The following is a 144,179-nucleotide window of genomic DNA, read 5'->3' as shown; positions in this document are numbered from 1 at the left end:
TCTCAGCATCTAATCTATTCCATTCTGGTACAGTTCTTGGGAGGAAGGAATATTTATATACATCAATTCTTGGTTGGTAAAGTACTAGTTTAAAGTTGTGTGAGTGTCGGGTCCGTAATACAGTAGATTTAAATGGGAGATAACAGTTCGGTATAATTAATAAATCATGTAGTACTTTATATAGTAAAACTAGTCTAGCTGATTTGCGATGTTCTTGTAGTGTAGGCCATTGCAAGTTTTCAAGGATGTTAGTGATGCTGTCTCTATTATTTCGTCTCCATGGTTGACCTGTGACAAAACGAGCAGCTCTATGTTGGACCATCTCTACTTGATTTATGTTGGTTTGGTGATATGGATCCCATATTGGGGAACAATACTCTAAAATAGGCAAGACAAATTGTTTATATGCTAGCTCACGTAGATGGCTAGGACAATGCTGAAGATTTCGTCGCAAAAAACCAACAGCTCTGTTTGCCTTATTGCAGATGTAATCTATATGTGGCTTCCATGAAAGTCTGTGATGTAACTTTACTCCAAGATACAAATGTTGTTCTGTAACTGCCAGTGAGGTGCCATTCATTACATACGAAAATAAACTTTTGTTATGGTGATTAGAAATTTGCATTATCTTACATTTGCTGATGTTAAAAGCCATTTGCCATTTATCTGCCCACTTTGACAGTATTGTCAAGTCTTGTTGGAGTGTTTGATGGTCTGTTGAACTGTGAATAACTTTGTATATTAAGCAATCATCTGCAAAGAGTTTCATTTGGCTACTAATACCCTCAGTTATATCATTTATGTACAGTAAGAACAAGGTAGGACCCAAAACTGAGCCTTGTGGTACTCCCGATGTGACTTTACAATAATTAGAAAAGGAACCATCTACGATAACTTGTTGGTAGTGATTGCTCAAGAAAGACTCTAGCCATTGTAAAATCTTGCCTCTAATGCCATAGAATTCAATTTTGCTTAGCAGTCTTTTGTGTGGAACTTTATCAAATGCTTTGGACAGGTCTAGTATACCAACATCTACTTGGAGTTTATTATTCAATGCTTTTGCAAAGTCATTAGTAACAGTAAGCAACTGCGATTCACAGGAATGCCTTGATCTAAAGCCGAATTGACAGGGGACTAAGATATCATGAGCTTCCAAGTGTTTCATAATTGACTTGTGAGTATATGTTCCATTGCTTTGCAAATGATTGATGTCAGAGATACTGGTCGGTAGTTTTGTGGGACAGTTCTTTTGCCAGATTTGAAAATGGGAGTGACATGTGCTAGTTTCCATTGTCTAGGGACCACACCAGTGGACAAAGATTGTTGAAAGAGATGGGTCAGCATCGGAGTAATTTCAGCAGCAGTTTGTTTTACTAAATGTCCAGAGATAACATCAGGGCCAGTGGATTTATAGGGATCCAACTCAGATAGTATTTTGAAGACCCCATTTGGTGATATATCAATGTTGTTTATAGATGGATATGAGGATGTTGGCATTTCAGGGATGCTTTCCAAGTCCTCTACTGTAAAGACCGATTTAAACTGGTTATTTAAAGTTTCTGCAATTTCTTTGGGTGTAGTTACTTGATCAGTAGGTGTCTGTAATGTGCTAATGCCAGTTGTATCCTGCTTTTGAGTCTTTATAAACCTCCAAAATGTTTTTCTTCTGTTATTGTCACAATCTGAGTTTAGACTACTAGTAAGATATTTAAGGCACTGTTGCTTTAAAGCAGATCGTACTTGGGATTGCATGTCTTTATATGCTTTCCAATCAGAAGGGCGTTTAAATCTTTTAGCTCGCTTATACAAACATTGTTTTCTTTTAATCAGCCTTTTGAGTTGAGAGGTCATCCATGGTAAGCGACTTAATGTAGATATTTGCTTAGCTGGAATATGGTCTTTAAGGATTTGTAGAATGCTTTCATGAATAAAGTTCCAATTTTGTTCCACAGTTCTAGAGCTATTTTCATTCAAAGTTAAATACATGTCTGAAACTGTAGAGACCTTTTCCCTAATTATATCCCAGTTTTCTCTATTATAAAGGTATATTTTCTTCTGAACATTCTTGTGGCCAACCTGAAGATTGGCCAGTTCTACAATAACTGTCTCATGGTCACTGAAGCCGGATACTGTTATACACTGATGGATATAGTCAGGGTGGGTGGTAAAGCACAAATCTAAAATGTTATTACCTCTGGTTGGCAAATTAACAGTTTGCTCCAACATAAAATCATGAGCTAGTGTTATCAAGGATTCTCGGAAAGTTGATGTTATGTAAGAGTCCATAAGTGAACCAGACGACCAATCCACCCCAGGACAATTAAAGTCACCTCCCAATACGATCATTGTGGTTGGAAATTTCTGCCTTACTTGTGTTAAGCTTTCAGAAAGCTCATCCCATACAGATGATGGAGAATTTGGAGGAGCATAGAAAGCTCCCAGGATGATGTCATGAGAATGTTGGAGATGTAAAAGGACCCAGATAACTTCACAAGTTGAGTCTATCTCTAGAATTGAATCAGATGATGGCATGGATTTTTCAACTAGGATAAATACTCCTCCTCCATGAATATTTCTATCCTTCCTGAATACAGAATAGCTTCTGGGGAAAACTTCTGAATCAAAAATTGTATCGTTTAAGTGCGATTCAGTTCCTATTAATAAGTGAATATCTAGAAACAATTCCAATTCAGTTTGTTTGTTTCTAACACTACAAAAATTAGCAATGGCAAGCCGTGGTAGTTTAAAACTAATTTCAGGGGAATCAGAGTTATCAAAAGTGCAGGGGCCAGGAGAAGAATCAAATTGGCTGCTATAGTTTAAATCAGATGTATGAGACATGGAACAGTTACTCAGGCCATTTTGAAAGTTGTCAGGAATGTTGGTTTGTAGTAGGTACAGAGTTGTGAGTAGCTGTGTTACCTCTAGCAGGTTTGGTGATTATAGCTCCATTACGGATTATTAGGTCAACCTCACCTTGTGAGCGTCTGTGTTTAAGTTCAGAAAGCAGTTTCTTATGTTTTTCTCTCTCAAACCTGGTTCTGTCCAGGGCTATGAACACGTTCTTGTAGGAATCATTATGGCGTAGAAGGTAAGAGTGAGAAAGCAACGTAAGTTTGTCTTCTTCGTGTTCTAAGCACAATAACAGAGGCCTGTGTTTGTTAGGCAGCTTTTTCTCCAATCGTACTGATTTTGTGATAGCATATGGACCATTGAAAACAGAAGAACACATAGCAGTAAATGAATCACTATCACTTTTGTTTGGAGCAGGTTCAGGTAGGTTATAAACAATCATGTTCTTTTTTCTTCTGTAACAGTCAGCAAGTTCATCAATTATACTTAAAGCAGAGCCGGCTGGGGGCGCAGCTGCAGAACTAGATTGGGTTGGGTTTAAAGATACTGAGGTACTTTCAATTTCCATCTAAAGGTTACTGCTAGAGGTGGACAGGTCATTAATTTTTGTTGATAAGTCTTTAACTGATGTTTGTAGCTTTTTACAAGTGTCCTCCAAGGCTGCTAAATTAGCTGCTTCAAAGCATTTAGTAAGATGGTGACCGATTCCTTTGTGAAACTTATCTTCCATAGACTGAAATCTCTTTTCGAACTCAGCATCAAGTTTGGAATAGGTGTTGTAAAGTGAGAGGGCTTTTGAGACATCTGGCAAGCAACGATAGCAAAAAAATGCAACATTTTCATAATTACATAGCTCAAAGTCCCTTTCTTGAATCGAGGCACAGGATCTATGCTCCCATTCAGAGCACCAATCACAGGAAATACAATCTTCAACCACCGTTTCATTACATTTAACACGTACATCTACTTTAGCCGACTTATCTGATGATTTCTCTGGCGTACTATTGGGTGATCTTGGTCTCTTGAACGGAATTTCCAGTTAGTGCCCGCCTATATTACGAAAAAAGCTACAAACGACTGTAACAATGGTAATTACGCTCGTCTTTAGTGGTACCGTTAAAAGTGCCACGGTACAACAGCGTTTAAGGGTAGAATTACGAGTACCGCGGCCAATGAAAGACGACGATTTCTGTTGCAACTCTCCTGGTCACGTGAGTTCTTAGGATTTTCTAAAGAGGCCTTCCTTCAGGGCTGCATCATAGTATAGAAAATCTGCAGCCTCATTACAACACACCTCACAATCCATGTGGTTGAACGGCCAAAAGTCACGTGATCAAAATCAAGTGGTAAAGGTCCGCTAAAATCTGGCTAAGGCAGCGAGTGATTATAGAGGGCTTGCGCGGTGGTACCACAATTGATTTGAAAAGCAAAAGCTTATGTACCAGCCCAGGTAAGGCCACTCCAATTGGTAATTATGTTTCTGGTCCTTTGAAAATGAGTCCTAGGTGCGGGCGGGCGGAATTCAGCAACAAAGCAACAATGAAGTGACTGCTCAATTAGAGTACTTTTGTGATTTACTGACTGTTCTATTAGAGTATATCGATCTGTACTATGCACTATGTCCATTTCTTGCAGGTTTTCACTGATAAAATACAAATTATGGTTAGATTTAGCATACTTGTTGCAGCCCAATATTTGTTTCTGAAATCCAGGTTTTTCAAAAAAGCTGATGCGGGCATTTTACCCATGTATCTCGTGTATTTCTGAAATTTAACATTCTCTAAAAAAGGATGCGGGCGGTTGACCAGAAACATAATTACCAATTGGAGTGGCCTAATAAATAAGGTAGTGTAGCAATGAATTCATGGGACGGTTTGCGTGACAGTGGGAGGCAGACACGTCACAACTACAAATAACTCAAGAGTAAAACAAGATCACGTGACACAGTAACTTAAAATTCTCCCGTAAAGATGACGGAGATGGTTACTTAAAGTTTCCCCGTAATGAATACGGAACACATAACTTAAAGTTACTCCGTAAGTATGATGGTGCTGGTTACTTAAAATTTTCCCGTAAAGGGTATGGTAATTTTTGCGTTTTAGGCCCCTATTTGGTGATTATTAGTTTCTCATCCACCGCCCGCATCCTTCATAAGCTACCGCATGGTAAGCCATTATTTACTCTGCGCATGCTCAGAAGAACACGTGATACCAAACTGTTATAATTTTTGTTGATGAACGCTACAATGCGCTATATATCACCAGAACTGTTGTTTTCCTTAGCAAATCGCTGCAGTGCCAGTTGCAATCGTGCTCTATCGACTTCATCAAAGCAGGCTTTCAGTTGACTGTCGAAAAACAGTTGGCGATCACGAAAATTAGAATCAGCTGGTGAAGAAAATGTTTGTAGTAAGAAAGAAAGACAATTTGGACGAGGTCTGTACATCAGTGTGTTAATATTATAAAATAATGGCATAATGGTAATACCCTCCCGCCCGCATCATAATAATTAGAAAGGCTGGATGAGAAACTAATAATCACCGAATAGGGGCCTTAAGTAAATTTCTGCAAGACCTTCTTATTGTTTTACTGTGATTTAATATTGTGCACTTGTTTCAGTACTTTTTATCGATGTACTATGGAGTTGAAAATTCCAAATTTTCCGTGTATTTGTTGGTTAACTGGTTTTTTTTGTAAATAATTAGTATGACTGATGAACCCACGCATACCGCATCTGAAATAGCGCCGCGCGCCCCAGTTATCGTCTGAAAAGTGAAGCATTCATTAGTACGCTTCGTTGTCAGCTATGTTCAACCCGCTATACGCAGCATTTTGAATCAAGAACTGATCGAAAAATAACTCTGCAATCCACGGAACGAAATGGTGACGCGCGCCCCAGTTATATCCATTATTGTCTGAGAAGTGAAGTATCCATTACGCTTCGTTGTAGACTATGTTCAACCCGTTACACAGCAGTATGAATCAAGAACTGTTTGAAAAGAGCCTTTGCTATCAAAATGGCCACTATGACAAATACAGACGGTTTCCGTTACGAAAGGGAAGCCATCACGTGCGATTTTTCTTTGGGGGGGGGGGACTTTTGACTTATTCGACGGTATATCTATCCGCCACAATGAAGCCAGGGATTTAACTGCAAGTCTGTTGAGTGAAATGTGCAGTGATGTTGGTGTTGAGCCTGCTCTCCAGCCTCTTGATGGTGAGCCATTGCAATTTGCTACTGCCTATAGTGAAAATGGTTCCCGTCTTGATGTTGTTGCCAGGGATTTTTGGGTTCGAAATAGGCAGCGTGCGTTTTTCGATGTCAGGGTATTCAACCATCAGAAACAGATAGATATCATCCTATTGGATTTTTCTAAAGCATTCGATACAGTACCACACCAACGCTTATTGACCAAACTAAGATATTATGGAATTAATGGCAGTACTTATAACTGGATCCAAACCTGGCTTACCCAACCTACCCAGTGTGTAGTTTTAACTAGTCAATCCTCTAGTCCAGTGTCGGTAATGTCTGGGGTACCACAGCGCACAGTCCTTGGACCTCTAATGTTCCTATTGTATATAAATGACATAACTAAAGACATCAACTCACCACTCCGCCTGTTCGCTGATGATTGCTTGCTTTATAGAGTTATCAATAGTGTAGAAGACATCAACAGACTTCAAGAAGATTTAAATAAACTGTCAGAATGGGCTGATACTTGGCAACTTAAGTTCAATGTTAGTAAATGTACAGTTATACGTTGCACAAGGTCCTTATCCCCACTCACTCACAACTACACACTTCACAGTCACATCCTAGATATATCTGATCAACATATGTACCTAGGAGTCTTAATTCATAAATCACTGTCTTGGTCACCTCACATATCAAATGTTGTCAATAAAGCATCTAGAACGCTCAATTTCTTAAAACGCGATCTAAACAAATGTTAAAGGCAATTTAAAGAATCAGCTTACCTAACAATGGTGAGACCGTAAGAGTATGCATCTGCTGTCTGGGATCCCTACCACGTTGGAGATATTTCAGAGTTGGAGAAAGTACAACAAAGAGCAGCACACTGGGTGTTGAATGGCTATGGCAGATTCAGTTCAGTTTCTCTAATGTTGGATCAGCTAAAATGGCCTACATTACAAGTTCGTCGGAAATTATCTAGGTTACAAATATTGCATAAGATACACTACCAACAGTTATCACTCCAAATTCCTCATTATTACTTACCAAAAACACGACCAACAAATCAATACCACCATCTTCACTATATCTTACCTACCTCATCCACCACGGCATACCAAAACAGCTATTTCTCAAGAACAATAAACGACTGGAACATACTACCAACTGATACAATTGAAATTACAGATACTGATCTATTTACGACTAGACTCCAATCATATTATTGTACCTAATGTATTTGTGTTTATGTGATTCCTGAGCACACCAGCAGGCATAGGCGGATCTAGGAGACACTGTCAGGGGGGGCCAAAGGGGGGCAAGAAGTTTTAGCGCACAACAGTGTTTATTCCACTAAGAGGATAAAAATAAAATTGTAGTACACAAATTATATTCATTTGCATAACTTTATTCAGCATGTAGATGGATGAATGATGGACGTATAGTTTTTACACTGTGGTTGGAGAAAACTTTTTAAAATTAGACCTCCTAGGGTTGAATTTGAGAGAATTTTTGATAGCACTTAACTAACAAAGTGTATGTTTTGCAATGCATGCAAAGATTGGTTAGCCTATCTGAGATAAACCTATTTGGTGGTAAAGTGTATACTAAATCAAAATAAGGAGTAGCTAGTTTTGTTATGATTTGTGAAAATTGTAAATTGATGTATTACAATTGCGACTGTTCTATTAGAGTAGTGACTGCTCTATTAGAGTATCTCGATCTTTGCACTAAAATTCAAAATTTATTGCCTCACTTTCTTTACAGTGGACAGGTGTGCAGTTTAGAGTCATAGTGTACATTTAAACTGTTGTCTTCGATTTGCCCATTGGCTTTCTATATACTTCTGAATACAATGTAAATGCATGATTCTAGTTTCTGGTATCAATATAGTACTGTAGGTCCAAGGGGGGCAAGAGAAGGGCCAGGGGGGGCACAGCACCCCTTGGCCCCCCCTCAGATCCGCCTATGCCAGCAGGGCTGACTGCTCAGTAAACAATAATTATACAACCAAGTACGTAGTAAGAATAATACTAAATGCGGTTAAAATTACGTCATTAATAATGAATGAATTGCTAAATAAATAATAAATAATGTTTGAGAAAACTACGAGGCCTAGAGACATGAACCAAGCGGGGAAAAATTCGCTAGTGAATGAAGGCACAACCATATAATAAGTACGCCTGTTCGTGCTGATGACTTTACCGTACGTGTAATTCTATATAACGCCCGGAACCACGCCCTTGTTTAATTACAGATTGCTCGAACGAGAAGATTAGTAAACGTCCGCGGAGAGGCCAGGCGCCACTTTACTGGTAAGCAACAACATTACTAGTATTTTTAAATGTTTGTAACTGTATTTTGTGTGCAGGATATGCGCTCCAGGCGTCATGCAGTGAAGGACCAGCTGGAATACCAGCTGATGCGCTCATAAACAACCAGCTGGAACAGCAAGGTAATGAGAAATGTAATACTTGTACCGGTAGTTGTATTATAGGTCTACATCTTCATCCTTCATCTGGCTTGCTAGCGGCTGGAATTATTTTCATTATACCGGCACCTATCACCAGGGGCCACTCTCTTAAGCTTTTTAAAGAAAGATCAAGATTACTTGTTAGGCAAAACTTTTTTACAAATAGAACAGTCAATCTATGGAACTCCTTACCTGACTTTATCATTTCAGCACCAACAGTTGCAACCTTCAAGCTGCGCTTGGATAATTTTTGGATGCAATCTAGATATGGGCACCTTCAAAGGCCTGCGGCCTAGCCTGGCAAGTTAGCTTGCCTTGGCATCTACAAGCCCATTAAATAATAATAATAATAATAATAACCTTCATCTGGCTTGCTGGCGGCTGGAATTATTTTCCACCCGGCTTAACTACTAGTCTACTGTGAGTCTGTAATAGCTAAACAAGAAGCTGATGCAGTGCTGCATATACAACAATGTGTAACTATCTCCTGTATGTTGTGCATGGCTGTATGCATAATATTATAGACTGTGATCACTGTGCCAATGCCACACCGTTGATGTACAGGTACATCACCAGTGGCCTCTAGTTACAACAGAGTCTGTTGTGCCATATTGGCTTGATCGGGATCAATTGCTAATTGTGCCTTCACCATATCCCTTATTCTGCATAGCCTCACTTCACTGCTGAGTCATCTTCAGAGACACGTCACACCTACAATATATAGTTACTTTCAATATAGCTTGGTTTTTTGTGTAGGTTGTGTTTTAGTATTGTGGTTTTCTGATGCCAGTTAAACTCCCTTGCCTGTGTACGTATGCATATGTATCATTTCCTCAGGTACACGCACACTGCTCTGAGTGTTTCCTATGGCACTGTTTATACTTGCCCAAGGGTAGGTTGCAACGTTGGTGTATGTACTTGGTTGTATGTGATGCGGTCCTAGTAATAATAATAATAATAATAATAATAATAACCCTTTTGCGCGCTCTTATTTTTGCTCCCAATTGTCCAGATGTTACCAGCTTCATGAACGTAAAAAAAGACGGACATATGATGAGCGTGTTAGAGAGGTTGAGAGAGCTTGCTTTTCACCATTGGTGTTTGCAGCTACTGGTGGCATGGGGCCCACACTGTTAAAAATGAAGTGCTTTGATGGCACCTAAAAATGCTATGGTAGGGTCCGCAACGTGAAATTTCGACCTCCGAGAATCAACTACCAAACCACCCACAAATGCTAGGCTAGGTACCACTTAGAAAATTCCAGATTGGCGTTATTTTTTATTAACGTCTTGTCGTGCAAATCGGCGAATATGCTTACAAATTACGAGATATTTTGCTATATCTTCAAGGAAGTGTCTTTTAAAGCTACAATAAGCGCTCTCAACCTTTCTTACTAACTGTACTCTAAACTAAAACCATCAGTGGCTGCATTGTCTGGAGCAATTTCCAGCCGCAGCATCGCGAAAATGAAATTTCGGACTCGAAAAAAGTTTCGATGCCACTGGAGCACACAGTAGCGATACCAAAGTAACCCTCCCAGGTCAAACTGGTCTGGCATGGGCCCAACTACTACCACACCAAATATCATCGAATTCCAAAATTGTTTGCCATCTGGCTGAGCTCGACGGCTGTCAAAAATTTGTCAAAAATGCCGATTTCATTCACTGACGGGAACTTTTGCTAGCCGGATGTGCTAGTTTACTTCTCAAAAGCTTGCTAGACCCATAGCCTGGAGCTTTCATTCATAGGATTGGTCTGGCAGCTCTTCAAGCGACCTCAAAAACCGCCAAATGCCGATATCTACGAATTTTGCCAATATCAACCAATTTACAATGCGTTAAAGAAATTTTGCACACCAAACATGATGCTTTGCCTCTCTAAAGTCATGCTGCATCCTTGTTTAGTTATATTCGTCCATAGGGTGGCAATGGCAGGTCTCTTATCGAGGCCAAAATCCATCAAAACGCCCATCTCACCATTTGTCATCAGTTTTAGGAAGTTTTACAAGTCAAACGTGCTGGTTTACCTTTCTACATCTTTACTGGACGTTTCAATCACCTTCGTCTGTGTAGGCACCTTTCTTCAGCCTCTTGAAAATGTCAGAGCATGCCAATTGGGCCTCGGCGCAACCATCAACACCACTTACTGCTTATTTTGTTTCATTGATTCCATGAAAATCCAGCAGAAATATTACATAACCCAACTGGAGTTAGTTTAGTCATAGATAATATACCTACTGTCAGTAGGTATATTATCTATGGTCTAGTTTTGAATATCCACCCTTCGGAACTCTACACGAATGGAAATTTCGATTGTGGTTTTTGATAATCGGAATTTGCATTTCGGTGATCATTTGTATAAACATGTAGTTTATTTAGAGCTAAACTAACTCCATTTGCGCTCTATTACATTTCTGCTGGTTTTCCTGTCATTTTTACATGGAACCAATGAAACAAAATAGCTAAGCATTAACTGGTATTGATGGTTGCGCCCATTTGGTGTGCTCTGGCATTTTGAAGAGACTGAAGAAAGCTGCCTACACAGGTGAAGGTGATTACATGGTCCAGCAAGGATGTAGAGAGGTAAACCAACATATTTGACATGTAAAACTTCCTAAAACTGATGACAAATGGTGAGATGGGCAATTTGATGGATTTTGGCCTCGATTAGAGAGCCGCCAGTGCTACCCTATGGACGAATATAACTAAACAAGGATGCAGCATGACTTTAGAGAGGCAAAGCATCACGTTTGGTGTGTAAAATTTCTTTAACGCATTGTAAATTGGTCAACATCGGCAAAATTCGTGGATATTGGCATTTGGCAGTTTTTGTGGTCGCTAGAAAAGCTGCCAGACCAACCCTATGAATGAAAGCTACTGGCTATGGGTCTAGTAAGTTTTTGAGAAATAAAGTAGCACATATGGCTAGCAAAAGTTCCCGTCAGTGAATGAAATCAGTATTTTTGATGAATTTTTTGATAGCCGTTGAGCTCAGCCAGATGGCAAACAATTTTGGAATTCGATGATATTTGGTGTGGTGGTAGTTGGACCCATGCCAGACCAGTTTGACCTGGGAGGGTTACTTTGGCATCGCTACTGTGTGCTCCAGTGGCATCGAAACTTTTTTCGAGTCCGAAATTTCATTTTCGCGATGCTGCGGCTGGAAATTGCTCCAGACAATGTAGCCACTGATGGTTTTAGTTTAGAGTACACTTAGTAAGAAAGGTTGAGAGCACATATTGTAGCTTTAAAAGACATTTCCTTGAAGATATAGCAAAAAATCTCGCAATTTGTAAGCATATTCGCCGATTTGCACGACAAGACGTTAATGAAAAATAACGCCAATCTGGAATTTTCTAAGTGGCACCTAGCCTAGCATTTGTGGGTGGTTTGGTAGTTGATTCTCGGAGGTCGAAATTTCACGTTGCGGACCCTAGCTATGGTAGCACCAAAAAGTGCTAATTTTTGACTGCTGCAATCAAAAAATAGCACCTCTAGGTGCTACCATAGCACCTCATTTTTAACAGTGCACTGCTACAACGGTTTTCAGGAAGCTTGCTTCAATGTTGGCTGAGAAACGTAGCATTAATTACAGCAAATGCTTATTCTGGCTGCAATGTAGGCTTTACTTTTCATTGTTAAGATCTGCAGTGATGTGTTTGAGGGGTCATCGCTCTTCAGTTGGCCTTCCATCAACCACTAATATTGATCTGGCCTACTCCGAGGGTCGCTTGGAGTCTGGCGGCCTTGTTTGATTGCTGGCATTTCCAGCTGTCCAGCAGTTAGTGCTGGGGTGGTGGTAAGGGCAGTCCATCTAGCCCTAGAGAATAATAAAAATAATTTTTAAAAACTTATTCGACGGTTGTCATGCGCATGCGTACTAACGTACGTACGTTGTGAAAACATTAGACCACTTCGTAGATGACTTTCACATGGCGGTACTAATGACCAGCGAGCGAAAGAAAACCCAAGGCCAAGAAGTAAGCTTATTAATCGTGACCCAATAATTCAGCACTATGACACCTGAGTTTACACTCGCTTGTCAAGTCCTGTAATACATTATAACTTGGTAACTCTGAGACTGGACTCCTGACCCCTTGTAATTATTTGTTCATGTAATTGTCAATTATTATGACGTTTATCTCTCTTATATAATTAATTAATTAATTGAGTTTAGGCGGTAAATTAATTCCATTACGGGTTTTTAAGAAATAGTTAGACTTTGGTCTAAGTAATTTAGTAACCCGATGGCCCGCACTACTACAGGGCCTGAGGGTTACTAAATTACTTAGACCCCTGTGGTCTGAAATCTGAGTTATTTAGACCCTTTATATAGTTGTTGTACCTTAACATTGTTGACAGCTGCTTGTAACAGAGAAATGTAGCGTTCATTAGCAGAAACAAGCCATTACTCCATCCGTAACAATATTAGTTACGGATTTAAAATTAATGTTCAGGTGGCGATGCGTTGCCAACGCTACCAGTGCAGGTGCGTGTAATATGAAACATGAAAAGGGTCTAAGTAGCTAACTTAGACACCTCCAAAATCCATCAAATCCACCAAATCCACCACAAAAAGGGTCTAAATGTTCGTCATATAGAGTGAACCACTAACTGGGATCCAGTCCAGTGTTGTTGAACGGATAGCGGGAGTTGTGGAGATTATGCTAGAAGAAATGCTAACTGATGAAGTAATTCTAGTGTTGGTACACGTTTTCAAGGTTTTGCTGTCTCTTTAACCCTTTAAGGACCAGCGTCGTAATTGTACGTCCAAATATAGCCTCACGCGAAAGCCCAGCGTCGTACATGTACGTCCAAGATGTTAAGTAGTAAACAAAGAGCCATATCTTCGCAGTATTAGAAGCTATGGACTTTAAACAAAGACGATTTTGTACGCCATTAGTAGGCGATTCTTTTGATATACAATGCCAATATATATTACGTGAAACTACACTAGAAAGAACTAGCCTTCTAATTTTAAGTATACTATATTTACGTAACAACAAAACTAAGGCCAATGAAACTTGATTACCAGTTTCTCGCTCAGATTTTTGAAAATTTAATGCGGGCGGGCTGGCGGTTATTATTCATTATTCATTATTTTTCCAAAAGCACAACACACATCCAAACATGAAGATTTCTGCCAAAAAAACAGTGAGATCTACACTGATTACTCTTGCATTAAATAGCTAAAGTATGTTACTAATCTATAACAAGTGATTTTTCCATTAGAGTATAACTGATTGCTCTATTAGAGTAAAAGTGACTGTTCTATTAGAGTATTTCGATCTGAAATACCAATAATGAAAATCCATGCGGGTGTATCAAAAGCATGCGGGCGATGACGCGAAACTGCTAATCAAGTTTCATTGGCCTAACCTTGTACAAATCCGTCCATAACTTTCGCCTAGTAGCTCATATTGAGCAACAATAAACTTCACGGCGCTCTTCATTTAAAGACGCATCTAATGATATACAAGATCACGTGATGGCGCTCTTTAAAAGGGGTAAAGCAATGGCTTGTAACAGATCGCATCGTGTAGAAGACAGATCGTCACCGGTGTTACAAATCGCTTTGCTAGTTGAAAATGGTAAGTTCTACACACTAATAACTTATATATTTCTGCTTATTATTGACTAGCATTGGTACCTGCCCTATGTGCAGGACCATCTCCACATTGAACATTTTAATGCCGCAAAGAGGACTAAGCATTAAGTACCAGCACTGCTAATGTAGCTATGTAGGGTACATGGTGATGTCACATTTTTTAAAGAGCATGAGGTTTTCTTATGTCATTAATGATGCAAAACACTAAAGTTTATTGTTTGTGGTTTTGACAGGAATGTAGTTTAATTATTCAGTGCATCTTCCCTACCAGTGACTTCAACGTGCTGTATAGAACAAACGAAACCTTTGCTGCTTTACATGAGAACTAATGCAACAATAATTAATATATTGGGAACCAAGCATAAATATTAGTGTCCTATATTTGCTGTGTAGCATGTATGCCGATAGTGCTTTAAAGTACATGATCCTTATGCAGTACATAATAATTTATAGTGAAGCATGCATGCAAGGCTAGCTAATGAGTTAAACTGCATGCGAGCTAAGGCAATTGTATACAGTATACCCTACATTACATACAGGTTGTGTACACACGGTACAGTTTCAGTTTCTACATTTTGATGTTTACCTTACCGACTGTCACAAAGAGAAATAAACTTGAGCATAATTTAAAGTCAACACAATTTGCAGTTATAGTTACTGCATGGCAAGCAAAAGTTCAGAACTTGTCCTATGCACTTTCAGTTCTGATGTTGCAGTGACACATATACCTCTTGCCATACAAAAACCCAGTTTTGAAACACCTGCAGTGTAATTGACCAATAAGGTAATGTATGAATCTTTAGAGTGAAAGCATGTAAGCAGGATAGTGAAACAGTTGTGCCAGGTCAGATGCAGTTCCTCGGTGTAAACTATGGATCTGCATGGTTCCAGTATTATCATTTTTCAGATGCACAGTAGTATTTGTTCAATCATGCAAGCTGCCTATTACTACAGCAGTATTGAGGTAAGTCTGAACAAACAGTTTTTCATGTCAGTGCACACCTATGTGCTTAAAACAAAGATGTAGATATTCTGGATACTGGTGAAAGAAGCTTTTACCTACTCTAATACAACACACTGGACCAACACACTGGACCAACACACAGATGGACAAATATGTTGGCAATTTGTCTGCCCTGTCCCAAAAGTGCTATAAGAGTCCCTATTATGTGAGGTAATTCAGTGCCAGTGCTGAAAAACTGATCATAAGAGTTTGTAGATGAAGACTTGCATGGAACAGATAGAGCAAAAAGGTGCATCAAAAAGGTCCCAAAAGTGAAAAAAAAAAGTTATGACCTAGGCGGGGATTGAACCCTGGCTGGTTATAATAACTTGGGGTTAAGGGAGGTGCACAAATCGCCACAGTTGTTTATCAGTGGTTTTGACAGGAATGTAGCTCAACTTTTCAGTGATCCTTCCCTACACCAGTGCCTTCATCGCCTTATAAAGAGCGAACAAAAGTACGTATTGATTTGCTACAACAACACTCGAGTTGCCAGATGATGGGCGTTTAATTTCGCTAAAGTCCCGCCTCGATACGTGCTTTGCATGCCAAGATTTGATGAGCTAAAAGTCGTGTTTTAAAAAGGTGTTCACAAAAAGGTACTGAGTAGAAAGAAAAAAATCTGTCAACACGTGGATTTGAACCCACGACCTCTTACACGCTAGTCAAGCGTTCTACCACTTGAACAGTATGTGCTGTGGTTTTCAAAGGAATGTTGCTCAAGTTTTCTCTACACCTTGGCCTTCTACGCACTGTAGAGACCGAACGGAAGCACGCGTGAACTCGTGATAACAATCTTAGAGTAGGCGGATAATGAGCGCTTCATTATCAGCACAGACTATGTCGATTCGCGCCAAGTCTGGTGAGTAAGCAGCGTGACCGTCAGACAGACAGACAGACAGACAGACAGCTTTTCAGCTTTATATATAGATAGGCGAATCTGTTTGTATTATCCCTTCCTACTTCCTGCGGTTTTAGTGACGCTACAAACTTGTTAAGTAATAGAATACGCAAATTTCATAAAACTTACGGGTTTTCAAGGTAGGCACTGCGTAAATTACTGTGGTCCTTAAAGGGTTAATAGGCAATGCAAAGATATTGAACACTGTTGCAAGTAGAAGCAAAGAAGGTATTTGCTACAATGCATGTCTGTGGTCTTAATCTCTATTTTATTTACAGAATGGAAAGGATATCATTTTTACATCATTTATGCTAGAAAAACTGCAAAGAAGTGGGCTGGAATCACTGCGTAGTTGGTTTAAGAAGGTACAGCTTATGTTATGCTGTGTCAAGAACAGCTTAATTGGTTACCATTGAGTCACTCCAAATAAATTATGTTTCCCATCCTGGACTCATGCGGGCAGTCCATTTCCATTATTCCATTGTAAGATTGCAACTTTTCAAGCTATTATTTTCCTGTCACTCGGCCTGGCACAACCATAAAAGGCTGTATAAAAGTATAATAAAGCTTGTACCTACCCTTTAAGTTGCAAAAATAACACAAATGTGATTTTAATGGCACATGAGCTGACACTGTTACAATTAAGATGACATCTTTACAGTATGCAAGAATAACCTGGAAAGTAACAGAATAATGGAATATTTAGAGCAGACAGCAACCAGATGTGTGGGCAGTGGACAGGAAACAGAGAAATTATTTGGAGTGATCTTATAGCAAGAGATGGAAGCAACAGATTTAACACCTCTTACCAAATAATGTATAGCATAATTGGCTTACCATCCGTACTGACCACTATCGCTTCACCATCACTCATAATAACATTATCATTCCACTTGATGGTACCACCTCTGTATAGAGGGAAACTTTAGCAGGGAAAACTTTCAATTGGCAAATTTAGCAATTCGCTACAAATTTGTCAAAATTTAACCCGCCAATTACTCCTAGGGCTTCAAATTAGCATCTTTATAAATTTGCCAAAGTTCATTTCACCAAATGCAATTACCGTAACACAAGAAATTTTTGTGGATTGCTAGAATGTGGTAAAATCAGTAATTTTTGTGGAACAAATCTTCATGGTTTATATATATCAATCTTGAATGCAGGAACTACAAAATATATAATTTTCATGGATAAGACACCCATGAAATCCATGAAAATTTGTATCCCACAAAATTTTCTTGCCTTAAAGCAAGTTTAGCCCCACCAAAGTTCTCTCTATACAGAGCATTTTCCCACAGACAATCAGATAATGGAATGAACTGTAAACACCAATGATTGAAATGGACAATTTAACAAAATTTTCAGAAGTCATAATAATTCATGGCATACACTTTAAGGAAAACCAATGTATTTGCAGTAATGAATGACTGCAAATTTAAATGTTTATGCTTTATTTTAGTGTAATACAAAATGGTCTCTGTACTTGGAAATGCATGCACTACAAGGTAATACTGTGGTATTGAAAAAAGGTATAGACAAAGTGCATACTTTTGTTGATTGTGTGGTCACATATAGTGCTATAATAAACTATAATTATAAAGTGTCACCAGTGTGATTAACGTAACTGAGTGATACAATAATTTTATAACATAATTGTACATGCACAGATTGACAACCTGTTAAAGTGTTTCATGGTTATAGGTTTTATCAATGTTGGTGGATGTCACAAACTGGACGCTTATGACAGTTAACGGATCTAGAAGGGAAATGGTTTATTATGATTCTCTGAGAGGAAATTCTTCAAGATATACCAGTAAGGTTTTAAACACCTAGACACATTATATACATAAATAACTACTATATATGCAGGCAATTTTTTGATGTGTATCAGCTAACTAAGGGTAAAGCTGCTATTTCATGGAATCTGTGGAAATTTTTAGATGCAAAGGTAGTGGCTGTTGTTGGTATCAGAAATATATGCTGTATAGTTGTAATGATACAGGAAATTCCATGCCAAACATCTGCATAGCTGGTCTTGATTGTGGAGTGTTTGTTTTAAGTTATGCACGATGTCTTGTGCTTGATCACAATATGCTGTTTAATCAAGTAAGCATATTGTGTGTATTTAGTTTATCACATTAATATGATATAGACTATCTACACACTGATGTACAATTTTAATCAACAAATGTGACTCCATACAGGGTAACCTAAAATACTTTCAAATAGTTTCTGTAACCATTTTTTTACTAACTAACAACTTGACTATGGTTAACATTACAGGCTTGCTTTCTACACTGTTCTGCATTGCTTAAAACTTAGATGTGCTTTTGCCTGCACCCTAGACTAGCTTCTTTTGGCAGAATCAAGACTGAACTTGACCATTTAGACTTTTGCTGATACACAAATGTTTTCATGTTATGTTTGGTGCCATTCTTACCTTTGATGTGGCATGTGTGGGTTCATCAATCATAAATTATGTTTCCTAACAAGTGCAATGAAAAATTAACCACTTTACATTCAAGCAAGAATCATAAAGTGATGAAAGCAATGAAATAAGGGAGGTATATACTAGTGTACATTAATGATAAGGCTTTTATTAAACCACTTTGCTCTTTATTATGGACTTAGTTGAGCTGCTTATGCAGAATATTAAATGAAGTTCATAATGCTATGAATAATTAGGGCTGAAACAAATACTAATACTTGGTGAGTACTCGTTAAGGATTTTGGTACTCAGATAGTAAAATTGGTACTCTAGTACTCATTAAGATCATGTGACCCAGCTCACATGTTGTATTTGTCATCAGGGAGTGACACAATGAAGGCTGTAGAGTTTGATTGGCATAATTTTTTGTCAGGGACACTGACATAGCAGTACTTCAATACAGTGTGTGTATCATTGTTGTTACTTGAAAAGCTGTAAACTGTTTAAGGTTGATACAAAACACATCAAATGGGTATGACTACAAGTAGCTAGTATTCGTGAGTACTCGATTGTTAACTCTAGAGAGTCCTCGTATACTAAAAACCATGATTGTTTCAACCCGAGTTAAATTAGTAGGTATGCTATGTTTTTTGTCCCATCACAGGAAGATATCCCTGCAATACGCCTAATGATGGTTAATGAGCTACAAAATAAGAGAGTGATACCAACAATATGTGGAAAAGATGTTGATGATAACAAGGAAAACATTTTTTCCCTTTATCTATGGAAGTGAGTGTGAGTGATGTTGACAATTACCCCTCACACATGTCTATCAATGATGCTTACCCACAACCACCTATTGTGGATGTTTCCCCTAGTTTCCAACAAACACCTGTCAATGATGACTCCCTACAACCAACCTCTGTCCATGATTTTGTACAAACATCTGTTGATGATAATTATCCTAGTGATAGCAGCACTGAAAGTGAAGATAATAAGGTTAGCTCTTGGGAAGTGTTGCCAGAAGAACTCCAAGCAGTCCTCCCTAATCAGTCACAGTATACCTATGCAATAGAGAACTTTAAGCCATTACCCTGTGAAAAGTTTGTTGGAGCTCCAAAACATGCTTTTGAAGTGGAGGCTCGGATTAACATTTCCCACTGTTGATCAGGTTACAGAGTGGCTTTCACATTTGTTCTTGCACTCCAAATGTACTTACTGTCATACAAGAGGAAAGCAGAGCAAGGGCAAAAAAGTATTGTATAAAGCACAAATGTATTGTCAACATAAAAGAAAAGCTTTAACTCCCAAACAAATAGAGAAACCAAAGAAATTTAAAGAAAAGCGACCTTTATTAGAAAAATTAGGAAACAAGAAAACTGATTGTCCAAGTTCATTAATATTAACTATAACAATTCCTTCCAATAAAGTAATAAGAATGGGTCACTTAAATCCTGTGAAAATATCACATCCAGCAATTATCAAAATGTGTTTTAATCATGATCATCCAGTAGACTCAGCACATGCCCTTAGTTTTCGACCGATTGCCTTACAAACAAAAGAGACATATTTTCAACTATTCAGATGTGGGAATTCCACTGCAACAGCCCAGCATACTTATGAAATTCGAATGATGTTAGAAGCTGATGAGGAAGAAGCTATGGTTATGTTAAGTGATAGGGCTTGTAATCCTAACCCACAAGATGTTTCTCGTCTCTATGACGATTGGAGAAAGGAAGACCTTGGACCAGAAAATGGAAATGATATGTTCAGAAAGCTAGATGAAATGATCAAGAGTTACAATGAGACAACGGGTGGGAAAATTGTGATGCAAAAATATGCTGCAGAGTTATATGATGCTGAAGTATCAAAGTGTGATACAGGAAATGTGACCGGATTTTTTTGCGAAAAGGTACCTTTTTCACACACAAAATTTGACCCATTTTTTGAACTTTAAAGCTTCACAACTATTTTATCATGGCATATAATTGCATGAAATTTTCAATGAATGTAGCTACATTATCTGGCTACATTTTGATACTAAGAACAAGTTAATCAGTATAAGGAGTCAAGTGTTACATCATTTTGTTCGCTGGTATGTCAAATGTGTGAAAAAGGTACCTTTTCGCAAATCCGGTCACAAATGAAGATGGATCACCTCACAAAAAAAGAGTGCTCCAACTCCTTTGAATGTTGTTATATGTACCCCTTTAACGGCTAGAGTACATGAGAATATTCCTCAGGCTGGAGAGATAGCTTTTATAGATTCGACCTCAAGTTTAGATCGTTACAATCTCTCAATGTTTGTAATTTCAACTAGCCATTCAGGAGGTGGTCTTCCCTTAGGGGTAATGATGAAAAGGCAACAACTTTAGAGGATGCACTATAGCTACCTGATAAGGCATTTTTTGGTCAAGGTCCTTCAACTGGTCCTAAAATAATAATGAGTGATGACAGTTCATCACAAAGCCAGGCAGTAACTGCAATATGGCCTGAAGCAAGGCAACTTCTATGTGTGTTTCATGTACCCCAAAGCTATTGGACCTGGCTTCATGTTGGGAAAAACCGCATTCTGGCAATTCACCGACAGCCATTGATATTAAAAGTCTCGTTTACGCCAAAACTGAGCAAAAGCTTTGTAGCAAATATGATGAACTCTTGAAAGATGAAACAGCTATTATGTATCCACGATTCATTCAGCATGTCAAATTTCACTGGTCAAGGAAGCAAAAGTGAGAATATGTCATTGGCAACATTTGCTTGTGCAAGGAAACCACACAAATAACTATGCAGAAGCTGGCATAAAGATTATGAAAAAAACTCGTTTTTTCATATGTCAAAGTATATAATTTGACTGAAATGATATCTTTTGTTGTTAACACAATGGATCTGTACTACAAACGGAAGCTTCTTCATCTTGCAAGCAACTGAATTGAACAATTTATAAGCCTCCGCTTTTGTGGGATGAAGTCAAGTACAATTCCTAAAGAGAGTATAAAACCAACTAAAGATCCCAATGTGTTTATGATAGAAAGTCGACAGTCTCATGAAATAGTTTACACTCTTGACATGCAGTGTTTGTACCTGTCCTAAAAGGAATGATGGATCTCCATGTTCTCATCAAGCAGCGATTACAAAACACTTTCACTGTGCATCATCCAATAGCATTCCAACTATGTTTCCAGAGAATAAGCAGAATTAGCAATGATTACTTTAGGCAATAAGGCTGTACAAGGTTTGAGCTACTTCTTTTCTTTATACCAAAAGGTTGAAGAACTAATGTGCATCATCCACTACAGATTGTGTCGAAGAAATTACAGTTGGCAGTGCAAGCAGCACTGATTTTTCATCAAATTCATGGAAAATAATTAAAGAAGGTTCATTGGATGACCTTAATGATAGCAGCCAACACCTTGTTCTGTCAAGTAGTGATACAGTCAGCCAAACTCTTGATACAATTGACACACACAGTGCATTTGATGATTATCAACAGTGTGTTTCTACTTCTTTGCTTGATGATGTTGAATTTGTTTTCACTGATCTAAAGAACTGTGTTGCATCTGCTCAGGTAGCCATCTAAGTACAGGAGTCAAAAAGTTTTGTGATAGGTACAGAATGATGATTCAACAGTACCCTAACTACAACATATTAACATCTGCTTTCTACAAATTTGGTTGGGTGTTTGGTGGCACTACATCCACACAAGTAGGGTCATTATGACACAGTAGAAGAATTTCCATTCAAGCAACTGCTGCAGGTCGCCATTCCAAGACACTGTCACAAGGGAAACAAAGAACCCAGTCAGTTAAACTTGAAGCGTCAACTCAATGCACAGAAAATGAGCTTGTCGGCTGATATCATATTCCTGTAAGAAATTCAAAACCACCGAAAAGGCAACATTCTTTTAGTACAAATGCAAATTGGGCCAGCAGAATGCTGGCAAATGGTAACTTTGTATTTGAACAGATTTATTGTAGCATGTTGTGTCCACAAAATTGTACTTACACTTTCTGTTGAGCAATAAGATCTTGTTAAAACTTCAAACACCTGTTGTTACTATATATAAATTAGTCAGATGGCTTATGGCTTCTTGTAATTACTAAATACTATAATTATTATAGTACATCGTAAATCTTGTGTGGCTTGTATACCAAATATTTATGCAGTATGGTAGACTAAGTAGTGTTTTCCAGAACAACCGATTCAGCTCGACAAACATACAGTGAAACCTTGGTCACAAGATTACTTTGCCTTATTAGGTAGGTAGCTGTTTCAGACAGGTGGATTAGTGTATAAACTCTAAAGTCAGTCATTTTAGAGAGGTGACCTTTGTGTACAGGTGGCACTGTACATTCCGTCAGCCCATCTGCTTATATGATAAATGTATATTTACTGTCTTCCATGGCCATTCTGAACACCAATTGTGACCCAGATACGGTGTGAGAGGTGTCCCAGTGCTACAAACAATTAACACAGTTGCCAATTGGCTAGTTTACTTCAACTCTTAGTGCTATTTATACATTTTCAATTCATCAACCTACAAAACATTTGCTTCTAAATTGTGGCTGACCAATTTTTGACCCTTATTTCTATTTCTGGAGCTTGAATTTCAGGAGTCTAAATGTGACTGGGCCAGTGAAAATAGGGAATGTGGACATATGGGTTTTGCCTACTTTTTCACACTTTCATTACTCGTACCATTATACTATGGCAATGCAATTTTTAGCACTTAGTAAGCATTCAGTTGGCTTTATGATGCAAGTTACAGAATACCAATATTCTGTTCCAGCAATGAGATATATTACCTGTAGAGTGATGGGTGTAGTTTGCGTCCACATGCCCTAGCCCGGTCACAAAATATATGTGCATACACTAACTACTTATACAAAAGCATGCAACATCTCAATGTTTCACAATCAGTATGGGATCCAGCTTTCTGTGAGGCTTTACATACTGTAGTATAGAAAATTCCAGTATAATATTTAGATCCCATGTTACCCTTGGACATGATCAATAACTTCACACATCATCACCACTAAGTGACTGAACCAGTGATGTGTAAAAGGACTGTACATGTACATGTGTTAACACACAATGGATCATTATGTACACCCACAAGTAAAATTTTTATACATCATGACTGAATCAGACTGATAGTCATCGGTTAACTTCAGCAGTCATGGTGCATTATTTCAATGCTAGTCAACACTGTATTTGACATCATGACATTCGAGATTCCTTCAGAAGCATAACCTTGCATAATTGTCCTTGCGTTCATCACCCCGCCTGCCTTTTGATCCACTCAGCTCAATTCCTAGGAAGTGTCTAGATACCTGGCTATCTCAGTATAATTATTCATTCCAACAAAACATATCAAGCAGTCCATGAATAGCAACTCGACAGCACAGTGGTCACATGGTGTATCATGCCTTCTGTAAAACAAACAAAAACAATAATCTACAAAATGTGAAAAGGTTTCCAAGTCAGAATTGGGCCCAAAAAAATTCACCTATCTCACGTGATATCGCCAAATCAACACTTTTCACTGTCAGCAAAGATGAATGGAACACAAAGGAGGACACTCATAAGTCCATGAAGAATGCATTGTACACACTGCAGTACAACGTTTTTACACCCAGGCTTTTTAAGGCCGCACCATTTTTTCAAAGCTTGGCTGTTTTTGTGTGGATTAATTTTACTTTATAAAAGGAAATGGTAGTTATAACATTATATAATTAAAGGGAGAAAACATCCATCCCAATGGCGGATCCAGGATGGGACATTTGGGGCAAATGCCCACCCCCCCTTCAAGAAATTGCATACAAGATCGAGATACTCTAATAGAGCAGTCAATTACTCTAATAAAGCAGTCACAATGTTCATGAGGCAGTGTAGCTTACCTATGAAGCTATAAATAGGATTTTATTTTACATAACAGACGTGATATATTTGGTAAAGGATAACTAGCTATTATTGTTGTGACCTCTTTTTTTTTTTGGTCTTCAACTGTTTTTCAGCAAGGTGCCCCCCCCCCCCTCTTTCCAAACTCTGGATCCGCCCCTGCATCCCTCCTGGAATGTAATACTCAGCAGGAACTTGGGTAACCAGGAATGAGTCTTGTGGCTAAAGGAATTTCTCCTTTCACCCATAATCTCATTTGATTGCATTTACCTCATCTATAGACTGTAGCACAAGTTACTATGAGTGCAATATGAGACAGTCAGTATATCCGAGAAGTCAAAGTACAGCATTCACTTCTTCAATTTCCCTTTTTGCCTAGCTACCTGTTATACTGTAAAGCACTTATATTATAGCAATAGCAGTAATTTCAATCTGCGTTCTTTGTTTTTTCTGTGACACAGATCAGTTACTGGTAATGACTCAGCCAAAGCAGACAAGTGTAGTGGTGGCACAACCCTAGGCAACAGATGTGAATGCACATTATCCCCAACCAAAGGCTCAGTCAGCCAAGACAGGATAATGTTGTTACTGTGACAGAATCACAAGTAACAGATGTTAATCCCCAAACAATGGCTCAGCCAGAACAGACAAACATAGTAGTGACCCAACCACATACAACAGATGTGAACACACACAATCTCCAAACAAACCAGAATAAAGATGATTGTTGTGCTCAGTGTTATAAAAAAAGCAGCAATTTTTGTGCTTCCAGTTATTGCAGTATATAATGCCAGCAGATATATTGCACTGTTAAAACTCGGTAGTTAAAATAACACAATATTATGTGTTACTTACGGGTACCAAAAATGACTATCAGTGTAAGTGTTGATATAGCACATAAAAGTCTGTGTCGTATTAGCGCAAATTATTTTGTTACTTTAGCTAATCTCTGTGTTATTTTTACCCTTGGCCATGCTGAAATAATCACTACTTATTTGTTACTATAACTAACTTGTTGGATTTACAGTATGAAAAAATATTTTAGTGACATTGTAGTAAAAGTAATGTTACAACAAAATGTACATACATAGTACAGAAACACACTAGCAGAATGTTGAGTGCATTACTGTTTAAGACAGTTTCTCTGTATCTCAAATGAGCCCTGCCTGGAGAGGACCAGGATTGGGACAAAAAGATATCCCCACAGCAACTTCTCATTTAAAAGGAGGCAATTGTTCCACTGCTCAGGGTAGGCGATGTTGTAGTACAACCCAACTACAGCAGCAACAGAGATCATCAACGTCCAAGTAGATGAGATTCTCTATGACCAAAGTATTATAGTCTTGCATTGCAGAACCTATTTATGGAGCAGCAGTTGCATGGTTTTCAATTTCACTTTCAGTGTTGTCACCATTCTGTAAGCATACAAATATGATGTAAGCTAAGTAGAGTTGGTACATAATTTTACTTTAATGTATGAATAATACTTGCTTACATAAAACATTTTATATAACTGCACACATATGCATGCATTTACGTACCTCCAGCACTACAATCAACCCATCTGATGGCTTCATTTCTTTGTGCATCAGCTTCGGCACAATAAATATAACAATAGAAATATCAGGGGCCTGTAGAAACATCATGATTTACTGTACATGCATTCGTGCACTTACAGTTGACAAGTTCCTCAGTTTTGATACTAGATTGTCAATAACACGGGACCAGATTTCTCTGGGTGCTTTTTCCAGCTTGCCTTTCTTCAATATCTTTGAAGTCTAATTTTGCGGTTTTCTTACTATTCAAAATTTCACTCCCACATCCTACCCCATTGTGTGTAGACTTCTTCGTCTTTACAGGAAGAGTGAAAGTAAGCTCAGAGGATGACCACATGGCTAGTTTCTAAACCAGTTTTGGTACTGCATTGTTCATCAGCCCTTTGTAAAAACAATGTGAATATGTATGCATGTATTCAGCTAGAGTATGCCAGCATGCACACATACACATACACACACACTTGCTATACATGAGAGTATTTGCACTTACATGACCATTTCCAAAACTGTCACCATTCCGTCTTCCCTTTAAGTAGACTTGGTATAATCATGCTTGCTACTATCTCACATAGTATAGCAGTGGGATATTTACAATAATTCAGCATTTTGGCAACAGTCATCTGGACAATCTCAGCCCTGGCTGAACCTTGTCATTACCTATGCTGATCATAGTTCTTTCAGAGAACTGTGATGGAACAGTGAAGTTGTCTTCCCAGGCATTTGGAACGTTTGAAAGGATAGAATCGTCCTGAAAAACAGAAAGTATACATTGTAAAAATCACCTGTTGCAGCTAATTTATTACTGGCAGAGGTATAATGGAATTACTGTAGTTACATAACTATAGCTACGCATAAATACTGGGACATCACACTCTAGACATAAACCTAGCTTACTTAACTATGTTTTCCCGGAATCAGACATTTGCTCAGGAATCTCCATGCTGCTCATTAGGGTCAATGTGGCCGTTTCCATCATTTGGCAAGGTATCACCTATAAAATGAAAGCAGTTATCTAGTTAACCATGAAATTTATTTGCACACCGTTACGCCACAGTAATTTGAACTAACTCTTTAAAGCTAAGTGGATAGCTACGTAGCTACGTACGTACAATTTCGTGAGTGCGACCGTGAGCTTGTTCCTCATAGTTTGATGCTGCTACACTGCTACTGCTGCAATACTGCTTGTACAGCTGTCATTCATATTATCGTCTGACACTGTAGAGCTGCTGCGATGTGTTGTAACAGCTACGGATGTTCACTCAGTCTTTATGGAAGATCTATCATTGTCGGTCCAAGCACACGAAGCAATTTCTTTCGGTCCGGTGCCCTAAAGTAGTAGACCAATCCCCAGTTCTTTCATGTCCTCCTTGTCGCGGCTAGTGAACTCATACAGTGCCATCATGCCGGCGATTTCGTTTTCCTTGAACATCTCCACAACAGAGTCATAATATCCCAGTGACTATCCTACAGTAGATTGCATACTTGCTCCACAGAAAATTCAGCTGCTTCCAATGCCATCGTAACTGCGAAAATGAGTTTAAAATACCTTATTCACGTGATAAAGATAGGAAATTCCAGGGTATTTGCGTTACATCGCTTGTATTCACATGGTTATTGTAGGATATTCCAGGATACTAATAATTTATGTTGAAATGTCATTAGGTTGCGGTGCACTAATTGCTAGGGAGTGGTAGCCATCTGTCACTCAGACAGGGCCGCCCACAGGGGGGGGCAACTGGGGCATTTTGCCCCGGGCCCCAGCCTGAAAGGGGCCCCAGGAGGCCCCATGAAGGGCCCCCTGAATACCTGTTTAAAAGATCGATATACTCTAATAGAGCAGTCAGATCTAAATACTCTAATAGAGCAGTCACAGTATTCTTCAAAGGAGCAGTGTAGCAAGCTTATAGATAAGGAGATATGGTTGGTGATGGGTAGTTATTGTCATTGCCAGCAGGTTGTGACCTTTTTTTTTTTTTTTTTTTTTTTTTTGGTCTTCACCTTACAACTTGGGTCAAGGGCCCCACTTTAACTCTTTGCCCTGGGCGGCCCTGCACTCAGACTGTACACAATCTTGTATATGGTCAATTAAAGCATAGTTAATGTACCGCAGACATGAAGCTAGCTATATGGCTGCTAGGCATGAGGCTATTATGTTCCAAAAATTGAGCATTATGCTTTTGAGCAGTGCTCAAAAATTCACCTATTATGCTTTTGAGAATTGCCCATTATTCCCAAAATTATGCCACCATAATTGGCTAATAATGCCAGTTTATTGCTGTATCAGACCATTTTATTGATGTTTAAGATCCAAATAGTCTTGAATTCTTTAGCTGATTGCTGTATTAGAGTATTTCGTTTCAATGTGACTGCTTTATTAGAGTAAATAATATCTAATCCAAAACAGCCAAGCTGTAAAAAAAGTGTGCGGCCCTCAGAAAGGCTATGGTGAAAAAAGATGTGAAATCCAAGGTGGCGGCCAAGAAATGGCTGTGATGGTAGGTTAATGGTAAAAATTTTAATAACGACAATTCAGGTGAATTTTCGTGCCGCTTCACAAAATTTACCTAAATTGTCATTATTAAAATTTTTACCATTAACCTACCATCACAGCCATTTCTTGGCCGCCACCTTGGATTTCACATCTTTTTTCACCATAGCCTTTCTGAGGGCCGCACACTTTTTTTACAGCTTGGCTGTTTTGGATTAGATTTCATTTCTTTTTGTATTTGTATACCCCAAAGCCGGCCTATGGCCAGCTTTGGAACTTTTTTAACCTATGTTTTTTTCTTTACTACAGGAAGAAGAAAAGATGAAGTAGATGTACTTTAAATAGTTTATCAGTAAATGTACAAATTATATATACTGTATAATACATATGTGACCGGATTTGCGAAAAGGGGTCTTCCACACACATCCAATTTGCCAACTTTGACAATTGATAACTTCAGATTGGAAAGAGCTATTGCCTTGAATTTTGGACAGTGGTGAGCACCACTATCGCTGAATACATGGTGAAAGTTTCAGGTTAATATGTTACTTGAACATTGAGGTATGGTCTCCAACGTTTACGGAATTGGATGTGTGTGGAAGACCCCTTTTCGCATATCCGGTCACATAATATTATATTGATTACAGAAATCTCCATGGTGGTTTCTTTGTAACTGAACACTCTACAAGGTGACTTCTTCTAATTGCTCTCTCTACAGGGTGAATTGTTTGTAGCTGAACGATCTACAAGGTAACTTCTTCTAGCTGATCTCTCTACAGGGTGATGTGTTTGTAGCTGAATTCTGTATAGGTGATTTGTTTGCAGCTGAGCTCTTTACTGAATGGTTTCTTTGTAGCTGAACTCTCTAAAAGGTAACTTCTTCTAACTGATCTTTCTACAGGGCAATTTGTTTCTGGCAGAATTTTCTACAGGGTGATTTCTTTGCAGCTGAACTCTCTACATGGTGGTTTCTTTGTAGCTGAACTCTCTACAAGGTAATTTCTTCTAACTGATCTCTCTACGGGGAGATTTGTTTGTAGCTGAACTATCTACAAGGTAAGCTGATCTCTCTACAGGGTGATTTGTTCGTAGTTGAATTCTGTACAGGTGATTTGTTTGCAGCTGAGCTCTTTACAAAATGGTTTCTTTGTAGCTGAACTTTCTCCAAGGTAACTTCTTCTAACTGATCTTTCTACAGGGTGATTTGTTTGTAGCTGAACTATCTACAAGGTAATTTCTTCTAGCTGATCTCTCTACAGGGTGATTTGTTTGTAGCTGAATTCTGTACAAGTGATTTGTTTGCAGCTGAGCTCTTTACAGAATGGTTTCTTTGTAGCTGAACTCTCTACAGGGTGATTTGTTTGTAGCTGAAATCCCTACAAGGTAACTTCTTCTAGCTGATCTTTCTACAGGGCGATTTGTTTGTAGCTGAGTTCTCTACAGGGTGTTTGTTTGCAGCTGAATTCTCTACATGGTGGTTTCTTTATAGCTGAACTCTCTACAAGGTGACTTCTTCTAGCTGATCTCTCTACAGGGTGATTTGTTTGTAGCTGAACTCTCTACAGGTGATTTGTTTGTAGCTGAACTCTCTACAAGGCGATACTTCTAGGTTATCTCTCTACAGGATTCCTTGTTTCTAACTGAACTCTCAACAGGGTGATTTGTTCATAGCTGAACTTTCTACTGGGTGATTTGTTTGCAGCTGAACTCTCTAAATGGTGGTTTCTTTGTAGCTGAACTCTCTACAATGTGACTTCTTCTAGCTGAACTCTCTACAAGGTGACTTGTTTCTAGCTGATCTCTCTACAGGGTGACTTGTTTCTAGCTGAAGGTGATTTGTTTGTAGCTGAACTCTCTACATGGTGGTTTCATTGTAGCTGAACTCTCTACAAGGTAACTTCTTCTAGCTGATCTTTTTACACTGCATATTTGTTTGTAGCTGAGTTCTCTACAGGGTGATTTGTTTGCAGCTGAACTCTCTACATGGGAGTTTCATTGTAGCTGAACTCTCTAAAAGGTGACTTCTTCTAGCTGAACTCTCTACAGGATGATTTGTTTGCAGCTGAACTCTCTACGTGGTAGTTTCTTTGTAGCTGAACTCTCTACAATGTGACTTCTTCTATAGCTGATCTTTCTACAGGGTGATTTGTTTGTAGTTGAACTCTCTACATGATAGTTTCTTTGTAGCTGAACTCTCTACAAGGTGATTTCTTCTATAGCTGATCTTTCCACAGGGTGATTTGTTTGTACCTGAACTATCTACATGATGGTTTCTTTGTAGCTGAACTCTCTACAAGGTAACTTCTTCTAGCTGATCTCTCTACAAGACAATTTGTTTGTACCTGAACTCTCACATGATTGTTTCTTTGAAGCGGAACTCTCTACAAGGTGATTTCTTCTAGCTGATCTTTCTACAAGGTGATTTGTTTGTAGCAGAACTCTCTACAAGGAAACTTCTTCTAGCTGATCTCTCTACAGGGTGAATTGTTTGTAGCAGAACTCTCTATACATGATTTGTTTGCGGCTGAATTCTCTACATGATGGTTTCTTTGTAGCTGAACTCTCTACAAGGTAACTTCTTCTAGCTGATCTCTTTACAGGGTGAATTGTTTGTAGCTGACACTGTGAAAAAAGAGGGATATAAGATGGTATTTCCAGTGGCTTATTGAATACAAAAAAGCTTGGTATAACCTGTATTATACTAACAATCTCATGTAAGACTTCAGTTAATGTGTTAAATATACTGAAACCATATATGCGATGGTATAGTGTGGGCATTATACTAGATATAAGCTATTTGAGGTAATGTGGTAAATAAACTGAAACCATATATGCAATAGTATAGTATGGATTATACTAAAGTATAAAATGAGTATAATACAGGATTTATATTAAGGCTTATTTGTATTCAATAAGCCACTGGAAATACCATATTATATCCCACTTTTTGCACAGTGTGAACGATCTACAAGGTAACTTCTTCTAACTGATCTCTCTACAGGGTGATTTGTCTGTAGCTGAACTCTCTACAAGGAAACCTCTTTTAACTGAGCTCTGTACAGGGTGAATTGTTTGTAGCTGAACTATCTACAAGGTAACTTCTTCTAGCTGATCTCTCTACAGGATGATTTGTTTGTAGCTGAACTATCTACAAGGTAACTTCTTCTAGCTGATCTCTCTACAGGGTGATTTGTTTGTAGCTGAATTCTGTATAGGTGATTTGTTTGCAGCTGAGCTCTTTACAGAATGGTTTCTTTGTTGTAGCTGAACTCTCTACAAGGTAACTTCTTCTAGCTGATGTATCTACAGGGTCACTAGTTTGTAGCTGAATTCTCTACATGGTGGTTTCTTTGTAACTGAACTATCTATAAGGTGACATCTTCTAGCTGATCTTTCAACAGGGTGATTTGTTTGTAACTGAACTCTCTACAAGAAAACTTCTTCTAACTGATGTCTGAACAGGGTGAATTGTTTGTAGCTGAACTCTCTACAGGGTGATTTGTTTGTAGCTGATCTCTATACAGGTTACTTATTTCTAACTGATCTCTTGAATTCTGTTCAGGGTGACTGCTCTATTAGGATGACTGCTCTATTAGAGTATCTCGATCTCGCACTTGCTACACCAAGTTGGATTTCGTGTTATAACTCCGTGGCTTTAAGTCTGATTCTTCTACACCATTGAAGAGCCTTTCTAAGATGATAACTCCATCTGTACAGCGATTTTCAAAGCATTACCCCAAGTGGTTTATCTGGTAGGCGTGGCAAGCATAATAATAATAATAATAATAATAAAAATTAGCTAATCTCGATTGCATAATTGTTACACACTGTTTTATTTTTTCGCTGTATCTTCCTGGTTTTTAGCTCGATTTCTTTCAAACCACAAAAGGTTTGAGGTTCAATAGTTAACCTATTCACCCACCGATTTTCAGCTTCTTCCCATACGCGGTTTACCCTGTAGGCGTGACAACATATTGGTGTTATTTTTCGTGCATAATCGCTCATAACTCTTTGCCTGTTTATGGTATTACAGCCAAAGTTGGTACCGAGATGCGCCTTTATACCCCCCTTCTGTGTGCCAAATTTCAAGGCAATCGGATAACGCGTTCGTGTTTTATAGTAGTTTTTGTAAGTGTGCGAAAAGAGGAAGAAAAATAAGAAGAAGAAAAAAAAACGAAGAAACTAAGCCAATTTTTGAAGTCGCATATCTCAGGAATGCCTGAAGCGATTTCGCTCAAATTTGGAATGTGGAGTACTGAAGTTGGAGGGAATGTACACAGCAAAATTTGTCTTGTTTCATCAAGGCAGCACAGAGCTACGGAGGTGCGAAAATTGCGTTTTCTTTCTTCCTGTCAATATACTCACGGGGTTGCGCGCCGGCTTCTTGGGCCGCACGACACACTACCGTGTGTCTTGATTCAGTGACTGCTCTATTAGAATTTCTGACTGCTCTATTAGAGTATCTCGATCTTTTTAAACGGAATTGTGCAAGCTTTATAATCACTTGAAAATGCTAGCATAATTCTTGATTCCCACACATATCTATTATGCCGGCATAATCGCCGCATCCCTAATGGCTGCGCGTAAACATTAGCTATAAGTCAAGCAGGCTTGAGGGAAATATCTAAACTATACTCAACCAACTTTAACTAATGCGAATATAATAATATTATATAGCTAGCTACTGTTTCAGCAATACATCGATGTCACCTCTGTGAAAACTTTTGTGCTATCTTTTAAACTTCTGTTGGTTCATATTGCAAAAGTATAATATACTTCTGATTTTACTCTACTGTGTGGAATTGATCTACATTTATCAACTTTCATGCATTTAAGTGGCACACCGTACTGTAAATTCAAAAGTATGAAGTTCATACTGATGGTATGACTCCTGCAGTCATTTATGTAGTAATGCTATAGCTAAGTGACTGCAGGAGTCATATACCATCGATTTACAGTGTTACAGAAGAAGCACCGATTGATTACTATCAAAGGTAGCTAATAGATTTGACCACTGGCCAAAGTGCTAGAGATATCGAGGGAGACACACTACACAAAGTGTGGAATTTTTTTGATCTACAATAGACAATTCGTAGAGCCGGCATTCTGGCTTTGGCTCAACATTTCATTCTAGTACTATACCAGATAACCAAATTTTCTTTCAGTTTAACATTCATGTGTTGTTTAAGGAAAATCTATGAAGGTGCATCATGCATTTGAAGATCACCTTGTAGCCTTATATTTTCACATATTTTGGTTAGCATTCAAAGAATGCTTTTAAACTGTAGTTGAGGTGAGATAAATATAATTAGTTAATTAACCATAAGCATAATTAGAAACCATATAGTTGTCAAATATATTGAAGAGTCTATGTGATCATGTTGTTTTTTTTCCCTGTTGTTCAAATGCAGAAGTTCACAGAATGAAAATAGGCATGGTAGTGCCATCGTCACCTCTACTGAAGATCACACATATCACAAGTTTGTCAGAATTGAAGAACTGTTTGTCTACCATTCAAATGTTATACTAGGCCTGCAAACTCTAAATGTTATTGAGTACTCTGACCACTACCATTCCTGGATAGTTGAACCATCAAACATCTTTACCACTGTCCATGTAAAAGATCTCCAAAGCAGACAAATTCTCACTCTTCGCCCAGTTAGAGGTTTCATAACTCTAAAGTGTGCTTTGCAATAAACAACAAAAGCATGTAAACTCTAATAAACTGTGTACAGCTATTACTATGTAACCATCTCGGTTGCTGAAACAGCACAATCGTTTGCAAATTTAACACATCACCTGTGCTAAATTAAGTATACCTTGGTTGTAATACCACAAATGTGTTAATTCAGCATGTGGGTTGTTACATCAGCAACCTTTGTGGCTAGTAAAATTAGCATATCATGTGTTAAAACAACTACCCATGGAATAATTTACCCCAAGAAGTAGCATGTGCAGCATCAGTTGATGATTTTAAGAAATTGATTGACCAATATTCATCTAACACTATGTATAAATGTATGTAATTAGTCTACTTGTACTTTTTTTTACCTGTTGATCAGGTGTAACAGGCTGTTTAGCCTTATAAATTACCTGTAATGAATAATAATAATAATAATTTTTAACAGTGTGCTTTTGGTATCAGATGTGCCCTATTGTGGAGGACCTCTTCATGGTGGATTCCATACTGTTGTCATGAATAACAAAGCTAAAATACAGTAATTTTGTGATAGCTGTTTATACCTTCACACTCGGAATAAAATAAATTTTGTACAGCATGGCTACTCTATATTGGTATGACAAACGCATGCATCATGTAATCAATAATTATTATAATAAATTAAAACCATCTTCGCAAAAACCAGTATACTAAACCAGACTCAAAGTTACTTAAATGTCAGACATTGTGAAACTGTAAGCTGTTCAGAATCTTCTAATATTTGGAACTAGATATAATGGAAAATATGGAAACTATAAACAATTAATAGTTGTGGCCCTACTGTATTATACTTATAAACAGACCTATTTATATTGCACAATTACGCAGTGATCATTACCAGTGTATATTAATGATACATAAATTGATATATAATACTAGAGGGCAACTCCTATACGGCTCTATTAGAATGTGTTGATCTTTCATGACATCCATGATTTATTGTAGTATACCTCACTGCTTGAAGTTTCTTAGTTTACTAGAGTGGTATATCCCCAGTATATGGAACAGTTAATTGTTTGGAATTTTAGTAGCTTTTCAGTAAACCTGCATTCACTGATGTTTACTGAGAGTTTAAAACTTAGTAAAACAATTATGTTCCATATACTTAAAGTTACTGACATTTTACTATCAGTATAACTGGGCACAACTACAGTAAAGCAGCTTAACAAATTAGTAAACTAAGAACCTTCAAGCAGTGCATGTACATGTGCATGGAAAAGCTTATAAACAATAAATATGTGACCGGGCCTGCGAAAACAGGGCATGTGGGCACAAACTACACCCTATCACTCTACAGCTCATATCTCAGTACTGGAAACATATATTTCCATTCTGTAACTTGCATTATGATGCCAATTAAATACTTACTAAGAGCAGAAAATTGCAATGTCATAGCATAATGGTACAAAATGTTATGTGTGATGAAAGTGTGAAAAAGTAGGTAAAAATCATGTGCCCACATGCCCTATTATCGCAGGCCCGGTCACATATATGGAAAGCTGCATGAGTCAGTATGATAAAAAGGAAAATCATTACAGTTAGCTAGTAGTTAGTCCATGTAACATCACCATGTACGTACTGAAATCAACTTCCTTTAGCTTATTGACATAATAATGAGACATGCTGTAAAAACAGTTTTACCAACCTGATAAATTGCAATCTATCAAGCATCAAAAAGTACTTCCAGTCATCTGATTCTTCATGGTGTAATTCATTTATCACCACTATACATTCCATTGAATTGTAACTACAATATTCTTTTATTTCTTCCCAAATGATTTTTATGTTGAGGAATCAATGTAACTTATTGTAATTATAGTACCTCTCTTGTCTGTTTTGTATGTTGTTGCATGATTAGTTATATATAGATTGTTTTTGTTGGTAGATACGTGTGCTTCAGAGGGAACAACGGCTCTTCCGACTACTGTGAGGATAAATCAAAGTGAACTTTTAAAGATCTAGATTTGGTTGAAATATTGTTAATCTGTTATTTGGTCAAGTAAAACTCATGTCCAAATACTCAAGTGATATATGTGACCAGATTTACAAAAAAGGTACCTTTTTCACACACAAAATTTGACCCATTTTTGAAATTTCATACTTTTTTTAATCATAGCATACCATTGCTTGAGTGTGGCTATGGTATCTGGCTGCATTTTGATACCAAGTGCAAGTTAATCAGTGTAAGGAATCAAATGTTACATCATTTTGTTTGCTAGTATGTAAAATGTGTGGAAAAGGTACCTTTTTGCAAATCCAGTCACATATTATAACAAGAGCAAATGCAATACTATTAGTTGTTTCATTGATGATAAGGATGTTGCACCTTAACCCCCCAAAAAATAATAATATGACAAAGAGCTGGTAGCCTGTCAAATACTCTAATAGAACAGTCAGGTATTGCAGATCAAGCTACTGCCACAACATTGTTCCAATTCTAAAGAAACCAGAAATTCAATAAAATATTGGATTATGTAACAGTCCATTTTTTTGTAAGCTGCGTCAATCGATAATCAATAATGATTATTAGTACTACAACTTGTTAATAATTTATATACTACACTCACATTAACATTAAAGTACAAATGCTCACAGTAGCTATATATATTTTGTGACACACGTGCAGTGAAAGAAATTAAATATAGAATTCAAACACTTCTACTGTTCAGGTATATGTACACTAACAATGAGTAAATAATAATGAAGTACAAAAAAAATTGAGGCTCTAATTTTTACATGCGACTATAATTACAACTATAGGGTAGTAAAGTCAACTTCTTTTAACATTCTAAACTTTTTATGATCTATCATCATTCGAATTATTGCTAACCCATTATTTGGCCAAGTACAGTAACTCATGTCCAGATACTCTAGTGATGTATTACTAGAAAGAGCTGATGCAATACCAACAGCTGCTTTATCACTGATAATGTTGTAACTTAAATCAAGTTGTTGTAAGGATGAAATTTGTTCTAAAGCATTGGTAATATAACATAACCCTAAATCTTCCAATTCACAATCAGACAGTGATAACTGTTTTAATGAAGGGATGTTATAAATAGCTGATGAAATTTCCTTTGCTGCTCTGTATGTTATGACATTAGAACTTAGCAAGAGACATTCAATTGAGGTTGCTACACTCAAACTTTTAGCGACAACAATGATTTCATCTTTCTGTAGTGCGCAGTCAGACAAATTTAGGTATTTTAGGCTTTTATTATTCGTAATAACTGACCCAACTGATATGCCACCAGGGATGGTGCATGAACCTAAATTCAAATAGTTGAGTGAAGTGCACATACTTAACATTGACAGAACATTACACATATCTTTATCTGTCAGACCACAGCAGCATAAGTTCAAATAACACAATCCATCATTTTTGATTAACTGTTGCTGTTGTTGTGTGTAATTAAACTTGATGGGCAGAATTTCTGCTTCACAGTTGAAACTCAAATCAAGATGCTGTACAGAACATGGTGAGGTAAGAGCTACAGTGACAAATGACATCACTTGAAATTGTGACAATTTACAGTTAGACAAGTGTAATTGCTGTAAAGTACACACTCGTTTCATGAACGATTTTATATCTTCCGTAAGCCTGCCATTTACTTTGTTGCAGCTTAAATTAAGATATTCCAATATCTCATTATCTTCAAGGGCAGACAAAATTTTATGCATACCAAGATCTGATGTATTGCAATTTGAGATATTCAAGTATTGAAGAGCATTAACAGTAAGTAAAGCAACAAGATCTTCTGCGGTTTGATCATTTATGACATTTCCTTCTAAATTAAGATGCTTTAGTGTTTTTAGTTGCTTATAAATGCATGACACAATCATAAATGTTTCATCTTCAGTAAAGCAGTTTGAGAAACAGATATTTTGTAACCCAATGTTACTAGACACTACAGGAGCTACGTCTTTGGCAGTATTTGAAGTAATATGATTTTCACTAATGTTAAAAGACAGTAGAGTTTTGATTTGTGCAAGAGCATCAGAAATGATATGGATGCCAAAATCCTTTATATCACAACCACTTAAATTTAAATATTGCAGGGATGCATTGTTAGTAATGACTGAGGCTACTTCAACTGCAGCTTCATCAGTTACTTCATTTCGCGATATATCCAAGAATTGTAGAGCTGACAGTTTACTGATAGCTTTAGCAATGACAGCAACTTCTGATCCACACAATTCACAATCACTAATGTCAATATGCTTCATGTCAGTATTATTAAGTATTATCAACACAATATTATCCAGTGCTTCTTTGTGTATTCTGCTTGACTTTAAAGTCAAATACTGTAATGTATTAATATGTTCCACTGCTTGTACCATCACAAAAGCATTGTCTTCTCCTAAATCACAATTATTAAAATTTAAGTATACAATGTGTGTCATTAAAAAGGCTGAAGCTACACAATCTTTTACCTCCATTGTAATGCAGCTTAAATTGACGTAATACATTGGTTTAATGGCACTCAAACTTTCACATTTTGAATGAATACATTCATCATTGAGTAGGAAGATGAACAGCACAAAATCACTTAGGACAGCTGCTACAATGCTTTGCAAGAAAACATCTTGTATGACTCTTAATTGCAAATTAGCAACATTTGCAATTGTATTCATTAACACTTTATTGCCACTTTCAACCATAGTACAATGGCTTATGTTTACACATTGCAGTGATCTTGAAGAAATAAAACATGATAAATTATCTGCAGCACAATTGTTTATTGTATTGCAACTGATATCAAGATATTTAAGGGTTGTGCACTGAGAAATAATTTTTTCAAGTAAAAATCCTGATGTGTCACAACTGGGAATAAAAAGACTGTGCAGTTTATGATTATTTTGTATTAAACTTCCTAGAACATGTGTAGTGTTCTCGTCTACCTCATTTCTACCCAAATTAAGATACTTTAGGCTTTTAATATTTTTTAGTGCTGATAAAACAATTAGTAAATCAGATACAGATAAGCTGCAATCAGATATATTGAGATATTCAATTACAGAATACTTATGAAGGAACAATTTGCTTCTAAATGTTTTACTAGACATAGTCTTTGCATCATAACAGGACAATGCAGCAGCGATGTTTTTTGCAGCCTGTGTAGTAATGTGGTTGCCACTAATGTTGAGAGCTCTTAGAGAACTTGCACGTGCTGAAGAATTACAAATAAATTGAATTCCGATATCACTTAGGACACAATTACTCAAATTTAAATATTCCAATGATGTGTTGTTAATGATGACAAATGCTATTTCAAAAGCAACTTCATCAAGTATCTCATTTTGTGAAATATCCAAATACTGTAAGGCTGACAATTTACTCAAAGCCTTTGCAATGATGGAAAATTGTGATCCTGATAGCTTGCTATCAGACAGGTCAAGATAACTAATGTTCATATTATTGCAAATCGTTTGTGCAATATCACCAAGTGCTTCTTCAGACATTCTGAAAGAATTCAGAATAAAGTACTTCAATGTCTTGATGTGTTTAGTTAGCTGTAATATTGAAAGTATGTTGCATTCTTCAAAGTCACAATTAATAAATGTTAATGATTTTATATTTGCAGTTGAGAATGCTGTGGATATAGAATGCAACACTTCCTTGGTAAGACATTGAGATGCAAAATTGATATAATACATTGATTTGACAACATTGAAAGGTATGCAACTACTTAAAGCTTTGCTATCATAAGTAAGAAAGATGAACAGCTTGAAGTTGCTGAAAACAGCAGCATGAATGATACCATCATAACAATTTGATTCAATATTATATTGCAAATGAGCTACATTTGCAATTGATTTAGTAACACATTTATTGCCATGTTTACTTATGATGCAACCATTCATGTTCAAATATTGTAGTGATTCATGTTCAGCGATAATGGATGATAAATTATTTGCAGCATCATCAGTAACTGCATTGTGGCTGATGTCAAGATATTTCAGTGCTTTGCTGGGCTGAACAATTTTTTCAAGTAGCTGTCCTGATTCGTCAACAGTAGATAAAAGGAGGAAATTTAGATGTTCATTTGCATTTACAACATTAGGAAGATTACAATTAATGTTTCCAGTAACATCATTTGCTTGAAAACAAAAATAGTTATTGCTGAAATTCAAATATGACAAATCATTTAAATTTTCTAAAGACTCAAAAATTATGAGAAGTTCAGTAGTTTGTGCTTGACAGTTTGACATATCGAGATGTTGTAACCTTCTATTGTTATGGATTGTAGTTGCTATATCACATGCAATGCTGTACGTTATTTTATTACCACTGATATTCAGGTACTCTAACTGCTGAAGTGATGATAAACTCTTAGCTATTTCATAGAACATGTAATCTTCTAGTGGTGAGTCATTGTAAATACTATTTTCCACTTTATGTGGAAAGTCATAAAGTTCCTCTTCATTGACAGCAAATTCCACTTTAAACAGTAAATCCTCGTAAAGTTTATCTTCAACATATTCCACTGTAGTTGGATAGTTATAATGTTTCTTTTCAACATACTTCACTTTACATGGAAAGTTAGCACAAAGTTTCTTTTCAACGAACTCCAATTTAAGTGGTTCATAAAGTTTCTCTTCAACAAATGCCATTTTAAGTGGTTCATAAAGTTCTTCTTCAATATACCAAATGGGTTGACTATTAGGTGTTTTAAAACAATCAACTTTGTTAAATGATCGTTGCCAACAGCAATTTGAAATATTTATGTGGCTTAAAGCAATGTTCTTCTGAATAGTATTAGATATCACATCATATGCTATTGTGCTGGAGTTCACATCAAGGTGTTGTAATGATAATAATGATTCTATACAATTAAACACTTCCGCACAGCTACAGTTTGTAAAGGTTAAATGTGTTATTTCTTTGATATCCCTTTCAATGGAGGAATATGGATCATCTGCATCTAATTCATCATCTATGTTGATTTTGAAAATAATATCCTTAAGACAAAATTTGGAAGCCAAATACTTAGAATTCATCTTGAACAAAGAAAAATTCCAATCAATGCATTTTATTGACGACAGTGTTCTACAAGATGATGCAACTTCAACCAAACTTGTGTCCGATACAGTGAGCTTCAAATTTGTCATTTCAGAATTGTTTTTTATGACCTTTGAAAGATCAACAGCAGCAGCTTTAGTTATGGCATTAAATTTTATATTTAATTTCAATAGTGACGACATATTAGCTAAAGCTTTAGTAATACAAAGCAGTGATGCTTCCTCTAACTTACAATTTGATAATTCCAAATGTATAAGAGATGTGAAATGTTCTTTTATACAGGAGGCTATTTCAGCAGCTGCATTTCTTGTAATATTGCAGTTGTTCAGGAAAAGATATCCCAAATTACTATTGTTTAATCCTCGTGTAATATCAATAATACCTGCTTCTTGCAATTTAGTACTAGACAAATCAAGATGTGTCAAACTAGTAGTAGTTTTGTTTAATACACTTGCTAGTTTACTAGCTGCCACATTGGTGATAATGTTGTTACTCAAATTTAATCTCTTAAGTAGCTTAATATCTTTAATTGCTGCAACTATTTCTACAATAACTGACTCTTTTAAATTACATTGAGATATCTCAAGATATTCTAAGCTTTTGTTGTTTGCAATAACATAAACTAAACCACATGCTGATTTATCAGATGACATATTGATTAAACGTAGTGTCAAATGCCTCAATGAGTAAAGTTTTCTCAATAGTTGCAATACTGTCATTAAAGTGTTATCAGATATGCAAAGGTTAACTAATTCCAAATGCTCCAAATTATGACTATTGCCAAATATAGTTCCAATTACTTTCGCAGCATCATCAGTTACCTGAAAATTTGCTATTTTAATCCTTTGCAGATATTTATCCCTAAGAAATTTCTGTGTGATCATTACCCCAACATTTATCATTGTTAGCTCTTTAAAATGAAAGTTGACAAACTTCATTTTGGTCGGTGGAGTCCACTGCATTTGTAAATTGCTGGAATGTTCTGAAGTAGAGTATACAATACTATTCATGTTACTAAAGTCATTTTTAACAGATTGTGCACTGTGAAATTTAAAATCTTTTTCCTCAATAAATAAGTTTACTTGTGTCAGCTCATCAACTGCTTTAACAATATCTTGGTATTTTACAGAATTATTATACAGATGTACACTTGACAAAACATCTAGTGGAAATTGGGTAAGGATTGGCACTATGACATCAAGAAAATCATATTGCTTGCAGTTCATTACAAATAAATGGAGCAAATTCTGTGCTGTCTTTAAAATGTCATTGATATTAAATTGTATATGGCACAGAATAAAAGAAGTAGATTCAGCAAATTTAATTTCTAAATTATATTTTATATTAATCAATTTGGGAAGTAACATTGTTAAAGTATCTTGAACTGGAAAGCTTTCACCATGAAGATATAACTTTCTTATATGAAAATCCACAATTGCTTTTGAGAGAGCTATAGGAGACACTTCATTATATGAAATATTTAGGATCTCAATTGTTATATGAAATTGAATCAAAAACTCCTGCAGAGTCATAAAATCCTTGTTGCTTATGCTGCACCCAGAGATGTCAAATAGTTCCACACAACTGACTAGAGTTAATGGTAAGAGCAGTATAGCAAATCTAGAGTTATGTAGCTTGCTGTTAGCTAACGTTTGCATTATTGGTCCAAAATGTATGGTTTTATTTAGTGAGGTATCTTTGCAAATTAAAGAAAACTCTATATTCACATCAGAGATTTCATTTAGAAATGCTACAATTTTCACAGCTGTTTCTTTCATCAAGTTAGACCCAAACAATGTGAAATTGGTTACCTTTGAAAGTGAACATTTGAACAGTGGTAAAACATTGTTGAAATTCGCTAATACATTATTCTTTAAAAGAATAAGGTTGTAATCATAAACATTGTAACCTGAAAGATCAGTGATTTGGTTAATTATATCATTGAGCACAGTATTCATTAAAAATATTGTAAAATAATGTATAAATGATTTCATCCTTTTTATACCGTTGATGATAATCAATGGAATTCCCATGACAAAATTGACTATGTAAACATTTTTGCAATATGTCTGAAGAAAGACAGCATGTATAAGTTCGTCATAAATTCTATCATCAGATAGAATTATTCTTTCAACGATACAAGATAGTAAAGCTGTTGTAAGTATACTGACACATTCTAGTGCTAAGTTAGACATAGAAAGATCCAATTGTTTTAAATATGGTATCGTTGCTCCAGTGGTAAAAAATGTATTACATTTAGGTATGTCTTTAATAGTTGTGCCACAAATTGTGCATTGTGTTAAAGAAAACCATTTCAAGTATTTTAGCTTTGCAGTAAAGAATGAACCAAATTCAATGGTGGATATTATGCAGTTGGTTAATTTAACCACAGTAATCAATGGATTATTATTCAGTGCTTTTGAAATTGACCACATATCAGCTTTGCGTGCTAACAATATTGTATTTGAGACTAACATGTATTGAACTTGTTTATTCAGTGTTCTGAGCTGTTCTGCAATTGTTAATGTCTGTTCATCTTGCAGACCTGATTCAAATAAAATAAGAGAGTTGAATAGTTTCATACAAGCATGTGAAAGTATTTGGCTGGGTAATATAGTAGTATTTTGCATAGAGTTTAAAAATATGTATTGCAAATGGTCATACCATTCCTCCAATATAATGCTCTCTAAAACTTCCTCAGTGGCTAGAATCTCAACTAAATATACATTTATGGAAATTCCTTGGCAATAAATACCACCTTTGCCAATTATTGTTAATGGTATTCTTGAAATAGTGTTACACATCCTCTTCCCTTCAAAATACGCACATAATATATAGTTTTTTATGCTTTTCATTACTTTGTTATCATTCATTAATATCAACTTTTCCACACAGCAAAAAATGAGAGAATCAACTATTAACTTTACACATGTCGATAAAAGTCCATGCGATGACAAATCTAAGCATTTAATATATTTTAGCAAATTCTCTGAATAGGACAAGGATTTGCAAAACATTCCAGTAAGTTCATTTAGTACACTAAGTGTAACTGCATCATCATCATCATCATAGCCTAGGGAACCAGAGATTGTTTTAATATTGGTCACATTAGTTAACACTTTTGTTTCTGATGCCAGAAAATATTTACTATTAGTCTTTACTGCAGTAGTGAGATGTTGCACCATTTTTAATGCCATTTTGTCTGCCAAGTCAGTTCCAAACAATGTAAACCGTATAATTTTCTGCATAAGTTGTTCAAAAACTGATAGAACACTATTGAAATTACACAACAACATATTATTTCTTACAAACAAATTGTAGTCAGAAATGTTGTATTGAGACACATCAGTGATTAGATTGATTGTACGCTCATTGACTGCTGTGTTAATAAGAAATGCTTTTAAGCAACTCACGTTTGTAGATGATTCATCGAGTTCTTGGATACTGTTGATAATAATTAATGGAATTCCCATGGTAAAATTAAGAATATTATTTTCCTTATAATATGCCATGAGGAAGATAGAATTGCTAAGATCACAATTAATGCGATAGTTAGGTACAATAAACCTTTCAATGATACAAGATTGTAAGGATTTGATTATTGTATTAGTGCATAAGATGTTAGAGTGGGAAATGTCCAATTCCTTTAGGTATGATATTACAGATCTATCAGTGAATAGGGATTTACATAATTGTTCATATTTTTTATCATCAATGTGACTTCGCATTATAGCAAGATTTCTTAGATGATTGAAATTGCTAGACAAAATTGACCCAAAATAATCCTGTTCATTGCAGCACTCAACCGATTTCAATTTGATTGTAAAAATAAAAGGGTTTTTAACTAGGGCATCAACAATTGACAAGTATTCAATGCTAAAAGCTAGCAACACTACATACTTCACTCGAGCATCTACTGTGTCGAGCTGTTCTACAATTTTATTTGCAGTTTCATCTTTTAGGCCTGTTTCATACATGTAAATATCAGTGCAATTCTTAAATAGTAAACTGCACAGGGTTTTGTTTTGCATTGTAATGATTCTTTGGTTATTGCTAAAGAAGTTTAAGAAGAAGCAGTTTAATTGTGAATAATTCACATTTGCATGGAAATCACAAAGCATTGTTTCAAAATTGTCATTGGCCACAAAATCAACAAAATACAAGTTGACCCAAGTTTCTGTATGATCATCTTCTTTAGTATGGCCAATCACTGCTAAAGGAACAGCTGAGATGAAATTATGCAGTACCTTTCCTGCATGGTAAATATAATTTATTGCTTGCCAATAAATTGAAGTTAACATGCCTGGTACACGCTGGTTGTTAACATAGCGTATAGACAATAAACCAGAATAACAGGCTGTCAAGCTGGATGTAATCTTTCTAAATAGGTAAACAGCTTAGCGAGTTATCTTCACATGCTACACTGTCTCTCGTGAGCCGCCACGTTGTCTCAGTGTGATATTCTATCACGTGCTACATTGTCTCTCGTGAGCCACCACGCCGTCTCAGTGTGACATTCTCTCTGTTTAGAAAACTTTCCAAGAGACTATCCCGGATTTGGAGAACTTCAGTAACGTCGTTCTAAACGTGATTCAACCCCTTGTTCGCTCCCACTGAAGTCATCGCCGTCACCTGCACTGGTACGTGCCGAGCAAGTACTTGAACATAGACTCCGTCAGTGAAGCTTCTATTTCGATAATTCTACACGTCTCTCCGAATTCACGTATGTTTGTTTTTTGTTTGTGTTGTTGTTAATTAAGATGTGTATTTGCTAACTTCCTCATAGTAATTACCGCCATGCCAGCAACACGCCGCAACGCGTCAGAGGAAACTAGCCCCGCCACGCCTTATAGCCTCGCCGGCGCATCAAAAACTCAATTGAATGCTCTAACCGTGGCTGCCCTAAAATCCCATCTGAAACACTTCAAGTTACAAACTCTAGGAAATAAAGCTGCTCTGATCGATCGCCTGCATTCACACTTGCAAACAGATGCCGCCAACAGCTCACAAGGGGAAGGCCCACAAGAAGACTCCACCAATACCCACCAAATAACCACCGCTAATAACTCAGGAGGAAATCCACCATCCCGCCCAGGGAGTGTCACCTCTGCTTTGCCACAGCAACTCCTTAACCAACTGACCAGTATCCTTCAACCAACCCACGACACTCGGCCCGCAAGCACTAGTGACACGCATGCTGCTGGTAATGAATCAGAAGCGATAGAGGACGACCGCCTGTCAGCTGCCTCTCTTCCAGTTCACTCAAACAATCCAGTGTCGCTGCAAATTGCAGCAAGTCGCACCCCAGCCCACGTTACACCAGTTGTCAACTCTACTTCAACAAGGGCACCCCATCAGACCCTGTCACTCCCCCAACCTTCTTTACCACCCTGCCCAACCAGGATACAAGAGAAGATAACCAAAGGTAAGTACATTGACTTCACCACTCTTCTACCCAAATCCATGTTTGGTGCACCAGAGCCCCAGTCCCAGACTCTTACACTACAGCTAAGCCAGTCAGGAGACAATGTCTCCATTCAGCCCCCAGCAAACACCAAGAAAATAACATCATTTGGTGCATGGATGGAAGCGTGGAATGTGTATCTAGCTTTCCGCATATCTTTTAACCCCTCATGTGCTCCATACTTGATCGCTTATCAGCGAATTATTACCTCCGCAAACACAAATCATCCCCTACATGCCTGGCTTAGTTACGATGCAAAGTTTCGTACCAAGGCTGCTACCGACCCATCGTTACGATGGGATGTCCGCGACATAGACCTATGGCTTGAGCACTTCCCTGGTACATCAGCTCAACCAAACCGCTGGCCATGCACTCATTGTGGTAGTACCACTCATTATCCCAACCACTGTCCTTTTCGTCCCTCTCCTTCACATACCCATGGAGGACAACATCCAGCCCCTCCTAACACACAGCAGCACGCTCCCGCTTTCTTCCAACAGCGCCCCACCCCATTCCTTGTCAACACATGCCGTGACTTCAACAGGTCATACTGCCACCGTGCAAACTGCAGATTTGCTCACAGATGTGAGAACTGCGGCGGGCCCCACTCGGGCAAGAGCTGTCCTTCAAAAGGACAGCTCCGCCATTTTTAAACCACTTCCGTGGACTCCACTACGACCGTTCACCCTTGAACGTGAATTAAGTAACCATCCCGACAAAGTCTTCGTCAGACAACTTATTGATAACTTAAGACTTGGCTGTACAATTGGCTACACAGGCCCCCAGTTCACGCACCTAGCTTTAAATTTAGAGTCTGCTTTCCAGCAGCCCGAAGTCATTGATGCAACGCTCAAAGAGGAGTGTGAAGCCGGACGAGTCCTCGGTCCTTTTGACCAACCACCCCTCCCCAATTTTCGCACCTCGGGTTTAGGTCTTGTGCCTAAACATGATGGGGGTTGGCGAATTATATACCACCTTTCAGCACCTTTTGCACAAAGTATAAATGATTTTATTGACCCAGAATTATACTCACTATCCTATTGCACCATAGATGATGCTTACGCAATTCTTAATAACCTAGGTCCAGGAGCACTAATGAGTAAGATAGATCTTAAGAATGCTTTTCGCCTAATACCAGTTAGACCGGAGGACTGGAACCTATTAGGCATTTGCTGGCGACAACAATTCTTCATAGACACCTGTTTGCCTTTTGGCCTTAGATCTGCCCCTTATCTCTTTAACCAGCTTTCAATAGCCATCCACTGGATCTTGCACCATTCATACGGTGTGCAACACCTGCTGCACTACCTTGACGACTTCTTTACTGCTGGGCCAGCAACCTCACCTGTATGTGCACAAAACTTACAATCAATGTTCACATTGTGTGAAAAAATTAACGCCCCGATTAAACTGTCCAAAGTTGAAGGTCCTACTACCTCATTAACCTTCCTTGGCATCCTCCTAAACAGTCTCACAATGGAAGCCAGTATTTCAGATGATCGGAAACATGCTTTAATGGATGAGCTACGTTGGATGAGACAGCGGGACAAATGCACTCAGCGTGAGTTGTTGTCCCTTATAGGAAAGTTATCCTTCTGCTGCAAGGTGGTCCCGGCTGGACGTATCTTCTTACGCAGAATGATTGATCTCAGCAACACTGTGTCCCACCTACATCACCGCATTAGCCTGACAACTGAAGCATACCTGGACTTGCAATGGTGGCTAGATTTCTTACCGGAATGGTCAGGCACAAGCCTTATTTTAAATACGAGATGGATACCTTCGCCAGCACTACATCTCTACACTGACGCCTCTGGACTGCATGGATGGGGAGCGTACTGGGATGGTAGGTGGCTCCAATCCCATTGGTCAACCCTACAAGGTAAGCAGGACATCACATGGAAAGAATTATTTGCGATAGTAGCAGCAGTCCACACATGGGGTTCCTTCTGGTCCCGACAAAAAATCCTCTTCCACTGTGATAATCAAGCTGTTGTTGATATCTGGAGCAGGGGCTCTACTCGTGCACCCCATCTCATGGCTTTGGTCCGCTTGCTGTATTTTTGTGCCAGTAATTATAACATTAATGTATGTGTGATTCATGTCCCCGGTGTTTGCAATAACATAGCTGACTCCCTCTCTCGTTTTCAGATGGAGAACTTCAGAAAACTAGCCCCAGAAGCCAACTTACTCCCAGACCGCATCCCTGCATGGCCAACTCAAACCTTCACAATCGCCTCCTGCAATGCCGGTATCATGGTATTGCCGAATCTACCAGAAGAACCTATCAGTCAGGAATAGCAAAGTTTCAGTCATTTTGTAGTCAGTACACCCTTATCTCAGTTCCAGCATCATCACTGACACTTCAATACTTCTGTGCTCATGAATCCAACCTTGTGTCTTATAAAACCATCAAAGTCTACTTAGCAGCCATCCGCCTATTCCACATAGAGCAAGGTATGTCAGACCCTACTGTGGGCGATCTATTACAGCTAGTATGCAGAGGTATTCGACGTCTGCAAGGTGACAACCAGCGTACCCGCTTGCCTATCACCGTGAATATCATGCATACCCTTAAAGAGCAACTATGTCAATCACGCTACACCATCCACGAGCAACGAATGCTATGGGCTGCATTCACCATGGCTTTTTATGGCTTTTTAAGGGTGAGTGAATACACTAACCTCCGCTGGTGTGATGTTACGCTCTCTGTCGATCACATTACCATCACCCTACACCAGTCCAAGACAGATCCGTTTCGTCGTGGATGCACAGTTAAAATTTTTAACACCAACTCTTCAACTTGCCCATGGCATGCCTTTGATCGTTATCGTAAGCTTTCTGGCGATGTGGCCCCTACTGCCCCTGTTTACCAAGCTGGCAGATTCCGTCCTCTGACGCGTGCAGCTGTCACTAAGTCGCTCCGCCAACTCCTCCAGCAAGCCGGGCTTAATGACTCTCAATTTGCTTCTCACAGTTTCCGGATCGGCGCAGCTACTACGGCAGCAGCCGCTGGACTTCCAGCATGGCTGATCAAAAATTTAGGTCGATGGTCCAGCAATGCCTACCTCACTTACATCCACCAGCAACCATCATTAACATCCAAGATTTATGAACTGTTGTCTCGCACAGATGCCTCTGGTCAACCAACATGGGAACCAGACAGTCAAGCTGCCTAACAATGTACTTGACAAATTGCTCCACATGCACTATATTGTATCATCACAAATGTCACTACTTCAATCATTAGTTCAAATATAGTATTTTCCATGCAGCTACGCTGGGGGCAACTGGGGAGATTTTGGGGGAATTTGGGTGCAAGTAGCGATATTACGTACATACTATCTTAACTGACGAGGTAGTGCAAAACTTATTCAGACTTCTGCACAGCTTTACCCCTCTGCGCTGGCTTACAATGTGTGCGTGTGTGATTGCAGTTGTCATTTGCATGATTGCATGCGTGATTATTGCATGCGTGTTATTTGCATGCGTGTTATTTGCATGCGTGTTATTTGCATGCGTGTTACTTGCATGCGTGTTACTTGCATGGGTGTTACTTGCATGCGTGTTATTTGCATGCGTGTTATTTGCATGCGTGTTATTTGCATGCGTGTTATTTGCATGCGTGTTATTTGCATGCGTGTTATTTGCATGCGTGTTATTTGCATGCGTGTTATTTGCATGCGTGTTATTTGCATGCGTGTTATTTGCATGCGTGTTATTTGCATGCGTGTTATTTGCATGCGTGTTATTGCATGTGTGTACGTGGATCATGATGCTGTTGCTGCACGCTTAATAACCGTGTGTTCGCATGACTGGCTTATACCAGGCTGCATGCGTGTTCACTCGTTATATTGCTTGTGTGCTATTGTCAGTCCCCTCAGTTGCCCCTAACCCAAATTATCGTTTGCTAAGCTACCGCTAATTGGGGTTATGTACTTTAAGTATTGCTATTGTGTAGTGTTAACTGTGCCTTGCTGCGTGTGTTCTCGTTACAGGTACCCCCCATGGGGGGGCGAGTGCCAGCCCGCTACATGATGCTCGGGGGTGGTTGGGTGGTGAGAAGCGGGCATGGTGCTCGCCTCCCCGTGATGTCAACCATCATCACCCTAAGGTAACTTGTGGTACTACGCAGGTGAGGTACCGTAAGCTGCTATATAGGTATCAGTGTTGAAGTGTGATCTGATGTATCACCCCGGAGCAGAAGGTGCAGGGCTGGCTTCATGCTGTATAGGCTTTGGCGACAACTTGAGTGCCCGGCACTTCTGCACCGGGGCGATTGGGTAATAGTACCAGAATGCGTGTTAAATATAATTTATTGCTTGCCAATAAATTGAAGTTAACATGCCTGGTACACGCTGGTTGTTAACATAGCGTATAGACAATAAACCAGAATAACAGGCTGTCAAGCTGGATGTAATCTTTCTAAATAGGTAAACAGCTTAGCGAGTTATCTTCACATGCTACACTGTCTCTCGTGAGCCGCCACGTTGTCTCAGTGTGATATTCTATCATGTGCTACATTGTCTCTCGTGAGCCACCACGCCGTCTCAGTGTGACATTCTCTCTGTTTAGAAAACTTTCCCACCCTCCCTCCCCCTATTCACATGACACCTCATACTTACGGCAACTGAGGGGCAAGCATAGGGTGCAAGTAGCGATATTACGTACATACTATCTTAACTGACGAGGTAGTGCAAAACTTATTCAGACTTCTGCACAGCTTTACCCCTCTGCGCTGGCTTACAATGTGTGCGTGTGTGATTGCAGTTGTCATTTGCATGATTGCATGCGTGATTATTGCATGCGTGTTATTTGCATGCGTGTTATTTGCATGCGTGTTATTTGCATGCGTGTTACTTGCATGCGTGTTACTTGCATGGGTGTTACTTGCATGCGTGTTATTTGCATGCGTGTTATTTGCATGCGTGTTATTTGCATGCGTGTTATTTGCATGCGTGTTATTTGCATGCGTGTTATTTGCATGCGTGTTATTTGCATGCGTGTTATTTGCATGCGTGTTATTTGCATGCGTGTTATTTGCATGCGTGTTATTGCATGTGTGTACGTGGATCATGATGCTGTTGCTGCACGCTTAATAACCGTGTGTTCGCATGACTGGCTTATACCAGGCTGCATGCGTGTTCACTCGTTATATTGCTTGTGTGCTATTGTCAGTCCCCTCAGTTGCCCCTAACCCAAATTATCGTTTGCTAAGCTACCGCTAATTGGGGTTATGTACTTTAAGTATTGCTATTGTGTAGTGTTAACTGTGCCTTGCTGCGTGTGTTCTCGTTACAGGTACCCCCCATGGGGGGGCGAGTGCCAGCCCGCTACATGATGCTCGGGGGTGGTTGGGTGGTGAGAAGCGGGCATGGTGCTCGCCTCCCCGTGATGTCAACCATCATCACCCTAAGGTAACTTGTGGTACTACGCAGGTGAGGTACCGTAAGCTGCTATATAGGTATCAGTGTTGAAGTGTGATCTGATGTATCACCCCGGAGCAGAAGGTGCAGGGCTGGCTTCATGCTGTATAGGCTTTGGCGACAACTTGAGTGCCCGGCACTTCTGCACCGGGGCGATTGGGTAATAGTACCAGAATGCGTGTTAAACATTGAATATTGTGTCTGTCATTTCATGTAGTAAATTTTCATAATTAAATATTACCATCTTCTCAACACAGCAGTACTGTAGAGAATCGACAAGTATCTGTATACACTTTGAGGTTAGTTGATAAGATGAAATATCAAATTCTTTAATGATAGATGGATAATTAGACAATGATTTACAAACCATGATGAACATTTCTTCACCAACATTGCAATCAGGTAGGTGTATCACTGGATTACTGGCCAACCATCCTGAGATCGGTAGAGAGTTTGGCATATTTGATAGTAGCTTTGTCTCTGAGATGAAATAATACTCAATATAAGTCTTAGATATTTGCTCAAGATAGCTTGAAAATTTTACTGCTACACTGTCTAACAAGCTAGTTCCAAACACTGTAATTACTGGTAAAAACTGATGAAAAAAGGATAAAACTGTAGTAAAATTAATTGTGATTATGTTATTAGCAAAAAGAAAAAGACTGCATGAATGAATGTTGTACTCTGATACATTTGTGATTCTCTTAATGACAAAATTGTTGATTTCAGCATTCACAACAAACACTGATTGCACTGAACATTCATCTGTACATTTATCAGTGAATATTCTATCATTGTGACCACCACAGTCGCTTGTAATTAAATACGTTCTGCTTATAACAATCAAAGGTATTCCATTTTTAAAGTTAAGAATATTCTGTTTTCCATAATAGGCAGAAGTAAAGAGGGAGTTGTTAATTTCATTATTAATACTATCAGCTGTAATCAGCTTCTCAATGATGCAAGACTTGAGCGAGTCAATAATTGTACTAATACAAGAAGATGTGAGGTTGCTACAAGAAATGTCAAGCTCTTTGAGATAGAACATAAACTTATTACTGAATAAAACATCGCTAATCTGCTTGTACTTAGTATCACTAACATCACATTGTGATAAGCAAATTCTTCTAGAATACTTGAATGTTTCACTTAAAACAGATTCTATATCAGTTGATGCATCAGCAGAAATTGTACATGCTGGTATTGTAAGTACAGGGATGTGCAGTACATCAGCTAGAGCTTTAATGATTAGGTTTACACTAACTTTAAAAGCTAAAAACATTTTTGGTGAAACTATGACGTACTGAACTTGTTCTTGCACTGCTACAAGTTGTTCTAAAATATTTGTTGCTGTCTCATGTTGCAAGCCAACTTCAAATACAAAAACTTTGTTTTTGTCATTTGCTAGGAAATTACACAGATATTTACTTGAAAATGGAATCATTCTTTGAGTGCTACTGAAGAAATTTATAAACACACACTGCAATCGAGCATATTTCTTATCCACCAGAACATCAGCAAATTGCTTTTCAAATGCACCATCTGCATAAACATTTACACAAAACAAGTTGACCCAAATTTCAGTGCATTCATTGACTTTAGTATGACCAAGTACTGTTAACAAAATTCCTGAATTAAAGTTTTGGATTTGCTTCTCAGTAACATATGCATCAAGCATAGCATCTGTAATCATGTCTAGTGTGTTGTTACTATTTGTTAATTTTAAAATTTCTACAGAACAGGATTTAAGGCAATTAATCAATATATCAACGCAAACAGAGTTAATTTGATAAGCTGTAATATCAAGTTCTGTGATATGACTAACTTCGTGAAACACTGATTTGCAAAATATTGCAAACATTTCTTCACTAACTCTACATCCTACAATATCAATTAATTGATTGCTCCTTTTTGATGATGGTGTCATTAATTGATTAGTTTTGATTTTTGTATCAGATACAAGAATATATTCCACAGTTATTTGTGATACTTTACTTAAACATTCATTGATCATAATTGCCATTTCATCTGCCAGGTCAGTCCCAAGCAAAGAAAACACTTTAACCTTTTGAGTCAACTGTTGGAGCAATGATATGGCATAACCTACATATTTTCTTTCTATGCTGCTGTTCAACATAAAGAAACTGTAGTGATAAGCTTGATACTCTAAAATATCTGAAAGCAGATTAAGATAGTTATCATTGACTGCAGATTTTACTACAAATGCTGTGAAACTGTTTGTTGAGTAGTCATCTTCTTGTGCAATGTTAATAATAATCAGTGGTACTCCATTAATGAAATTAAGAATATCATTTCTTCCATGAATTCCTGCTACAAACACAGAATTAACCAGTCCATCATTAAGTCCAGTATCAGATATGATAAGTTTTTCAACAATACAAGATTGTAAAGATGACATAATTGTGTTCACACAAGATGATGTAATGTGGTTTTGAGAAATGTCTAGTTTCTTCAAATAATGTACCGTTGCAGCATCTTGGAAGAACATCTTACTAAACTCTTGATAATGGAAATCATCAAGTATTGCATTATTGCAATCATTACTTCTTAGCCAGCACTTGGATAAAGTAATTCTCTTTAAATGCTTCATCTTGTTAGACAGAATAAATCCAATAAGTGCAAATGTTTCTGTGAATAAAACACAGCATTTAAGTAAAAATGTACCTATAAACAAATGATTTGTAAGTGCTTGTAAAATTCTATTGTCTTCAGTTCTGTAGACCATGAACATTGTATTGGAGGCTAAAACACATTCTACTCTTTCTTGTATTACTTGTAATGCATCAATTATCGCCAATGCTGTGTCATCTTTGATGCCCACCTCATATACTATTAGATTAATCATTGCAAACTTCTGTAAAAGTAACCGAATGAGGTTCAAATCAATTAGATCTTGGTTCTTTGATAAAAAGTTAACCAGCATTAACTTGTGAGCTTCCACATCACATTTGTGTTGTAATGAATCAATGACTTCTGTAAGTTGTGCAGTCTGTTCATAATTAACAAAATAAGTGATAGCATGCTTTAAAAATTCACCCCTGTTCATTTTGGAATAGTTAAGCAAAGTTAATGGCTTTCGTAAAATGGTGTTGAGAGTTTTCTTAGCTGTACAACATCTCTTGAACAGAAGGTCTCCAAAACTTTCTTCTTGGTTATATTCATTAATTATGTAATCAAAACTGCAATACTGAAGACCGTCCATAAATTTTGACATACACTCTGTTGACAATTCATTAGAAGATAAAGTCAATGCATTAACATGCCTGAGTAAGCTGTGTTTATTAAAAATCATCATACAAGCTGTGCTAAAAACCTTATTATCAAAATCACACTTGAGATCAATATTGTTTTGAAACCTTCTTTCAAAAATGAATTTTATGTTATTTGCCAACAGGGGTAAAAAGATAGCTGAAGCTTGACCAAATAATCCGCTCATATTTTTGTTTTTAAATGAAAGAACTGTTATTTTTCGTCTTCTTTTCAAATAGTAAATATAATAGTATTGAGTACTGTCATTTACTACCAATGAGCAAACCTTGTCTGTGGTCTCAGTTGCAGTGATATATGCATTACAAACAGTAATGTCTTCATCAACATCAAGCACAGTACCACTAACTACTAATGGAATAGCATATCCAAAATTTACAACAGTTTTACTGGTCCAATATTGTAAGCATAATGCCTTATTAAACTCATTATCATCAATATCATTACCAGAAATTATCAAATGCTCAATAATGTAGTGACCCAGTAACTCTATAATGGAAGATGATGTAAGGTTGTTATTCGAAATGTTCAATGTACTAATATGAGGCAAACTTGAGCTTTCCAAAAATGAATCATAGAATGCCTTTAATCCCTCATCTCCTATGTGACATCCTGATAAATTAATGTGTTTGCACTTACAACTCACATCAAGTATAACTTTTAGTTGATCTGGTTCCAACTTACAATTTGCTATTTGTAAGGTGTTTAGTGATGAAACCGTAGACAGATTTGCAATAATACATTCGTGAAAGAAACTATGGACCAACAGTTTTGTTTTAGAGCTTAACATAAATCCAATACATTGAGTGAAATCTCTAGTGATAATTGTAACAATTTTTTCAGCTATTTCATCTGATACATCTGTTTCATAGATGACTATTTTTGTATTACGAGGCAAGTTATTGCAAAGTACGGATAACGAATCATTCAAATCATCAACCATTATATCATTGTGAGTAAAAAAGATGTTATAATCAGTTAAGGCATAACTTTCTGAATAGGCAGTGAAAAGTTCATGCATATGATCAAACTTAATGACATTTTTAAAGAATAGTGTGCCAGTATAGCCACTTTCAACTATAGATGAATTATTTACAATCATGAGTGGTATTCCCAACTTGAAATTACAAATGTTACTATTTGAAAAATAGTCTGCAATAATATCTGTAATCTCTCTATTCTGAACATAGTTGTGAGAAATTATTAGTTGCTGAATTACACAATGTTGAAGACACTCCACAATTAAATGAAGACAAAATCCTGTCAATTTATTGCCAGAGATATTGAGTTGTGTAAGATACTTCAACACACTCTTGGGATTAAACAGCTCATTGCAAAGCACATGGAATGTGGCATCAGTAAATTCAAGGAAGGAAACATCAACAGTAGCAATGGTTTCTATACTTTTAAAGGCTTTGATTATTTCCTGCAAGATATTCAAGATGTCTGATGGTACAGGATAGATTTTCAAGCTTGAATTGAAATATTTTACTGTATTATGAATTTTCTTCAAAACGTCATCAACAATGAATACATCATATACCTGTTTCCTTTTGTTCACCATTTTTTGCAAAACTTGTGAGTCAACAGAGGATTTCACCAGATATACGCAGGACTTGTCCACATGTGATGCACTAAAAATAATAAGAAGTGGAATTTTACAGGTGAAGTTCATTATTAAGTCATTTGAACAACAATGAATGGACAATGATGTGTAGATATCATCCTCTGAAATTGCATTGTTTGTTAACATTATTTCTTCGATAACACTGTGCTGCAATAAGTTTACAAGATACTTCACAGAAACAGAAGTTAAACTATTATTAAATAAATTTAGCGTGCTAATGTAACCTACATATTCAAAGAACGATTTGCAAAGAGTGTTACAACCTTCGTCTCCTATACTGCAACCTGATAAGTCAATAATATTCCAATGCTTTGAAAAGCGATCAACCGTAGAGTGTAATAAACTTAATTTAGAAAAATCTAACTCACACTGTATTAATTCTACTGTGTGAATATCTGGTTTACTGTTAAACGCTTCAGTGATGTTCTTCTGTTTTGCTTTGTATGCCATCAGCTTTGAATCTGAAGCTAGAACATATGAGTAATGAGGCTTTCTACTGTTGCGAAGCATGCACACAATTTTAGCTTGAAGGTCATCAGATATGTTCATTTGAAATATGTTTATAAGTAGAAAAGGATTTTTACACAGTGCTATTATGCTTTCAGTATCTTCTTTAGGTAACTCTATATTTGATAGAAACAGTTCATAAGAAACACAAGTGTCATTTAATTTTGTTGCTGTTGTTACAATATCATCATCAATATCACAGTTGACTATAAATTTGGTCACAGAGTAAAGTAGCTCTGTCCCACTACTTGAAACATCTCTTTCATTACCATTGAATGAGGTAAATGGAACTTGTTTTGTAAAATTAAGTATTTTACTTTGTACACAGATTTCACTTAAAATCATTTTATGTAACAAATCATTAGGAATAGAGTTATCAGATATTATTAATTTTCTTATTATACAAGTATTGAGAAGATCAAGTACGGTGCTAATGGATAATTCTGTCAAGTGACATTGTGAAATATTAAACGTATCGAAATACATTATATGGTCTTGTTTTATAAAATAAGGTATGATTACTTGAAAACCCTTATCACCAATTGAGCTATGATACAGGTCAACATTTTTCCATTGAGCATTACTCGGATATTCATGTCGCAATAAATACTCACTCTTAAGTGCCTGTGTAAGCTTCGTTATCCTGGTATTGACAGCAAACAAGTTATTATTAGATTGTAATACATATTCAACATGACAATGTCCAAGTTGACATAATGGTTGAAGCAATGATGCTATGCTAACAGCTTCTTCATTGCTATTCATACTATCTTCATACACACTTAAACATGTAAGGTGAACAGAATGGCCACTTGTGAACATGCTAATATCATATGACCGAATATTTGCATTCCAAAAATAATAATGATTTGGTTTAAATAACAGAACATCTACTTTTGGATTAATATAATTGCAATTAATACAGTAAATGCTTAGTTCACAACCTTCCATCTTTTCAACCACCATCATAATGCTTCTGTTGTCAGCAATAGAGTGTGTGAATAATTTATCATCAAACTCTTCAAAGTTAATATTATTATTACACAAAAACATTTTTTCTACTTTAAAACAGAAAATCAGGTTAATAATTCCATTGATAGAAGAGGATGTTAGGTGATTGTAAGGCATACATACAGTCTTAATTATTGTTTTATTCTTGCTGCATTCTGCGAATGACTTGGTAAAGATTTCAAAGCCTTGATCACCAATATAGCAGCTTGATAAATCTAATCTTTCCCATTTTTTGTTTGCTGATCTTATAAGAAAGAAACTGAAAATGTGAATATCTTTCTGCAATAAAGCATAATTGCTCAAGTCTATTTTATCATCTGCTAAAACTTTACTAACTTTTTGCACTAATTTAACATTATCTGCTTCTAAGAAGCATTGAAATAAGTGAAGACATTTAACTCTGTCTTCGGCAACCCTTCTTCCAATACGATTAGCTCCAAAAAGCTTACTGACAATAACAAATCTATTCCCGGACAGAAAATGTTTAAGTGCAAAAGAATTTCCACTGGTTAACCCAAAGTACATAATTCCCATATTAAGATACTTTGAATTCCAGAAATCACTTTGCAATATTTTGATCACTTTATTATCACTTAATGAAGCAATGTAGAATGCTGCCAAAAATTCTTGGATAGAAAAGTGGAGGAAGTTATATGAAAAGCTTGTGGAATCTTCAAGAACATTAGAGTATTTTACAACCTTTAACAAACCTAGACTGTCCCACTTTTCAACACAATCAGGACAATCATTTGCTACATCATCATCATTAAAGACAATCTTGTCTTTACCAAGAAAAACAAATGCCAATTTAGCCAAATTATCAAGTTGTTCCTTGTAAGGATTTGGAAGGTTTTGAAGAAACTTAACATCTAATGTATGGTTATGATGTCTCCTTAAATATCTGGCAATTGTCACAAAAGTAAACTGCTTATTAATCTCTGTTTGAGTTTTTGGGAGCCTAGTACTAGTCCCTAGAGATTCTTTGAGAAGACATATTAAAATGGTCATGTTTAGTGGAATATAACATAAGCTATCTATAAAGGGATTAGCCTCAAAGTATTCCTCAATTAATCTGATCTCAGCTGTGTTGCCTTCTAAACTTTGATGTATATATCTGTTCCTGTCTTCTTTAGTAAAACCTAAAATTTCTACTCTACGGTCAGCAATGCCATGGAGATAGGCTGATGTGCTTGGACGTGACGTGATTACCAAGCTAGAAAGCTTCAAAACTTTACGACTGATAAGCTTAGAAATAAAAGAATTACATCTCACTTCTTCAGATATTTCATCATAGCCATCAAACACTATCACACAGTGTTTACCTGATGTTTCTTCAAGATATTGCTCAACTGCTGCTACCATCGAATTTCTTTGAGTAGAGCTTATAGCATAACAAACAAAGTGCTCTAATGTTTGAACATTTTTCAAATAGGGATCACGAAGAAAGATTAAGAAAAGTAGCAGTTTTTCATTCAAAAGTTTATTTTTAGCCCATTGAAAAGCAATTTCCTTAGACAAGATTGTTTTACCAATTCCAGGAGACCCCTCAATTAAGATCACCCTTTGCTCACCTTGTGATGTGGGTGATGTTAACTTGCAGAAAATCTCTGCTATGTTTGTAGAAATTTTAGAATCATAATATTGTAAATATGATGACCCTTGTTGGTTTTCATTAGAAGCACAACCCACATTAACCTCCCCTTTGTGCAATACATTAGCAATAGCAATCACCTCTCTTGTAGTAACATGTTTTTCTCTATGATGAATAAGTGCTACACTAGTAAAATGCTCTGGTTGATAGGAAGGCCAATCATCCTCAGAAGCTTTGTATCTTTCATTGGTATAAAACTCCTGTAGTTGATTACGTGCATTAGTAAGTGGTTCAGATACAGTATCTTTGGAAGAATTGTCTATTACTGCATCTTTATGTACAACACTCACTACTGCTGATGACTCAACCGCTTCAATTACCTTACTCCATGATGCAGTAGAATCCATGTCAAGCCACTGCTCCCATACTGCATTACAGCAATCTTCAGCTTTGTGATGATGATCGTGATCTGTTGTATCCAGCAACCCAATCTTCAATCCTAGTTGAGTACCAATTGCTCTCCAGTGGGCTGCATAGTCAGGTGTAACAAGGTTGTGTACATCCCTCAATTGAGGTCTTGAACCTGCAAGCGAAAGCACATGCAAATGTGATGTACAGCAAACAAATTTAAGTTACAGGTTTTTGCAATTGAATTCGTCGCCTTTGCAATTGAATTCGTCCCGTTTGCAATTGAATTCGTCGGTATTGCAATTGAATTCGTCGGTTTTGCAATTGAATTCGTCGCTTTTGCAGTTGAATTAGTCGGTTTTGCAATAGAATTCGTCGCGTTTGCATTACAATTCGTCATAAACAAAACGGCTCCAAGAAACCAACCCGTTCATTAAGAGATGAACTATTTATGCCTTGGAGAGTTACACTTGAGACACTAGAAGGTAATTGAAGCTGGTAGTACGCGAAGCTGATAGCTGTCTGACAAGTTAATTAGCTTGCTCGCGAGTGACCACACTCATCGCGAATGGCGTAGTAGAGTTTGGAATGTTGTTGGAGAGGCTGTAGAGGAAGAATTATTGCCTTATAAAGAGTTGTTTACTACTGTTGTACTTGAACAAGTTCTTGTAGCAGCTGCTACATCATGTTTTCATGTTTGCTCCAGCTGCCATTCTTGTTATGGACGAATTTAACTGCAAAAGCGACGAATTCAATTGCAAAAGCGACGAATTCAATTGCAAACGGGACGAATTCAATTGCAAAACCAACGAATTCAATTGCAAACGGAACGAATTCAATTGCAAACAGGACGAATTCAATTGCAAAAGCGACGAACTCAATTGCAAACGGGACGAATTCAATTGCAAAGTCGCCGAATTCAATTGCAAAAACCTGTAAAACCCTTGATTGACAAGTACATTTCAGAAGGCTCTGTCTCATACAATCCAGTGCTCCAAATAACGTTCGACAACTGGACATTATCCGGGAAATACACGGAATGACTAAATAAGTTTATACTTATCCGGACAAATTGTCCTGACAAAAGAGAGCCGGTGAAGATACTGCTAGCAATGGTTACAGAAGCACTAAAAAGCGTGTGGTAGTAAAGAAAACAGTGGAGAAGTGAGAGTCTGAAAATGATAAAAGTCTTCAGATAATCCGATGGTTGCAGTTTGAAACAGCGTATCTGGTGATCGGGAGCACATGACCATGCTAAAATGCGTATGTTTAATGATAAGCTGTGCTCGATGTGAAACTATAGGCCAGTCTTTATTGAAGGCATGACCAATATTTGTGTTTTGACCTTCAAGGATCATGCAGCAAACAATATGCACAAATGAGCGCTGGCATTAGAGGCGGAGGCCAAGGAGGAAGCCAGTAGCTTGACGGAGTATCAGTTGCGAAGGAAATGGCTCAAGCCAATCTTAGTAAGGGGTGGTCCACAATTTTCTGCTTTTTTTGCAAGCGTACAAAGAGTACTCTTTTTTTCTAACCTCCTCCCCCCAGCCCAAAGTGTACTGTATAAATGTTGGCACATGGATGTATTGTATAGCAGAACAAACACATGGATACTTTTTTAATATTGCATAATTCATGTATGGTATTTGTTTTGTCTTTTAGGCATCTTATCATTTTGATGCTTTTGAAGCTGATACCCGGAAAGAATCATTCCTACACACAGTGGGCATTAGTACCTGATGCACATTTGCAAATGTGTACATACATATCATAGAAACAGTTCTTTGCTATCTTCAACGTGTTCATACAAAACCATCCCAACACTGGCAGTGGCAACAGTGGTACAAGTTTGTTGGGTATTCACCATAGTCTGAGGTTGACTGGAGTCAGGAGAATCTGGTTACTCTACATGTTATACAAGCTGATGATTTAGATTCGATCATCATCGAATCTGGTTGCTCTACATGTTCTATATGTTATATACTCTGCAGAAACAGGTTTTCTCTATAGGCAACCCTCAACTACCACAACTATGTAGTGTAAACAAATTAGTACCCACATAGTCCAGCCTCCCATACCCAACAGTATTCCTAAACCCACAACACCTTCTGCACTGAGGTAGAAAACAAATCAACGAGCAGTGTAGCTACAAGCTATTCAGTTGTAACTGTTTATCAGTGTTAATTGCTAGGTTAAGACTAAAGGGAAAGAAAAGTAAGTGCTGTTATAAAGTATATAAAGCCTGTAGTTATCACGCTGATAACAGTCTCACCTGTACATTCAATGAGCTTTATCCTTCCATTAGTTTATAAAAAGCTACTTTTCATTGGTAGGGCCCGCAATGAAAAAATCGATAATCATGAAATTACTCCCCTATTATTTCAACCTGTAGGGCATATCAAAGTATTTTTCTACGTACCAATAAAACTTATTTGTCTATCTCTATACGACGGGAATCACAATTGTTTAGTGCTGGAAATCAGGAAAAATTGCGTGCTCTCCGGATAGGGACCCGCCGATTATGCTGGCATAATTATGAGCACAATAGGTGCCTGAAAGCATTGAGCATAATGCTAGCATAATAGGTAAAATATTTGTATAGCTATCACAGAAAGATCGATATACTCTAATAGAACAGTCAGTAACTCTAATAGAACAATCAAATAGCTGACTGTTCTATTAGAGAATATCGAATTATCGATCTTTTCTGTGATATGCATTTTGGCAAGCAAGTTTTTGCTTTAGCAACTTATTACTTATTCATAAACTGGAAATTATTAGCAGAGCATGAGAACTAAGGCATAAATAATTGGGTATAATTTGAGCATAATAGGTAAGTATTGAGCATAAATTTAAGCATAATAGGTAAATTTTTGAGCAGTGCAGCATAGCATAATAGGTAAAATTACGAGCATAATCGGCGGGTCCCTATCTCCGGATGAAGCATGGGTTCCTTCCCATAATTGGCATGTATAGTTCAGGTCCATACCTGATTATAACCCACAGCAGAAATAAATCGATTTGCTACTGTGGATTTGGTACGGAGCTACTCTTTGCCGAAAATCATGTATTTTTGGATTCGGAGCAACCCAGCATTCAACAAAAGGAACGCCCACAAACCTTCACTATACAGCAATATAGTTTGGTTATCATTTCATGCACAGCGAAAATTTCATATGGATCTGAGCTTTCCTTCCATCAAACTAAGCGGCATGAAATTTCTTCCTAGCGCGTATGAGACTAAAATGGGAGACGTGGCTGCAATAACTCCAAGTTTTAGTTTCTCCAGCAAGTTATTTAGGCTTCAATATTATTTTGTGACCACCTAATGGTATTCCAGAAATGGATCACGTGATTATGGATTGATTTTTCGTGATTATAGGTACACATGGTTAGCTATATAGTGGTTTAATCCAGGTAAAATTTCACTAGTATTTTTATCAACATTTGACTGAGACACCATGTACTGTTGAAGCATAGAGTTAAGCATAGTAAAACTCAGATTCTACTATATATAGCAGTGTTCTTTGTATGTAAGAGCAAGATACTCTAATAGAGCAGTGATGTAAACAGTCTCCAGTCTCTCCATTATATTCTGTTCTCATTAGTAAGAAAGCGGAATCCATAAACAGTAAGAATTAAACATCAGGGTAAAAGTGCAATTGGGAAGAAACCTCAGCAGTATCAGATTACTGGTTGGGGCACACCATAAATGAATCTACATTATGTGTGCATGGCTATACACAGAGGCAATATTTATAGCAAGATTAGGTAATAAGAATAATTATGCTGCTAGAGTTTCAATTCATTACAATAATGATTCTATATAGCTGCAGGGGAATTTCAAAAAGAAATATTTGTATGAATTGTCCACCTTACACCACTAAATGGCACAACACACACATTTGATTAATCAGCTATACCCTATACTAACTGTAACTGTAAGTTTTGTACATGTAATGATTTGTATAGGTCCTTCTAGTATACTGCTAAGCAAAAATTCATCACACAAATGGGCTGTCAAATTAAATGGTAGAAATATCTGCAAAATTGTAATTTTCCTGTGCCTTAATCATACTCCTGGTGGAGGCTCTGCACAGCAATAAATACAATACAATATAATTTTAATTTTAATGGTACAAATGCATAACTATATAATTACATTTCAATTAATTTTGCAAGCTTTTAAATTCCTGTTTTACTTGTAGGATTTGCATGCAATTTTATGTTGAACTATATTTAAACTGTGTATGGCATATAATATATTTTGGTAACATATTGCATGTGTGAGATGTAAATATTTACTATAGATATCCTTTTTATTATGAGTCATAAGTTTAAGGACTTATGATACTCGGTATAACATGCAGTTTCAATGGCCTATGTCTTCCCACTATGGATCTATTACCTTAAATGTGACTTAAAATGTGGTTTCTAAAATACATGTAAATGACTTACACAACCTCACATAAATTCAGGAATGGCTATACACATGCATAGACAGCTCTGCAAAGTGTATATTATACATATATTAGAGCACTCAGTACATTGCAGCTGTTGGTATAACAGTTATCCAACAGGCCTTTGGTGCGGTTTCTCATGATAAAGCCAAAAATAAGTAATATACCCTTCAGCTATATGGGTGAAAAACCTAAAATTACTTGTTTGTTGTTAAAGGCTCATATATATATATATAATATAGCACAGAGTAACTGCCTGCATCCTGCTGTAAAAAATAAGATTGAGGACATACCTCCCTTACTTTAAGAAAAAATTAAGTACAAACTAGCTAAACTTATATACACTGATGTAAATGATTTTTGTTGGCTCTAAAAATGTATATATATAGTATGAAATACTCTTTGTCAGCTGCCTGCTTCAAATCCATTAAATACCACGACTGTTTATATGACTGTTCTATTAGAGTATCTCGATCTTACATGCAAACAACCCTGCCACTTTTGGTAGGACCCAAGTTTTACTGTGCCTAACTCTAGTAGCTTCGTCAGTGGTGTGGCAGTCAGATGTTGATAAAAATACTAGTGAAATTTGCCTGGATAATACCACTACATAGCTAACCATGTATAGCTATAATGCAAACGAAAAATCAATCCATAATCACGTGATCCATTCTAGTAGGAGACTAATACCATTAGGTGGTCACAACATAATATTGAAACCTAAATAACTTGCTGGAGAAACTAAAACTTGGAGTTATTGCAGCCACGTCTCCCATTTTAGTCTCATACGCGCTAGGAAGAAATTTCATGCCGCTTAGTTTGATGGAAGGAAAGCTCAGATCCATATGAAATTTGCACTGTGCATGAAGTGATAATCAAACTATATTGCTATATAGTTAAGGTTTGTGGGCTTTCCTTTCGTTGATTGCTGGGTTGCTCCAAATTCAAAAATATGTGATTTCGGCCAATTTTCGGCAAAGAGTAGCACCGTACCAAATTCACAGTAGCAAATCGATTTATTTCTGCTGTGGGGTATAGACCTGGACTATATATGCAAAGTATGGGAAGGAACCCATGTTTCATTTGGAGAGCACGCAATTTTTCATGATTTCCAGCACAAAACAATCGCGATTCCTATCGTATGGAGAAAGATAAATAAGTTTTATTGGTACGTAGAAAAATACTTTGATGTTCCCTACAGGTTGAAAGGATAGGGGAGTAATTTCTTGATCATCGATTTTTTCATTGCGGACCCTATCATTGGTAGCTAACCCTAGCTATACTTGGCTGGGGTACATGCATTAACAGCATCAGCTCGCTTTAGTCCACTGTTTATAATTGGACACTGAATAAGTAGCAGTAGAGGTTTATTACTAGAGCCTTATCACTACATTCGGATTTCTCGCCAACTCACGTGATCGACATTTTAAAAAGCGTACATGCGATTTTACCCCCTACCCCCTAGCGTACGGTTTGTACGCTCGCGAAAAAGCAGAAAATTGTGGACCACCCCTAAGGGGAGATTAAAAATAAAATGGATATTGCACATCACTAAAGAAAATTTTCCCTTCACTAAGAAGGGAGTTATTTGTGAGCTTGAAATAATTGACTTCATAGCTATGACTAGTTCTGATCATATCACTTACTGTAATTATAAGCAGTGTAACACTACATTCAATAATTGTAACATTTTATTGTGATATTATATAATATAAGATGCAAATTGCTATTGTAGAACAGCACAACTAATAAATTCTTGTTTCCGTTCAATAATAAAATAAAATTAATCATACATCTGTATTAACTATGGTAAAATTGTAAGTGATTCCCAGATTAAACTTACCCTTTCACAATGCTTCCAGATGTGATATCCAAAGTTAAAATTTTCCTGGGGGGCATTCCCCCAGACCCCCCTAGAATAAGCATGCTGAAGTACATTTTGAATGTGACACTGGACAACCACAATTAATTACAGGTCATTGGTGACTTTGTCCAGACATTTTGACAGTACTGTATTTTGACACTATTTCAAGCACTGGTCTCATATATCAATGTAGTTAGGCCTGGTTTCCAAGAGTTACAGCTAGTTGGTTATTAAATCAATAGGATACAAAGCATGTGCGCTTTTGTGCATGTGCAATGAACCATTATAAAATTTGCCATGCTTTCACACTTTTGGCATACTTTTTTTAGCTTCCTATTGTTGGTCGTTTGTTGTTTGCCAATCTCAGTGATTTGTGACTTTACATGATTAGTGATGTCCGACAATACTTCTATACTTGCCTTGATGCAGGAATTGCTCCTGCAAATGGAGAAAAAGGGTTGAAAAACCCAAAACCCAAAAGGGTTGCAAAGATGCCTAGGGAAGACAATCCTGGCAAGGTACTCAGTACCCCACTGACAAAAAGTGCCTTGCTGCCAGGAAACTCTGAAGATTCCCTTTACACAAGAATCTCATGGTCTAAGAGAATGGAGCTAGAATCGGAGGAGGAAGAACAAAACACATTGAAAAATCATTAGAGGCCAGTTACGACATGATCCAATGCTAAAACCAACTGAAGCATTCCTGAAGATGGCCTTCTCTCTAATGGAGAATAGAAACTCTGGTACAAGTTCATTGTGCTGGACATGCTATTTACCATCTCTCCCCACTTGGATAAGATGATTGCCGGTGAATGCTCAAAGAACACTAAAGCCAATGACGGTCTTTCTCTGACATCCAAGTTAACTTCTTGGATGCTGTGGGGCCTCTCACGGGGATATTAGAAACAATCAATGGCAGCAAACAGCTAGCCATTGAAGATGTGGAGAGTGAAGTAAAAGCTGCTTCACCTTCATGGGGAATGCCTCCCACTGGTGTACATCAAAATGGAGGCAGAGCATCCTTCAAGACTACAATAAGAATTTGGTGTCTTATGGTACAGAATCTGATGAGCTGTTCTCCCCAGAAATAAAAACCTGCTTGAACCAGCTTTTCCAGAGAAGGCTGCTGCTCACCTCTGCCAGATGAAGAGTTTGAGGGAACTTCATGCACGCATTCTTTTACCAACAAAAGAATGTGTCAACCATATGCAAGCAGATTTTACAAAACTGATTCAAATTGCACATGAGAATCAGGTTTGGCAAGAATCAGTAGTTTACTGGTGGATAACTTGATATTGTTAGCCAAACGGTTTTTCTGTTGATATTGCTGCATATTAGCCAAAAAGAATCCGGCACAGCCCCATAATCTCGTGTCTGTACTTCATTCATGGTCTTCCTCCATTTTGAAGTCTATCTCTTGCTACTCTGCCCAACCACCCTCAGCCCGTTTGTGAGCACTCGTAATACTGCTTCACTTATCCAACGGCTCAGATTTTTATCTTATTTGACGGGAAAGTCTATAAGCAAGTACAAGTACTGGAAGTGGTCTGAAAGGTAATAGATTGATGCATCTCTTATGTAAATTTCATATCATTGGCAAGTTATTCCAATTTGAAATCTTTAAAACCGTTTATTATGAAACTTCTAAAGGCCTTTTCACACTTAATGCACATTGAATTCATAATTGCATATGGCTTCAACATAAGTGGATTGAATCCACTTTAATCCTTTTCACAGTACACCATTCCTTAAATGAATTGCACCCGTTTGCACTATTTTTTGTGCTAATAGTGCTGCATCACATTTGATCACATTTTCTTATGCAATAGTGTTAATAATGGCTCCTGTTCATTTTCTAACTGTTACTACTGTTCTCTTTGTCTGGACACTGATTCAACTGAGAAACAACAATGCCTTAATCTCTAACGATGATTGAAAGCTGCGAAACGAAGATTGCGTGCTCAGTGAAAGTATTGTCAACAAAGAAGAAGGATGCTTCAAAGGTAAGTTATGTTACAGCATCTTTCTTGGCCAAGCCTTCAGCTGAGACGTAAAATATCCAGATTACAAGCACTTTTTAAAATTATACATCAAGATTATTCACTGTCAATTCCTCCTCATTTTATTTCAATGACAAGATCCACTAGACTATATCACCCACATCGTTTTATTCTACCAAATTCATCTACCTATTCATACCAACAGAGCTTTTTCTCCAGATCAATTAAGGATTGGAACAACTTACCATCTTCCATCATTGAGAGCAACAATATTGACTCTTTTTCAGCGGAACTGCAAACATTGTATGGAACTCAATAACTGTAATCTTTGTAACTACATAGCTAAATTCATTTTATGATTGCTTTTTTTTTCCTGAGCATATCAGCTGTGCTGTCTGCTCAGTAACAATAATAATAATAATAATAATAATAATAATAAGTGAAACATTGTTTAGATTGGCATGCTCAATCTTCACAGACTGGATGTTGTACATTTATAACTGGTATCATAACCTAATGTTGTAAAATAAATTATACATGTATGTATTGCTATGCATTAAATTAATGCATATTTACCTCGGATACAACACACATTAGGACATATTTAGTAGATGCCTGGAGTAAACGTCATCTGGATCATAGTGTGTGGTGTAAGCCACATTCACATGTGTACTGGGAGGCAGCTAAAGCTGGTGCATTTGGAGATGAATGGTGGCATGAAAACCTACGAATGAGTAAAGCTACGTTTGGTGTGCTGTGTGACAATCTAAGACCACACATAAGCAAGGCAGTGACAAAGTATCATTTACCTGTTGCTGTTGATATGCAGGTAGCTGTCACTATCTGGCGTTTTGCAACAAATATTGAGTACAGAACAATTGAAGTTTATGGACTAGGTATTTCAACAGTGTGTACTATCATTTTTAGAACCACTAGTGCTATCTCACATTATCTGCTACCACTGAATGTGCAGATTCCACCAGAATCAAGGCTCAAGATTACTACAGCCGCAAGGGTTTCTATCCTATTCTGATAAAAACAGTTTACAAAGTCGATTCATAGATGTAAATATTGGCTGGCCAGGAAAAGTGCATGATGCAAGGGTGCTCAAATTCAACATTTATTTATAACAAATCATCCTCTGGTACCCTTATCCCTAACTGGACAAGAACTGTTAATGGTGTGAATGTACCACTACTTATTCTAGGTGACCCTGCCTATCCTTTAAAGCCTTGGATGATGAAGCCTTACCCTGATACCGGTCATTTAACAGCAGCTGAACGGCACTTCAACTATCGTCAAAGCAGAGCCAGGATGGTAGGGGAGAATGCTCTTGGACATTTGAAGGGAAGATGGCATTACTTGTTGAAGAGGATGGACAATTATGACATAGAACATACCACAAATGCAGTGGCCTCCTGTGGTGTTGCACAATATCTATGAGCAATTAGGAGATGTATGCCAACCTGATTGGATCCAATGAACTGATACATCCGACAACAGTACACCAGCTCCTCCACCTGTTGCAACAGTAGCTGGCGGAAATGCTAGCAACATATGCAGTGCATTGACCCAATATGTATATGCACACCAGTAGACCACATGACATAAAATTGTATTGATAACATGAACACTTGTTGTTTTGACAAACTATTTATACAGTTGTACAGTATACTATTAATCAGATTGTGCATTGGAGTCTAGTTCTGGATCATTATCCACACTACTTGGGTTGGTAAAGGGTACATTACTGCAGTTAGGCATAAAATCCTGGCCAGGAAATGTAGGATTCCCTGCAGCATGATTGTAGTGTGGATAAACATGTGGGAAAGATGACATGGGGTCTGGAGGTTGAGACATCATCATGCTACTCATTTGAGTCATAAAACCAGTAAAAATTGACATCATCATCTGAGCATAATGGTCTTCATGTTCCCTCGTCTCTTTCTCTCTTCTGCCTTCAGACTCTAGCCACCTCTTCTCTTGTTCCTCAGCTTTCTTCTCTGTTTCCTCGACAATTTTAGCTATCTTTGAGATCAAGTCTTCTGCATCTCCTCTCTTTCGCTTCTTGCCTAATATAAAGTATACTTTACGGCAAAAACAAGTGACAACCAACCTCATGTCTTTTCAAACTTTAACCGTTTATCTATTACACACACACACACTTACATAAAATTATTCCACAGCTATTCATTGCATTTTAATACATGCCTTGATCATCTATGGATTGTTTACTCTGGACTTTCTCCTTGCTTTGTAGTGGTGGTGGTGGTGTCTCTTCAGTTGCTTCTGCCATATCATCAATTGTAGTAGTTGATCTTTCTACCAGCTCAACCACTACCGATAGGCACCAGCCTATTATGCTGGCATAATTATGAGCATAATAGGTGCCTGAAAGCATCAAGCATAATGCTAGCATAATAGGCAGAATAGTTATGTCATACTGTAAGCAAAAATGCATGCCACAGAAAAAGGTAGACAGAACAGTTGATGCCACAGTGGAGTATAGCTATTTGACACGACTATTATTATAGTTTACAATGCAGCCAAATTCTTAATGCACAATGAGCGTTCACTTTTACATTTAACCAGTTGTTCATAAGCAAAGTTTATCATTATCCATTAGAAAGTATCCAAACATGGGAAATGTTGAGCATAATTATGAGCATAATAAGCAAAAATTTTGAGCACTGCAGCATAACATAATAGGCAAAATTAAAAGCATAATAGGCTGGTGCCTAACTGCCGATGTTCAAGAACAGCCACTCTCCAGTGGATTGGAGTCATCGAGTTCTGTACACACGGAAGATATGATATGCTTGGGTGTGGTTTTAATACAGGGCATACTTTCTTGATCTCTAACACTGCTTCCTGAGGTGTTTTCTATTATTACAGTGGGGTTAGATGTTGCCCGTACAGCTAGTATAGCATCTAGCTCCTCAAAGAATGGGCATGTTTTCCTATTGTTGCCAGTCCGACAATTATTATCCTTAACCTAGGAGAAATACGCTTCACTATACTGAGTTAGCTCTGGGTCTTTTACCTTGTTGTACTAAGCCTTTAGGTTCTTCACCTTCATGCGGCACTGCTTGTAATCAAAGTTGTATCCCCTTTCTTTCATAGCTCCTGCTATTTTCTCAAAGATTGTATTGTTCCTGCTAACCCCATTGAGGTTTGGTTGTATGTTTTGTTCTCCCCAGATAGCAATTAGGGCTCGTGTAGCATCCATGCTCAAACCTGTCACCATAACACATGTGTTGCGTGAATCAATATTCCAATATCACATGATATGGAGCGCTGTTTATCAGGAAGTGAATGCGCATTGGTCCAGCCAATTCACCTTGCAAAGTGGATTGGCCTTAAGCTGGATTTAGAAGTGGATTGGGTCTGATCCGGATCAAGTGTAAAATGGTAGGATCTGGATTTATGCAGATTCGAGCATAGTGTGAAAAGGCCTTAACATGCGATTCAGACCATTTTTCAAAAATCCAGTTACATGTAATTGTGCACCTTATACAGTACCAATGGTACCTGTTTCACTTGCAAGTATTCATCCCAAATGAAACTGGATGAATGCTTGCAAGCAAAAAGTGCCACACCCTTTAATTATCTCGTTTTTAGTCACGCACTTTTGCAAGATGACATTACATTTGAGCGGTACTGTACAATAAGTTTCAAAAAGCCACACACAGCACAGCTGTCTCTCTGTCTGGCCAAGAGGTCAATTTACTTCACAGCAACTGGAAAGTGCTGATAAAAGAAAGATGGGTTCAAATCTGGGTGCAGGGCCCTTTCACAAGTTTGCCAGTTCAAGGACACAAGCTAAACCTCCACTAAGCAAAGCTCACTGATTTAAGTGGGGATGAACACACTACTAGGAAAGGGATCAATTACCTTATCACAACATCCCTTAGATCACAATGGCTTTCAGTCAACCCTCTACCTACAGTAGTTCCCAAGAGAAGGGGATAAATGAATCAACCTCAAGAAATTGAGCAAATGGGTGGTACCCCAGCACTTCAAATGGAAGGCATGAGGAATTGCTAAGGGTGAACAACTGGATGGTGAAAGTGGACCTCAAGGATGCCTACTTCACAATTCTAATACATACAAACCAAACCTTACCTAAGGTTCATGGTGGGACAAGAAAATTATCAGTTTACACCTGTCTGTGTCTTCCATTCACTCTATTGTTTGCACCATGGGTATTCACCAAAGTGATGAAGTAGTCTTTCTTCGTGCCATGGGGTACAAATGATAGTTTATATATATAGATAACTTTCTGATGATTGCAGACACAGCAGCTCAGGTGGAAAGTCACCTAAAAGTGCTGATGTTCCTGCTCACTGGGATAGGTATGTCACTACTGCAACCCAGCAGATTCAGTTTCTTTGCCTGAAGGTAGACTCTACCTCCCTACAGCTAAGTCTGGTGGGAGAGAAACTCTATCACATACCGATGGAGGTCAGTACAGAGGTCACAGGTGACTGCATGACAGTTGGCTCAATTGGTAAGGAGGCTGCATGCTATTCTCCCTGCCCCTCTATTTTACTGGTCACTACAAGGTGATCTACAGAAGGCTCTGAGTCATACTAACCAGAACTATCATGCAATGCTGTCACTAACAACTCAAACCAGAGAGGAGTTAACTTGGTGGAAAGAGAAACTTGCTCAATGGAATGGCAAAGCTCTGCTATGCATAAAACCGAATATAATTATCACCTCATATGCCTCGCTCCAGGGTTGGGGAGCAGTTTGTAATAGCACTAGGGCAGAGGCCCCAGAGTGGGAGTTGTACATCAACTGTATAGAATTACTGGCTGTAACCTCAGCAGTATAAACAGTCCTAAAGGACCACACAGGAATGTCAGTGGTACTACAACTGGGCAACTAATAGCTGTAGCATATATCAACAACATGGGAACAGTGTCCCCCAACTGATGGATCTGGCCAAGGCCCTGTGAATGTAGGCTTTATCCAAGGCATCACTCTGACTGCTGAGTACATACCAGGGGTAGTGAATGTTGTGGCAAATGCCAAGTACAGGTCACTGAAAACAGGACAGACTGGAACTTTTAGCCCAAGTTGTTCCAACAGATCAACAAGAAGTGCATGGGGACCACTTGTGCAGGTGGAGCTGTTTTCATCTCACCTATCCACTCAACCACCTCGCTACTTCAGATGGAGCTGGCAGAGGCAACAGATGCATTCAGCCAGTAATGGGAGATATTCAAAGGGTATGCGAACCCTCCATGTTGCTTGGTGTGCAGAGTCCTGTCTCAGGTGCAACAACAGCACGTTTCAGTGATCCTAGTGCCCCAAGGGCCAGCCATGCTATGCAGTCCTGTTGGAAATGCTGTACGTTTATCCACAGCAACTTCCTTGCGCATTGAGCCTGTTTGGTAGATAAGGAGGTTCAATGTACAGTGTCCTTTAGGAGAATCCTCTGATGCATCATACACCAAACTTACTGTATTTTCATCAGTGAACACTTAGACTGCAAATTAATGCATATGCTAAACCATAGTACTTTGCTTGTGATACATTTTTACTCAAATGTAAACTCAACAAACGTGACCCGCTGAGCAAAAACCAGCTACTTTCAAAATTCTATTTTGCTATGAAATAAACTGGGTAAAAATATGCATGCTACATAAAAAAATGTATGCACAGTTTAGTTGCTTTTGAAACTATAGAAGCTCAAATCAATAAACCTATACGTCACCAGATTTTCCTGTTCATGGGGACTAAGAAAATCTTTGTTTCATTTTTGTACAACATAATTATTGAATGTGAGTTATGGTTGTTTATTTACCATGCAGTAGAAATAAACTTTATCATAATCATTTAATTATTGGAATGGCCTTCTTCTTTGTCCACATGGAGATGTACAGGCAAAATGTTATACCTTAGTCGATGTGCCAGTTCATGATGAATGGAGTATGCCAAACCATGTCTTCATACATAGCTTGATTCAGTCATGAGTTATGGTTGATTAAATAAGTGCCTGTAATATATTTGCTGTATTGTTGCTATCTAAAACATGTTTATTCCTGTCCCAACTGTCTAGCGATATAACTCCAAGACTATTCATCACAAAAAGCTGAAATTTTGGCTGTCCTCTCCTTTGTTGCTATAGATAACAGAGAAACAATAAAATGAAATTCAAGGAATGTCCAAATTTTTGCTGGAGATAGGTCATATGGCAAGTTGGGGTAGTAGATCCATTTTATTGGCATTGGATGTCTGCTGGATGAGACATAAACAAAGGATCTACAGAATTTAGATATTTGTAAGTAGCCAATGAAATTAGAATAGTCATCTCGCTGTGGTCTAATAGAGTAGTAATCATTCATATTTCTATATTGCCAGCTTATTTGTGACCTGCTGAGCAAAAACTGGCTCAGAGGCAGCTAAAGAGCTAATACTCTCATCCTAGAGAAACAAAACCTCCAGAACCTATATCTCTCACTTCCATGGGGTCTCGATCCCATTTCAGTGATGTAGCCAACTTCATGGCTGATTTACATGGTTACGAGACATTTAACATCTTCCTTGAGTATGGAATCTGATCAGTTTTTTGTGGCCATAGTGAAACCCCACAAACCACTGGCATCCTGTACAATGGTACGATGGTTAAAGGAATTGTTAATGTTGGTAGTAGGACTAATGGTTCTTGGATACAATCCCCGTCCTAGGATGGTGGTTGGGTTTGGTAAATATACAGGTTCCCAGAGTCCCACTGCAGCACTTCCTGTATTCGCATAGTCCTTTCTCCTTTTCTACTGGTATAATATTACAAACCCAAGTACCACACTGGTCTCATTTACCCACCAACCTAATGGCTTGGGGATGACCTGTCCATATTTACTAGTGCAAATATACAAATAGATAGTAGGAGGATTGTTGCAGTAAGACCCTATTGCTATCCCATACTGTCACATTCTACAAGGGAATGGACGAGTTTGCAGCTATCTTGCCATGCAGCTGCGGACCTACTACAGCATCATGGATGACCATATGACTGTATTCTTGTTTTACTCTACCGGCCACGCCTCATGCAGCTATGTTACCATGCAGCTGCGGCCCTACATATCACAGCTACATACAGTTTTATTTATTTTATTTTTGTTTTTTGTGTAGCTGGTAGCTAGTTTGTACATTATTCTAAGGGTCAGACAAGTGCACAGCCATTTGCAGCTATGTTGCCATGCAGCTGCGGACCTACATACTATATACAATTTGTTTTGTAAAGTTTGTTCAATTCACAATTCTATGGGCCAAGTTAGCACACAATTATGCAAGCCATTTGCAGCTGGGTTGCCATGCAGCTGCGGACCTATCTACTATATACAATTTGCTTTGTAAGGTTCAATTCTATGGGCCAAGTTAGCATACAATTATGAATGTAATTTGCAGCTAGGTTGCCATGCAGCTGCGAACTCACGTATACAATTTGGTTTGTAAAGTTCGCTCAATCCACTTTTTTTCTTTTTTTCTTTTTATTTTTATATTAATATTATCTTTTAATGAGCCAGGTTAGCAAACAAATATGAACACTGTTTGCAGCTAGGTTGCCATGCAGCTGCATAGGCATAGAAGTTCTTTTATTCTCTCATTGTAAATCCTGCAATAGCAGTAAATAACACACACGCATAGGTTGCCATGCAGCTGCATAGGTATAGAAGTTCTTTTATTCTCTCATTGATAAACTTGAAATAGCTGTAAGCTCACAATTTTACCTATTATGCTTTAGAGCAATGCTCAAAATTCAAGCCCACTAGGCTCAAAATTATGCATTCAAAATCAAGATTATGCACGAGCACTGACTGTTTTATTAGAGTAAGTTATTAGTGTTTCCTGACTGCTGTATTAGAGTAAGTGACTGTTCTATTAGAGTATCTTGATCTTATTTCTGCACTAACCAAGCAATGTTAATTAAATTATATTGTGTTTTTTTTGTTTTTTTGTAAAATATGAAATGCACTAATAATACATACCGGCTGTGACTATTTGCTTTCTTTTAAGCGTGAGCGTTGCACTTTATAATCAAATTTTAAATATTGACGGCATTATACTAGCATTATGTTTGATGCTTTTGGCCACCTTTAAATAATGCTGGCTAGGACCCAAATAACAGCAAATAACACACACGCATAACTGCAGCTAGGTTTCCATGCAGCTGCATAGGTATAAAAAGGTATTTCATTTTCTCATTGCAAATCCTGTAATAGCAGCAAATAACACACACACACACACACACACACACACACACACACACACACACACACACACACACACACACACACAACACACACACATCTGGGTAACATGGCAGCAAACAAAGAACAGCACCAAGCAGCCACATGCAGCAGTAGCATTGACATTAATATATATTTGTGCCTGTATACATACAGGTGCGGTATCAAGCACATTGCAGCTGAATAGTTTTTTTCTTTTTTTCTTTTTTGAAAAAAAAACTGATAGTAGTGCCGCACGCAGAAGCTGGGAGCAGCAAACAACAATCGGCGGAAAGTAATATACACAGCAATTCAATAACTCTGTATGTATCATTTGCAGGTACATATAGCTATACAAGATCTGTGTTACTATGTTGTCATGTAGCTGCAGTTCTACCATTGATAAAAAATATACACATATGCATAAAAACACACACACGCCCATAGTGGCAAGCAATGAACAGTAACATCACACAATACATAATAGGCCAATTATTCACAAACGTTATCTACCCATAATGATCAAAGTATGTCATTCGTACCTGCTTACGGGCATCGTATATATGTGTATATAAATTTGTAGCTGTAACTATGTACAGCTATGTTGCTGTGCAGAGCTGCATATCTACTATTGGTAAGGAACATGTGATCAACTTTAAGTCTAACCAAAGGAAAGTGCTGTTGGTCTGTTTGTATGAAGCTATTGGTTGTTTCGTTGTCATAAGGTGGATGCCATGATGACAGCAGATGACATACCACACACATTATTGTAGTAACAGCAAACAATAGACAGACAGCTAAAGTAAAAATCACTGTGAAAGGTACTTTATTATATGTAGAATATACATTTATTCGCTGTGATTAATGTGTGGACACTGTGATCAATATTCGTACACAAGTGCACTCAAACTGTACCCAGCTTTGAGTGGCACCCATATATACATACACCTCTTTAGTACACATATTACACAATGTAATTCAAACAACACAATATTCATAGAGGTTCCATAACACCAACTTTCCCCGACAGATAAAGTCCATTCATCAACATACCAGACTACTCTAAAGAACGTACACTACACCCGATGCCAAATTATTCTAATAAAACAATCACTTATATTGTTAGGATAATCAAGGGTTCAAATAACATTCGAATGATCAAGGTCCCACTGTATCTATATACCCTGTGTATTTGGCATGACTCACATGTAATGCTGTTAAATACTATTCGATAGCATTTCAGAGTACAGGATGTAAAGCTGGTGAAACGGGAGGTGGGTGGGCAGATTACAAGTTGTCTTCACTCCACTGCTATGACACATGGTGCTGCTTATCACACATATAAATCCAATAAGCGCACACACGTGTGCACGTGATGTAATTGCAATTAGCGACACTGACTCACTCAACTGATGGATTACTGTTGAACTGCAGCCCTACCCACATTAACTTAGTTTAAGGTCTTAAACTTCATCTAAAACTTTCAGGTATTGTTGTTAATATTTTCACAGCTCACTCAACAAGGAGTGCATCAGTTAGTGACAACCAGTGACATCCTGAAGGCTGCAGACTGGAGCACAGAGTCAGTATTCAGGAAGTTCTACTATCGTCCTACCCATGACCCTTGTTATGGCCGGGTTGTGTTATCTTCATCAAGTAAAGAAATCTGAACTATCATGCATTTTTAGTGTTGGTCTACTCAGTTGTAATACACTCGCTCAGCTTCATCATGTTTTGAGTTACAAATAACATCATTGATATGTGAGATGGAGCCTTCTGATATATAATTTCCAAGTGGCTCAGATCATGCAATGATTGCATGCTATTTGGGAGTAAATGTGACCGGATTTGCGAAAAGGGGTCTTCCACACGCATCCAATTATGTGATCATGGGAGACCATAACAACGTTTTCAAGTAATATGTGACTGAATTTGACAAAACAAGGCTTCGACGCACAAAGCTTTGTTAGGAGATATGGCGATTTTAAGGAATCATTGTGTAATAACTTCCCAGTGCCTACAGCTGTGCAAACAAAATTTGCACCAATTGTTCATCTGTTCACTAGCTATCACTGAGTGGGTGTATACATTTCTGATACCCAAAATTTTCCCTGTTTTGAGCAGCTTTTTTCGAGCGGGTAATAATATCACAGGTGGTAGTAATAGGGTGGGAGGAATATACGGGTATAAAATGAAGTAAGAAGACGATTGGAATCCACAGGCCAAGTTTGGGCTCTCCATGGCCCTCCATGGCCCTCAAATTACTCCAAATTGACTGAGAACACTATTGGCGAGCTCTCTGTGAAGTCCCAGCTCACTACACACCATTATCACAAAGCCATGGCCATTTAATGGTGCCAATCTCACACTCGTGGCTTTGACAGGGTCGGAAGAAAGCTGCTACAGAAACCAGACTTGTCAGTGCTGAAGGAAGTACAGTGTGAAATATGATAGTGTATTAGACCAGCAATCCATTTGTGGTAAAATTGTAAGTTTGATTTTGTGTGTGTGGAAGCCTTGTTATGTGAAATCTGGTCACATTTAATATTATGAGAGGCATCACGTGAGATCACATGATCTAACAACAATACAGATTGCTTGTTTGGCTGCCTCTTGCTATTCCCTGTGTTCTATGGGTTGGTATTAAAGCGTGGCCCTGTTTTCAAGCGTCAATTGGTAAGTTACACTTTATATGCACTATAATGCATTCATGTGTGACTGAATTTGACAAAACAAGGCTTTGACACACAAAGCTTTGTTAGGAGATATGGCAATTTTAAGGAATCATTGTGTAATAACTTTCCAGTGCCTACAGCTGTGCAAACAAAATTTGTACCAATTGTTCATCTGTTCACTAGCTATCACTGAGTGGGTGTATACATTTCTGATACTCAAAATTTTCCGTTTTGAGCAGCTTTTTTTCGAGCGGGTAATAATATCACAGGTGGTAGTAATAGGGTGGGAGGGTGGGGGTGGACGGTGGTCTTAATATACGGGTATAAAATGAAGTAAGAAGACAATTGGAATCCACAGGCCAAGTTTGGGCTCTCCATGGCCCTCCATGGCCATCAAATTACTCCAAATTGACTGAGAACACTATTGGCGATCTCTCTGTGAAGTCATAGCTCACTACACACCATTATCACAAAGCCATGGCCATTTAATGGTGCCAATCTCACACTCGTGGCTTTGACAGGGTCGGAAGAAAGCTGCTACAGAAACCAGACTTGTCAGTGCTGAAGGAAGTACAGTGTGAAATATGATAGTGTATTAGACCAGCAATCCATTTGTGGTAAAATCGTAAGTTTGATTTTGTATGTGTGGAAGCCTTGTTATGTGAAATCCGGTCACATATATTGACCTGCAATTTTCACCATCTATTTAGCTATGTTGGTGCTCACATCTGACCAATTTTCAAGTCAATAGCTCTTTCCAATCTGAAGTTATGAATTGTAAAAGTTGGTAAATTGGATGTGTGTGGAAGACCCCTTTTCGTAAATCTGGTCACATATGAAAAAGTGAACTTAATTCAAATTTAATAATTTTCTTGTGTGGCCATTCCCCAAGACTCATATGGTTTCTGTTCATATGGTTTCTGTTGTTTGTTAATTTCCAAATGGCTTGGATCATGCAATGATTGCATGCTATTTGAGAATATATGAAAAAGGCAAAGTCAATCATATCAAAGGTGTTAGGTCCAGTTTCCTAGAGTTACAGCTAGTTGGTTGTTAAATAAATAGGAAAAAAAGTACATGCGCTTTGCACATTCACAATGAATCCTATAAAATTTTCCATGCTTTCACACCTTTTGCCTTTTGACAGATGTATGTGAGAAGGGGCATTGGTTGGTGGGACCTGACTGAAATTGAATCTGAGAGCACTTTTAGTGGTACACGTCTTTCGCAATAGGATACCAAGGCAGTTTTTTCAGTAGTACATGTTTTCTGGAATAGGATACAAAGGTGGCTTTAGACAATTGACTGTCTGGTTTACAATTTCAAGGTAGAAGGCCTATATCAGTACACAAGACAGTGTGTTGTGTGGCTATTAAAAGCCAATGCATTTTTGGGTGCATAACAGACAAGTGTGTAATATTATATAGGAACCCAGTAGTTGCTTGCGCTACTTTACTTGGCCATGCGACTCACTACCGTGAGTCTTGATATAGCAGAAACAGTTATATATGGCAGAAGCTATATAATATAGTTACTGATAAACAGGCTTAAGGCCCTTCCAATATGCACTACTTATAACTGCAGACAGCTTATACAGGGTCCAATCAGAAACATTACAGAAATATTACTAAAAAATTATAATAAGTAACTTTGCCTCCTGTGGTCACATTTAATCTAATTGGTAAAGCAAACAAACAACTAAAGAGAAAATATAAAAGCTACACTGAAAGCAAAATGAACATAGTAAACAGGGAGGGGAGGTGGTTCTGAGGTTTTTGGAAACTGGCCAAGTGTATTCAAGCAGTTAAAAGCATAATTATTTTGCAATGATTTGCAAAGGTACAAGATGTTCAGATCGAGATACTCTAAAGCCAATCAATCTAACAAAGCAGTCACAGTATTCAGAGAAGCAGTGTAGTGATTTTTATGCACTTTATCCATGATTCTAATAGCAGGCAGTTAATTTTTTTTGGTCTTTACCAAATGCCTAGCTATGCTGCTGATCAGAAACCAGTCACCAAAAATCCTGGAGTCACCTATGGTAAATACAACAACATAACTTAGGTAATTATACACATTGAACCACATCAGACCAACAGGAAAAATTAGGACAGTGAAACAGCCTCAACATACAGCCAGATAATCCAGTATGGCAAGAGAAATAAATTGTGTTGAGTACAATTGCAGATCATAGTACAGCATCTACTCCAGCAGATAGGAGTGGAAACTTAAATCTCTCACCCCACCTGAGTACAGGTTCTAAAGGATCTGCCTTCCCTGCTTCACCATCAGCCTCACTCTCACAATCGCCTTCATCCAAAGACATCTGGCATCCTTGGGTTGCCAAAACAAAAAAAAGCATCTTGAATAAGCTTCTGATCTGACCATGCCAAACTTTTTCTCATACAAGAGGTTATCGTTGTGCAGAAATTCTGATGATTCATGTTAAAAAGTTTTGAATATTAGTAATACATTGTTGTTGAAAAGGCCATGCCCTCAAAATCACATAAATGCATAAAATGGTGTAAAACCACAGTGATATTTGTGAACTTTCAAAACATCACCAACATTATGTGGTGGTACCCACAAAAAACAGCCTGTTTATTGCTTACATACCTCTAAGGATTACTCCACCTTGTTCTAATGGCTCTAGCTGCAGTGCATATCACTGCCTTTTCACGAATTCTGCCACTCATTCTTTGTTTCACCCAATGTGTAATGTAGGGTAATGTATTGTTAGATTCACTGGTAGCCAAGACCATGGGATTTCACCCTAAACTAATTACTTTAATTAGAATAAACATCTAGAATACCATAATATTCTTTGGTATTTGGAAGGAATTGGACCAAGAGTGGCCAGGTTAGTAAATGCCTTTTAGTGTTTAGATTAGATATCCGGGAGTTTACTTTGTACAGCATCCGCGTGAGTGACTTTGTTTGTAATGGTTGGATTCTTGATTGCATAAGTCCAGTATGCAGCATATTGATGATGTAATATCATGTCATGTAATCAGCGTGTATAAATATTTAAGAATAATAAAGATATCACATGGTGTCAGAAGTGTGCTCAGAATTAACATGCATTTGTAAACCGCCTGATCCGCTTTTGTTTACCGGCAATAATGCCAAGAACTAGTGCGACTTTAAAGAACAGTTACAGTACAATGGCTTCTCGTTGGAATGGAATTGTAGTCTGACATGGTAAAAATTGGTATAATGTTATCAGATGCTAGCAGAGAAGCAAGAGAAGTGTTTAAAACTCTCCCATGGGCCACAGATGGTGATGATAAGAAATTTGATAAGGTTCTTGAGGCATTCGACAAATTCTGTTCACCATTCTTTATGAAAGATATGGGTTTTGGACCCTGCAACAAGACGATGAAGCAACTGATGCATACCTGACATGATTAAAACTCAAGATTGATTATTGTGAGTATAACAAATAAAGGATTGCCTCCAGCTTTTAAGGTGGAGCTTAGTTTGCACAAGCAGGTGTATTGAGAAACTTGTAATTTAAAAATAATTCGTAAAAGTATGCATGCTAAAAGAAAAAATACGCAAGTTTTTATCGGGCCAATACTCGAAGAAGGAAGACTTAAACCAATTACCATCTTCTTCATTTGCTCATGGAGAGTTCGAAAATCTTTGTATTGTTTTTGTAGTTTCAACAGTATGGGTGTCACGTGTGTTTGTTTATGATGCGGTAAACGTAAGCAAGATCATCGTTGTTTCTTCTAACAAACCACCTTCATATGCCTATGCGTAAGTGACTGCAAGGCTAAAACTATATGTTGGTTGATCTGCCAATCCATGGTGAACATTGTAAACCAAATTCCAACTTTGTAGACTAATCCAAACGGAAGTTATGACTGCGAATGCAAGTCTTGTTGTTAATTTTTAGTATAGTCACTGTACAAATCGATTTCCTTGTTCTTCCTACTTTTGAGCTCTGTAATTCATAAACTACACACCACAGAAGGCTGAAACTTTGGTGATCCATTCCTTGGACACTGCAAATAATGGTGAGTGAATCAATATTTTTTAAATTGTGCGAACTAGACAGGTTTTTGCTGAGACAGTAACATTTATTGATATCGGTGATATTCACATTAAACAATATTTATTAAATCATGGACAATATTATTTTGTGCACGAAAATAATAGAATCAATTATGAGTGAGCTGGGGAAAATGGTGGAACTCAAAGATGACGAAAACACAACCAAAAATTCTCTTGTCTAGATGTCCATAAAAGTTTGGTGAAATTTCTGTAATCTGGATGCAGTTTTATGTGAAGGAATACCTTTCCTACTCTGTTGAAGAGCAAATGCATGGCAATGAAAATGTAGCAGTATGGAGCACAAGTTGTCTAGAAATGGAGGTACAGTTATCATACAATCATTGAAACTGAATCAGTTGCCATTCCCGTGACAGCTATACAGCCATCGATAGACAGCTATACAGCCATCGATAGACAGCTATACAGCCATCGATAATTCATATGGGTGTTGTGACAGAGTCTTTCTTGACTGCACCATGAGGTAGATAATGGATGTTGTTAGTGGTAAGGTCATTGACTCTTTCAATTTCTCTTGATCCTTGATAACATTTTCGTAAGAGATTTGGTATTTGCTTAAAATTTGCAGTAACATAGTTGTCCTTTCTTACTGAGGTTGATGTCTGAGGGTAACAAGGGTCTCTCTGCTTTCCATGGAAATCTTGCAATACACATGCTCTCAGGTGCTTGTGTGATTGACGATTGTTGATAAGTAAAAGTTGAATCTACAGACTATTTGTTGGTATCTGTACATGTACTGACAGATTCAGTAGCCCAGAACTTCTCACATCAGGCTCTTCAGGCACTACTGTAGACGCCATCTAAAATAGATAAAAGTGGCTGCCTGCAAGAGTGGGTAAGCCAATATCCCTGATAAGAGATAGCCAAGTTTGAATCCTAAGCTGTGGGATCATCTCCTCAGGTAATGGTGTCTTGTACAAATTTCCAGTATTATAGTCAATTTCAGTGTTATAACAATTTAGCGGTAACTGGATGAGCTAACTTTAACAGTTGTAATGTGGCATAGTGCTGACAGAAATATCTGGATGGGTGTAGCATTCATTAGCATGATAAGTGCTGGGACGGGAATCATTTCTCCAGTGATGGTATCCATCTCTACTGTTGTAATACCCTGCTTCTGGTGTGTTCTGGAATGATGTCAAGGAAATGTCTTTAGTGGAGGTGGGTGACAAGCCCAATTCTTTGACAGTTTCCATGGATATGAAGAAACAGTGAGCACGATTATTGAAGAGAATAATTTTTATCAGTCTTGCTGTTACCATAGCAATGATAGGAGCTACTGCAGTTTTGAGTTACTAAACAGATGGTTACCGACTGTGGTGTGGAGCAAGTTGAAGTTGGTGTGAGGAGTCCCATAGGATCTGCTGAAGGAGTTGTTGGTATACTGTCAGTCACCTTGATGATGGTTCACTGTTGTCGCACAATGTGGTATACTTCTTGCATTTCTTACATCGAAATATGCACCTTGTGGACACAAGTTATCTCTCTTGACAATCTCATACATTTAATTTTTGACAAATAGTTACAATTTCACAACAATGTGTGAAATGTGGTCCTTTGCAGAGCAAACAAGTACACACACTGGAGCTCCTTTCTTCTTGTTGATATAAGTTGCTGGGTGATCTCTATTCTCTCTTTCTCCAACTCAGAAGGTAGCAGTGGTTGAAATCTTGGGAACTATACTTCATGAGTCATACAAGGAGCCTAATGGAGTGCTGCCATTAATTCTGAAAGTAACCACTGGAATTAAAATAATTATTCTCCAGCAAGGTTGGGTCTAAATCTGTTCATAACAATTGGTGCTTACAGATCTCCATATGACTGCTCAAACTTTCCTAGTGATGACAGTCCATGAGGTGGAGTCATACAACATGCACAAAGTAGCTAAATTGAAAAGTCATGTTTACCAGAGCCAACATGTGGGCATTAACCAGTTCATGTAGTCAGAACATTATCACATGTTTGTTGTTCAATTCTAAAAAAATGGCAATCTGTCAATTGCTCTGGCAGCATCTCCCTGCAACTGTGCCTTGCGATACTGTATTTGAACTTCAGTATCCGAATGATGTAGGGATCGGCATAAATTGCTGCATACGGCAAGCTGAGGATGTCTGCCAAGTTTAGTGGTCACGTGAGATAGTCGGCAAGAAAAGCTTTGGAAGATGGCTAGTAAAACTGTTGGGCACTGGTGTTTTTTCAACTGCTGATACTCAAACAATTTATGATGTGTGGAATGATCCAATGATGAGATGTGTGAACTTTTGGTAGCAGGTACTGACATCATTACTGAACTCATGCTGTGCAATTGTAATCAAGGGTGATGTCCCAAAATTATCAGTAGAAATAACTTCTGGCAAGAGGCATTGCCACACTAGTCTCCTGAGCTGGAGCACTGGGTGTCAACATTGCACTACACTATAGTTTCTGAAATTAACAACTTGGTGGTGTGATCTGCCACTGATGCTATGCTATCTTGCTGCAGTAGACTTGTGCTGTGCTATATTTATGTAACTGTGACTGGCTAGCTTTCAATTGTAATTAATTTATGCTTGCAGTTAAAGATTCACACTTGACTAGCCATAAAAGTATTGTTCTATCTTGATTTATATCTTTGTACCTCTTCCTTGGTTACCTCTTTAACCTTGATTATCTTATCAGCAATATTGTATCTGACTCTAATCTGAGCTTGCCAGATCCCACTATAATAATTTCTTTCAATCTTAGTGGTTACTATGAAAGTAGAGTTGTGATCAGTTTTGTCCAGCTTGTCTCCCATATCCTCAAGTTGTTCCATGGCCTTTAATGATAGCATGATGAAAACACTCATCTACTTTTTCTCCATCAGTTTATCCATGAACCTTATTGTATAGTCAAGTCCCATGTTATCAGAACGCTTTCTGTGAGGCTTGAAGGTAACCATATCAAAACAATTGTACACGTTTTGTCAAATGAAGCAACATTTGCACACGAAATTGTGACCATTAATTACTAGTATAATTTGCCTTTTAACATGATTTAAAATGTATTACTACACCCCAGACCGCCAAAACCCAATAGCATGGCAATAGTACCAAAAAAGTAGTACTTCGGAAAGTTGGTATATTTTACTTACAGTACAGCTCACAGGTAACGTCGTGAGTATACACATGCGAGTAATGCTCATTTCTTCTCGCGGGATCATTCTTTTGCAATGTACTGTACAATACCTGTGGAACATCGCGTGGATATGCACTAGTCACGCGAGAAACTCGCCACACATGAGAACACTCGCCACCAAGTTTAGTAACTCCATACAACACCTAAATCATGTAAGCATTTGTGACCGGTCTCATACAGTATGTTCGTGCAAGCCTAGCTAGCTAATTTTACAGTAGAATGCAATAAACGCGTGCTGGCCGGCCCGCACAATGCAATGGGTGGAATATTTACGAATCATAAAAATCTGTAAATTCTAAAACGCTTGTTTCACACTGAAGGAAAGTGATAACTCCAAAAACTTTGGTAGCATCGTGATCCCCAAAGCAAGAGGAGTTTCAAAATCTTTGTTTCGTGTCAGTACTCCCAAGGAGACAGACGATATCAACGTTAGTCTGCCTTGTGTTGGACGAACGGTTCACTATCACTTTTTCTCACGTTCGTTCGCTTTCGCCGGTTACCCCTGGTCATAGAAAAGGCCTGGAAGACAAAACTTACCCAGCAATGGATTTGCTTGTTCATGGAGAATTTGATGGTGCAAGTTGCATCTTGGTAGAGGACTGCACTCGTACATTATGATCGTTTTCTTAAGCACCTGTAGTTTATTGTCACTGTACAAATCGATTTTTTGATGTTGCTACTTTGTAGCGTTATAACTTAGAAATTTCTTGGCTTCTAGAGTTGAAACTTCGGCTGACCATTCTTTTGACTATCTAGAAAAAGAAAATATGAATTTGAAAAATGCACTAACTGGGGTTCTGAAAAAAAAATTAAAAATCTACGGTAGCTACTAGCTACAGTACGGACTGTAATAGTCTACGTGACAGGCCAGTCAGTAGCTAAGTGACCAAGTACTCGGTAGCTACAACACAGGCATTGCAACAGGAGACTTCACAGCTGGCGGAACTGAGCAAGTGCCACCTCCCAACACCATAGGTGAGTCCTGTCATCTCGTCTTGCGTGATGCTCTCAAGTAAAGTTTACTATCATGGAGCATTACTGTAGCCTTACTGTATCCACGCGGGTCACTCGAGCGTACCTCACGCGTGTCGTGCGTGTACATGCGACGTTACCCATGAGCTATACTATATGTGCATTGAAATGTATGGATACAAATGCTTGACTCACAATGAATTTTGGCACAATGGGATTAAATTCCACACCATATGTGACCTGGACTGTGAAGAGGGGTCTTATAGTCTTTTCAATTGCATGTGCTTGGCAACCTGTAACTTGACTTGTGAATGTGGTATCACCCTGAAATTTGGTCCACTTATACCCCTAACATAGCACTATGGCTTGGTGTAATATAAAGGTGATAGATTGAAAACATGAAGAGTTATGATTAGTCAAACGTGACAATTTGAAAGGCTATAAGATCTCTTTTCGCATACCGGGTCACAAATTGCACCTTATATTATAACGGTCTAAATAATGCTACCTGTGAAAATGGAGATTTATTGATGTATGACTTTAAATTGTCGTGACAATCGAGTTGAAATGTATGGGAGTTATTCCCAATCATGGTGTATTAAAGCACGCTCTTACCAGTGGAACTGTGATGAAAGTGTGTTGAAGAAACTAATAAAAACTGAAGGTAAGATAATGATAACTTCATCTGTGTTAAGCGTAAAACTCCAATGTGTTTATAAGGCATTATGAAAAGTTGTACTTTAAAAAACCCATGTTTTTTGTACGAAATGTACTAAAAATTTGATATAAGCATAATTTTTTTTGCAGTATATTTGACAAAAGTTATGGTATGTATGCGCAGCTGCATTATCTTTCTGGTACGGTCGAGACATAAGCTACAAACAAGTTACCCTGTAGAAAGATCAGCTAGAACCAAGTCATCATGTAGAGAGTTCGGTTACAAACAAATCGCCGTGTAGAGAGATCAGCTGGAAACAAGTCATCCTGTAGTAAGTTCAACTACAAACAAGTCACCCTGTAGAGAGATCAGCTACAAAAAATCACACTGTATAGAGAGATCAGTTAGAATAAGAGACTTCAGCTGCAAACAAATCATTCTGTAGAGAGTTCAACTACAAACAAATTACCCTGCAGAGTTCACCCAAAATCAAATCTGCAGAGAATTCAGCTACACAAAAATCACACTGTAGAGAGATCAGCTGCAAACAAATCACACTGTAGCAAGATCAACTACGACATCAGCTAGAAATAAGTCACCATGTAAAAAGATAAGCCAGAAACAAGTCACCCTGTAAAGAGTTCAGCTAAAAACATGTCACCTTGTAGAGAGTTCAGCAACAAAAATATCACCATGTAGAAAGGTCAGCTACAAACAAATCACACTGCAGAGAGATCAGCTAAAAAAAGCTACCCTGTAGTGTATATAGAGAGTTCAGCTACAAACAAAAGACCCTGTAAAGAGTTCAAGTCACGCTGAAGAGAGATTAGCTAGAAACGAGTTACCCTGTAGCACGTTCAGCTATAAACAAATTACCCTACAGAGAATTCAGCTACAAATAAATTACCCTGTAGAGAGTTCAACTACAAGCAGGAGAGATCAGCTAGAAACAAGTGACCCTGCACAGACTGGGTTCAACTACACTGCAAGTCACCCTGTAGTGAGTTCAGCTAAAAGTAAGTTTTAACTTGTGCAGAGTTCAGCTACAATCAAGTCACCCTCAGCTAGAAACAAATTACCCTGTAAAGAGTTCAACTACATAGAAATCACCCTGTATAGAGTTCTGATTTAAACAAGTCATCCTGCAGAGAAATCATAAGTCAGGGTTCAGCTACAAACAAATTATTACATAGAGAGTTCAGCTTTTTACGTCACCACGTAGAGAGTTCATTTACATTTCAAGTCATCCAGTGGAGATCAGCTACAAGCAAGTTATCTTATAGAAAAGAAATGGCATGTAATAATTCTAAATTTATATAATTACTGATAAAATCAAATATAGTTACTATTAAAAAGTCTGCTTTGAATGTCTTTCTTCTTTCTGTGTAGTACAGAGAAAAATAACAGATTAAAATAACCTCATGGCTGGCCATAAGACGGCTTTGCTGTATACAAATACAAAAAGAAGTGATATCTAATCAAAACTTGCCAAGCTGTAAAAAAAAGTGCGGCCCCCAAAAGGCCATGTTGAAAAAAGATGTGAAATCCAAAGTGGCAGCCAGGAAATGGCTGTAAGGTAGGTTAATGGTAAAAAATTAATAAAGACAATTTGTGTTGCCTCCTCCAAGTTTCACTAGGATTCGGCTCTAAATTCACCTGAATTGTTGCTATTAAAATTTTTATCATTAACCTACCATCACAGCCATTTCTTGTCTGCCATCTTGAATTTCTGATCTTTTGTCACCACGGCTTTTTAGGTGGCTGCACCTTTTTATAAATTGGCTGTTTTTGATTAGATATTCTAGACAAGCTAAATCTATATTAAAAAAACTAAACAAATTAGTGTATTAAAAATAAATGAAGTAGGGATTTGGATGATAAAACTAGTAAAATGAGAGGTAAGAATGATGGTATTATAACACATATTTGTAGGAAAATCCCTACTTTAGCATTGAATAAAATAAATGTTATGACTTGCAAATGTAAGGATTTTCCCACATTAATTTGTTCCATCACTTTTTATCACTTCAATCCCTACTTCATTTTTAAATTACTAACTTGTGAACATGCTAGTATTACATTTTTAGTTATATACAGACATATAATCATTTTACCTTTTGCTTCACTGCATGATCTTATATCATCTAAAGTAACTGTTTTATCCCTGTCAAGAAGTCTTTGTAAGACACTCATAATACCTGCAAGTGTATTAGTAATGTACAAATTAGCATATTAAACTACTTAAAGTCTTAACAAACAAATAAATATATTATACTGTCTGGGAATTATGTCTAAATAATTTAAGTAAATACCGTATAACAACAAATACTGGTGAAACTAATATTTGGCAATTTGCTATCAAATTGCTGTTGGTGAAAATTTAATTTTGCAAAATGCTCTCATCTAAAAAATGGCGGCACACACAAGTGGTGTAAGGACGAAGTATGCATGCTGTGGGGTACAATTCTTTTTGTGCTGAAATGTTATGGATTCAGTCACTGCATGCATCAGTCTGGCCTAGTTGCTTTCATGATTGAACTGGGTCCAGATCTAACCAACTTTAAAGAATATCCAGGTCCTTCTGTAGTCGTGGGCCATGCCCACTTATCAGGACCATTTGCTGTCTGTAGGCATGCGTAGAGCCCCTCTCATTCATCAATGGCTGCGCATGAATTCATGCCTTTTGCTATATGTGCAAGCTTATGTGGAGCCATGCCCACTTATCGAGTACGAGTTCTAGTCTAGTCTGTAAGCCACACCCATTTGTATGCATAGGACCATGCTAATTTAAAAGTGTAATTTAGTATCCATGGAGTCACACTTGGGTTGTCAAAATTCACTTCAACAACATTGCTGCTATCAAAAACTTGGACCCAAGGTATGAAAATAATATTGACGAAATTTAAATTGATGGTTTAGTGACAAATCACCAATTAACCAAATTTAGTTCACCGCCAAATTTAATTGAAATACGGTAATAGACAACAGTGTATAAATTACCCAATAGCAGCTGAATTTAATAGATATTAAGTGACATTTTCATGTTTCAAATGGTAACATTTACTATAGGTCACATGATAACTAAGATATATTTAAATTTGTTATCTATATAATATATAAAGTTGAAAAGCTGTGTATCTGCTTCATGACATCGCTAACTCGAAAGCCAAAGCACATATCGACAAGGGAAATTAAGGAATCATCATACGGCAACTCCAAATTTGTTGTTACAAATTGCTATGTGCTTTGATTCACTCTCTATAGAGTGTTGAAGGCATTGGTGTAAAGGTAACAAACAGCCTATGTGTTAGCACTTAACCCAAAGGTCCAGGGTTTGATTCCTATCCACAAAAATTTTTCTTCTCAGTGCCACCTTTTCGTGACACACTTTTTCATGTCAGGTATTGACAGCACTTACTTAGCAATCAGTACACATATCGACATGATTCACATGTAAAATGAAACACTCACAATCTGACTACACCACAAAGTTTATTGCAAGCTTCTGCAGGAGTTCCTTAGTCTGTTACAACACAATAAAGGCTACACAACATTAACCACAATGGTGCTTTGCCAGCTGAGCTGTTATCATGTGGTTAGCAATGCTGAAGTTTCTTCTACATAATAAGCATGAGGGTTCGAATCCCACTGGTGACCAGAATGGCAGTGACAAAACATTTTTTGTTTATATACCTTTTTGATGCATACTCTTTCTAACTTTACGTTTACTCATAGTAAGTTCATAGCATCGTGGTACGTATTACTTCACAGCATATGAACTGTTGGAAAATTACACAGTAGCACATTTGATAGGTATATGGCAGCTTTTTTACAGCTTGGCTGTTTTGGATTAGATTTCACTTCTTTTTGTATTTGTATACCCCAAAGCCGGCCTATGGCCGGCTTTGAGGTTTTATTAACCCATCTTTTTTTTCTTTACCACAGGAAGAAGAAAAGATGAAACAGATATTGAATACTTTAAATATTTCTGATTTCATCAGTAAATGTACTTTTATATATGTAATACATATATTTATTACAGAACTCTCCATGGTGGTTCTTTGTAACTGAACACTCTACAAGGTAACTTCTTCTAACTGATCTCTCTACAGGGTGAATTGTTTGTAGCTGAACAATCTACAAGGTAACTTCTTCTACCTGATCTCTCTATAGGGTGATTTTTTTTGTAGCTGAACTATCTACAAGGTAACTTCTTCTAGCTGATCTCTCTACAGGGTGATTTGTTTGTAGCTGAATTTTGTACAGGTGATTTGCTAGCAGCTGAGCTCTTTACAGAATGGTTTCTTTGTAGCTGAACTCTCTACCAGGTAACTTCTTTTAACTAATCTTTCTATAGAGCGATTTGTTTGTAGCTGAATTTTCTACAGGGTGATTTGTTTGCAGCTGAACTCTCTACATGGTGGTTTCTTTGTAGCTGAACTCTCTACAAGGTGACTTCTTCTAGCTGATCTTTCTACAGGGTGATTTGTTTGTAGCTGAACTCTCTACAAGGAAACCTCTTCTAACTGAGCTCTGTACAGGGTGAATTGTTTGTAGCTAAACTATCTACAAGGTAACTTCTTCTAGCTGATCTCTCTACAGGGAGATTTGTTTGTAGCTGAACTCTCTACAGGTGATTTGTTTATAGCTGAACTCTCTACATGATGGTTTCTTTGTAGCTGAACTCTCTACAAGGTAACTTCTTCTTGCTGATCTCTCTACAGGGTGATTTGTTTGTAGCTGAACTCTCTACATGATGGTTTCTTGTAGCTGAACTCCCTACAAGGTGATTTCTTCTATAGCTGATCTTTCTACAGGGTGATTTGTTTGTAGCTGAACTCTCTACAAGAAAACTTCTTCTAACTGATCTCTGAACAGGGCGAATTGTTTGTAGCTGAACTCTCTACACGATAACTTGTTCAAGCTGATGTCTCTACAAGGTCACTAGTTTGTAGCTGAACTCTCTACATGGTGGTTTCTTTATAACTGAACTCGCTACAAGGTGACTTCTTCTAGCTGATCTCTCTACAAGGAGATTTGTTTGTAGCTGAACTCTCTACAGGTGATTTGTTTACAGCTGAACTCTCTACATGATGGTTTCTTTGTAGCTGAACTCTCTACACGGTAACTTCTTCTTGCTGATCTCTCTACAGGGCGATTTGTTTGTAGCTGAACTCTCTACATGATGGTTTCTTTGTAGCTGAACTCCCTACAAGGTGATTTCTTCTATAGCTGATCTTTCTACAGGGTGATTTGTTTGTAGCTGAACTATCTACATGATGGTTTCTTTGTAGCTGAACTGTCTACAAGGTAACTTCTTCTAGCTGGTCTCTCTACAGGGTGATTTGTTTGTAGCTGAATTCTGTATAGGTGATTTGTTTGCAGCTGAGCTCTTTACAGAATGGTTTCTTTGTAGCTGAACTGTCTACAAGGTAACTTCTTCTGGCTGATGTATCTACAGTGTCAGTAGTTTGCAGCTGAATTCTCTACATGGTGGTTTCTTTGTAACTGAACTCTCTACAAGATGGCTTCTTCTAGCTGATCTTTCTACATGGTGGTTTCTTTGTAACTGAACTCTCTACAAGGTGACTTCTTCTAGCTGATCTCTCTACAAAGAGATTTGTTTGTAGCTGAAATCTCTACAGGTGATTTGTTTACAGCTGAACTCTCTACATGATGGTTTCTTTGTAGCTGAACTCTCTACACGGTAACTTCTTCTTGCTGATCTCTCTACAGGGCGATTTGTTTGTAGCTGAACTATCTACATGATGGTTTCTTTGTAGCTGAACTGTCTACAAGGTAACTTCTTCTAGCTGATCTCTCTACAGGGTGATTTGTTAGTAGCTGAATTCTGTATAGGTGATTTGTTTGCAGCTGAGCTCTTTACAGAATGGTTTCTTTGTAGCTGAACTGTCTACAAGGTAACTTCTTCTGGCTGATGTATCTACAGTGTCAGTAGTTTGCAGCTGAATTCTGTATAGGTGATTTGTTTGCAGCTGAGCTCTTTACAGAATGGTTTCTTTGTAGCTGAACTGTCTACAAGGTAACTTCTTCTGGCTGATGTATCTACAGTGTCAGTAGTTTGCAGCTGAATTCTCTACATGGTGGTTTCTTTGTAACTGAACTCTCTACAAGATGGCTTCTTCTAGCTGATCTTTCTACATGGTGGTTTCTTTGTAACTGAACTCTCTACAAGGTGACTTCTTCTAGCTGATCTCTCTACAGTGAGATTTGTTTGTAGCTGAACTCTCTACAGGTGATTTGTTTACAGCTGAACTCTCTACATGATGGTTTCTTTGTAGCTGAACTCTCTACAAAGTGATTTCTTCTAGCTGATCTTTCTACAGGGTGATTTGTAGGCATGCACCTATTATGCCGGCATAATTTCGGGAATAAAAGGTACTGAAAAGCATTGGGGAATATTCCGGAATAATCGAATGAATTCTAAGAATATTGGTACAAAATTATAAGTTTTTGTTGTGGTGTAGTGTAAATCTTTTAGATTTATTACCAAAATAGTGCAAGCATAAAAATGGTGAAAACGATAGAGATACTCTAATAGAGCAGTCACTTACTCTAATAGAGCAGTCAACTTCGAGTCCATAATTCTAATAGAGCAGTCACTTGTTTAAAAACCATAACAAAAATACTAATTTGGCACACATATTTGGGGATAATTTGAGAATAATAGGTAGACTCAGGAATAAATTTGAGCATAATAGGTGAATAAAAAAGAAGTGTCAGAAAGAATAATAGGAAGATTTTGGAGCATAATCAAGACACACGGTAGTGTGTCGTGCGGCCCAAGAAGCCGGCGCGCAACCCCGTGAGTATATTGACAGGAAGAAAGAAAACGCAATTTTCGCACCTCCGTAGCTCTGTGCTGCCTTGATGAAACAAGACAAATTTTGCTGTGTACATTCCCTCCAACTTCAGTACTCCACATTCCAAATTTGAGTGAAATCGCTTCAGGCATTCCTGAGATATGCGACTTCAAAAATTGGCTTAGTTTCTTCGTTTTTTTTCTTCTTATTCTTATTTTTCTTCCTCTTTTCGCACACTTACAAAAACTGCTATAAAACGCGAACGCGTTATCCGATTGCCTTGAAATTTGGCACACAGAAGGGGGGTATAAAGGCGCATCTGGGTACCAATTTTGGCTGGAATACAATAAACAGGCAAAGAGTTATGAGAGATTATGCACGAAAAATAACACCAATATGTTGTCACGTCTACAGGGTAAACCGCGTATGGAAGAAGCTGAAAATCGGTGGGTGAATAGGTTAACTATTGAACCTCAAACCTTTTGTGGTTTGAAAGAAATCGAGCTAAAAACCAGGAAGATACAGCGAAAAAATCAACAGTGTGTAACAATTATGCAATCGAGATTAGCTAATTTTTATTTATTTTATTATATTATTATTATTATTATTATTATGCTTGCCACGCCTACCAGATAAACCACTTGGGGTAATGCTTTGAAAATCGCTGTACAGATGGAGTAATCATCTTAGAAAGGCTCTTCAATGGTGTAGAAGAATCAGACTTAAAGCCACGGAGTTATAACACGAAATCCAACTTGGTGTAGCAAGTGCGAGATCGAGATACTCTAATAGAGCAGTCATCCTAATAAAGCAGTCACCCTGAACAGAGTTCAAGAGATCAGTTAGAAATAAGTAACCTGTCTAGAGATCAGCTACAAACAAATCACCCTGTAGAGAGTTCAGCTACAAACAATTCACCCTGTTCAGACATCAGTTAGAAGAAGTTTTCTTGTAGAGAGTTCAGTTACAAACAAATCACCCTGTTGAAAGATCAGCTAGAAGATGTCACCTTGTAGATAGTTCAGTTACAAAGAAACCACCATGTAGAGAATTCAGCTACAAACTAGTGACCCTATAGATACATCAGCTAGAAGAAGTTACCTTGTAGAGAGTTCAGCTACAAAGAAACCATTCTGTAAAGAGCTCAGCTGCAAACAAATCACCTATACAGAATTCAGCTACAAACAAATCAGCCTGTAGAGAGATCAGCTAGAAGAAATTACCTTGTAGATAGTTCAGCTACAAACAAATCATCCTGTAGAGAGATCAGCTAGAAGAAGTTACCTTGTAGATAGTTCAGCTACAAATAATTCACCTTGTACAGAGCTCAGTTAAAAGAGGTTTCCTTGTAGAAAGTTCAGCTACAAACAAATCACCCTGTAGAGAGATAAGTAAGAAGAAGTTACCTTGTAGATCGTTCTGCTACAAACAATTCACCCTTGTAAAGAGATCAGCTAGAAGAAGTTACCTTGTAGAGAGTTCAGCTACAAAGAAACCATCATGTAGAGAATTCAGCCGCAAACAAATCATGTATAGAGAGTTCAGCTACAAACAAATCTCCCTGTAGAGAGATCAGCTAGAAGAAGTTTCCTTGTAGAGAGTTCTGCTACAAACAAATCACCCTGTAGAAAGATCAGCTAGAAGAAATCACCTTGTAGAGAGTTCAGCTTCAAAGAAACAATCATGTGAGAGTTCAGGTACAAACAAATTGTCCTCTAGAGAGATCAGCTAGAAGAAGTTACCTTGTAGAGAGTTCAGCTACAAAGAAACCATCATGTAGATAGTTCAGGTACAAACAAATCACCCTGTGGAAAGATCAGCTATAGAAGAAATCACCTTGTAGGGAGTTCAGCTACAAAGAAACCATCATGTAGAGAGTTCAGCTACAAACAAATCGGCCTGTAGAGAGATCAGCTAGAAGAAATTACCTTGTAGAGAGTTCAGCTACAAAGAAACCATCATGTAGAGAGTTCAGCTGCAAACAAATCACCTGTAGAGAGTTAAGCTACAAACAAATCTCCCTGTAGAGAGATCAGCTAGAAGAAGTCACCTTGCAGGGAGTTCAGTTACAAAGAAATAAACCATGTAGAGAGTTCAGATGCAAACAAATCACCTGTAGAGAGTTCAGCTAGAAACAAGTCACCCTGTAGAGAGATCAGCTAGAAACAAGTCACCTTGTAGAGAGTTCAGCTAGAAGAAGTCACATTGTAGAGAGTTCAGCTACAAAGAAACCACCATTTAGAGAGTTCAGCTGCAAACTAATCACCCAGTAGAAAGCTATGAACAGATCACCCTGTTGAGAGTTCAGTTAGAAACAAGGAATCCTGTAGAGACATCACCTAGAAGTATCACCTTGTAGAGAGTTCAGCTACAAACAAATCACCTGTAGAGAGTTCAGCTACAAACAAATCACCCTATAGAGAGATCAGCCAGAAGAAGTTACCTTGTAGGGATTTCAGCTACAAACAAATCACCCTGTAGAGAGTTCAGCTACAAAGAAACCATTCTGTAAAGAGCTCAGCTGCGAACAAATCACTTGTACAGAATTCAGCTACAAACAAATCACCCTGTAGAGAGATCAGCTAGAAGAAATTACCTTGTAGATAGTTCAGCTACAAACAAATCACCCTGTAGATAGATCAGTTAGGAGAAGTTACCTTGGAGAAAGTTCAGCTACAAAGAAACCATTTTGTAAAGAGCTCAGCTGCAAACAAATCACCTGTACAGAATTCAACTACGAACAAATCACCCTGTAGAGAGATCAGCTATAAGAAGTTACCTTGTAGATAGTTCAGCTACAAACAAATCTCCCTGTAGAGAGATCAGCTAGAAGAAATTACCTTGTAGAGAGTTCAGCTGCAAAGAAATCACCCGGTAGAAAATTCTGCCAGAAACAAATTGCCCTGTAGAAAGATCAGTTAGAAGAAGTTACCTTTTAGAGAGTTCAGCTACAAAGAAACCATTCTGTAAAGAGCTCAGCTGCAAACAAATCACCTATACAAAATTCAGCTACAAACACATCACCCTGTAGAGAGATCAGCTAGAAGAATTTACCTTGTAGATCGTTCAGCTACAAACGATTCACCCTGTAGAGAGAGCAATTAAAAGAAGTCACCTTGTAGAGTGTTCAGTTACAAAGAAACCACTATGGAGATTTCTGTAATCAATATATGTGACCGGATTTGCGAAAAGGGGTCTTCCACACGCATCCAATTCCGTAAACGTTGGAGACCATAACTCAGTGTTCAAGTAACATATTAACCTGAAAATTTCACTATGTATTCAGCTATAGTGGTTCTCACCACTTCCCAAATATCAAGGCAATAGTTCTTTCCAATCTGAAGTTATCAATTGTCAAAGTTGGCAAATTGGATGTGTGTGGAAGACCCCTTTTCGCAAATCCGGTCACATATGTATTATACAGTATATATAATTTGTACATTTACTGATAAAATATTTAAAGTACATCTACTTCATCTTTTCTTCTTCCTGTAGTAAAGAAAAAAACATGAGTTTAAAAAGTCCCAAAGCTGGCCATAGGCCGGCTTTGGGGTATACAAATACAAAAAGAAATGAAATCTAATCCAAAACAGCCTAGCTGTAAAAAAAGTGTGCGGCCCTCAGAAAGGCTATGGTGAAAAAAGATGTGAAATCCAAGGTGGCGGCCAAGAAATGGCTGTGATGGTAGGTTAATGGTAAAAATTTTAATAATGACAATTTAGGTAAATTTTGTGAAGCGGCACAAAAATTCACCTGAATTGTCGTTATTAAAATTTTTATCATTAACCTACCATCACAGCCATTTCTTGGCCGCCACCTTGGATTTCACATCTTTTTTCACCATAGCCTTTCTGAGGGCCGCACACTTTTTTTACAGCTAGGCTGTTTTGGATTAGATAGACTTAAGCCTAGTGATTTGTTTGTAGCTGAACTCTCTACAGGTGATTTGTTTTCAGCTGAAAACTCTACATGATGGTTTCTTTGTAGCTGAGCTCTCTACAAGGTAACTTCTTCTATCTGATCTCTCTACAGTGCAATTTGTTTGTAGCTGAACTCTCACATGATGGTTTCTTTGTAGCTGAACTCTCTACAAGGCGATTTCTTCTAGCTGATCTTTCTACAGGGTGATTTGTTTGTAGCTGAACTCTCTACAAGGAAACGTCTTGTAGCTGATCTCTCTACAGGGAGATTTGTTTGCAGTTGAACTCTCTACAGGTGATTTGTTTGCGGCTGAATTCTCTACATGATGGTTTCTTTGTAGCTGAACTCTCTACAAGGTAACTTATTCTAGCTGATCTCTCTACAGGGCGATTTGTTTGTAGCTGAACTCTCTACATGGTGGTTTCTTTGTAGCTGAACTCTACAAGGTGATTTCTTCTAGCTGAACTATCTCTTTCCGTAGTTGAACTCCCTACAAGGTAACTTCTTCTAGCTGATCTCTCTACAGGGTGACAACAGGGTGATTTTTTGTAGCTGATCTCTATACAGGTTACTTGTTTCTAACTGATCTCTTGAATTCTCTTCAGGGTGACTGCTCTATTAGGATGACTGCTCTATTAGAGTATCTCAATCTCGCACTTGCTACACCAAGTTGGATTTCGTGTTATAACTCCGTGGCTTTAAGTCTGATTCTTCTACACCATTGAAGAGCCTTTCTAAGATGATTACTCCATCTGTACAGTGATTTTCAAAGCATTACCCCAAGCGGTTTATCTGGTAGGCATGGCAAGTAGTAGTTTTTTATTAGCTAATCTCGATTGCATCATTGTTACACACTGTTGGTTTTTTTGTTGTATCTTCCTGGTTTTTAGCTCGCTTTCTTTCAAACCACAAAAGGTTTGAGGTTCAATAGTTAACCTATTCACCCACCGATTTTCAGCTTCTTCCCATACGCGGTTTACCCTGTAGGCGTGACAACATATTGGTGTTATTTGTCATGAATAATCATTCATAACTCTTTGTCTGTTTATTGTATTCCAGCCAAAGTTTGTACCGAGATGCGCCTTTATACCCCCTTTCTGTGTGCCAAATTTCAAGGTAATCGGATAAGGCGTTCGCGTTTTATAGCAGTTTTTGTAAGTGTGCAAAAAAAGGAAGAAAAATAAGAAGAAAAAATGAAGATACTAAGCCAATTTTTGAAGTCGCATATCTCGGGAACGCTTGAAACGATTTCACTCAAATTTGGAATGTGGAGTACTGAAGTTGGAGGGCATGTCCACAGCAAAATTTGTCTTGTTTCATCAAGGCAGCACAGAGCTACGGAGGCGCGAAAATTGTGTTTTCGTTCTTCTGTCAATATACTCACGGGTGTTGCGCGCCGGCTTCTTGGGCCGCAGAATGTACTACCGTGTGTCTTGATTCAACTTGCCTAAAATATAAAAACAATTATCCAGGAAGTGTGTACCTGTATATTAAGTAAATTTTTTTGCTTGCAGTATAGCTGTAACAACAACTAGTACTGCTTTAATGCTCTTTGTTGACATTAGGACAGCACCACATAATTTACACATGTGTTGATAATAATATTATTGATTTAGATTACATGCAATTCTGCTGTTTAGTTAACCCACATAATCACATCATTTTAACTACTTAGGCTTGGAATCAGAAGATATCATGAAGCATACTACTTTATGACATGATCTTTAATACTTCATTCCCAATGCATTGATTCATGCTATTGTAGTTAATGTGGAATGTGAAATGGTACTGCATGTAGCACAGGTACCAATGCTAGTTTACTATATGATTATTCAGAAGGGACCACATCATGAGAACCATCTACTGAAAAATATCATACTGTATCTCATGACCTACACATATATTATACAATCCTTTTACAATTTGGATGGGTTGCTTTGGGCATCCAGACCTACAAAATACCATACAGCACTGCCCAAGTGCAATATCACACTCGCTTGCACGAGCAACTTTGCTCAAGATTTAAAAATCCCTAATTAAGAAGCTTGGCAACTGTTTCGTTCATGAAAAAGTGTCGAAGCTGTTTTGCTCACGAGAGTCACAAGCAAAACAGTTTCCATGCCCCTTATTTAGTAATTTTTTAAATTTTGAGCAAAGTTGCATATGCAAGCAAGTGTGACATTGCACTTGAGCAGTACCATATTTCATTAAACTAAGACAGAATACAAAGCATAATACTATAACTACTGAAACCATAAATGAATCACTTTCCTTAGTTTCAGAGGTGTTCTGTTAGTCATACAATCCTAATCTATTCACATTAACAGTAGCAGGCATTACAAATAAATTAATCCTGTATGGTTTAACATGTAGTAAAATTGAAGCCATAGACATGATACATGGAAGTAGTACAAGGACCAAAAAGATGTGGAATACAAGAACACATGGAAGTTCATGATGCTTATTGTGTATCCCATAAGTGCACATGTAGGGCTGACGATTTGCCATTATTGAGTTACAGTAAGTACAATGAGATCAGTAAGGTGTTCAGTAGAAGTTTTGTTGAATAAATTGAGTCCATCTCAATTCAAACACAAAAATTAATTATGATATGTCTGATACTATTCTTTCTTTTGTTGTGGTGGGTGCTGGTCAATAAGTCATAATTTCCTGTGTTACAAAAAGTATAAACAAGAAAATTTCTGTTTTTTTGCTTACAGTACTAACAAGTACACAGAAAATTTGGAATTTTCAACTAGAGTAAGGACCATAGCATATCAATAAAAAGTATAATATGATAAAGTGCATAAAGTCCATTACATAGCAAAGTGCCATGTAATGGTAGGAGAGCATTGATGACCCCTTAGACTAATCCATAGCCCAGATCTTTGTAGCAATAACTGCACCATGAAGTGGGAGTGTGTGATATCACCTAGTGTTACAAAACACACTCTATGAGTATCTGGCCAGTGAGAATGGCAGAGCTGTTATCAATAGTCCATTTTGCTTTACTTTCGATCAAAAACAGGTGGATACCAATCCTCATGTGTATTCCTGGCCTAAAGGGCTAGAGTGTGATAAACAATGGGGATCCCCTTAATGGACAGCCCCACAGGGATAGCTTTACCTTAAAGACAGCTGTCTTTAAGGGATGGCGTGCCAACAATAGAGGATACCTAAAGGGATAGCCTCATGAAAAATGCTGTCTGAAAAGAACAAGGCAAGCATAGGACTTGGTCCCAGAGAGACAGCTGTTGTAAAGAGACAGTGTGGCAAACATACAGTAGGACCTCTCTTATCAAATTATCTGAAAAATAGAAAAATAAGGGCAAAAATTTGGTCCCATCATGCATGGTTGAATGTATTTTTACCTCTAAAAGAGGAAACCTTTATGTTACAGCAAGAAGTGGCTTGGTTTTAAAGTATCCATTATACAGAGGTTCCACTGTAGTAGGACTGAATGGGATGGCTTCATGAGGATAGCTAATTAAAAGAACAGGAGGGCTATCCAAGAATTAGCCCCAGAATAGCACTGTCTTAAAAGGACAGTGCATCTAAATTAGGGGCCACTTGAAAGGGTAGCATCAGTTTGAAATTATAGATGTCCTGAAGGATCGGTGAGTTTAAATAGGGGCTTCCTTAAAAACAGAAAGTGTGTAAAAGAAGCAATTACTAGATAGGATGGCCTAGCTGTTTCACTAAGATGGGTAGTAGACCACAAGATACGAGGGCAATGTCAAGGCCTAATTTAAAGTAAAACTGTCTTAAAAGGATAGTGAAGTAAAAGTTGGGGATTAGGTAAAGATACAGCTGAATGTAGCAGTATAACCATCAGTGTACCACTGGTGCACAATCTGCCAAAGTATGGACCACACATCACTATCAGGCCGGCCTTTATCCCCCCCCCCTAAATCTGAATAATACTAGGGGATTCTTTTTTGTAAGGTACTATCTATTCAGGGGTTAATCTAGGGGGGGTGGGGGGGGGGGGGGGCACAGGCCCCCTCTGGGTTAGCTATTGCCCCCCCTAGGTTTATACCTAAAGCCTTGAGAAATGGAAAGGTTTAATTGATCCCAAAGTTGTATAATCCAATGGTCAATATTCAATGGCATCACAGTAAAATTTCACCAAAATTGAGTATATTTACACCTAAATTTTCAACATTTTCCTGGGGGAGCATGCCCCCAGACCCCCCTAGAATCCGAAGCGACTTACTTCGCCCCCTCTAGGTTAATATTCTGGGTTGAGCCCTGCTATTCTGTAACATCTGCAGGGGACACCATCCAAAGACAAGTTGCCAACAAGGAAAGAAATGGAAATCCAGAACCAAAATACCTGTGTAGGCGAAAGATAAGCTTTTGATTATGTGATTAACTGTTTCCTAAATAGGTCCACATGTTTTCCCTTATTGTATGAGCCGGTGAGGTTGAAGTATTTTTACAAAAATAGCCTTAACTGAACCTATAGAACTTATGGGATTCTTTACAAGAAACAATGTAGACTACAGACTCCAGTATAACTATTTGTAACACTTGTATCAAGACACACGGTAGTGTGTCGTGCGGCCCAAGAAGCCGGCGCGCCACACCGTGAGTATATTGACAGGAAGAACGAAAACGTCATTTTCACAACTTTGTATCTCGGTGATCACTTATCTGATTGGAACCAAATTTGCTACACAGTTGCCCGCCAGCCAAGGGAGTCTACATTCCAAATTTGAAGGAAATCGCTCCAGCCATTTCCGAGATACGAGCTGCCAAAGTTTCGTTTTTTTTCTTCGTTTTTTTTTTCTTCTTCTTCTTCGTCTTTTCGCACACTTGCAAAAATTGCTATAACAAGCAAACGCGTACTCCGATCGCCTTGAAATTTGGCACACAGAAAGGGAGTCCAAAGGTGAATCCTAGCATCAAATTTGGTACAAATTGTGGGGGACTGTTGATTAGTATAGCTCGGCTCGTTCACTGTTCGCCACGATCGCCACGGATACATACGCAACACAACACTGTCACTACTATTGATTACATCTGCTACAAAATTCAAAGTACAAAGTGACGTCATATTCCTAACCTATTACACGTGATCATAAACTACGTATTGTTAATGTATAATGTTATAACTAATCATTGACATCCTCCGGGGGGCCACGCAAGACACTGGTCCATTCGGCTACTCTTGCACGGGCCTTCATAGCTGCTTGTCTTGTGGGGCGGATGTCCTGTGGCTGTGATGTATTCTGCTGATTGCTCTCAGAATCTAACTTGTCCCGGCTATTGGTAGCATCTGAGTTAACAGGTTCAACATCGGTCTTACTTGTTATCTCGAGTGGGTAAAGTCTGCTTATAGGTCTATTTGTCCTGCCACTGCTTGTGCGAATGTTAACAGCTCTGATGAGTCCATCATGTCCAGTAATGACATCCTCGATTACTGCGAGTTTCCAACTGGCTCTGGGTGTGTCATCATGGACTAAAACAATTTCACCCTTCTTGACTGTCTGGGAGTTATTTCCTGTTGCACGATGGAATTCCCTGAGGGATGTAAGGTACTCTGTCCTCCATCTTCTCCAGAAGTTGTTCAATAACACTGTTATGGTTCTTGCTCTCCTTTTCCCTTCTGAGTTGGAGCTGTAATCAGGGTCACTAATCTCATCTTCTTCGGTTATTGGATGTGGGAGAGAAACGATCCTCCTACCATACAGCAAGTGTGCTGGAGTGAGTGGTTCTGGGTCCTTAAGGTCAGGGGAGACATATGTTAATGGACGGTCATTGAGAATGGCTTCGATTTCTACGATTATTGTTTGTAGATCAAGTAGACTCACATACGATCTTCCGAGTACCTTCTTAAGGGAAGCCTTAGTCAACCCGATAAGTCGCTCCCAAAATCCCCCGTACCAAGGGGCACGCTTTGGGATGAATTTCCATGTAACTCCCTTCCGGCTTAAAGCATCTAGTAGGATCTCGCAACTGAACAACTTGTTGAGTTCATCTGCAGCTGCTAAGTAAGTGGACGCATTGTCCGATAACATAAACTTGGGCAAAGACTTGCGACTGCTAAATCTCCTGAAGGCTTGTAGAAAGTTCTCGGTGGTGAGGTCAGTTACTATCTCAAGATGCACGGCTCTGGTCACTGCGCAAGTAAAGAGGCACACATACACTTTACTCTCTTTACCTGTGTCTCTCACATATAATGCGCCAGTGAAATCCACACCGGTCACTTCAAAGGGTTGCGTCTCTTGAACTCTACACTTGACAAGGGGAGGTGGATCCGGTGTTTGATATGGCTTTCCTTCAGTCTTCCTGCAGATCACACAATGTCTAAGAAGTTTCCGTATCAACTGTCTTGCACCAGGAATCCAGTAGCTCTGTCTGATGGCTGTCAATGTCGATGTCACTCCAGCATGTAGATGCTTCTCATGGACTGCATAGACAATGATTCCGGTGAATGGGTGTTTGGCTGGTAGCAAGTAAGGAAATTTCACCAGTTCAGAGACTGGGGCATTATGAATCCTCCCGCCACAACGAATGAGTCCACCTTTGTCTATGAATAGACGGAGTTGACGAACTAAAGGTAAACGACTTGATTGAGAATTGATGTTCTGGATTTCGGCAGGGAATGATTGCTGTTGTACAGTTTGGATCCATTTCAAGTTAGCTTGTGTACGCTCTGCAGGGGAGATAGGGCCTGAGTACTTGATGGATGGCCTTCTTATGTTTCTCACAAATCTTAAAATATATGCAGTGACATTGAGGAGTCGTGATAGGCTATGGTATGCTGAAACATCAAGAATATAGTGAAGGCTAGTGTCTTCCACGGAGGTAATACTTTGTGTCTCTGGTTGAGTAGTCTCTTCGGCTTCCACTATTGAAACTTGTAGCTGAAGGGCTTCTGTAGGTTTCCACTCTGGCCAAAGGTTATCAGACAGTAACCAAGGTGGTCCCTTAAGCCACATCAAGGAAGACTGTAGCTGGTCATAAGTAATACCTCTTGTCAGAAGGTCTGCTGGGTTGTCATTGGTTGAGCAAAATCTCCAGGAAACTGACGGTAGTACATTGTGAATCTGACTTACTCGAGAAGAAACAAACTGTGGAAGGGTCTTCTTGCCATGGATCCAGTACAACACAATCTGGCTGTCAGTCCACATAAAAACAGAGGTGTTGTATAGTTGTAAGGAATCAATGATAAATTTGGCCAGATGTGTAGCTGTCAATGCAGCCATGAGCTCCAAGCGAGGTAAGGTTGGACGCTTGAGTGGAGCAACACGGGATTTTGCCATAACAAATGAAGACTCCTGTTGTAGCTTGAGAAATGCTACAGCACCATAGGCCTTGGTGCTGGCGTCAGCAAATACATGAAGTTGTACATTGTTTTTCTCATAAGTGATGGTAAAGTATCGTCTATTGATGTTAAACTGTGGTAACTGCTTGATGTCTGTGACTATAGACTGCCATTGCTCACAGAGCTCAGGTGCAAGTGGTTCATCCCATTCCAGGTGTTTTTGCCAGAGGGTTTGCATTAGAAGCTTGGAGCGGATGGTAACTGGAGCCGCTAGTCCAAGTGGGTCAAACACCTTAGATGAGTCTTGAAGGACTTCACGCTTAATAATTAGATTTATGGTAGCCAAAGTGGTGTTCTTGGGTATGAGTGATAGTTTATCTGTATCGGTACGCCAGTGGACACCAAGGACATTAGCAGGTACAGTGGAGTCAGCAGTGTTTTCCTGACGTGTTATCAAACTAAGTTGTGAACTATTCGATACCCATGATCTTAAGTTAAATTTGGCCTCTGACATAATGACTCTAGCCTGTTTGTAATACTGGGTTGCAGCCAATTCTGTCTCACACCCTGACACAATATTATCAACATATAAATTGGCTTGGATGTCATGTGAGAGTGGTGTGTTATAGCATTGTAAATGATGGTACAGTGCAGCATACAACATAAATGGTGAACTTACAGCTCCGAAGAGTACTGTCTTGAAGCGGTACATGATGAGCTCACTGTTGGGATCTGTAGTGTCACTGAGCCAAAAAAAGCAGGTGTAATCTCTATCACTCTCATTAAGGTGGATATGGAGAAAGGCTTTCTCAATATCAGTGGAGATGGCATAGTTGTGTGTACGAAAACGAAGGATGATTGAGCATAGATCATTTAGAAAGTGAGGACCGGTGAGTAAACAATCATTCAAGGAGGGATGATCCTTTGATTGACAGCAGCTACAATCGTACACATGCGGATTGGTGTTGTGATTGAGTTCTTTTTGACGCAGTGGTGAGGAATAAAATGGGTCAGGCCGGGTATTTCAGGTGTGTACACTCTTTCAATAAAACCCCTGTTGAGTTGATCACAGATAATGTTGTTGTATGTTTGTAGGAGACCTGGTGTTAGTGAAAGACGGTGAGCCAATGAACGGGTTCTCTTCCTGCATACATTAGAGTTAGTTGGCAGTGGTGGGTGGCTCTCTTTCCACGGGAATTTGGTGCAGTATGAACCATCAGGGAGACGAGTAATACATGTCCGCTAGTACCCTTGTAAAAACTGTTTGTCTGAATTGTTCTCTACTGCTATTCCAGTTGTCTCAAGGTCGTAAAACTTTTGGATGTTGTGATCTTCATTGTGCTGGGTGGATACGTGAAGGGCACTCGTTACTACATTGAGAGAGTGTGTATGTGAAACTGGTCCTGAAAGCAGGTAACCAATCTTAGAACTAGTAGCAGTTGGACCGTCCCCTCTAATGATGTGGTCTTCCACTATGTCCCAGTAGTGGTCAACTCCTATGAGGAGGGAGATATTGAAGTCTCCATCTGTGTTGACAGGGTGGGCTAACTGTAATCCATGCAGATATGGTAGTGTTCTTACTATGGCGGTAGCACTTATCTTCAGTGGGACGGCAATGGTAGGGATGATAAGGACTGATAAAGGAATGTGTTCCTTGGATTGCGTCTTGACATACACAGTTGCAACTGCCATGCTCTTGTGGTGTGATTGATTCGCACCAAATGCAGCAAGAGAAATGTCTTCTTTCTTGTAAGGCTTCAGTGATAAAAAATCTGCCAATTCTTGGGTCAGGAAGGAACGTTGAGACCCTTCGTCAAATAGTACGTTGGCCTTAGTTTCTGCATATGAGGAGGAAGTAATTGTTGCTACAGCAGTTTTCAACAGGCAAGTGTTGTCTTTGACAAGCATGCTGTGCGATGGAGGATGGGCCAGAGCAGTGAGTGAAGCTGTTGAGTTTGTATTGACAGTGTTCCCTGTGGCCTGTGTTTCAGAGGTTGCTGGTTGAGAAGATGGCTGTACTTGAGTTCCATTTCTAGTTATTTCACTACAGATACTTGTGTGGTGCTTACGGCCACATTTACGACACCGATACTTGGAGTTGCAACTAGACACTCTATGATGGCCCAAACAGTTGAAGCACAATTTCTCTCGCTTAATTATGTCCAAACGTTTCTGGTGGTCCTTGATGGATTCACAGGTACCAGGAGCATGAGGTCCCTTGCAGTACGCACATGTTGGCTTCTTCGGAGTTGGGAGATCACTTGCAGTACGTGAAGATTTACGAACAGAACTTGCATGAAATGAAGCTGTAAACTGAGTTGAGTTAGGTTGGGGGTGGTGAGAACCCATTTCTAAAATTCTGATCTCTGTCAGTAAAGCACCTTGTAGTTCATCAATGGTCCACTCATCACTGCCGTGCTGTCTTGCCAAGTTGACTCTGACATCTGCTGGAAGCTTGTTCAGTATGATAGGGACTAACAGCGAACCATATGTCTCCCGGGACTTGCCAAGTGAAGAGAGGCTTCGTGCGTGACTTTCAACTGCATCATAGAATAGTTGTAGAGCTGATGATGAGTTCATTGGATTGTGCATCTCAAGTAGGGCGTTCATGTGAGCGTTTACTAGCTTATGTGGTTGGCCATATCTTTGTCGCAGTAAAGTGACTGAATGCTCATAATTGACTCCTGTTAGTGGGAAACCAGCCACAACCCTTGCAGCATCATGTTGTAGTTGTGCACGTAGATAGCTTAACTTCTGAATATTACTTAGAGATGAGTTATTGTGTACGGCTGCCTCGAAACAGTCCCAGAAGGACTGCCACTGTAATGGTTCACCTGAGAAAACGGGAATACTGAGCTTAGGTAGACGGGTGGTAGCTCCACTACTGCTTGATAAGTGGCTTGCTGGGAGTGGGGCTACATGGCTTTCTGAGGTGACAGCATTTGTGGGGATTACTGGATGTGTGGCATGGCTTTCATGGAGTGTGCTCACATGATTCTCTGGGTGTGTGACTGTGACTGGTAGTGTTTGTGTTTCAGTGTTGTGTGGAATCACTTGTGTATGGTGAGTGTCATCTGTAGCAGGTATACTCACTGTTTCAGATGAGGCAGTAGACTCTTCATTGTTCTCATCAGAAGTTGGGACCTGCGGTGGAGTGACTCTTGTTACAACAGTACTGGGGTCTGGATGAGTGTGGCGATATAGTCTTAAAACTCTATCAACTTGAGCTGCCTGTTGGGAGATTGTCTCTTGGATCTCTTCAGTTTCAAGAACCTCAGATTCCAGTTCCCCTTCTTCTTCAATAAGACCAATTATCTTAGCATCAATATCAGTGAGGATCTCCTTCTTTCGATCAAGTTGCTTCTGCCAGTCCACTAATGAGGTGTAATCTGATTCTGTAAGCTCACTGGGGTCTCTTTCAATATTATCTTTAGTTGCAGCAATTATTCTGGTAAGGTGACTTCTATATCCGCGACGTGATAAGCGATGACGCTTGAGTGCATCCATGCCGTGACGAATTTGTCTTCGAATTAATGCCAACCACTGGAAAACCTGTAACGAAGGAACGGCAACAACAGTTCACTGAGTATGGGGTGCTCGCCTTTCTGGGTACCGTTCTCTTATTCTGCCACGGTACCACGACGTTTCAGTGACGGGTTAATACTTGGACTAGAGAGGCGAGCACAACTAGCTCGGTAGGGTTGGCTTCGTTCTTCAGACGGACTTCTGCTGGTCACAGCACCAAAAATGTGGGGGACTGTTGATTAGTATAGCTCGGCTCGTTCACTGTTCGCCACGATCGCCACGGATACATACGCAACACAACACTGTCACTACTATTGATTACATGTGCTACAAAACTCAAAGTACAAAGTGACGTCATATTCCTAACCTATTACACGTGATCATAAACTACGTATTGTTAATGTATAATGTTATAACTAATCATCGACACAAATCCGATGAATGGTTCAGGAGTTATGACCGATTATTCGCGTAAAACAAGATCGATTTGTTGTCACACCTACAGGGTAAACCGCTTCATGGAATGAGTTGAAAATTGCTATGTAGATGGAGTAACCATCGTAGGAGTGCCTTTTGGTGGTTTGAAAGGAATCGAGATAAAGACCACGGAGATATGACACAAAACCCAACCTGTGTCACAATTACGCGATCGATTTTTATGAATAAAAAAGTATTAGTTTTCACGCCTACTAGGCAAACCGCTTAGAGCAATGAGCTGAAAATCGGTGTATAGCTGGAATAATCTTCATAGAAAGTCCTTGCAGTAGTACAGAAGAATCGGATTACAAACCACTGAGTTATGATTCGAAAGCCAACTCCGTGTAGCAAATGCGAGATCGAGATACTCTAATAGAACAGTCACCCTAATAGAGCATTCGGCTAATTTATTTACTCCATTATAGAATTTTATTACATCACAAGTTATTCTGTAGGGAGTTCAGCTGCAAAAAGTTAATCTTATAGACAGTTCAGCAAGAAGACAGTCACCATGTGGAGAGTTAAGCAAATATACCACTATAGAGATTCAGAACATTACAAGTCACACTGAAGAAAGTTCAGCTATAAACAAGTCATGCACTGTGTAGAGAATTCAGCTACAATTAAGTCACTCTCTAGAGAATTCAGTTACACAGAATTCAGCTACACACAAGTCACTGTGGAGAGAGTTCAGCTACAAACAAATTACCCTTTAGAGTGATCAGCTACTGACAAACAAAACACTTTGCAGGGTGTTCAACTGCAACAAATCAATTACCTTTAGAGCGATCAGCAATGAACAAATCAACACAAATCTACCTGTAGAGAGATCAGCTAGAAACAAATCACCCTGAAGAAAGTTCAGCTACAAAAAAATCACCCTGTAGAGACATCAGCTAGAAACTAGAGACAATGTAAGGAGTTCAGCTACAAGCAATCACCCTGCAGAGAGTTCAGCTAAAACAAATCAACCTGCAAAGAGATCAGCTACAAACAAATCACCTTATAGAGAGTTCAGCTACAAACAGATTACCTGTAGAGAGATCGGCTACAAACAAATCAACCTGCAGAGAGATCAGCTGTATACACACAAATCAACTTGTAGAGAGATCAGCTACAAACAAATCACCCTGTAGAGAGATCAGCTAGAAACTACACACAATGTAAGGAGTTTAGCTACAAACAAATCACCCTGTAGAGAGATCAGCTACAAACTAGACACAAAGTAAGGAGTTCAGCTACAAGCAAATTACCCTGTAGAGAGTTCATCTACAAACAAATCAACCTGTAGAGCAATCAGCTAGAAACAAATCACCCTGAAGAGAGGTCAGCTACAAAAAATCACTCTGTAGAGAGATCAGCTAGAAACAAATCACCCTGAAGAGAGGTCAGCTACAAAAAATCACCTGTAGAGAGATCAGCTAGAAACAAATCACCCTGAAGAGAGGTCAGCTACAAAAAAATCAACCTGCAGAGAGATCAGCTACACACAAATCAACTTGTGGAGAGTTCAGCTACAAACAAATTACCCTGTAGAGAGATAGGCTACAAACAAATCAGCCTGTAGAGAGTTCAGCTAAAACAAATCAACCTGCAGAGAGATCAACTACAAACAAATCACCTTATAGAGAGTTCAGCTACAAACAAATTACCCTATAGAGAGATCGGCTACAAACAAATCAACCTGCAGAGAGATCAGCTACACACAAATCAACTTGTAGAGAGATCAATTACAAACAAATCACCCTGTAGAGAGATCAGCTAGAAACTACACACAATGTAAGGAGTTCAGCTACAAATAAATCACCTTATAGAGAGTTCAGCTACAAACAAATCACTCTGTAGAGAGATCAGCTAGAAACTGGACACAATGTAAGGAGTTCAGCTACAAGCAAATCACCCTTTAGTGAGTTCAGCTACAAACAAATCAACCTGCAGTGAGATCACCTACAAAAAAGCACCTTGTACAGAGTTCAGCTACAAACAAATTACCCTGTAGAGAGATCGGCTACAAACAAATCAACCAGTAGAAAGATCAGCTACACACAAATCCACTTGTAGAGAGATCAGCTACAAACAAATTACCTTGTAGAGAGATCGGCTGCAAATTAATCAACCTGCAGAGAGATTAGCTACACACAAATCAACATGTAGAGAGATCAGCTACAAACAAATCACCCTGTAGAGAGATCAGCTAGAAACTAGATACAATGCAAGGAGTTCAGCTACAAGCAAAATCACCCTTTAGTGAGTTCAGCTACAAACAAATCAACCTGCAGTGAGATCACCCACAAAAACGCACTTGTACAGAGTTCAGTTACAAACAAATCACCCTGTAGAGAGATCAGGTAGAAGAATTCACCTTGTAGAGAGTTCATTTACAAAGAAACCATCATATAGAGAGTTCAGCTACAAAGAAATTACCCTGTAGAGAGTTCAGCTACAAGAAGTCACCTTGTAAAGAGTTTAGCTACAAAGAAACCACCTGTACAGAATTCAACTACAAACAAATCACCCTGTATAGAGATCAGCTAGAAGAAGTTACCTTGTAGATAGTTCAGCTACAACAATTCACCCTGTAGAAAGATCAGCTAGAAGAAGTCACCTTGTAGAGTGTTCAGTTACAAAGAAACCATCATGTAGAGAGTTCAGCTGCAAACAAATCACTCTGTAGACAGTTCAGCAACAAAGAAACCGCCATGTAGAGAGTTCAGCCTCATACAAACCACCTTGTAGAGAATTCAACTACAACAAATCACCCTGTAGAGAAGAAGTTACCTTGTAGAGAGTTCAGCTACAAAGAAACCACCATGTAGAGAGTTTAATTGCAAACAATTCACCTGTAGAGAGTTCAGCTAGAAACAAATCACCCCGTAGAGAGATCAACTGGACGAAGTCACCTTGTAGAGAGTTCAGCTACAAAGAAACCATCATGTAGAGAGTTCAGCTGCAAACAAATCACCCTGCAGAGAATTCAGCTACAAAAAAATCACCCTGTAGAGAGTTCAGCTAGACGAAGTCACCTTATAGAGAGTTCAGCTACAAAGAAACCATCATGTAGAGAGTTGGGCTATAAAGACACCACCATGTAGAGAGTTTAGCTGCAAACAAATCACCTGTTACAGAGAGTTCAGCTACAAAAAAACCATCCTGTATATAGTTCAGCTACATTTCAAGTCACCCAGTAGAGAGATCAGCTGCAAAAAAAATCCTGTGGGGAATAATGAGCATGTAATAAATATATGTATATAATTTGTATAATTACTAATAAAATCAAAAATAATTGAAGTACTAAAATTCTTCTTTAAGTTCTTTTCTTCTTCCTGTGGTAAAGAAAAAAACACATGGGTTAAAAAAGCCCCAAAGCCAGCCATAGGCTGGCTTTGCAGTATACAAATACAAAAAGAAGTGATATCTAATCAAAAACAGCCAAGCTGTTAAAAAAAGGTGCGGCCCCCATAAAGGCCATGGTGAAAAAAGATGTGAAATCCAAAGTGGCGGCCAAGAAATGGCTGTGATGGTAGGTTAATGGTTACATTTTAATAACGGCAATTCAGGTGAATTTTGTGCCGCTTGGTCTTGGCACCAAATTCACCTGAATTGTTGTTATTAAAATGTAACCATTAACCTACCATCACAGCCATTTCTTGGCCGCCACTTTGGATTTCACATCTTTTTTCACCATGGCCTTTATGGGGGCCGCACCTTTTTTTAACAGCTTGGCTGTTTTTGATTAGATTAGTATTAACTGTAGAAACTAGTGATGCACCGATACCACTTTTTCACTACCGATCCGACACCGATACATTTGAGGCCGGAAAAGGCCCATACCGATCCGATACCGATACTTTGCCCCACAGGCATTTCTCACAAGAACCAGCTTGTGATTTACCTTACTAAACTCATTTGCTAATCTCATCAACTGCAGTTTGCTGGTTTTGTGGCTATCAATTACGCGAAGATAATAGTTTATGGCTTTAATGAATCTTATTTCGTGGCTTACTTCAGTTTCCACTGTACTAATAATGCTAGTGGTTGGCTTCTTGTAAGGAATTCATGGCTTATATCAGCTTTTGCTCAACTCCATTCGATGCGCTATGCACGCCGCCATCTTGATAAGTAATTAAATGATGTCACTTACGTATCGGTTGGTATCGGGCATTTATAGCTTTACCGATACAAGTCCGATACCGCCAAAATAGGGCCGATACTGATACTAGTATCGGTATCGGTGCATCACTAATAGAAACCATAGAAATGAGCCAATTCAATATATTATTAATTTTGCTAAATAGCATTTATATAGGTCATTATCTATCGCTTCACAACTATTTATTACTTAGATTTTCGTGTATTGTTTTAGTTCAAGGACCTACATCAGTGTTATAAATAGTCCAGCAGTGATCATTAAAACACCAAAATAGTTTGTAACCTTTACAAGTTCATATATACCACTTTAGCGTGGGCGTTCAAAGGCACCGCTCGGTGTTTAACTCACATATTGCCCGGGAAATATCAAGATATTGCCAGGGCAATATAATGGGATAGTGGTTTGCCAATGACTTTGATACCCAGCCAGTTCAAAGAATCGATGCACTTTGATTCGTTATATTGAGTGACATAGAGTTTTGTATTGTGGGACTCATTTTTGTAGTGGTTGCTAAGCTTAGTACATTTGCTAAGATAGACTAGTTGGTTGTTACTAAAGGATAATGAATGCACAAAATAATTGTTTGGGCAATCGTGGATGCGTATTTCTACCCATTGTGTATCAGCCTTTGAACAGACCACAGAACAGCAAAGCTACTACTGCTACATTGAAATAGGTTAGTAACTTACAGTCCTAAGTACTTAACTTAATATAATAACTTACTTACTGTCCCAATAGCGAAGTTAGTTTGCTTAACTTAGTACAAAAATGATAGCAATATAAACTCCATCCCACAATCACAAGTTTTCTAACATTGCATGTTGAATCATAGTAACGTATTATTGACGTTTTAACGTATGAACAACGTTTTGATGGCTATTAGCCCACGCTATTAAAACCATGATTGATCTTCAGATGCTACTGTACAAAACGGCACAATAGTTCTTTCACCTAATAGGTGAGTGTGCCCCAAGTGATATATATCACTTATACCATGGCTGCTTGGGATTTTGCTGACATATACGCCCGCAGCCCTCGGGCCTGCGGCCCTCGGGCTTTGGGTGTATATATCAGTAAAATCCCTCACAGCCATCGTATAATTATTATTTAAAGCCTAAAATAGACAACATCAAAATATTACTGGGCCTGCGAAAATAGGGTATGTGAGCACATACAATTTTCCTACAGTGCCTTTTCAAACTTTCATCACTCATAACTTTTTATTATAATGCTATGGCTACAAAATTTTCACCATCTATAAACATTTCAGTGGTTTTACAACACAAGTCACAGAATCCAGATATTTTATTCCAGTACTGAGATATGCCTTTTATGTAATGGGGTATAGTTTGTGCCCATGTATCCTATTTTCACAAGCCCAATCCAGGGCTTGAAATAACGTTCACCAATCAGCCAATTTCCAGTCAATATTGTGCAATAACTGGTTAATTTTATTGTTGTCCGGACATTGTGGCTGGACAGAATGCTACACTACTGGAGAGCAGCCTTACAAAGGCAGCAGTATTTAATTAAGTGTTTGTTAATGACTTGTGGCCACAAGCTTTACCTCAAGCCAACACAGTGATGTTTGAACACCAGCCTACTTGTACTTGTCAGCTATACGTATATCAATGTGCAAAATGTATTTAAAACCATGTTATCCAGTGTTACCTTTGACTTGTGGGATGCATGAAGTGCTAAAAGACGGTTGTACTGGACTAGAAACAGTGTGTTACATTGATTTATGTTACTTTTGGCATGACTACATCTTTAGTACTGAAAGCTTAATACTGGGTACCAGTACATTTTTATGTTTTGACAGGACAAAATCTGAGTTGTACTGGAAGTTTGACAGTACACTCAAAAAAAAGAGCCCTGCAATCACATTGCAACTACTATAATATGTCCCTGAATTATGGCCACGGTGTCTGTTTCTTTCTAACAGATTTTACTCCAGCCATTATAGCAGAGTAACCAAGACTGGCATATTATAAGGCCAGCAATCGTATATTCCTACATTTTACTTTGTTGTTAACATTGCTTCTTGTGGGTAGCTACACTAGGCATAATGATGCCAAGTTAGAATAAAGTCTGGCATTTATTTCCATTGAAAAGCCCTATATTCTTCACCCTTGGTAACTACATATGTCAATAGGATCAAGCATTTATATGAGTAATCTGAAGCAATTATGGGGTTGTTGTGTTAGTAATAATACAAATGAATTCACGCACACACTACTTATAATTTTTTGCATAGCTACATACAGTATGTAGGTGTGCTGAATGCGTGTGTGGTGGCCGGCTTGAAAAAATGTTTAATGCACTACAAGCTGATTGCATTCTGCTCTTGTAGCTAAACATTTCTGCTTTATTTTAGACTATTTCACACATAGTGTGCTTTGTAGTTTAGTCAATAATGAGATTTAAAATCCAACAGATACCCGCCGGTAGGTATCTAAACTGGTTAGATACCCATGACAAAATATTTTGTCACATGTGTCACATGCTTTGCTGTATTCCAGTCATAAGAGCCATCAGAAATCATCGCTAGAGTGTAAAAATGTTGTAACAAAGCATCCCTGGGTCATAGGGATGTTTGTATTCATCTAGGAAGTCTACCAGTGAGTTATTTTAGCACTAATGTGATCAGGAAGCTCCCTTTACTGGCAGTAACCAGAGCAACACAAGCCATAGTACAAATCCAGGTATCTGTGCTATTTAGAGACTTGGCAATGGCACAATAATCACCTATGGCGAACTTCAGCTTTCAAAAATAGTGCAGATACCTGGATTTATGCATTAACCTATACCTACAGTACTTCTACTGGCGGTATATGCAGTTTATAAATTGTGACCGGATTTGCGAGAAGGTACCTTTTCCACACATTTTACCTACCAGTAAACAAAATGATGTAACACTTGACTCCTTATCCTGGGTAACTTGTACGTAGTCTCACAATGCAGCCAGATACTGTTGCTACACTTATGAAAAAGTTCAGACAATTATATGCCATGGTCAAAAAGGTAAAAAACCTCAAAGTTCACAAAAATGGGTCAAACTTTGTGTGTGAAAAAGCAAATCCGGTCACAATTAGTAATTTAGCTTACCACTGAAAGGAAAATTCAAAATAAACAAATTAACAAGAAATATTATAATAGATTCTGTGTAAAAACTATAATAATATTATCCCAGTACATATTCAGTCATAAACATCAGCAGTATAGTGCATGCACAAATCAGACAGTTATAGTATGTTTCCTAGCTAACAAACACAATAGCTAAACCTTGCACTACAAAATAATGCTACAGTTCAAACTACATCCGGACAATGATTTTATACAGGTTATTCGTCCACAACTCAGCTATCATAACTCTTGTATCAACCACACTAGCTGTATGAAGGTAAGTTCAAGGAACAACTAGTCTGGTTGATACTTGAGTTATGATAGGTGAGTGCCAGACAAATGGCCTGTACAAGTCAGCATCCGGAACCGGACAAATACCTACTACGCAGTTTGAACTTGTTCCAACCCAGCTCACCCCAAAAGCTAGCGGGCAAATTAGATGTTAGCATTCAGCTTTGGTTTCTTCTTCTTCTTCTCGATATATACAGTTTACTTATTGAATAGATAGAAAAGTAAAGGAGCTGGGTAGCTAGCAGTGGTAGCATAGCTGGTAACACACTGATTGTTCACACAGTGGTCCAGGTTTGAGCCCCAGAAGCATTGTTTCTTTCTTTTTCATTTCGCCAACCACAGAACCAAAATGATAGCCCCTTCCTTCAAACTATGGCTGAATTGTACAATAGCAACGTATATACATAGCCATTTTACAAAATACTACAGGCCAGTCCACTACTAGTTACGTATCTACAATAATGATTTACGAAATTCAATATGCAAGTAACTTGCCACACGCAGCACTGACAAAGCTTTATACGCACTGTAAAACAAGGCCCTAGGGGTTCTGCATTAATATCACTGACTATGTTGAACTCACTTCAGGAAACACACGATTAGGTTCTAGCTATAAACTACAACATATAAGAAATACCAATGTTTCCAGCAGTAACTTCTATTTCAGCAGACTCCCTCATAGGATTGTTTTACCAATAATAAATTACAATCTTAACCTACCTACTATCAAGTAAAAACTTACAAACTTTCTATGGAATCATTTTGAACAGAATTTTGATCCTGACAATGCATGCACTTCAGTTTTCTTTCATTTGTCCATGTAGGCATTGTAATAGGTCGCCCAAACCCCCCAACTTTGATCCTTCATCGCCTTGCCAGTCGGTTGTGCTGTCACTTTGTTCGTCCGTTTCTTCCAGATGTCTTCCTTCCTCATGGCCAAGTTGGAGTTGGCATTCCAGGTGGCTTGGAAGGGGCTATTCATGCTGTCCGTCATGCTCTATCTCAGCTGGGTGGTGATGAATCACTAACTCTTCTGAAGATAGATATGAAAAATGCTTTTAATGAATGCAGCCGCACTGCTTTTCTCAGCCGTGTTTATAAGGATTTTCCTGAAATATCTCGTTGGGTGTACTGGTGTTATAACCAGCCTGCAGAATTACATTTTGGCCACCGTCGTATTCTTGCTTCCACTGGTGTACAGCAGGGTGATCCACTTGGTCCTCTGTTATTCTCATCAGTTTTGCTTCAGTTTCTTGGTTCCAATCTTCTTAGTGAAAATTGTCTCCTAAGTTTGTGGTATTTAGATGATGGCACTTTTATTGGGTCTAGATCTTCTCTCCTTGCTTTACTATCATGCTTTACTCAGTCTGGGCCAAGTTTTGGCTTGCATATCAATCTATCCAAATGTGAGTTGTATTGGCCTTCTGGAGATAGCTCTTTCCCTGAATTTCCTCATGCAATAAAATGAATTAATCCTGAAAGCAGTGGTTTAGAGCTTTTAGGGTCTCCTGTGTGGGGACCACCTACTTTTTTTGATCCTTTTTTGTCTAGTAAACTTGAAAAAACTGCATCTATTCAGGATAAGCTTGCAGAACTTGGAGATCCTCAAATTGAATTGAATTTGCTTAGGAGCTGTCTCAGTGTTTGTAAGATCACTCACATATTGCGCTGTGTCCCTTCTTCATCATTAGGCTGCTTTCCATCTGTGTTTGACTCTAACCTACGCAACTGTCTTAGTAGAATTTTGTGCTGTAGCATCTCTGATAATGCTTGGTCTCAAGCTACTTTGCCATTCCGTTTAGGAGGCTTGGGTTTGCGTGAGTCCCAACGCTCTTCACATCCAGCCTTTTTGGGTTCCTGTAACTCAGCCCGGATTTTGGTGTCCCATTTAGCACCAAATTTTGATGTGACTTCTTTTTTTCCAGGTGAAAATTGTGCTATCTCCTATTTCCAAAGTCTATCCATCTTGCCTTCTAACTTATCTTCCCAAAATGACTTACAGGCTTCCCTTGATGATCAATTATTTGCAAGCATTTTCAACACCTCCACAATCCGTGACCAGGCTCGTTTACGTGCTGTTGCTCACTCCTCTGGTGTCAGCAGTGGCTGGCTGAAGGCCATCCCTCAACCAACATTGGGTTTGGCCTTTTCTCCACATGAGTTTGTTATCGCTGTCCGTTTATGGTTGGGTGTTCCTCTATTCCCATTGTTACCACTTTGTACATGTTTGTCTGTCATAGATCAGTTTGGTGACCATCTTCTTGGTTGCTCTCATGGCCCACTACGTATCCAACGCCATGATGCTCTTGTTTCTATAGTACATCATGCTCTACTGCAAGATCACCCTGGTGTTCTCCGTGAGCAAAGCATTGCCTCTGATCAATCTCGTCCTGGGGACATTTACCATCCTGATTTTACTCTAGGCCGTCCTGCTTACTTTGACCTCTCTGTCAGGTGCACAACTCAGCCTTCCTTTATTTCCGCTGCTGCATCTAAGGCTGGGGTAGCTGCTGCTGCCAGTGAGGAGGCTAAGGATGACCATTATTTGGAAACTGTTAATAACCATGGTGGTGAATTTTTTCCCCTGGTTTGCGAGTCGTTTGGAGTTTGGACACCCTTTGCTTTATCAACCTTATCCATGATTGCCGACCGTACCACTGTTAAAAGTGGTATTCCCAGACAGTTTGCAAGGAAACAATTGCTTCAGCGTTTGTCAGTTACTCTCTGGCGATATAATGCCAAAATGATCCTGAGGCATTATGGCTTATGCCCAGAAGATGGCATAGACTTGTTGAACTAAGTTATTAATTAAGGTTGTTTTGTAGTTAAGGTAGCTAGTTTTGTAGTTAAAGTACTTAGTTTGGTAGTTAAGCTAGTTAGAATTTTGTATTTAATATATTTAATTTTACTTAATTGTGGTTTTCAGTTTGTATGCAATTAAAAAAAAATAATATTATAGACTTTGATCACCTGTAACCCTTGCTTTAATGAAATTTATATAATATAAGTAACTAGAACTAGTCTATTAATAATAATACTTACTCCTGGCCACTGGCACTGGATGCCAGTGTACCTTCAGCATACACTAGATCTTAACGACTACTAGTGATTATACTGTACATATCTTGTTTTATGTATGCTGTAAAGCAAATAATAAATAAATAAGTCGCTTCTTATTTACACCGAGGTATACACAAGTCACCTTGACACTTGACCACAACACAGCTAGCACACGCTTACCAGCTTTGAAAAACTTTGCTCAGTCACCCACTTCTCTTCTGTGTACTGTGGCTCCTCTATTTCCTATAGTAAAACTGACTGGACGCCAAATTCTTTACGTTGCGTGCCCCGGTTGCAACAGCAACAGTGCCGGCAGGTTGCCGTTCACCACAGGAAAGATCCTCGACTCAGTTGGGTTGGACTGAACTTAGAATCAAAAATTTTGCTATCTAGAACTATAGAACCCTAACTGGTTACTAGAAAGACGCTAACAACAGTGTCACAGAACCTTGTAATGAACAACTACTGGAGTTCCGTTTTGATGATGTATTGGTAATCACGTGATAAAAAAGCATCCAGCTTGCACTAAAAGGACGGGCGCCGCCAGGCTAGGCTGTAGTTTGTCGGTCTGTATTGTCTGTGTTTAAATGTTAGCAAACAATTCGTCATCATACGTTCAGCAGCTAGCCTATAGCTGCTTTCTCTGAACAACTCAAGACACTGTCCACACTCCTCAGTGTTGATACATTGCGAGATTCATCGCGCAGAATCACGCGGTCAGTATCATCTGTGGATCGGTAATTAAGTGTTGGTAAGTAACTACAATAGCTAGCCACATAGCTAATTTAAAAAAAAAATTACTGTGTGTTGCTTTATGTATGACTTTCGTTGTTATGGAGACTAATCAATAGTTATTTAGCTAATGAAACTGTCTTTGTCTATATAAGGGAATGTAGCTAGAAAGGGTGTTACTGTGTATAGTTTACTTGGCAGTGTATTTTGTGTAATTCATCTCCACATCCTACAGCTATCAAATCATACTGAACTGCACTTTGTCATTTACATTTTGTACAATATTCTGTTTTATTTGTTGTAATTGTTTATGTGTTATGCACATATCATTGTATGTTTATTGGGGGGGTTACTTTGCAGGCAATGCCTTTTGTGTACTCATGTCTTTGACAAAACACTGATAATCTATTTTAAGTTCACATGTTATTCAATGTATTCTAACCTATCACTTGACTGTGGCAATAATATTATAATACGCTGCATGTGTATTATACACAAGGAAGCCAAAATATGCATACTGTTGAGAAACCATAATAACATTAGTAATTGTGTTTACAGAAAAGGTTACTTATAGTACTTCCTCTTAAACCATCATGTTAACCATAAACCATTATGGTATGCTGTATATTAATCATCATGGTATATTCATGTTCATTAAAACTCTCTATACATTCAATACTGTGCAAAGCTATAGTATTGTAGAAGGCTTTCACTATTTCCTGCTTAACAAAAAAAGCCTTGCTGTAAACAGACACATATAAACTAAGTAAAATAGATTTACGGACAGCTACAGCAATCCACAATTCTCATAAAGTTGGCTTGCTTGATGCCAAATTAGTTACTTACAAGCAGTGACACTCGAACTGTACAAGTGGGCATGATACCATGCATGCCCAGACAGTATAGCATACAATCTCAATAAGTAGTCATGATTCTACATCTTCTACAGACAGCAGAAAACATTCCCAGATATTGGGCATGGCCTTGCTCCATGTATGTTGAGTATGTCTACCTACTATAGTTATTATTAAGTACTGTAGTACTTAGAATAAGTAGGGATTGGCACCAAAGCATATGGCTTCATAATTTTTCACACTAACAAAAAACAGCCTTGCAATAATTTTACCCAAAAAATCACTTGGAATGAATTAGTAGTGCTGTAATTATCCTGTGCCTTGATTAAATGAAGTGAAAAGACGAATGTTTCGATATACAATGAATTTTACAAAATTTGAAATTCACTTGGATTTCATCTGCCTGCCCGCCCGCCTCCCTGCCTGCCTGACTGCCCACCTGCCTGACTGCCCACCTACCTGCCTGACCACAGTCACAAGGCTAGAAGCTAAATGATGCATTGTATGCACCACCGTTTTTCACCACAATAACAAACCCAGTGGAATGTGCCTTTTGGATTGCAATGAGTGCTTGCCCTCTGCAACTTGCCTTTCATTTTATCTTTAATCATTCTGGTTGTCTTGTTCTTCATGCTCCAAACATTACCAAGGCATTAATTTTCTACATCGATCAAACAATTTCCATATTTAGATGCTACAGATTTATTAGCTACAGCTATGCCTATGTATAGTTACCTAGTTTGTACGCAGTGTTGGGAGTAATGCATTACATAAGTAACGCATTACGTAATATTTTTACTTTGTGGTAACTAAGTAATGTAACAAAATACGCTATAAAAACGGGTAATATAACTCAAGTGACTTTACTTACAAAAGTAACACATTACCTAAGTAACATAGTTACTGTAACGAATCTAATATGTGACCAGATTTTACAGAACCGATCCAAATCGCACATCAGGCAAAATCAAACTAACACCACCAGTGGATAGCTACACTATCGTACTACAAGTTTTGACTCTCAGCACTACTCAAACTACACGAGGCTGGTTTTTACACACGTATTTTCTGGGTGGTGTGGAGTGCTCAAATGGCGGTTTCAGGCCTTGTGAAGGACCTGGCTTGGCAAGAGTCAGTGGTTTACTGGTGGACAGCCTTATAATGTTGGCCAGACGTGTTCTCTGTTGATTTTGCTACATATCAGCCACTAAGGAGCCAGCACAGCCCTGTAATCTCGTGTCTGGACTCCAATCGTGGTCTGCCTCCATTTTGTGGTCTAACTTTTGCCCTCCCCGCCACCCCCCAGCCTCCACCCCCCAGCCTCCACCCCCCAGCCTCCACCCCCCAGCCTCCACCCCTTTGTGAGCACTCGTGATACTACTTCACTCGTCCAACTGCTCAGATTTTCTATCTTATTTGGCGGAAACTGTACAAGCAGCTACAAGTACTGGAAGTGGCTTGAAAGGTAACAGATTGATGCATCTTTTGTGTAAATTTCATACGCGTGCTTGCTATCCTTGAAGAGTTATGCTGGCTTCAATTCTTTAAAACCGTTTATCTCGGAACTTCTAATGTGCGATTTGGATCGTTTTTCCAAAATCCAGTCACATATTACATAATATTATTACTACAAGTAACGAAGTTACTAGTCTTGTTAGTTATCCTCTGAGTAACACCTAGCCACAACGAAGTAATGAAGGTTACTGAATGAAGCTTATTCACCAGCTTCTTACTTATAACCAAGATTTGCACATTGTCCAACAACGCAATCATGTCACGTGATAAAGTGGTAGTTTCACACGTGACAGCTTAAGGCTGTGGACACAAAGTAATATAATATGTAATATTATTATAGTTACTTTATTTTATGGGTAATATGTAACTGTAACTAAATAGTTCAGTTGCAGGTAATATGTAATATGTAACTAGTTACTTTTACAAAGTAACTTGCCCAACACTGTTTGTACACTAGCGGCCAAGTGAAAATTACATTCTCTATATGTACTAGTTATTAAAAAAATATTTGAAATGTTAAATGTGAAGTAGGAATTAATATAATGCACATGCTACAAAACGAGATCAAAAATATTACAGCTGAAAAGTGAATGATCCACACACAAAAAGTAAGGAAACAAGTCAACAACACTGGATGGCTACTTGCTAAAATGAGACACATTTCATTGCCTACATTTGGCTAGCTAGTCTCATTTCAAGATGTTAGCCAAAAGCAATCATTAAAATTTTAGTAAGTAGCTATCTAATCTTGTTTGACTTGTTTCCTTACTTTGTGTTACATAGATCATTCTCATTTCAGCTGTAACATTTTTGAGTTTGTTTCTTTACTTTTTGTAGCATGTGCATTGTATCAATCTCTACTTTCTTTTAAATACAATGGCTAGTTATACAAACCAACAATTCAACCTGTTTACAGTAGACACATTATTGTGGACATTCTGAAATTATGTAAGTATCATTTGTCCTCATTATCCATGGCTACCTCTAAACAATTGTGTTGGAGAAATTTTTAATAGTTACTTTTGCTCAGGTCAGAGGCTGCATATAATTTGGGAAGCCTTTACAACTTTGCAATGTGCTAATCTCAAATGTTGTAAACATCAAGACACACGGTAGTGTGTCGTGCGGCCCAAGAAGCCGGCGCGTAACACCCGTGAGTATATTGACAGGAAGAAAGAAAACGCAATTTTCGCACCTCCGTAGCTCTGTGCTTCCTTGATGAAACAAGACGATTTTTGCTGTGGACATGCCCCCCAACTGCAGCACTCTACATTCCAAATTTGAGCGAAATCGCTTCGCGCGTTCCCGAGATATGCGACTTCAAAAATTGGCTGAGTTTCTTCGTTTTTTTTCTTCTTCTTCTTCTTCTTCTTATTTTTCTTTTTCTTGTCGCACACTTACAAAAACTGCTATAAAACTCGAACGCGTTATCCGATTGCCTTGAAATTTGGCACACAGAAGGGGGGTATAAAGGCGCATCTCGGTACCAAGTTTGGCTGGAATACCATAAACAGACAAAGAGTTATGAGCGATTATGCACGAAAAATAACACCAATATGTTGTCACGCCTACAGGGTAAACCGCGTATGGGAAGAAGCTGAAAATCGGTGGGTGAATAGGTTAACTATTGAACCTCAAACCTTTTGTGGTTTGAAAGAAATCGAGCTAAAAACCAGGAAGATACAGCGAAAAAATCAACAGTGTGTAACAATTACGCAATCGAGATTAGCTAATTTTTAATATTTTTATTTTATTATTATTATTATTATTATGCTTGCCACGCCTACCAGGTAAACCGCTTGGGGTAATGCTTTCAAAATCGCTGTACAGATGGAGTTATCATCTTAGAAAGGCTCTTCAATGGTGTAGAAGAATCAGACTTAAAGCCACGGAGTTATAACACGAAATCCAACTTGGTGTAGCAAGTGCGAGATCGAGATACTCTAATAGAGCAGTCATCCTAATAGAGCAGTCACCCTGAACAGAATTCAAGAGATCAGTTAGAAATAAGTAACCTGTATAGAGATCAGCTACAAACAAATCACCCTGTAGAGAGTTCAGCTACAAACAATTCACCCTGTTAAAACATCAGTTAGAAGAAGATTTCTTGTAGAGAGTTCAGATACAAACAAATCACCCTGTTGAAAGATCAGCTAGAAGATGTCACCTTGTAGATACTTCAGTTACAAAGAAACCACCATGTAGAGAATTCAGCTACAAACTAGTGACCCTGTAGATACATCAGCTAGAAGAAGTTACCTTGTAGAGAGTTCAGCTACAAAGAAACCATTCTGTAAAGAGCTCAGCTGCAAACCAATCACCTATACAGAATTCAGCTACAAACAAATCACCCTGTAGAGAGATCAGCTAGAAGAAGTTACCTTGTAGATAGTTCAGCTACAAACAAATCATCCTGTAGAGAGATCAGCTAGAAGAAGTTACCTTGTAGATAGTTCAGCTACAAACAATTCACCCTGTACAGAGCTCAGTTAAAAGAGGTTTCCTTGTAAAAAGTTCAGCTACAAACAAATCACCCTGTAGAGAGATAAGTAAGAAGAAGTTACCTTGTAGATCGTTCTGCTACAAACAATTCACCCTGTAAAGAGATCAGCTAGAAGAAGTTACCTTGTAGAGAGTTCAGCTACAAAGAAACCATCATGTAGAGAATTCAGCCGCAAACAAATCATGTATAGAGAGTTCAGCTACGAACAAATCTCCCTGTAGAGAGATCAGCTAGAAGAAGTTTCCTTGTAGAGAGTTCTGCTACAAACAAATCACCCTGTAGAAAGATCAGCTAGAAGAAATCACCTCGTAGAGAGTTCAGCTTCAAAGAAACAATCATGTGAGAGTTCAGGTACAAACAAATTGTCCTGTAGAGAGATCAGCTAGAAGAAGTTACCTTGTAGAGAGTTCAGCTACAAAGAAACCATCATGTAGATAGTTCAGGTACAAACAAATCACCCTGTAGAAAGATCAGCTATAGAAGAAATCACCTTGTAGAGAGTTCAGCTACAAAGAATCTATTGTGTAGAGAGTTTAACTACAAACAAATCACCCTGTAGAAAGATCAGCTATAGAAGAAATCACCTTGTAGAGAGTTCAGCTACAAAGAAACCATCATGTAGAGAGTTCAGCTACAAACAAATCGGCCTGTAGAGAGATCAGCTAGAAGAAATTACCTTGTAGAGAGTTCAGCTATAAAGAAACAATCATGTAGAGAGTTCAGCTGCAAACAAATCACCTGTAGAGAGTTCAGCTAGAAACAAGTCACCCTGTAGAGAGATCAGCTAGAAACAAGTCACCTTGTAGAGAGTTCAGCTAGAAGAAGTAACATTGTAGAGCTACAAAGAAGCTACCATGTAGAGTTCAGCTGCAAACAAATCACCCTGTAGAGAACTCAGCTACAAACAAATCGCCCTGTAGAAAGATTAGCTAGAAGAAGTTACCTTATAGGGAGTTCAGCTATGAACAGATCACCCTGTAGAGAGTTCAGCTACAAACAAATCACCCTGTAGAGAGTTAAGTTACAAAGAAACCACCATGTAGAGAGTTCAGCTGCAAAAAAAATCAATCACTCTGTAGAGAGTTCAGCTAGAAGAAGTCACCTTGTAGAGAGTTAAGCTGCAAATAAATCACCCTGTAGAGAATTCAGCTACAAACAAATCACCCTGTAGAAAGATCAGCTAGAAGAAGTTACCTTGTAGAGAGTTCAGCTACAAAGAAACCACCATGTAGAGAGTTCAGCTGCAAACAAATCACCTGTAGAGAGTTCAGCTAGAAACAAGTCACCCTGTAGAGAGATCAGCTAAAAACAAGTCACCCTGTAGAGAGTTCAGCTAGAAGAAGTCACATTGTAGAGAGTTCAGCTACAAAGAAACTACCACGTAGAGAATCCAGCTGCAAACAAATCATCCTGTAGAGAGTTCAGCTAGAAGAAGTCACCTTTTAGAGAGTTCAGCTACAGAGCAACCACCATGTAAAGGGTTCAGCTGCAAAAAACTCAATCACCTTGTGGAAAGATCGGCTAGAAGAAGTTACCTTGTAGAGAGTTCAGCTACAAAGAAACCACCATGTAGAGAGTTCAGCTGCAAACAAATCACCTGTAGAGAGTTCAGCTAGAAACAAGTCACCCTGTAGAGAGTTCAGCTAGAAGAAGTCACATTGTAGAGAGTTCAGCTACAATGAAACTCCCATGTAGAGAGTTCAGCTGCAAACAAATCACCCTGTAGAGAACTCAGCTACAAACAAATATGCAGTGAAAAAGATCAGCTAGAAGAAGTTACCTTGTAGAGAGTTCAGCTACAACGAAACCACCATGTAGAGAGTTCAGCTACAAACAAATCACCTGTAGAGAGTTCAGCTATGAACAGATCACCCTGTTGAGAGTTCAGTTAGAAACAAGGAATCCTGTAGAGAGATCACCTAGAAGTATCGCCTTGTAGAGTTCAGCTACAAACAAATCACCTGTAGAGAGTTCAGCTACAAACAAATCACCCTGTAGAGAGATCAGCTAGAAGAAGTTACCTTGTAGGGATTTCAGCTACAAACAAATTACCCTGTAGAGAGTTCAGCTACAAAGAAACTATTCTGTAAAGAGCTCAGCTGCAAACAAATCACTTGTACAGAATTCAGCTACAAACAAATCGCCCTGTAGAGAGATCAGCTAGAAGAAATTACCTTGTAGATAGTTCAGCTACAAACAAATCACCCTGTAGAAAGATCAGTTAGAAGAAGTTACCTTGGAGAAAGTTCAGCTACAAAGAAACCATTTTGTAAAGAGCTCAGCTGCAAACAAATCACCTGTACAGAATTCAACTACGAACAAATCACCCTGTAGAGATCAGCTATAAGAAGTTACCTTGTAGATAGTTCAGCTACAAACAAATCTCCCTGTAGAGAGATCAGCTAGAAGAAATTACCTTGTACATAGTTCAGCTACAAAGAAACCACCATGTAGAGAGTTCAGCTGCAAAGAAATCACCCTGTAGAAAATTCTGCCAGAAACAAATTGCCCTGTAGAAAGATCAGTTAGAAGAAGTTACCTTTTAGAGAGTTCAGCTACAAAGAAACCATTCTGTAAAGAGCTCAGCTGCAAACAAATCACCTATACAAAATTCAGCTACAAACACATCACCCTGTAGAGAGATCAGCTAGAAGAAGTTACCTTGTAGATCGTTCAGCTACAAACAATTCACCCTGTAGAGAGAGCAATTAGAAGAAGTCACCTTGTAGAGTGTTCAGTTACAAAGAAACCACCATGGAGATTTCTGTAATCAATATATGTGACCGGATTTGCGAAAAGGGGTCTTCCACACACATCCAATTCCGTAAATGTTGGAGACCATAACTCAGTGTTCAAGTAACATATTAACCTGAACATTTCACCATGTATTTAGCTATAGTGGTGCTCACCACTGCCCAAATATCAAGGCAATAGCTCTTTCCAATCTGAAGTTATCAATTGTCAAAGTTGGCAAATTGGACCCCTTTTCGCAAATCCGGTCACATATGTATTATACAGTATATATAATTTGTACATTTACTGATAAAATATTTAAAGTACATCTACTTCATCTTTTCTTCTTCCTGTAGTAAAGAAAAAAACATAGGTTAAAAAAGTCCCAAAGCTGGCCATAGGCCGGCTTTGGGGTATACAAATACAAAAAGAAATGAAATCTAATCCAAAACAGCCAAGCTGTAAAAAAAGTGTGCGGCCCTCAGAAAGGCTGTGGTGAAAAAAGATGTGAAATCCAAGGTGGCGGCCAAGAAATGGCTGTGATGGTAGGTTAGTGGTAAAAATTTTAATAACGACAATTCAGGTGAATTTTTGTGAAGCGGCACAAAAATTCACCTGAATTGTCATTATTAAAATTTTTACCACTAACCTACCATCACAGCCATTTCTTGGCCGCCACCTTGGATTTCACATCTTTTTTCACCACAGCCTTTCTGAGGGCCGCACACTTTTTTTACAGCTTGGCTGTTTTGGATTAGATCATAATTATGTTGCAGGAATTTTTTCAACGAAAAATTTTTCACAGATTGCCACTATCCAAATTTTTTGCTTTTTCAGGATATTTTATGCATTAATAATACTCAAACAATGCTATTGCATTGAGCTGCAAATTCCAAGCGGTGGCGAGTTTGTTGATAGCTGCCTAACTATGAAAAACTGTGAAATTTCCTCCTTGAAACATCCACTATATGATACTTTGGCTTGACATGACAAATGGTTATATAGGTCTTTGACATGCTTTACTATATATTTCTCTACATTATATGAATATCACAACTAATCTATGGAAAATACAATCAGACTTTTGCCTTGGATCTGTTTACATAAGATTATACAATTGTGTAAATAAATGTATTGTAAAGTCATTACTTTTTATAAGTAATTGCTTAAATAGAGTTGATCGATTTTTGGGAGTGACAAAAGGATCATGATGAGCATAAAGAGAATGCACTTAATACTTTAAAAGTGTTGACTCAGTTCACTATATATTCCCTTGAACTTGAATATGGTAGTTTTTCACACAACTGATGAATTTGCTATTATGTCACAGATATATACTTTGAGGAGTGGATCTAGGATCTTTCATGAGCTATAGGTAACTGGCCAGATATTTTGTGATGTCAAGGACCATTTTAAATGCAGAGGTCAAGTGATAAGATTCATCTTGTTTCTGTGGTCAAATAGTATGGAAGAAAGGATAAATTAGTATGTCGTAAACCTAGGGAGGCCTGAGGGCATGCCCTCCTTCCCCCCAAGAAATTAAGCACTCAAAATATGAATGTGATGTACATTATTAAAAAAAATTTTTTTCTATTCTATTAAGTAGTATGAGCATTACGACCTTTTCATTTGTAGCATTTAGTTACCATTATTAATGTATCAGCTCCAGCCATCTTCTAATTAAAGCTGAGATGGAAACTGGTTAAAATGTGATGTTGAGTGAATGATGCTTGTTTAAAAAGATCACAGTAGTACATACATGCTCCTAAGCTTAGAGGCACTCTGTTAGCCTTAAGCACCAAAGCAGATATTATATACAATGTAGCTCAACATCTCGCTAAGAAATGCTTGATCAATGGACTTTACTACTATGTTTTGTGCTTCACAGCTTTCTTCTACTTCACGTTTAATAGAATGATCTTCAATTGTCTACAAAACACTTATCATTTTGGCTTCAATAGTGCAAAATGCACATGTATTTTGAATCAGATTAAAACTTTGTATTTGCTGATAGGTCATTACATACAGTTCCTTATAGTAACCAAATTATTTGTGCTCCAAACACAAAAGGCTAAATGGAACAGTGGTCAACATTAAATGATTGGAAGAACTCTATGACTTCAGAGACACATGGTCAACTACAGCGGCGGAGGAAGTAGTTGATATGAGAGGGGGCTGGGCTGACCCAGACTTATTTCTATAGTTTGGTAAGGTGAGACCAAAAAAAATGGTCACAACCAACTGACAAGAGCTTTCCACCTCACCAGCTACTACATAAAAATCTTTACATAGCTCGCTACACACTGACTACTTTATTAGAGTGACTGCTCTATTAAAGTATCTCAATCTTTATCAAGGTTTTCAGCCCCACTCCAAGAAAGATAATTTCGGTGTGATATCATTCTGAGGGTGGGATTCAGCCCCCTAGCCCCCCCCTTTCCGCCGCCTATGTTCAACTATTGTGACTTCACCCTACCCAGGTATCCGTTCAGTAAAGAGGAAAGTGATGATACTTGACAGTGTAATTAATCAAATACTTTTGTTCGTTCCTAAAATGGTCATCTGTGCCAACACGTGTGGATTCTGCAACCATTAGCAGTCTGTACATGCTAACCTTTTAGCCACCTGTTACAAGACCTGGTATGAATATTTCTTTATGCACTTGTCAAATTCATGCCCCACCCCCCCCCCCCCCCCCCCCCCGGGGGCGTCCCCACACCCAAGGTGGGGATTTGACATTGCTTCTTGTCCCCACCCCTGGGGCAATTGACAGTTGTCCAATTCACTGACCGATTTTCGGTAGTTGCATTTCTAAATAATAAAATCGCACTTGCTATAATTTTACTAGCTACAGGGCAGGTTTATTACTAGTCGCATGCATGAAATATGCGCTTAGTCATCCTTGAGGTGTTGTCAAATCCCCTACTATGGGGGTGGGATTTGACAGCCGATTTTGCCCCAGTAGTGGGGAATTTGACACCACGATTTGTCAAATCCCCTGTATTCTCCCACCCTCCCGGGGGTGGGGGGGTGGGGCATGAAATTGACAAGTGCATTAGTCTGTGGTGAAATAAGTACTTTTGTTACAAACGTTTGATCATAAGTTTATACAATTTACATACAGCCACACTATAAACAGCAATACATGGCTAGCTAAGACTTAATAATTTTCTACAAAAAAGTCTATCACTACAACATTATACGTATATACATTTTCTTATAATAGCGTGGCTTCAAAAAACTGTAAAATTTGATCATTCATCAGCATCATGTTGTTTACAATGGCCGAAGAAGGCAGTACACTCACACTGCCCCTTTATGTTCAATGAATTGTTGCATGATGGTATCTTCTGACAACATCAAAATCACACTGTACATTACACAATACATGGTCTCATCTGATGAAATTGCATCACGATGGTCACACGCTGTCACTGAGTATTATTTTGTAGATTACACGACAAACCAAAAGTGGTCTCTTCTTAAGACACATAAACAGTTTTGTGCATTACACAACAAGTCAGAGGTATAGTCAGTGGCTAAATTAAATTACATATTTTGTATTTTGTGTTCTATATTGTTACAATTGTTGTGTAGCAAAATGTCAGTGAAGGGAATGATTGAAGGAATTTCAGGGGAGTGTGGGAGTATAATTTACCTAGTTGAAACATAATTGTGGCAAGATTGAGCAATTTGAGATAAGTGACTTAGACCTGCAACTAGGAAATAGCAAACAAACTTACAATGACGTACAAGCCAATTCTTTAGATCAAAGTTTTACAAGATTTTAAGGCAATTATTGTATATCAATAATGCATGGACTGTGAAAATGACCGTAGCTAATTATAAGTTGCAATTTATGTGGACTACAGTGACAAGGGAAAATTTTTGAAAATGGTAATCTCAAGACTGGATCTTGAGGTACACAGCACATGTATGTAATTTTTGACTTTATTATTTTCTGTGATGCAGCTTGCTATTTAGTCTGACTTTTACAGGCTAGCCAAATTACCATTTACAACTAGCCAAAAGTCATTTACAACTAGATTTTTGGCCACAACTAGCCCCCTTTTTTAGCCCCTGGGTATAGTGGTCTTCCCTGACAACACTGCCACACCGACAGTGTTATTTTGTAGATTATACGGTTGGTGTCCACAGCTTGACATAGTGTTATTGTGTAGATTACAAAACAGATTACAATTAGTCTCCTCTGAAGACACAGCATCACCCAGTAACAGAGTACTATTTTGTAAATAGATTAAAGTGATCTCCTCTGATGGTACAGCATCACACAATATTACACAATGAGTCACCAGTGGTCTTTTGTATTTGTCACACAATTATTTCACAAATTAAAAGTGGGCAAAGCAAACCTCAAATCTATTAATAACTCCAATGTTGTTCACTATTAGAGCTTGTGGTCTGTTTTGTTAGAGCTTAGGTAAAATATATGAACTATTAGTTCCAACACCAAAACATAGACAGAATTAATACAGTCAGTATTTGTGTATAAATTTTGCTGTGATCTGTAATCCACTGCATGGTCATATCAGAAGGTATACCTGTAACATGTTACATGGTATTTGTTCTATAGAGACAAAAGTAAGAGCATACTTATCACTAGTACATCCAATATTAGAATATGCCTCCACAGTCTGGGACCCTTACACAAACAACGACTCTGACCAAATTGAGAGAGTGCAAAGATCTTCAGCCCGCTGGGTTTGTGGAAGCTATGACTGGAGAACTAGTGTTTCATTACTGTTAGAGGCATTGGTGTGGCCAACACTTAAATGTCGAAGGAAAACAGCAAGACTAATTGCCTTTTACAAATCTATCTATAATCTAATACCTCTGAAGATTCCATCTTACTACAACATCACTTCAAGACCAACAAGGAGTTACCATGAGATGCACTACATCTTACGCCCCTCATCCACTGACTCTTACAGATTTAGTTTTATCCCCAATACAATCTGTGATTGGAACAATCTCCCCATCTGGATCATTAAATCAAATTCCCTTGAATCATTTGTAGCATACGTATGTAACTTCAAATGTGTATGCATGTATTTAGCTAGCTATCTATCGTGTGTGTGTGTGTGCGTGTGCGTGTGCGTGTGCGTGTGCGTGTGTGTGTGTGTGTGTGTGTGTGTGTGTGTGTGTGTGTGTGTGATTCTTCTTTGGGCTGGTCCTCTGGACAAATCAGCAAAATAATGTTGTCTGTCCAGTTATAAATTCAAATTTATTATTAGCTAGCTACTGTAACATAACTTAAGCCAACTTAAGTTTTGAAACCATGTAATTCACCCTTAACTAGTTAAATAGAACTATACTGTGATTAAGAATAACTCTTATATAGTCACAGTAGAAAAATAATCATAGTGGCAAACTAATAAAAATATAATCCACAATTAAAACTTCTGTAATTATGGAGATACAACCCACAATCAATTCGTTTCTTGAAGGAAAAGGAGCAAGACCTCATCCGGAACAGTGTTTAGCAATAGGTACCATTACATAGGCTGGCATTTGTATTGCTACTAATGTATAATAAGCTGCTTTTGATAAACATAGAGGATTTGGGGTTATAATGGCCATGTACTTAGTAATAAGGAAATTTTGAAGGACCTAGTATGGCAACATGACCCATTTTTGCTCAACATGTCACAATTGCTATTTTCATGCCAGTTAGATAAGGCTGTAGGTCACAGCAACTCCCTACTGATTACCTCCTAGCAAGAAATTTAGTGCTGAGCTATTTTAAATAATTATTCAAGTTTTGTGTGTTTATTGTACTGCATGGCACAACCTATGTACATATACAGCATCTCCATTATGTGTAGTACAAACGTCCCTCCATGTATGCACACTTGGTTTCCTAATTTTTGCTGAGGCAGCTACCATGGTTGCCTCAACATCAACTACACATATAAATGTATAATAATTTTCATCAAATGGATGTTTTGTGTGCTTATAATTAGACATAGAAATTCATAGTTTGTGCCTACTTCATGTTTTTATGGTATTGTCTTCTCTAACTTGTTTAGTACAACCTGCAAATATGGCTATGACAACTGTAGTTGAAGTGTTCATACATTACTATCAGGCTTTAGTGTCAACATTTCCAATGAAACAGGAGGAATTTGTTGTGAAATTGTAGCAACATCATCTACGTATCTCCAGATGCAAAAACTACTCTAGCATCACTAAACACATCTAGAGAAAGGGGGTCTCACCTTCTTGACTATATTATCAAACCTGAGCTTGATACTCACACCTGTTTTGATGAGCTCTTTACAGTAATGACAGAGGGTGGTTATGATGAAATGAAAGAGTTAGGTACTAACGTCAGATCTGAGCTATCTATGATTGGTAGAGAAGATACAACAGGTATAGTATATAGTATATGGTGTGATATACAGAAAGTCAATTGTAGCCACTCTAAAAAAAATGTCATATCACATTTTCTAAAATCTAAAATCTAGACCCCCAGAATGGGATTTGTTTCTATTATATAATTATACACTCACTTTATGTTTCAAATTATTCTGTGTATCTTTCAATGTTTTAAGCTGCCCCCTTAGACTGCTTTGCAGCTCGTGCTCTATACCAAAACAGCCAAGCTGTAAATCAAATCATTAAAAATCCTGAGCAAAAGAATTGTGCTGCAATGATGATGTTAATGCCAGTTATAGAATTGCCATGTCATTAATTACATTATATATTACAGACATTTCCTGGCCACCACCTTTAATTTTAACACTTTCCCAGGCTGTTTTAGGGGTCATATACTTTCAAAGTTTGACTGCATATTAGTAAAGATATTTATGAAATAAAATAAACAACATGGTATGGGTAGGATTAATTCCCTTTTTAGCAAGGGATAATATCAACTGGGCACCTGTTTTTAAAAGCAACTAGTTTTACATTACAACCAAATTTTATCTAAAACAGTAAATGACTAACAATGATTTTTACAGTATCTGAAGAATGAATTGTGTTAGGTATGGAGGTCCCTGATTCGAACCCCAGAGAGTTTTTTTCCCAACATTATAATTTTGTGCACTTTTTTCACCTGTGGTGAATGCTCAATTAGAGTATCTCAATCCTGCAATTTAGTTTTTGTTTTATACTTTTGTAACTGTAATTCTGTTGTTTACAAACCATCAAAAGGCACACCCACAACAATTTTCAAGTTTTTCCCATAATTGGTTGACCCTCACTTGTAAGAGGCTGCAATAGATACATGAAAAAGGTATTTTCTGGCTCTGTAAAATGAGTATGTTTCCCACCCACACTGGCTGTATGGGCCACACGACACACTTGATATAGGCTATTTTTATAATCATGTAGTACTCTAATAGAACACACATTATTTTTATCTGAGCACTTCCATACAACAAGTGATTATAAAAATGTTCTAGAATTTTCCACTAATAGATCTACAAGTCATCATTCCAGTAGCAACTAAACCAGAGCTTTTATTTATAAGGTAAAAATTAAGTGAGGTGAACAACTGACAGCAGTGGCAGAGTAGTGCAGAGCTTGGTTTTATATATGTGGATATCTTTTGTTCGAACTCTGGAGAACTTTTTCTGACATTTTTTGCACACGTTTTTTACTTCTCATTGACTGTTCTATTAGAGTATCTTGATTCACATGTTTGGCTTTACTTTATATCAGTACTTTCAAACCACAAAAGGTTTGCACTACAATAGTAGTGACTAATTTTCAAGTTATTCTGTCAAGCAGATTACCCTGTAGGTGTGACAACAAATTGCTTTTGTAATTTTCAAAATTATGCATAATTCCATTATTCTTAGATTAAGCTGTATGAAAATTGGACTGCAAATGTGCTGCACTATGCTCTTACTGCCCTCTAAATTTGAAGTCAATCACCTAAAGTACTCATTAATTATTGCAATTTTCTAAAGTGCACAAAAAAAGAAAATTCACGTAATAAGATTACGAAGAAAATAAGACTAACTTAGGAAGTGCATATCTCAGTAATGGCTAGGATAATTCAGCTCACATTTGAAATAGGAGTTACCCTACCCCGAGTAAGTTACTGCAACAAAACTGGTTAATTTTTGTTCAGGAATTATGAGCTACAAATGCATGAAAACAGCATTTTTTTGGTTCCTGTAAAATATACGCACGATTGCACTATCTGCACTTGGCTGCACGACACACTATCATGTGTCTTGATGTGGTTTTAAAAAGACATTGACTGAAATAACATGAAGATACTATTTTAAAGTCAACAAAGTATAACAATTGCACTAGTAAGTGTTTATATAATTAAAAATAGTCCTATCCATTACTTTCCATCCCTAGCCACTTAAGGGAGCAAGTCGAAAATCTGTACCATACAGTATGGTATTACAGTACTGTATACATATTAGAGATCATAAAGAATTCGGTTTTCCCAGCCAAAATATCACCATAAAACAAGCCTCAATTTCCTATCATGACAGCTAACAGCATTAGTTAGTCACAGCCAAGCCCAAAATGTGTTAAGACCAATCTGAAACCTTTCCAAAAATTCTCTATGGAATTTTGTTTTAAAAATTCTACGTATTTAACAGAGTTTTACGTGGACTGACTAACAAACTAACTAACTGATGCCTTCAGCCAAGTAAAACTCGTCAACAGATAAGACTAAAGAGTTGATTTCTTCACTGTTCAATATTGCTTTGTCCTGAGATGTACCTTTATGCTAACCACAGTACATACAATACACCCACTGTGGACTTGTCTTTGTCCTCCTTTGTGTCCAATGTTTTTTCTGACAATGCAAGGTGTAGATTTGTGGTAGCACAATGCGGCTTCCCTGTGGCTGTGCTGGGTAATCACCCGTATTTTTTGTAGCGACTACACTGACTGCAGAGATTCATTTTTATGCTACCCTTTGTTTATAACACCGTCTAACAAGTGAAGCATAGCTGCAAACAAAGTGTAATGACCACCTTTCTGTTATGTAATTGATTGATGGGGCACACATATGTTCTGGTGCAAAATTATTCCTATGACATTCCTGGTGCCATTCTTTCTTTTAATGTGGTATGCACTGGTTCACTTGTCATAATATCATGTTATAAAATGTAAACAAACAAGTAAGGAAAAATTAATTAGGAATTTTAAGTTGGATTAGGGATCAAAGAAAATAGTTGTGAAACAGGGGAATATAGAAAGTGGTGAAACAAGGAAGGTTGTCCATACCTACAGATATACATATTAGTGGACATTTAATCCCTAATTCAGTCATGGTTATTACATTGAAGTTTAGGGATTTAATATCCATTGGTATATCACCAGGTATAGGAAACCTTCCTTGTTTCACTGATTTTTAGCTATGCCCCTGTTTCACTAGTTCATTTTTCTTTGATTCCTAATCCAACATAAATTCTTAATTTTCCTTCTACTTGTGTAGATGAATGATTATCAATGAACATAATGGATTTCAGTGGTTCAGCATTGAGTTATACTATGGAGGTAACAAGTGAACAATCAAAATACTGTAATAATGCAGTCACCCTATTAGAGCATTCAGCTAAGTGATAAACCACTCTATTAGAAGGTTCAGTAACATGTAATTTTGTAAACGTTCAGCTACTGTATGTACTATAAACATCACCCTGTAAAGAGTTCAGCTACAAACAAGTAACCCTGCAGAGAGTTTAAAGTCATCCAGTAGAGCAAAGTTTAATGACGGTTCAAGTCAGAATTAATTTTATGTCATCCTGTAGGTTCTACATAAAAATCACACTGTAGAAAGTTCAGGTACATATGTTTCAAGCCACTCTGTAGAGAGTTAAGTTAAATTACAAGTTACCCTGTACAGTTCAGCTATGAAATATCACCCTGTGACCTGTAGATAGTTTGAAACCACCCTGTAAAAGTTCACCTATAACATTTAGTCATCATGAAAAGTGATCAACTATGTAAAAGTCATCCTGTAGAAGGTTCAGCTACTAACAAGCCACCCGTTGACAGTTTAGCTACATTACAAGTTACTCCGTGGAGAGATCACCTACATAACAAGTTACCCAGTAGAGAGATCAGGCTCTTTCTTTACAAGTCACCCTGCAGAGAACTCTGTACAGAGTTGAGCTACATTACAACTCAGCGTGTAGAGAATTCAACTGCTAACTAGTCACCTTGTAGAGAGTTCAGCTACATTCCACTCTGTTCAGATTTTAACTACATTACAAATCACCCTGTAGAGAGTTCAGCTTAGGTCTGCATCAATATGTTAACATTGCAAAAAGTATAATAGGCTGGAGTGCAATGCCAGCATAATGCTGGCATATTAGTTGGATATTTTAAACTATGGAGCTTAATGCCTTGAAAATAGGTCAATACTCTCTAATAGAGCAGTCAATGGAACTACAAACTGCAATAGCTTACTCACAATTGCATTGTACTTAGCTTCTTAGACCAATATTCTCTAATAGAACAGTCACTTTGTAGTGAAATACTCCAATAAAGCATTCATTGATAAAATGTTCTAAGGCAATTGTAAGAAATTTTACCAACCTAGCAGCATAATGCAAGCATAATGGGAACACTGAAGAATGCAATAGGTGAAAATTTTGGGAAATTCATGAAAGCATGTTGGACAAAATTTTGAGCATATTTGACTCAGGCCTATAGTTCAGCTAAAAAAGATTCACCCTATAGCACTGCTTGAAGTATCTTAGCTTACTACAGTGGTATATCCCCAGTACATGGAACAGTTAATTGTTTGTTATTTTAGTAGTTTTTCAGTAAACCCGCATTCACTGATGTTTTACTGAGAGTTTAAAACTTAGTAAAATAATTATGTTCCATATACTTAAGTCTACTGACACTTTACTATCAGTATGTCTACAGTAAGGCATCTTAACAAATTAGTAAACTAAGAACCTTCAAGCAGTGAGGGAGTTCAGTGACATTACAAGTCCCTCTGTACATAGTTTACCAATTCACCCTTTAAAGAGTTCAGCAACACAAGGTTGTTCTGTTGAGGATTCATGTGATAATCTTACAGTATTCATTTGTGTAGGTTAATGGCAAAAATTTAGTACAATTCAGTTGATTTTTGTAAATTTATTATGGTAATTAATACATTACAGGTAATGGGAGTGTCTTACAAAGACTTCACAACAAGGATAACACAGCTACTTTGGATGATATAAGATCAAGTGATGATTTCAGAAGTAACTTTGAAGCATATAATAATCCAGATGCTGAAATGTATTGAAAGAATTGTATACCAGCGCAATATCATACAGTACAACAGCACTGCATATTTGGGATAATGAAAGTTTGGGCTTTTCTGCCCAAAAGATATATCACCCCAAAACTAGCCCCACAAAATCTTTGTAGTTTCTTGGCAGTATTAGCAAGCCCAAAAGTGTCTAGAGTGGCCAAAAGTGCTTCCAATAAGTTGTTACGATTTTAAAAAAATTATTTATCAGAATTTTGTATTGACTGACTACTAACTTCAGGCAAGCATAATTAACACAACAACTGTTAAGAATTGGCCCTGGTTTTTGCATTGTTAGACATTGTTTCAGCCAATAGCACTTATCAGTAATGAATAATAGTTGGAGCATGTATTCTGATGCAAAATTAATTAATGGCACTCCTGGAGTCATTCTTTCAGTGGTCATAATTATGCAAACAAACAAATAAAAGGAAAACTTAGGAATTTTAAGGCTGCAATAGGGATCAAAGAAAAAAGTTGTAAAGCAAGAGAATAGTTAAAATGTAACAAAACAACAGAAACCTGCTGTTATAGTAGTGGATAATATTCTTTATTTATGTCATGGTTTTTGCTACTATAGACTGAAGTTTAGGGTTTGTACGTAATTTTGTCCACTCATATATCTTCTAGTATATACAACCTCTCTTGTTTCACTACTTTTAGTAATTCTCTTGTTTCATAATTGTTTATTTCTTTTAATCCCTAATCCAAATTTAATAATCCTATGCTAGAGAAATCCCTTCTTTGGCAGCATGACTGTATAACATAATTATCTGTATTTCAAGAAATGTTGGTTGATGATTATTTTTAGGGATTTCTCACAATCATAGTTATGATACAATCATGTCATTTGTTTCAGCATGAATCTCCACGATTTATTTAATATCATTGTGTGAAGATCCTCTGACCATCTACTAACCACCATGTGGCTTAATGGAGCTGTACATCACTTTATATGTGTTCTTTAATGTAGTTTGCTCTCCTCCAACATATCTCCAATGCACAGGTTACTGATTGATCTATCAGCCACTGTCATGTAAAGGTGAGGAGCATTGGTAGTTTTACAATGGACTATGTATTGCGTGGGAAATCCTACCCTAAATTCGTCAAGGCTGGGAGTTGTATAAGGATATCTATACTGCTGTATAAAGGGTGTGGCCCCCAAAAAGGCAGGGATGTGAAATCCAAGGTGGAAGCCAAGAATTACATGTCTGTCAGAGGAGGTTGGTCACACTTCATAGCCCTATAACGTATTGATACGTGATATTGCACAACCAAAATGTTGTTTGAAATTGGTGTTAGCATTTTATACCCTTTTCATCACATCCACACAAAGTATTCATGATGTATACTTTGCTTCTTGACTAAGAAAGCCACACAACATGCTTTTTGGTTGAAAGAAGGGCACTGGGAGCCATAATTTATCAATACTAATTAGTGCATTAGAATACTGTATATTGATACTAAGGTGTTGGATTGAATGGGTTTAACTTTTCTTTGAGATCACGAGATGTTTGATGACGCATGACCAACTTCCTCTGATGTCTGTGATGGTTGCTTAATGGTAAAAAAAAATAATAATAATGAGAATTTATTTGAATTTGGTGCCAAATCAATGCAGCACAAGTTCACCTAAATTACGGGTATTAAAGTTTTTGCCATTAACCTTATCATGGAAGCCATTTCTTGGCTGTCACCACCTTGGATTGCACGTCTTTTTATCAACATGGCTCTTTGGAGGTCTGCATCCTTTTTACAGCTTGGTTGTTTTTGGCAGAGTTAGTTATTTGCTACTTATTTGCTATTTGCCGTATTTTTATGTGGATTCCTTGCATGAAGATACTGAAGACTGCAAATGGATGATAAAGGCAATGCACATAGGGAAATATTTGTCAAATTCCAAAAGATGCAAGTAACTCATCAGTTTGTAATTGAATGTGTGATAGCATGCTGCATTGTTTAGCCCCTTGCATTTCTACTGTTACCGGGCAGGCGGGCAAACATACCAGCAGGCAGACAGGCAGACAAGCAGACAAGCAGTCCAAAATTGGATTTTTATTAGATGTTTTCTTAAATTTAATACTAGAATTGAAGTTGTGTATGTATATTATATTATTGCACAAATCCATGGTATTTGCACTATTTAGAGACCTTTGGAATGGAACAATAATAACCTCGGCTGAAAATAGTGCAATAACAAATTTAGACTGTGGCACTGTGCCTTTTGTGGCTCTGATCACTGCCAGTAATGGCGGCTTCCTGATCAAATTAGTGATAAAATAACTCATGGGTAAGCTTCCGAGATGTATACGATACTCTTTATGGTCCATCGATGACATTTTTTATACTCTAGCGATGATGCTGTGACTGGGATCCTGCAAAGCACGTGACACATGTAGCAAATATGTTTTGTCATGGGTATCTAACAAGTTTAAATACCTACCTGTAGATATCTATTGGATTTAAATACCTCATTAGCAACTAAACTTCAAAGCATACTATGCATGACATAGGTACGTAGTCTGAACATAGATTATTGTTCAAACACAAGGATCTGCTCTATTTTAGACAAGTATGTATAAGGAATGTTAATTAGTAGGAATTTCAAACTACAGTGGGAATAATATAGTACCACTGCAATAAAAAGTATTGAAACAAGCTGGATCAGAGTAGTATGTAATATCCATATACTGTAAAACATTAAGAAGTGGATATCCATATTGTGCTATATACATAGATTCTACATACAAACAAAATGCTTAGTATATAGTGACATCCACTTCTTATAGTTTTACAGTATCTGGACATTACATGCATGCACTACCCCAATCCAGCTTGTTTCAGTACATTTTATTGTAGCTGTACTACATTGTTCCTGCTCTAGTTTAAAATTTCTGTTTTTTTTCTTTTTTGTCAATTCATGACCACTATTAAATAGCTAGCTACTCTAACATATGCAGCTTAATATAATTCTAGTTTTAACCATGTTCATGAGTAAGGGCATGATCTGCAGCAATCATGAATCTAATAATCCAATTATACACAAGGACTATCCAGTGTCCACTACATTCCAGCTGCACTGAGCTACTGCCAGGCTAATTTACTTACACACAGCTAAGCCACAGACTACCTCTAATTCACTTACAACAGTAGTCAACTTTCATACATATAAGAGTTAGTAAAACATAGAATACGGAATACGGAATAACGGTACTTGCAAATAACGAAATAAGCAAAACTTATCTTTTGCAGATTGTGCAAATACGTAGTTACATGTTCTATAGCAAACATACTTTATTTACACCTATTCTTAGGTTAAACTAGCTGCACTTCATGTTCATACGACTGAATTTATTAGAGTCACACTAGA

At 38.0% G+C, this 144,179-nt stretch overlaps 6 protein-coding genes across 9 annotated transcripts; 1 reads left to right on the top strand and 5 right to left on the bottom strand.

Moving 5' to 3' along the window:
* Positions 1-25,368: 25,368 nt before the first annotated feature.
* LOC136246916 (uncharacterized) lies at positions 25,369-27,498 on the bottom strand. Of its 4 annotated transcripts, XM_066038513.1 has the most exons (8): positions 27,027-27,495; positions 26,812-26,908; positions 26,501-26,665; positions 26,408-26,432; positions 26,189-26,298; positions 26,038-26,139; positions 25,903-25,992; positions 25,369-25,776 (listed from the first exon to the last, which is right to left on the bottom strand). In XM_066038513.1, exons 5-8 carry the CDS (start codon positions 26,252-26,254, stop codon positions 25,723-25,725), a joined length of 312 nt encoding a protein of 103 aa, XP_065894585.1. In that variant the 5' UTR covers positions 26,255-26,298; positions 26,408-26,432; positions 26,501-26,665; positions 26,812-26,908; positions 27,027-27,495; the 3' UTR covers positions 25,369-25,722. The 4 variants fall into 4 exon arrangements, 3 of the variants coding, with proteins under 3 accessions (XP_065894585.1, XP_065894582.1, XP_065894584.1); XM_066038510.1 differs by having other exon boundaries at positions 26,408-26,665; positions 26,959-27,494; XM_066038512.1 differs by having other exon boundaries at positions 26,408-26,665; positions 27,023-27,494.
* A 9,115-nt stretch (positions 27,499-36,613) lies between these two features.
* On the bottom strand, positions 36,614-41,612 carry LOC136246915 (protein NLRC5-like). The gene has a single exon (XM_066038509.1). The coding sequence runs from the start codon at positions 41,328-41,330 to the stop codon at positions 36,879-36,881; it is 4,452 nt and encodes a 1,483-aa protein (XP_065894581.1). The 5' UTR covers positions 41,331-41,612; the 3' UTR covers positions 36,614-36,878.
* Positions 41,613-45,446: 3,834 nt separating this feature from the next.
* LOC136246914 (uncharacterized) lies at positions 45,447-49,357 on the top strand. The gene is made up of 2 exons (XM_066038508.1): positions 45,447-45,871; positions 45,935-49,357. Exon 2 carries the CDS (start codon positions 45,946-45,948, stop codon positions 47,263-47,265), a length of 1,320 nt encoding a protein of 439 aa, XP_065894580.1. The 5' UTR covers positions 45,447-45,871; positions 45,935-45,945; the 3' UTR covers positions 47,266-49,357.
* A 21,081-nt stretch (positions 49,358-70,438) lies between these two features.
* LOC136243792 (uncharacterized) lies at positions 70,439-121,651 on the bottom strand. The gene is made up of 3 exons (XM_066035404.1): positions 121,399-121,651; positions 90,686-90,769; positions 70,439-70,865 (listed from the first exon to the last, which is right to left on the bottom strand). The coding sequence occupies exons 2-3, from the start codon at positions 90,762-90,764 to the stop codon at positions 70,471-70,473; spliced, it is 474 nt and encodes a 157-aa protein (XP_065891476.1). The 5' UTR covers positions 90,765-90,769; positions 121,399-121,651; the 3' UTR covers positions 70,439-70,470.
* Positions 104,434-107,301, bottom strand: LOC136247947 (uncharacterized). Its single transcript, XM_066039766.1, has one exon. It carries the CDS (start codon positions 107,299-107,301, stop codon positions 104,434-104,436), a length of 2,868 nt encoding a protein of 955 aa, XP_065895838.1.
* Positions 107,832-110,096, bottom strand: LOC136247946 (uncharacterized). Its single transcript, XM_066039765.1, has one exon. It carries the CDS (start codon positions 110,094-110,096, stop codon positions 107,832-107,834), a length of 2,265 nt encoding a protein of 754 aa, XP_065895837.1.
* Positions 121,652-144,179: the final 22,528 nt, after the last annotated feature.

Source organism: Dysidea avara, chromosome 2 (assembly GCF_963678975.1).
Source record: "Dysidea avara chromosome 2, odDysAvar1.4, whole genome shotgun sequence".
NCBI classification, from domain to species: Eukaryota; Metazoa; Porifera; class Demospongiae; order Dictyoceratida; family Dysideidae; genus Dysidea; species Dysidea avara.
The sequence above is the reverse complement of the archived record's forward strand: the minus strand, read 5'-3'. Positions and strand labels throughout refer to the sequence as shown.

Coding starts and splice junctions, on each gene's coding strand:
- LOC136246916 (XM_066038513.1), bottom strand. CDS start 26,254: ATGTGGTCATCCTCTGAGCTTACTTTCACTCTTCCTGTAAAGACGAAG. Junction 26,140..26,188: donor AGAAGTCTACACACAATGGG/GTAGGATGTGGG, acceptor CCGCAAAATTAG/ACTTCAAAGATATTGAAGAA. Junction 25,993..26,037: donor AACTGAGGAACTTGTCAACT/GTAAGTGCACGA, acceptor ATGTTTCTACAG/GCCCCTGATATTTCTATTGT.
- LOC136246915 (XM_066038509.1), bottom strand. CDS start 41,330: ATGTCGTCACTATTGAAATTAAATATAAAATTTAATGCCATAACTAAA.
- LOC136246914 (XM_066038508.1), top strand. CDS start 45,946: ATGCCAGCAACACGCCGCAACGCGTCAGAGGAAACTAGCCCCGCCACG.
- LOC136243792 (XM_066035404.1), bottom strand. CDS start 90,764: ATGAGTGTCTTACAAAGACTTCTTGACAGGGATAAAACAGTTACTTTA. Junction 70,866..90,685: donor ATCATGCAGTGAAGCAAAAG/GTAAAATGATTA, acceptor ACTTTATATTAG/GCAAGAAGCGAAAGAGAGGA.
- LOC136247947 (XM_066039766.1), bottom strand. CDS start 107,301: ATGTACCGCTTCAAGACAGTACTCTTCGGAGCTGTAAGTTCACCATTT.
- LOC136247946 (XM_066039765.1), bottom strand. CDS start 110,096: ATGGATGCACTCAAGCGTCATCGCTTATCACGTCGCGGATATAGAAGT.